This window comes from Perna viridis, chromosome 11 (genome assembly GCF_037379345.1).
Source record: "Perna viridis isolate PV_CMFRI_1.1 ecotype Kerala chromosome 11, ASM3737934v1, whole genome shotgun sequence".
Classification (NCBI taxonomy): Eukaryota; Metazoa; Mollusca; class Bivalvia; order Mytilida; family Mytilidae; genus Perna; species Perna viridis.
The window spans coordinates 6838658-6982836 of NC_142455.1; the positions used below are offsets into that span (position 1 = coordinate 6838658).

General features: G+C 32.7%; 7 protein-coding genes across 19 annotated transcripts; 1 reads left to right on the forward strand and 6 right to left on the reverse strand.

Moving 5' to 3' along the window:
- Positions 1-1592: 1592 nt before the first annotated feature.
- Positions 1593-8721, reverse strand: LOC148602768 (protein Star-like). Its single transcript, XM_088553767.1, has 3 exons — positions 8308-8721; positions 4580-4774; positions 1593-3482 (listed from the first exon to the last, which is right to left on the reverse strand). The coding sequence occupies exons 1-3, from the start codon at positions 8719-8721 to the stop codon at positions 3090-3092; spliced, it is 1002 nt and encodes a 333-aa protein (XP_088409893.1). The 3' UTR covers positions 1593-3089.
- An 18-nt stretch (positions 8722-8739) lies between these two features.
- On the reverse strand, positions 8740-57367 carry LOC148602769 (transient receptor potential cation channel subfamily M member-like 2). Of its 9 annotated transcripts, XR_015916893.1 has the most exons (25): positions 57212-57367; positions 55249-55431; positions 54704-54810; positions 52628-52673; positions 52278-52440; positions 50373-50463; positions 49042-49138; positions 48674-48762; positions 47204-47338; positions 46275-46340; positions 45448-45550; positions 43511-43618; positions 43093-43186; positions 42178-42400; positions 41140-41358; positions 37233-37364; positions 31502-31756; positions 30653-30827; positions 29528-29693; positions 26035-26204; positions 24729-24821; positions 24142-24189; positions 13214-13393; positions 10378-10423; positions 8785-8875 (listed from the first exon to the last, which is right to left on the reverse strand). XR_015916893.1 is itself a non-coding variant. In XM_088553763.1 (24 exons), exons 2-24 carry the CDS (start codon positions 55391-55393, stop codon positions 8803-8805), a joined length of 2796 nt encoding a protein of 931 aa, XP_088409889.1. In that variant the 5' UTR covers positions 55394-55431; positions 57212-57367; the 3' UTR covers positions 8740-8802. The 9 variants fall into 9 exon arrangements, 5 of the variants coding, with proteins under 5 accessions (XP_088409889.1, XP_088409888.1, XP_088409887.1 ...); XM_088553763.1 differs by lacking the exon at positions 13214-13393 and having other exon boundaries at positions 8740-8875; positions 54704-54762; XM_088553762.1 differs by lacking the exon at positions 13214-13393 and having other exon boundaries at positions 8740-8875; positions 49063-49138.
- A 5530-nt stretch (positions 57368-62897) lies between these two features.
- LOC148602770 (tRNA-queuosine alpha-mannosyltransferase-like) lies at positions 62898-83723 on the forward strand. 5 transcript variants are annotated; one of them, XR_015916453.1, is made up of 11 exons: positions 62929-63077; positions 66051-66257; positions 67615-67782; positions 68886-69055; positions 72650-72845; positions 73962-74071; positions 74429-74573; positions 75843-75913; positions 76867-76958; positions 78711-78882; positions 79490-83723. XR_015916453.1 is itself a non-coding variant. In XM_088552174.1 (10 exons), the coding sequence occupies exons 1-10, from the start codon at positions 62970-62972 to the stop codon at positions 78819-78821; spliced, it is 1287 nt and encodes a 428-aa protein (XP_088408300.1). In that variant the 5' UTR covers positions 62898-62969; the 3' UTR covers positions 78822-83723. The 5 variants fall into 5 exon arrangements, 4 of the variants coding, with proteins under 4 accessions (XP_088408300.1, XP_088408302.1, XP_088408299.1 ...); XM_088552174.1 differs by having other exon boundaries at positions 62898-62986; positions 78711-83723; XM_088552176.1 differs by having other exon boundaries at positions 62916-62986; positions 66051-66211; positions 78711-83723.
- A 33-nt stretch (positions 83724-83756) lies between these two features.
- Positions 83757-88200, reverse strand: LOC148602771 (partner of Y14 and mago B-like). The gene is made up of 3 exons (XM_088552177.1): positions 88024-88200; positions 86535-86631; positions 83757-85351 (listed from the first exon to the last, which is right to left on the reverse strand). The coding sequence occupies exons 1-3, from the start codon at positions 88073-88075 to the stop codon at positions 84883-84885; spliced, it is 618 nt and encodes a 205-aa protein (XP_088408303.1). The 5' UTR covers positions 88076-88200; the 3' UTR covers positions 83757-84882.
- A 26676-nt stretch (positions 88201-114876) lies between these two features.
- Positions 114877-117823, reverse strand: LOC148602772 (uncharacterized). The gene is made up of 4 exons (XM_088553310.1): positions 117738-117823; positions 116679-116873; positions 115792-115871; positions 114877-115017 (listed from the first exon to the last, which is right to left on the reverse strand). Exons 1-4 carry the CDS (start codon positions 117790-117792, stop codon positions 114877-114879), a joined length of 471 nt encoding a protein of 156 aa, XP_088409436.1. The 5' UTR covers positions 117793-117823.
- Positions 117824-121684: 3861 nt separating this feature from the next.
- On the reverse strand, positions 121685-125389 carry LOC148602773 (uncharacterized). Its single transcript, XM_088553311.1, has 3 exons — positions 125329-125389; positions 124863-125042; positions 121685-121836 (listed from the first exon to the last, which is right to left on the reverse strand). The coding sequence occupies exons 1-3, from the start codon at positions 125387-125389 to the stop codon at positions 121685-121687; spliced, it is 393 nt and encodes a 130-aa protein (XP_088409437.1).
- A 2548-nt stretch (positions 125390-127937) lies between these two features.
- LOC148602774 (dipeptidase 1-like) lies at positions 127938-138460 on the reverse strand. Its single transcript, XM_088553060.1, is given in 11 exon segments — positions 127938-128800; positions 129416-129450; positions 129453-129550; positions 130050-130125; positions 130543-130639; positions 131352-131528; positions 132244-132310; positions 133104-133254; positions 134255-134387; positions 135932-136079; positions 137942-138460. Coding segments are annotated over 11 exon segments (1341 nt in total). The 5' UTR covers positions 138211-138460; the 3' UTR covers positions 127938-128710.
- Between the last annotated feature and the right edge of the window lie 5719 nt (positions 138461-144179).

The window sequence follows — 144179 nt, forward strand, 5'->3', positions numbered from 1 at the left end:
AACTAACTGGAAAGCGGGAATAACCAAAATGTTATTACGAGTGGCGATGATCACCTGGATTTAACGGGTGTGCGGAACTTGATCAACGCACGAGTTAAATCCTCAGGCGTTCTTGGTTTGAATAATCATATCTTGGCTTTTTACGATCACCAATTGATTATCCTATTTATTATTTAGATTTGCTTCATATTTTACCAATACTTTCTACACAAATTATAAATTCTGTGATTGGCGGATTGATATCTAATTTGTGACGATTTTTAGGGAGAATGTCCTAATTTATTTCACAGTGTAAATTATCTATATAATAAGTATGATTGTTAAACAACTACTTCTGAAATTAAATTGCACGCCCTCTTTTTATGGACGTTCGCTGTCTTTGCGTTCTTGCCCGAGTGTGTTAGGTCGTGTCAGTTATTCGAGGTGTAGATACTATGAAAGACTTGACAATTTCATCATCATAAGGACATACCTAACTTGTTTCTTTGTATGTATTATTTTAGTTACTTTATGTTCTTTATTGTGTTGGTCTGTTTTCCATGTCTGGTCTTTGTCCCTTGATTACATTCTTTTGATTTCCACCAGAATCTTGGTTCCCTTGATTCACTTCTCCCTATCATTCTATTGTAACTTTTAGTGGGCTTGTACTGCAATGTTATCAACTGAAGGTATCTTACTTTTCCATTTCATTCTACCGTAACTTTGAACTCTACTTTCTACATCATTTGTCACTTCTAAGACGAAGGATTTGTCAATTCATTTTCCACTCTGCAAATGGTTTGTTATTTTTTTCTAAGCCTGTTGTACCTCTGTCTGATTCTTATAGATTCCAGCCCTTAAAAAACGAAAAGAAACCCAAAATCTATGTGTATTGGAGACTACTTGAGGTTTTGTTAAATACACTAAGTTTCATTTTGTTTTTTGAAAGTCCCATTATAATGCCAGAATAACGTTCTGCATACACATACAGGTGTATATACATTTTGCGTTAAGTTGACCGTCAGATAAGAATCATGATATATGTGTTTCATAATTGGAAATCCTACATATTTTTTTTTTATTTTTTGATATTTTGTTTAAAGCTGCATTAGCTGCCAAATTTGTTCAGTTTTGATTTTACTGAATTTTGCTGATTCCTTGAAATAAGTTTGTAAGTAATGCAATTGAAGCAATGAATGTTGATAATACCTACAGAACATAGTGAAAACAACGGTTTTTTTTTAAATTAGAGAAGATCGATAGCTCTGATCTAATCATTTTTGGCCATTACTTCCGAAGATTGCCGACAGGACACTCACCTGGTTCAAAAATACTTTAACCTTTGTAAAATATTAACAATACGGGATAACAGGTAAGCAGGTGTCTTGTTTTCATTTCATTTCATCTACTTTTTGATTAGTTTTCAAATAAATAATGACAATATTTGAGCCACATTGTGTCACAATAGGTAAATTTCAAAAGGATCCTTGCGTTATATTTGAACTTTTTTCTTTAACTGCGCGGATTAAGGTCACAAGAAGTCACATGTATACGGATTTATCTAGGTCGATTTGTTTTCTTTAAATACATAGATACCTATTTCATGTATTTAATGCATTTTATTTGTGGATATCAAATGAAGTTATACAGGAAAAGTACAATTTAGTAGAAATAATTCAAAGTTACGGTATATTTCAACAGAAACAAATATTTACGAAAATGACAGCTAATGCAGGTTTAAAATGTTATAGTGAAAAGAAGTAAACATGTGGCTTTTCATATAAGCCTTATTATCAGGAGATTAGAATTATATAGAATGTACTGTATAATTCAAAATTAAGGGAGATAAGTCTGCAAATAACACTCAAATACAATAATTCAATGTGAATTATCTCCTAAGTGCAGATTTATTGAAATGAATAATTTTACATTTCATCATATAGACCTTTAAAAGAACTTGATCACCAAAAAATTTTATAGCCTTTTTAGGGGTGTTTCACATATTACATAATTTGCATGAAGACAGTTACTAGATATTACGAACAAAAAATATTCCGATGCATCAACATCAAAGGAAATGGCAAAAAAAAACATGAAAATAGGAAATATATATGATCAAGATAACCAATGTAGACAGTAAAAATAAGACACAAACTAGCAAAAACAGAGGAAAATATTGCACTTGCAGTATGACCGAAATTGACATCAGATGCTCTTGAACCATAAACGGGTCTGCTCCGTTAATGGTTTTGTTCCCATTTAACTTTTAATAGCGTAAAATGCGGTAAGAGTAAATTTAGATGGGATGCTAGTCTGATAAGTCGTGAAATCTAGCCGAAGGCTTCCCTGCTTGAGCCACATACCTTATCGGATTACCTCAGGGAAGGCTTCCCTGCTACTTTAGCCTCGTGCAGGTCCGCGTGTCAAAAGAATAAAGTCTATAGCAGCGCTAAGCTTGTCGTAAAAGGTGACTATATAGTGCTCAGAACCCTGACTGGGCTAGGAAGCTCTGCCCACAGAGCAACTGGGTTGTGTTGGAACGGGATACCCCAAACATGCTACATGCTGGGGTCGTCAGGATACAATACAGAGAACGTGACTGCAAATCATAATGGCGCAAAGTTTAGGGGGAAAAGCCGCGTTTCTCACCCGCTTATGAATCCTGCTGTGGTATTCGACAGGAGCTGGAACATTGGTTCCGCCGAAGGAGGCTAATTTACTCGACCCTACCCGCTTCTTCTATTTCCAGTGGCAACCAAAACTCGTCGATCCTATTGTCCTTGTGTTCCATCTCATTTTAATTTCCTCATAATTTCAAGGTCATTTTGTTTCATGTTCATCGCCAGGATATCGCTTAAGTATTGCCGCTTGGGCGTTAAAACCAATTAATCAATTAATCAATTAATCAACCTCTATTTTGTGTCTTCCGTTAAATGCAACAAGATGTCATCGTATTTTAACTTATTAAGTGTATACAATGTTAAAACAAAATGCCGTATACCGACAAAAGTCAATATTTTTCACCGAACGTTTAAGTCGAGTACTAGAGTACTTATGACTATTATGACCGAGTACTAGAGTATTTAATTTCAGTTCTTCTGCCATTCCTATTATATATTTTGAAAGTTAAGTCCTTTTTTTATAAATATTAAGTCATCTACTCCGCCATCATCTCGATGCATCCTCAGTAATGTTTCATAACCCTTCTTCTCCATGAACTTTTGCAACTGTCTCCAACCTCCAGGCTGGTGGGCATATTCTACCGCCAACATTTTAATTGTTAATTTATCAAAAGGTATGGTTTGTAAAACATTTAACTCCTCGCCTTCAACGTCTAAACTAAAGAAATCTATTGTTGTCCTATTCAGTGCCAACATAAATGAATAGAAAGGGAAACACTCTACTTTGAGGGTGTCTGGTTTGATATTCTGTTGTTTGATCCACAGCCTCGCTGTATAGTCATCTACTACTCGGCCTCTTTGAAATGCTTTGTTAAATGTCAGCTGCAATAAAAAAAAACAAGCAATCAAACAATCAAAACCTACTGTTAAAGATCTTTGTTCTACGTATTGTTATCATTGATAGAAACTGTTTAGCGCATTTGTTTTTCCGAGGTGTTTATTTGTGATATTTTGCAAGGTTTTGGAAATCGCGAAAATGAAAGCTTACAAATTCAAATATATTTCATAAAATTTTCATTCCATTAAATCTGAAGACGAGAAAATAAAAACCAAAGAATTACTACCCTTATTCATAGAGCATGTCGCAAAATTTTCATCTGTGAAGAAAAACCCAACAAACAAACGATGCCTTTTAGTCTACATATGCGATACTTTCACATAATGACAATCATATCTATCTGCACTTTGTAGAAAATCATACATTCATCTCCTACTAAATGTTTGTCAAAATTCCACCAAATTCCATTTTTATATCTTATTTAGTAACGGTTACAGACCACAAAACCGGTCTTAGTTTTTCATTTGGTTCTTTCACGTTGTAGATAAAAATTATATAGATTGTGTATAAATTTCATGTAGGTGTATTCAGGTGAAAGGAATAGCTCAGGTGAATGTAAAACAAAGTAGAAACAACAAGCTTTTGGTATCTTGTTTTAGTTTACAAAATAGGTCATTACATGTCATGCTTAAAATAAACCAAAAGCACATAGTTTTTGTTTTTATTTATACTTTAATGGCGATTACCTTTACTCCTACAAAATATGTAGACATTTTGATGAAAAATTTTGCATAAGGGATAATGAGAATCTTCATTACTTCTATATGAACGTTTTTGGTAAATGCTTCATGATTTTGTATGATATTGAAACTAAGTTTGACCTCTTTATGATTAAATTCTTATTACAAAAAAAAAATGCGGTATTTCATTTTAATTCGTATGATATTTGAACACTTCATAATTGTATTTTTACCATTATTTTATAATATAACTATAAAGTTCCAAGCCGACCACACCACTTATATCTATCAGATAATGTGGTAACGGCATAGCTCATGATTGTAAGAAGAAGAGAGCATTATTATTAGTTCCAAATTTGTATTTGTTTTTTCTGTCATTCTTTAAAATGATTTGAACTTACCAAGGAAGGAACTGGTTTTGGACTGAGACAAGCGTTAACAGAAAATGCTTTTCTATTTTTGGACTTGAGGGACTGGTAATTAGATGGATCAGCTTCTATCAGGAGCCCATTCCATTTCCGGACCCTTTCAAAGAACAGAGAATTAGACAGCGTTTCGCCATCCAATGCTCCACACTCGATGTAAAATCCTCCTTCCTGAAAAGAAACAATATGCGCTAAAAATTGTCGAGTACATATTAAATAATAGTTACTTTCGATTTTCATACTGGCAATATAAAGTAACTATTACTCTTTTTATCAATAAACAAATTTATTTTCTATTTCATTTTAAGGAGGTAGACCTAGTGTAAGGGAAATAACTCTTGAAATCAGTGATATGTTTGTATCATATCAAATTTCACCAAAGCTGTCGATTGATTGATTGATTGCTTGTTGGGGTTTAACGCCCGAGCTGCAATATTTCAGCTATGTTCAGGCGATGAACATGAAATGGATGATAAAATGAACGTGAATGATGATGAAATAAAACATGGGATGAGACAAAAGGACAATTAGGTCGACAAATTTTGGTTGCCACTAGAAAAAAGGGGGGTTGGGTAGGGTCGGGTCCTCCTGTGGCGGATCGCAAAGGTTTCTACTCCTATCGAATACCACAGCAGGATTCTTTAACGTGCGAGAAACGTGACGTCTTTCCCAACACGGTGCATCACTATGGTTTGCGGTCAGGTCTTCCGTATTATAGCCTGACAACCCCAGCGTGTAACACGCCAGGGATACCCGATTCCACCATCTGGGGCACACATACCAGTTGCTCTGTGGCTAGGTTTCTGAGCACTATTTAGTCGCCTTTTACGACAAGCTTAACGCTGCTGCAGGCCTATTCATTTGACACCCGGACCTGCACGTGGCCCAAAGCTGTCGAGCTTTTATTTGAAACAGAATGAAATCAGTCCAAGTTACTTTGATATTTACATGAGATTGATGTAAAATGCTGAATACAAATGTTCCAATGACTTGTAAGAGTTGTGTCCCTTACCCTAGGTCTACCTTCTTAAATGATGACTATAAACAATTAGTTTTGAATTTTACATGACATTATATATATTTATTTTTATCTCCAAAGAACAAGCGTTATATGAAAAGTAATATGTTCCTTTCCGTTTAATATAATATTTAAGTCAAGATATCAAAAATAAAAATATGTAGGCGTTCCAGCCATGAATCACATTGTGCATGATTCTTATTTGGAGAGCACCATAAACCCTGTTTAGTCATTTTCACTCGGAAGTCATCTGACTTCTGATTCTTAAAACCATCTGATGTCAATCAAAAGGACTTCCGGTTGATAACCGCCTTAAAAGTACTTCCACCGCAAAAGAGATCTGGTGGATGAATATCATAATGTATCAAATTGATTATTTCGTATGAATACATTGCCCGTTTTAACAGTATACCATTGAAATTATATTTTACATGATTGATTGTAAAAACAAATCAAATACATATATATAGAAGTTTGAACTATATTTTATTGCCTACGTTTAAAACTAAACATAGGTCATCAAGATTACACATTGAGAAACGAAATAAAAACGAAATGAAACGAAACAAACAAAAAGAAAACAAACAAACAAAAAAACAGAACAGAACAAAAACATAAACAAAAAACAAAAAGAATGAAAACGAAATTTAAATTGAAATTTTGAATCATCAGCATTGTGTGGATGTGTAGTTCTAGTATACTGTATAGTAGTGAAAGCGCTTATCCCGTTGTAGATAATTAATCTTTCTGAAAATACAGAAAGAACAAATTACCATCAGCGGATTATAGAGATTTTAAAATACCTATTAATATCTGATGACTTCCGAGATTCAACGCCATCGGCGCTTTGATTAAGTATAAATATAGTAAATATTCATGACGTCACTAGTACCGCCCCTTTTGGGGAGAACGATCTGTCATGAAGAGAAGGCCAGTGGCCATGGGATTGAATAATATTATTTTTAATTTAATAAATTGTGAAAGAAATTGTAATGCCGCATGACCCGATGTTTTGAAAGTTGTAAAAGATAACTTGGCTCATCAACCTTAAAGGGTGATACATAAAACTGCTTGATTTCTAAAGGTTTATTTACAAGGGGCATCACATAAGATATGAGTTTATATTGGAAGCAATGGGAGTTTTTTCCTGAATTTATTTCTTTAAACAGAGTCCCCAGGTAAACAATATTGTCATCAGTATTTAGTTGAACTTGCAAAATATTCATTTATATAAATTGGAATATCTATAAAATGTTTCCTATTATAAAAAAGAATATGCATTCATGCTTCGACTTTGAAATCTTTAGTGTTTGGGGTTTCTGCTCATTATTTTGCACCGGCCTCTTTTCTGTGTATTTACAATAAAAGGGAACTAATTCTTGCGGAAATCAAAAGAATGCAATCGAGGGATATATACAGGACAGGTAAAGCAGACACATACACAACAAAGGACATGAAACACCCTAAATAACACGTAAAAAGAAACAACTTGGAATCCACTAACCACTGGAAAACTAGACCAGGTGCACAGGTACGGTAAGCAGCCTCTGCTGTTCTAGAAACAACCACAAGTTGTTCATAGAAAGTCAAGTCCAGGGTAGACGAAAGATGAAAGAAAAACAATGACACGGTAAACAAATCGGTATTCATGGTACGGATGGATACACTATTACGAAATCATCATTAGATTATTGCCTTTAAATGGCACCCAACGATCGATGCAAATTAATCATTACAACATAGAAACGCAATCAACAAGACTCTTTTTTAAGATGGATTACCGTCGTTTTTAGGAATTGGGTATGATAATCATTGTACAGGTTATTATTCAAGCTAGATGTTGCAGGACATTACACAAAAGTAAGGTCAGGCACAGACACAAACGTGCTCTTCGATGAAATCAGGCATACATTTGAGTTAAGGAAGCCGAGGACGTGAATTATCTTATAATGATAACAAAATAATAATTACGGGCTGGCCGTTCCAGAGCATTTTCTGTAACACTGAGTGTTCACACGAACTTTACTTCCTTAATTTTGAGTACAACTAATTTTGCCTACCCTTGTAGATAACCAATGACAATACTCACAGATTGTAAGCACAATTGATCTGGCCTTGCATATACCTTTGGTTAATCAGATTGAAATTTGAGTATGATTGCTGAACTATTTTTGCAGTTTTCAGGCCTCCTTCTCAATCATTATATTTTCAGTTTTCTAATCTAATGACTTAAGGAGGTGAGGGACATACCTCTTGAAATGAGTGATATGTTTGTATCATATTCAATTTCACCAAAGCTTTCATTTGAAATAGAATGAAATCAATCCAAGTTACTTGATGCGTACGTGTTACTGATGTAAAATGCCGAACAAAAAAGTTCCAATGATTTGTAAGAGTTGTGTTGCTTACCTTAGGTTTACCTCCTTAAATGTTTATTCATTAAACTTTTATCTCATAGTTACTACTGCCTCAATTTTCAAAACCTTGTCTTTTTAACCTTTACAATGCCTCAATGCTTTTGTTTCATGCTCATCCACATAAAGATCAAGATTAACACTCAGAGCGCATCATTTGTCATCTTTTCTTTAGAGAAAACATTTCATTGAACTATTTCAGAACAAGTTCATGGTTCAAGGTCACAATTCAATGTTTGTGTTCCACTTTTGCTCTACAAGAATATACTTACAATAAAATTCAACCGGCTATCTATGACAGGTGCTTGTCCGCATGAGTTATCCAATCTAGTTGGGTGTGCAAGATTATATGGGTGATCAGATGGCTGCTGAATGTAAAAGTTTCGAATAAGATCAACCAGAGCCGGGTCATCGGACCTCACTCCTCTATCAATCAAAGTCTTCATTTCAGCCTTATAGTCAAACCTTTCAAGTTTGCTTTTAATTATTTTCTGCGGGATAAATTTTTGTTCAAATACAGCAGTATTTCGAGTTTCTTTAAACGATCCTTTCAAAACGGAAACGCATATTTCATTCGCGTTAGTTAGTGTACCAATCCGCAACCTTCTTGTGTAAAAAAGCCATACCATAGCAAAAAGGAGAATACCACCTCCGAATGAGAATCGTTTCGAGTTCAGAATTATCATTTCACTATGTATAAGGACAGAAAAAAAACCGTACACAAATAGCAAACAGATCCCAATGTTATTTTGTCAAAATAATATGTTTTACTGGGTTCTTTTATTACGCAAATAAACTTCTGTTAACCTATTTCCGTCTTTATACAGCGGCTGTGGGATCCTGAAATTAAGATATTTGTATTTGATAAACAGAATCTATTAAATCCGAAAAAAGATTTCGTTTATATTCGTTTAAACTTACTCTGATGAAATATTATTGTACAAAATTTAATACTATTCTCAAATAGAATAATATGTATGTGTTCTGTATCGATTCTGTGATATTGGTGAAATATTATAATTATCACCCTTTTGTATCAAATTTAAACTGATGTCAATCTAGCGTCACAAAACTTTAGGTGGTCGTGAGTAATAACATTACACAGGAATATATCAAAATGACGTCATCAGATAATTTCTTTGAGCAATTTCCTGCTGGGCTTTATAGTTTACTACTACCTTAACTGAACATTGCAAAACTACTGATTTTATATTTTAATCATTACTAACACACTTATTTAACTCATTTAAAACTGTGACGTCTATAGTGGTTTTAGGTATAATGGCACAGGTTTACTTTATTTAACCAACACTGTTAAGAATGGTTAGTTTTGTTGGTTTTTTTTAATACATTTTCACCAAGAACATTTTGTCTATATACAAGAAAAAAATCTTTAATTTCAAAATTTCAAAATATTCGTCTAGATTTTTGCCATTGATACTTGGTATCTGCCAACAGTTGGATAACCGGAAGTGCATTTTAAGCCCAAAATGTGATCTGCCCTAATCAGTGACATTCAACGACGTCAGGACTATTTCGTGTCCTATGATGACCACAAAAATGATGTAAGAAATGACATTGTAATTTATAAAAAGTTACTGTGTCAAGTACAAATGACCGAATTTGACTAAATTTACAACATAAAATCTTGGAATTAACAGTGATGTTTTATAACAAAGAAACAACAATATATGTTAAATTCCCTGAGTTTTTATTTCGGAATAAAAAAGATATACGATTTTCCATAAGTGTTCAGAAGGACGTGCGCAATTGCACAATTAAGGTACAAAAATGTTCCTTTGCGGATTTTCTTTTATATTTTGCATACCTATACATTAAAATCTTGGCGATCATTCCAAATTGGTTGCAATTTGCCACACAAAAGAGCAAAGAAAAAGTATATAAGTATGAAAGTGTATAGGTTTTCTTTTTAGTTTCTCAACAATTTGTTTTATTCCAATCTCACTAACCCGGATTCACTCTCCCCGTTTTAGGCTTGGAAACTAAGTTAACTCACACGGAAACATTTGAAAATTTTGAAAAAAAGCAAATTTCTTTCAATCAAAAGTCATTCTCTTTTTCGTATGAGAACAATACAACGAACGAGTCGCAATATGAGCGTCATATGCTTTACCCGAATTAGGTACAAAAAATGCTCCTACACGGATTTATTGACATATGGCAAACTTAATCTTTAAAATCTTGTCTATTATTTCGTGGTCTTTTCATGTTGACTCGCGAATAAACAAAAAAAAATTCCTTCTTTTCAGTGGGTATGAATTTTTTGGTTAAGTTTTCCCGCAATTGTTGCATTTTTTTCCCTTTTTTTCTATTTCACTTACCTTGTAAAACAAAATTTTGTCAGTGTTGAGCTTTGTAATCTGCAAACTGTAAAGAGTAAAAAAAAACATCTTAGATATTGAAAAATAACAACGTGGGTTGTTGAGGTTTTGCAAATGGTTCAACTTGAACAAATCATTGTCTCAACAGCGGAACACTCTATATGCAATCGATGGAAGAAAGTCATCACTTAATTCACAATATGTAGAATTGAAGTGGATGAAAAAATCTTCGATGATGATTTTTTTCCTGTAACCACACAACATGTAACACTTGAACTGTCCAAACGGAATGTGACGATGGTGCATATTCAACTGTTCACGCCAATCACGCACAGAGTTTACATAGATTGTAAATGTAGGCTACATGATATAAGAAAAATTGAATTTGAATATCCCACACAAGCGTGTAATTGAAATAGTGACCAGGGGCGGAATTTATAACGGGGTTCCAGAATTATTTGCTATTGTTTTTTAACCAATCTTTCAAACCAAGGGTATTTGGATCTCCCCGAAACAATCTCTTGAACCCGCAGCTCTTGACACTTACATAAAATAAGTTCTATAGCATGTACCCCTTTCAACAATTTAGTTTCCACTGAGTTGTCACAAATTCTTTACAGCATCACTGACTAGGATCATTAGTTAAATTTAGGTTAGTTAGATAAAACTAGACAAATTCTCTAAAACGTTTTGAGTAGGTTTGTCTAGGTTTTCAGATTGACATAATCAAAACATCTTTTCTTTTTGGATTTGTTTTGTTGTAAGTTTAAGTCATATGTCTTGACCTTAAACTTACAATCCACTTATATATGTCATCAATAGAGACACCTGCTCATCCCTATAGTAATTGGTTGGTCTGCCTTATTTTCCCTTGGTTCTAACCCCCCTTTTTTCACAAAAAAAGCAACGAGAAGGATTTTCAATAAATTATAAAGCTATATTTATACATTGAGACATAGAGTCAGTATTTAATATTTATATTAAAATAAATTGTAGATTATTCTATATCCATGATATGTTACTAGTATTGTATATGTTTTTTTTTTTTTGTTGCTGTTTTTCTTTACAAATCTGTAATCTGGTTTCATTTCTAATTTGTTGTAACATTCATCAATTTTTATTCAGATTCGGATAGTTTTCATTAACTACACGTTTTTACAGGCTTTTTGTCAGTTTGAGAAATAGAGATTTGTCACTGCAAATGAGATTTGATTGGATCTATAAAAAGAGTAAAATAAAGATACAACACTATAGATCAACTCGGAGGAAAGGTAACATATGTTATATTTTCCAGTAATGAACGGAGGAGGCTGGATGTATATCTTCGTAGCACTGCACTGCAAAGGCAACACACAGTGACTCCAACAGATACATGCACTATTAAAAAAAACTCTCCGTATGTAATATCACTGTTGGTATTGACTAGGCAGTCCCTGTAAAACTTATTATATGGCTTAACTAAGAAAAAAAAAACTTCAGTAAATATGATAAGAACGGGTCATATGCCATTGATAACATTCTGGCCGGAAATGTCCCATGAAAATCATTTTAGAGGGAGCACCGCTAAGCGGTGTGAGCTCTACTGTTATTACATGTACTATCTTATTTTCCCTTGAGGTTCCCCAACATACTAACAAAAAGTCATGTCCTGGAAGTAACAAAAAGTGACTGTCCTTACAGAGAAAATTCATCGCTTCCTTAAATCAAGCAGATAAGAGAAAAAAGTTAATATTATGTTTCACTAAAAATAACTATTCTGATGGTTTTCTAGCCTCTTCTATGTTTTTATTACTTATAAAAAGAAGTGAATATGGTAAGTTATTTTTTAAAATTTCGGGAAACACGTGGCTGTACGCACGTGTGTCTCCGATGTTTTACTGTTGCTGTTGTCAAAACCTAACCCTCCTCGGAAAAAGTAATCAAGGAAACCAACATTCTAGTGGAAATCAAAAGAATGTAATCCAGGGACAAAGACCAAACAAGGAAAACAGATACACACAACAAAAAACATAAAATAACCAAAATAAAGCATACAAACCAAGGAAAGTTCATGAGCAACTCGGACTCCTCCAAAGACTGGGAACATGAACCAGGTGCACCAGTAGGGTAAGCTTCCTATGCCTCACTAGAAACACCCGCCGACTTGCTCATAAAGAGTCAAGTCCAGGGTGGACGAAAGAGGAAAGAAAAACTATGACACGTTTAACAAATAAGTTCTCTTGGTGCAGATGGATATACCGTAACGATCCACGACTGCATGATGATATTTTCAAGAAGCCTGATTGTAAGAGGTTTAGCGCGAGACAGGAAGTCTGGCATAAGCTCTGGCATAATGTATGTATTTTCTGCTTTTGATAATAAAGATCTCCTTCAAATAAAGTGTCATTTTTTTGTTTCTCAAAGAAGTGACTGAAATATGTCCAAGTTTTATGTTGTTAGTTAGGAATGAAAATTAAGTATCCTATCAAAGTGAAATAAAAAAAAAACAATAGAAATAGAACACCTGTATTTGAAGGAATGAATACTAAACAAAGGACAGGGAGAAAACCATTCCAAGAGGGTATCTAGGACAAAAAAAACAGGCAGTGAGTGGCACATGACAAATTTTATTTTCTAAATTTTTTCACTCATTTCACATAAATACGTCATTTTATAAACTTTATATTAGTCCACTCAGGTTTCACAATTTAAAAACTGTTTCCTGTTTCATGAATATTTCTGAGTTCTAATATTTTATGAACTGAATATGGGAACCAAGTTGCGCTTGGTGTAAAAGTTTTAGTAGTCGAAAATGTAAAGAAATATAAAGTAATCCAGCTCTGAGACACCGACCAACCTGCAGCAGTCTGATACATTCCAGGCAGGCCTCATTACTGGCACTCACTGACAGATATTTATTTCTTCTTGTCCCTTAATTAACAGGAGCCCATTTCCAGCATTACTTGTGGTTCCAATATGCAACTGGTATAGAATAGAACAGATATGGTGGAAGGTAACAAATGTCCCTGTGTATAATCTAAAATAGTAAATACTTTCAAAATTGCAAAATAGAAAATACTTTCAAAGATCACCAAAAAGTCTTCAATAAATGAAAAGGAGTAATCTAAGGAACCGAGATTCAGGCGGAAGTTAACAGAACAAAATCAAGGAACAAAGACTAGATTTGGAAAACAGACAAACACAAGAAAAAACATAAAATAACCAAACAATACAGAGAAACAATAGCAAATGAGCCCCTCGGACTCCACTAAATCTAGGAGCATGGACCAGGTGCAGCGGTAGAGTAATAATAACTCCAAGAAAAGGTCCAACGTCTAGAACAAAGATGCCAACCCAAGTAACTCTGCTCTTTGAAGTATTGATTAAATGCTTCTAATGGGTACATTGAGGAACATATTTTTGTAAGGTGGGAAAACGTATGCAATAATACCTTCTATTGCAAACCAAGATTCATTGTCATGAGCATACATGTTAACTTAGTCAAACCTAATTGTTGTTTCCTGCAATCCATCATAAAATTGCGGGAGATTTTGCGTTACAACATTATCAACATATTGTGTTATGTTATAAATTAAATAAAACAAAGGATTTTAATATTTTGTTCAAAACCATAAATACATGATATATACAAATGAATCAACAAAATGAATTATACATGTATTCACAGAAGTGATGCTTGCTATGGAATAAAATAGATTTTGCCCTGTTCCAGTGTTCATCACTGGCATGTCAATGAATCTGGTTTTGATAGACCTGTTTCCATTTGTCAAAATGAGAACAAGAGTAGCGAAGAACTTTTTGGCACCCCTACCAATGCTGCTTTCATCACATAAAATACTGAATGGTTTCTGTTTACAGTTTTCAATCACTGTACGATTGTAGCCTCAAGACTTGGTACGATAACCTGCTTTATGATTCAGGAACATTTAGTCCTTTTATATTAAAATTTCTCTGATTTTTTTTTGTCAGTGATTTTTTTTTCACAAAGTCAGTAAAATGATCAGCCACACGAAACGGCAACTAGTGTTCGGCCACAAATTCATAAATCTTGACATAACTATCTATTCGACATTGCAAATCACGCTATTTGTCGAAATGAACGAAGATAGTCCTAGAGAGACTCTTACGTCGATCAGCTGTTCCAAGCGTTTTGACGATAAACCAACGCGGTTGTTGACAAAAACAAAAATGGCGGACAAAAATTGACGAACATTTGATAAATTCAATTACGGGAGGTATTTACGGGAGGACATCTTGTAACATCCCACAAAAAAAAAACAGGAGGGTTAATACCTATGGTCTTGAGACACTGCGGCGAACATATAGTCTTGCTAGTTTTAAAACTCCTTAACCTTTTAGATTTAAAAAAAAACTTTTTTATAACTGATTTTTTATCATGATAGGTTGATACTTGGGAACCTTACTGAATATTAACATGATTTTAGACAGAATGTTTAGTTATCAAAGAAGAATATTCAATGCCTTACCCTACAATCATTAAAACAGTAAAAGCGACTGCATGGTGAACTTTTCTTTCAACCAGTTTGTGTGAAAAGTCAAGATGAAGAAAAACGATCATTTCTTCCACTACCGTTTGTCAACAAAGGTATAGATGCAATTAATTTGGCTAACATACTCCATCACAAAAACGTTATCAACAAAATTCCCTCATATTTCAAAGACAAATCCATACCAATTATTTCATATTCCTATACTTCACCTGTCGCATCCAAAATTTTCAATTATAAAAGGCTTTTGCAGAACCTCGAGATTGAGGACTTCAAAGCTAAACCACCTGACTCTTCTTGCAAAACCTCTCCATTCAAATATGGTCCTTCTGGTCACGTCGTTACGGGAGATTTAACCATTATCGAAAACAAATCTCTGCGTAATATCCTTTCTAAAGGTCCCAAGTACCGTGAACCGCGCTCCATAAATTGGAATTATAACTTTAAAGTTCTTATGGATGCCGTCGAGGACTATGCAAGAAAATGGATAAAACGAGAACAAGAAGACATTGATTCTCTGTCAGAGTGGTTAAAGGCCGTGAGGTCTTTAATTTTGACACGAATGGAAGTTTTAAGTAGGTCAATGAGTGCCAAGGCTACATCAGTTTTCAAAGACCCCGATGTAGCAAAAACATTGTCTACTATACATGACAAATATGTTGTCGTAACAGCAGACAAAGCCCAAAACAACATTGTTTTTGTCTGCAAAACGTTTTATATCCAATGTTTATTATCAGAGGTAGACGAAGAAAATAATAGCAGTGATAAGACCTACACTGCTACCACTCTCTCCAAAAAAGAGATTGTGGAAAACCATAAATCTGTGCTATCCTCTTTTGGTATCTCTACCAAGGACGATGATTGTGATTTACCGTCTATGTACTGGACTCCTAAACTTCACAAAAATCCATACAAACAACGTTTCATAGCTGTAACTGCAAAATGTACCACCAAACCTCTTTCAAAACTTTTAACTTCCATACTCACAACTGTCAAAGAGGGTCTACAGTCCTACCACAATACTTGTTACTCCCGTAGTGGTATTAATTCAATGTGGATCCTGAAAAGTTCGAAAGATCTTTTGGAGACAATCAGTTCAAGACTATTATCTGAATATAATAGCTTTAAAACCTATTATTTTTCAACACTGTATACTTCTATTCCCCTCTACTCAGTTAAAATCCCGACTTAAAAACATTATACATCGTTGTTTTTCCAAAAAGATGGTACACCTAGATACAAATATATAGTTCTTGGTAGAGATTCTAGATCTAATGAAGAAATTTGATAGACCCATCTGATTTTGTTTGAAAAAATGTGCTTTATAGACTGTATCACCGGATAAATCTGGGTGGGCTACATCATTCTTAATCAAGATACTGCAAGCGCTATTATAAATCTATGACAAAGTTTTTTAACTGTAAAAAAAAAACTTTAAAAATGTTTTTAGAAGTTTTAGTGATATCGATACCCTTTTTGCAAGAACTTTATTGTGTTCATTAAAATCTGGCACTTTATTACAAATACGATGAAGACGGACCAGTTGAGAAATATGATTACAATAGGATAATACTTTAGGAAGATCACCATCTAGAAATGGGAAATTAACAAAAGGAAAACCATAATCATCTTTATGTCATAAATTGTAGTTTGAAGGTTGCCATTTTCTAGTGTAATATTTAAACGAAGAAATAGTGTTCGTACACTGTTACTATTCGACTTAATCAGTTTAAGTTCTTTTGGATAAACAATGATGTATTTATTCCGAAATGGATTGAGAACCATATTTTTCAAATGACCATTAATAAGTTTAACATGTGGCAGCGCTGAGGATTGAAATTTTATTATTATCAACAGAATCATAATAATCCTGAAGTGCCTATTGAAATGTTGCAAATAAACCTGTAATGGTTCATCATGTGAATCCCCTCATTTGGTAAACGGAATAAAGTCACAAGATGAAAAAAAAGTTATAGGGAAAAACACAAGAAAAAAGCCATAGCAAAAAAAGGTCACAGCATTTGCTGATAAAGTCTCCAAACATTGATATGTTACAAAGCTTGAAATCATAATTCATAAAAACACCCTACATCCAAGTAGGTACGGGCTCCACGTTGTCTCATAATCAATTTCATCGCAGTTTGTGATGGATATTCATTCAAATAAAATTAGCGGGAAAATTCAAACTGATAAAAAGTGTCTATTTTGAATAATCTTATACGTATGACTTAGAAGTAATTTTTTAAGCCGAAATTGGTTTTATTTAAGAACAATTAAAACGTAGAAATGAATATTCTGTTAAAACAGATTTTGAATCTGATTGCACTTTTTTTTCTTTTTTTTTATTTAAACACTTGTGAAAAGGTGAAACGAAACAAAAGTTGTAAATATATTGTTTACTTCTTGATCTACAGATCATATCTCTGAAATAAGTACTAAAGGTTAAGATCAAGTTTAAATTTTTAAGAAAAACAATTATAAATTATATGGCAAATAAATAATTATGATTCCTTTTTTAAAATAATTTGATATTTGCATTTTGAATAACGATGGCAGTGTTTTATTTTGCGAACTTTAACCATGGCAATGTAATGTATAATCAAACAATACTTACAATTAAAGTTACTGTTGGAAAAAAAAGAGGACCATGTGACAAACCGATCAACGCTCTTCCAGTATTACAAAAGCGTTGCGCTTCTACATATGCGTTTACATAAAGAAACACAATCCATGTATCTGGGCACTTCTATACAAACATCTATCATATTGATGTCTTTATTTGATGTATTCGTGATCACCTTCCTGAGCTTCTGGGTAATTGAAAAAAACGTTACACGATAGTTTACATAACGTTTTTTCTGATATCTTATTGAATATTTATAAGGATTAAATTTAACATTAAATACCCGATTATTAAAACGGAAAACTTTAGATTTGCCCTTTTTGTTTCTTCAAAAAACAATAAAGAATGCAAATTATCCAACACAGTCGTTACAGATTTAATATTCAATTATGAATTAATAGAAACCATATTATATCTAAACTTCAAGCACTTTTAAGGTATCTGAAATATTATCCTAAACAACGAAAGACCAGTTTCAGAAACATTTATTTTCAAAATCCTTTAAACGAGTTAATGTAGGCTACACCCGAAAACTTCACGTATGACCCGCAGGAATATTCTCTTTCCCCATCCGAATTCATTGCAATCGAAGGGGACACTAATCGTATATCTAAAAAATTTATAAGGTATTGTACAAAAAGAAGATACATAGAGACGAGTTGATATCCTCTAATTAGTCAAACTCAAAACTAAGCGGCAAAACGATATTTTTTTTCTTTTTTTGTTTAAGGAGGTAGACCAAAGGTAAGGGACACCATTTTTTGGTAATATAAGACGCAGGTGCAGGGTGATATCGGAAGATCATAAATCAAAATAAAAGTTTTCTTAGACGGTGGCTTATTAATTTTGATAATGTAATTTTCACGGGAGTTGTGTTATGCATTAGTCTGGGGTAATTGATATTAAAAAAAAAACATTTAGTATATTAGTTACGACGCTATATATATATTTCAAAACTAGGTGTATCGTGGATTTGATATGGTAATTGAGCTGTAGGTGCTCCAGAAACTTTAAAGTTTGCTTCATCAGCCCAAAGTGTTTATAATACTTTTGTATTATATCGTCCATTGTTAACATTTGTATTTTTAGACTTCGATAGGTACATTTTTTTTAAGAGCAGTATTGATTTCAACAGTTGTGTTGGGTGATTTTATTGGACGCTTCTGTCTTAAGGTCGATAAATTGAATTTCAACTCAAACATTTAGACACAGGAAAGTCAACTAGCAGTTTATAGTTCAAAATTACAATTATGCAGGGTGTTGGACAGTTTTGTGTTAATTCATCTTGGTGCTTTGGTTAATCGATACGAATCTGAATATCACACCAATGTAAGTATTTTACACCAAGCTTATGTTTAGGTACATTCACGCCGATCTCCGTTCTTTCTTTTTATCTTATCCCTATCATTGTAATTTGACTCTTTCGGATGGTTCAAATTCAAACAATTGAAATGAATTGATTCATTACATGAGTACTTTGATTTATATGTATATGTACACTGATGAGTTACAGAGACCGTTCGTGTTTTGTTGATACATCTAGTTACTGGGGTTGTTTTACAATTGTTTGGATGTTTGAAGAATTACGAAACCTTTGAAATTTGTGTGTGATCAGCCTTGAAATAATTTTAAAATCTGTTTACGTATTCCCGTGTTTTAATGTTTTAGTGTTTTCGTACATATGTCATATACTTCTAATTTGTGACCAAAACTTTAAGACTTAGAGAGAGAAGTAAATTGCTCCTTTAATCAACTTCAACAGTACTTTTGGAAACGACCCTTTCTAAGGTTTATTTAGGGGGATAGAGGTGTAGATCAGGGATTTGGGACTGGACATTTTTAATGGAAACGATTGTGAAATTTTTTTTTCTTTTTTTGTTTTTGTATTTATTGATTTGAAAAATATACTAAATTTTATTCCAAATTAAAGTTTAAATGTTAAAGAATTTAAAAATATAAAATATTGTTTGATAATGTACATATTTGATACGAAATAAATATCAAATGGTAATTCTATGGGAGTGGGGATATTTTTCTTGAAAATGTGAATGGAAGATGGGAACGATGAAAAATGGGGATGAGGATGATGGGAAATTGGGAATGATATATGGTATAAATGGGAAGTTCATACTATTCATTGTATTATTTTTACCCCGTGTTAGGGAGGTAGACGTAGGTTCAAGGGCATAACTTTTACAAATAATTGGTATGCTTGTGTAAATAATTGTACAGAAATATCACGTAAGCATCTAAGTAACTTCGACTGATGTCATTCTGTTTCAAATGGATGCTCGAAGGCTTTGATAAAATTGATTATGAAACAAACAAGTGACTGATTTATTTTAAGAATTATATCCCTTGGCTTGGGTCTATCCACTTAAGACTGGCATAATTGAGTAAATAACAACTATTTTAAACCTGCACTATATTTTGAAATAATAAAGAAGAAGAAACTACTTTTTCATAAAGTTGCAATCAGTTTTATTTACAAACACATAGGCACTGTTTTATCGTGATCTTAAAATGTTACAAAAATCACTAAATAAAATGTTTGTTTTCTGATTTACACTTGAGTTAGCGCCCATGTTCAGTTATCTCCACTTAAGAACAGGTGCCAGTAGTACTCAAGCCCAGCTAAGAATCATTCAAAATGTGATTCATGGTTGGAAAGCCCACATATTTTTGGTTTTGATATTTAGTTTGAAATTCTAAATTAAAAAGAAATTAATATGTGGTTTTCCATAGAATCTGTGCTGTTAGGAATTCAAAAATGTATAGAATGTACAGTAAAATTCACAATTAAGGACGATAACTCTCTAAATTCATTAGAAATTGTTGGATTTTCAATGTGGATTATCTCTAAGAGCAGACAGGTTGGGATGAATAATTACATATTTCATCATATAAACCTATAAAGCAACAAAATAACAAAAATAAAAATATGTAGCCTTTTTTGAGGTGTATCACATTTAGCAGAATGTGCATGTGTCTTACAAAGACTACTTTTTAATTGATATTTAGCTAAACTTTAATTCATAAAAATAGCAAGTATATGAAGTGCATGTTATTGTGAAATAGTCTGTGTCTTCATGCATTGACCTTAAAACCGTTATTTTAACGTGTCATTTGTATCTGCTCATCGTTTTACCGGCTTCTATTCTCTGTTTTACCATACAGAAATTATCAAAATTCAGGAATATGAAATTTAATAAGATTATTGAATATAAATTACACCCATCAATCCGTACAAATTAGTTTTGGCTACATATAAATATGCAATCACCAACATATTACTTTTAAATATTAGTACCCTGGTAAAATTGAAACGTTGACAGTATGTGAAATGTAGACATCTCAAATACATTTAGGACAATTCAGTGATGAGTAATTACCGTTCTGCATCTCATTCTTTCTGTGATAGACTAAACCACCGCTGTACCTCTGCGTATTATGATGGTTTATTATTTTTGTTTTCTATTTCGTTTTCTATTACTGTTTGCCTTTATGTGCTGGAGTCTATAAGGGAAACTTATGTGCTGTACCTGTGTATAATGTGGTTTTTGGGTTAGTTGTAACCTGCCCTACGGTGTAAGGGTTTCTACGTCGTTCATTGAAGACTCGTGGCCTTAAGCTCACATTTTTCATTCCGGCGGAGTTTTCTCTTTGAAATATTTACCATGCCCATCCTTGTTATATTGTCGACGTTATTAAGAGAACAGTTGCATTTGAAATCGTAAAATCTTTTAAAGCCAGGGCACGAAATTGGTTAGGTAGTATATATATCCCAATTAATAATGAGACAACACTAATAAAAGTGTGATATATCAACAAACAAAATGTAATTATTTTATATAAGTTACAGCTCATTATTAGATACAGTGACTTCCTACTCACACCATATACCATCTTCCCATTGTCCCCATTCCCTGTTGACTTTTCCCTTGTCCCCATTCCCCGTTGAAAAATCTTCATCCTCCATAGAATTCCCACTACATATTTCGTATCGGATATGTACATCATCAAATTAAATTTTATGTGTTTAAAATTCCTTTACATTTTTACCATTATTTCTAATAAAACTTAATACATTTTTCTTATCAATGAATACTTGAAAATCCAACTCCCCCCATTCAAAATGCCCAGCCCCGTTGCCCGTTCCCCATGTAACATAGAACAGGACGTACGTTTTCTTTTCCTTATAAGTACTGTATACTATGAAATTATCAGCCCTATCCATGAATACTCCACAAAACCGTCTAAAACATGCAAGTTTTAAAGACCCTTTATATGAATTTAAATGTCAATTATACCTTGGTGAACAAAACACCTGTTTAAGGAGGTAGACTAAGGGTAAGGGACACAACTCTTACAAATCATTGGAATGTTTGATTTCATCATTTTACATCAATTTCATTAAGCATCGAAAAAACTTGAACTGATTTCATTCTATTTCAAAGGAAAGCCTAAAAAGCTTAGGAGGAAATGAATATGGTACAAACATATCACTGATTGAAAGAGTTATGTCTCACCTTAGGTCTACCTTCTTAAACCGAACCAATTATAAGGTCAACAAGAGGCTAGGTTCAAACGTGCTTACTGCATAAACATTTATCACGTAAAACACGTTATGCTAGCAATACTTAGGGTAACGGACACAACTCTTACTCTTGTATTCAGCATTTGATATAAATTTCATGTAAGCATCAAAGTAAATTGGATTAATTTTATTCTGTTTTAATGAAAGCTTAAAAGGCTTTGGTGAAATTGAATATGATACAAACATATCACTGATTCCAAGAGTTATGTCCCTTTTCCTAGGTCTACCATCTTGAAACTCAATTCTGTAGAACCATTAATTGGCCCAATGTTTAGCATAATGGCTTATAACCAAATATTAAAAACATTATCAAGATTAAAATTGAAATAAAATAAAGAAAAAAATCAATCACACGAAAATAAATCTGGTATAAAGAGCATGTCTTATTTATACAACTATGACATTGAAATGCTAGAAACATATTTTGTTCTCTTAAAGTATAAACGTATAGAACAAAAAAAAATAAATCATTTTATCGGGTATGTGATACACAAAAGTGTAGGTATTAATCTTTCTATACCCAAGAGATTTTCTAGACATAGGCTTCCCATACAACCTGTATTTTTCCTAAACACTCAACACATGCTCTATGTCCTTGCTGACGTCAAAAGTATGTGGGAATAAAAAGAAAAAAATGTTTCCAAAATAATCATTCAAATTCAAATTATGTTTTTCATGGTTTGTATATTTATGTGGCTAAGTATTGACCCAGTCTACTTTTCAAGCAGATTCTGTGTTTTCTCCTTTTTTTAAAAGTTTCATCAAAATTTGCTTGAAGAACACTTTTCTGACATTCTTTCCTATTTCAAAAAGAAAAAAAAGGACAATCACTTTTTCTTACAATATTAAAAAAACAAAAACACCCATTTGTTTTCTATAGAACATTTTTCCGCAAATAATACCCACTTAAAAAAAAACGTTATCAAAATGGTTTTAATTTTCTCACACATCGTTTTATGCAATATATGGATGGTGGAGGATATAATGATGTTAAACCTTAGTTCTTCCATTAGTAAAAATGGTAATGTGATAATAAGACGTGAAAAAAGAAGACACACAATGTAAACTTTCTAGGTTTTACGTAGGTATAAAACGATCGGATCTTTAAAATGAAGATTTCTGCATTACATGGTCCTCTTACAATTTAATATAAAAAAATAATTAATATGCAAATTGGAAAACATAGTTCAACAACGCATTAGCTTAAATAATGAAACTGTCAAATAATCAAATAATGTATCCTGTAGTTTCCCAATAAATTTAAAAACTATCGAAATTTTATATTTCAAATAGGCAGCTTAATCAAACTCTAGAACACTCTAGCAATGTGCATGCAAAGTACAAACTAGCATTTCACAGGTTATACCTTTAGCATTACTCGCTCAATACTTAAAAAAAGAAAATAAGATGTCAATGACAATGTTGATATTAAAAGGAAAAGCTCCTGGACAAATATAAAGCAGGAGATGCAGTATGATTGCCAATGAATTAGTCATCCAGCGAAAAAAACACCAAGTTTCATTGATAGGCAAACCATACCATAAAGCAAGCTCAGTAAGGCTCCAAAACCTATTCGTGCTACCTTATCTAAAGAAATAACGTAAAACGAATAAAAATGAACAAAAATAAACAACAAAAACCATTAAACTACAGGTTTCTGGCTTGGGAGAGGCACATGAATTAAACACGACATATTTGTGCGCTCTCAACCGTCCCCTAAATTGGGACATTTCAAGAACACATAACATGACAAGCTAAAAAGAAGACAAAAATACACAGCAGCTTCAACCCAATCGAAATGTCACCGTTTACCTTGAACAACATTAGATATACGTTATATATGAAGAGTACACATGAGGTTCTTTATATTATATTTATATTTGAGGCATTAATACCTACAGGCCAAATAAAATTAATAAGTAGCTTCTCATCCCATCCAGCCCCTAAAACATTTACAACAGTACAAATTAGGCGGAAATTTCAAGACCAGGATCTTTGTGTCAATATCTAATATTGACAAACTATAAAGCACAAACCTTTTATTTCTGGATGACTAAAACAGTGCTTCTCTGAATCTGACATGACTACGGAATTATAAATTATATTTATGTCAAATAGCTAAGATAAAACTTACAAATATATGAATCAGAAATGAAATTTAAAAAATAATAAATCCTCCCACCCATACCATATTTGTAAAGGTTGGATGAGAATCTCTCATTTAGGTTTTTCTTTGCCTTATAAAATATTTTCAACGTAGTTACTCATGTCATGAAGTTTGGACGTCTGCTTAGTGTTTTCCTTTGCTTTTTGCAAGAGACGATAATTCAATTGCTTGAAGCCTGGAACAAAAAGGTACACAGAATTTAAAGTATTTTAATTGTTCGTGAATGTTGCGAATGTCATAAACGCAGTGATATTTAATGTTTTTATTTTTATAAATGCTACAGTAGGCATCTGGTCAAGTACTTTTTGTGCAAGTTCACGTATTTTGGTTTTCAATAAAGAGATAAACAGCTTGATGAACTGTACTTAACATATTTAAAATCGAAGCAAGCAAGTGGTTAAAATGATCATTCTAAATTGTATATGTAATAGGTATGTGGCTAAAACTAGTACTAACCATTCTGTTCTAAATAGTTCAACACTGTTGTTTGTAGAGCCTCGGTTTCACGATCCATCAATTCCTTTTTATTTTCATTTGATAATCTGATTTCTTTAAAAAAAAATGGTATAATCAATACTGTCAGAGGATTGGGGTTATGTGATGGAATCTGTTTTCGCAGACATAAATAACATAAAATCCTTAAGTTAATGTGAAGCACATGATACCAATAAAAGAAATAATCGCGATTCCGAAGGAGTAAACGAGAAAGAAAATCTTGCATAGTACAAGAAAAAACCTAATGTAAAAGGTAAAATCCATGATTCCTTCAATCTTCTGTAAACAGGAAAAGACCATCTTTGAATTAAATTGGGTTCTTATTCATGTAAACCAAAATTGATAACCTTTAATGCAAAGTGCCTTTTTCGCAAATTGCACAAGACTTTCTTTAATTGATCATTTTTAAAAAAAAACTAACGTATAAAGCCATTTTGCAGAATTATTGTAATTGAAGAAATAGTGATGATAATTATCAGACTTTATTAATATTACTCGTTGTTCAGGTAGCTCATGAAGTCATTTAATTGATTTTGCATTGACCGTTTACGGTAGATCAGTATATAAACATAGAATCTTCCGTTAATATTGTTGTTTTTTTGTTTTTTGTTTTTTTGTTTTTTTGTTTTTTTGTTTTGTTTTTTTTTCTAGTCATCAAATTATGCCTTCTCGTCAAATTTTTAATTACACAAATGAAATAGGGAAATATTGAAAAAGGTTTTTTTATCGGTAACACGAACACCTTTTGGCAGTAGCCATTTCCTCACATTCACACCAGTCTTCCAGCTGCAAATGCCGTCGTGTAAAGACTGGCTCAAATTATAAGGAACAAATTTGTACATTCTTGGACATCCTAACTAATTGCTTATCTACTGTGAAAGTTCTTTTCTTCCTTGAGTACCAATTTTCGTGGAATTCGTTGGTAAGGTATACCAAGAAATTTGATTCCAAACGAAAAGGATTATTTTCTTTAAATTGTATGACAGGATCATCAAAACCACAAATTAAAACACGAAAGTTTATACCCACGAATATAAATACTTTCACAGTACTTTCATTTTACAATACTTAGAGGCGTCACAGCTCAATTGGTCATGGTGGCGCTCCTAGGCACGGAAAATTAAAATTCCCTTATTATGAATTGCGATTAATTAGTAAAAAATATTAATTTAACGAATATTTGACAGGTTTGTTTTAATATTTATGACATGAACTGTAAGGTAGCCTTCTTTTGTAATTCTTCCATTAAAATGCTATAAAGACTTACTGAATTCGTTTTCTTTCTCCCGACAGCATAGTGTAATCATTTTATACAACATATTTATCACATTAAATGGAGCTATTAGAGTGGGCATATTGCTGTATTCATACACCAAAAAGTAGTTATGAAATTTGGCAACTTTTCCTGCTTTACGTTGGACTTTGAGAAATGTATACCTGAAAAAAAAAGTTTTAAAGTCCAATACAAAACGATGTTCATGATCAGTTTCACTCAAGTATTTAACAATTCCATTCGATTTGAAATAATCCAAATGTATGTTAACATTACAGTAATTTCTCGTATAAACACCTTTCTAAAGACCATATATATATATATCAAACCTCATTTTCATATTCAGTTCCGGAAAGATTAAAAGAATAAAACTATACGTTCTTGAATTATGAACAGCCTAACATCTGATATCTTCAATATATCTTATGTATCTTACATCTTATATCTTACTGTTTTGACTACTGATTTTACCATTTCCGGATTTTACTTTCTATCCGGAAGCAATTTGATGCTGCTTGATTGTATTACAATATACTGAAAACATTTAAGGTAATAGAAGTGGGAGCTTCAGCACGCTCCAGTGCTTTGTTTAACACTAAATTGTATTCGGAATACCTTGTTTAACACTAAACTTTATTTGGAATGCCTTGTTCAGGACCAGTACCAATGCATTTGTTTCCAACATTACCAGTTTTTGCCTTGATATTGCCGTTTGTTCACCTTTTTACTATTATTTAGAGTTAAAAATAGTTTTTTGTTTTGTTATAACCCTTGACATGCACGTACTTTGAGTAAGTACACACTGACCCTGCCCAGATAATTACGAAAGGTCTTGATAAAATATTATGATAATAGGTGTGGTGTAAATGTCAAAGAAACAACAACCACATCGGGGTGAAAACATCGGCCCAAAACATATCTCTTACAATTTGCATCTTGTTGAACTTTCAACGAAATGAATGAATAATCAAGGGAACCAAGATTCTAGTGGTTATCAAAAGAATGCAATCAAGTGGCAAAGACCAGACAGGGAAAAATCATTGATAAAATAATAATTTAATAATCGTTGTCTTAAAAAATTAGATGGTCATGACTTTTGTTTTACTTGCAAATCGACAATGGTACCAGTTAAGAGTCCAAATGAAACCTGTCCAAGCCGAACACCTTTTGGACTTTACAAAATAAATAATTTGGTTGAGACAAGTGGTCCGTTTACTAATGTTCAAAACACGTTTTATGTGACTCCACTTTTAGTGGAATCTGAAAATTCTTTACTTTTCTCATTTCAGAGAACCTGAAAACCATCTCACGTGAATTCATCATGGTAACATAGTGCATTGTAAACGACGTCTGTTCAATATAAGTGTTTGAAGTACATGAAAAAGCACAGAAAATGGGAAAGAACTCCATTACAAGAAAACTATAATATATCACAAAAATGGTTATATTTACAGTGCTATTGATTTCATATGGCTAAACTATTTTGGTTGATATCCACTTACTATTAAAAGGCAAATAAAATAACATTATTTGAATTTTAATTATAATCCATCGATTTCCATATATCTCTATAAATAACCCGGAGACCCTATATTCTTTTCTCTTCAATGTTGTAATTTCAAGTCTGTAAAACATATTAATGTATAACAAAAAAAAATAAATTTGGTGATGTTTAATGATATTAATTTATATGTTAATATTTAGGCTATTTCGCCTCAATAGTAGGGAAAAACGAAATTTTACCAAATACAAGTTGTAGGTTATATTATTTTTTATTTTCCTTCAAAATTTAGTGTATGATTAACAAATTATTACAATAAAAGCGTTTGTAAATGGTTTCAATTTGCATATATTCTGCATATTTAATCCACAATATAAAATTATAATTCATTTTTAAGACAAAATTCCCTCAAATTGCGCCCACATTTTAAAGAAAATATTCTTGGTGAAGGGTCTTTTCTTTTAAATTTGGGATAGGTAATAAGATGTACAACGTATACGAAAATATAGAGGTGCTTTAATGATGGAACCACCTTCAATGAATATTAAGAGTTTATGTAGTTTTTGTATTTTCTAGGTTTTGTTTAAACAGGATTTACTTTATTAATCATAATGACAACACTGCATATTTATATTACCGGGTATTTGAAATATAAATGTTGAACATTTCCATGGTAAAGGGAATAACTCAAATTAGTGAAGATACTTTATGCGCATGTGTAGAAATTTGATGTTTTCGATTGAAAACTCTGAAATACTTGCTGCTATATTATTAAATTCGACATCTAAGTACAGCTCTGCCTTAAACCCAGGCAGAAGCATTTAAGGAGTGATTCATTTAATATACCAAATATTTTTTTATTGCAAATCCTTCTGTAAGCTCTCTAGAAATTGATTAAGAAATATAAATGCTTATAAAAGTAATCCACTGGAGATATTAGAACTTAAAATTTGGTTATGTTCTACTACAGAAAAAGTACGAAAAATCTTTCTGCCAGAATTTTAACACTATAACCAGTCAAAAATTATTTCACGATATGTAGCAGATCCACAGACATGACCATAGGATGAGTTATTTTTAGGACCTAACAAATGTATTTATAAAATTTCGTTGATTATCTGAAGAAATGATGAATCACTACATACCTGTTTTATAGGAAGATCCATACTTATATACTAATACTGCATTGGATTATTCGAATAAAATTTATGTACAATGAAAACAGGTTAAATAAAAGGAAAAACATTTGAACGGGTTTTGTTCAGTTTAGACAGGATTTGGTTAACCAAGGTTTAACAGAGTTATCAAGGAAATAGCGGTAATCAAAAGAATGTAATCCAGGGACAAAGACCAGACATGGAAAACAGACATTCACAACAAAGAACATAAAGTAACTAAAATCAATCTGCGTAGTTTCGGCAAGCTCTGGCATAACATATGAGTTGTGATATGAACACTCCATACGTAGGAGCCGAAGGGATGTTGCCACAGATGAAAGGAAAGTTAACAATTCTGAATGAAAAGTCATCACGTTTGTCGTAAAGTTTGGTCAATAGTTTTCCTTTACCATCGATTTCTAAGTGTAGGTCAAGATATGAGGCTGACTTCACAGTGTCTGTAGTATCCTTTATCTCAAGTTCTTTTGGGCAGATGCGATGTATCAAATTCCCGAAATTAGGATTGTTTAAAGATAATACGTCATCTATATAGCGGAAACTGAGATTGAAGGATCTAGCCAAACGATATTCTTTCTTTCTGATCAGATCAGCTATAAAGTCAGCCTCATAAGAGTGAAGGAATAGGTCAGCAAGTAAAGGAGCACAATTTGTTCCCATTAAATATTGGTTAAAAGGCACTGTTTAAAATAGGTTTTCGGATTATTGACGGTCCGGTTAAGACTGATTTCGCTGTACTTCAGTATCCATTTTATAGTTTAATTGTTTGGGAATGTAACGAAAATCAAAGTATTCGGGGGAAAAAACTTACGAAAACATTGCTATTAAAACATTAACAAGGATGATATTCAACAGAACAAGATAAACAGCTGCTATCATGGTAACCATATCAAAGACAACAGGACAGGCAGGCAGAGTACCGTTTCCAGATAGAACCGGATCATACGTGCAATCTCCGGGAGGGTCTGGTTCTCTTCCTATAATAACGTGTATAAAAAGCTTATCATGCAGCTTGATATGTTAGGGAAAATCGACCTCTATAAACGTTTTTCATTGTAATTGTAATCAACTATTATGCAAAATTATTTTCTGGTAGTATTTTCATTCAAAGTTGTTTTAAATCAAAACAATAGTCCTTTTATTTTAGCTTATAATGTTTTTATTAGTATGTTAAAATTATAAGAAATATAAAAAAACACATGCATTATAAAATTTAATTGCTTGTGTCTATCGTTGAATGAAGTTCATATTAATTGGTGAATAGTAAGATAATTAATTAGAAAGAGTTTAAGTTTAATGCGTTCTTGGAACCAGTGATTATACTTTGATATTCATAAACAATTGTTTTTTTTTATTTCCATTAATTGTTGCTATTTTCAACATAAAATTCAAATTTTTTGAACGGCGGATTTATATGAACATTGTGACTTTTAGGCCGGAGAAAGTCCGAAGGTGAAATAGCCAAATTTATGTACATGTAAAAGTGGGAATTATCGAATATTTTGAAACAAGGAACATAAGGTAAATCACTGCTATCTATATGATAAATATTCAGAATTGTAAAGAGGTAGACCTAGGGTCAGGGCACAACTCCTACAAATCATTTGAACGTTTGTTTGCAGGATTTAACATCATAATCATCAAAGTAACTTGGATGGTTTTCATTCTGTTTCAAATGAAAACTTGATATGCTCTGGTGAAATTGAATATGATGCAAACATATAACAGATTTCAAGAGTTGTCCCTTATCCTAGATTTACTTTTTTAAAAGTTACAAGTAGTAGACTATCAGTTAAAGATTTAAAGGAAAAACAGAGGTAGAGGCTTTAAAGCTTTGAAATAACAAATTAACAAATTAAATTTTCGCATTCGCACATGACACGATATATTAGGGTAATCGAAAGTAATAAAAAGTTAAATCAAATATTATGTTTACCTCTGATATAATCTAAAAATAATTCTCCGTGAAGCTGCCAGTACGGATAGAATACTATTTTCTTCACTGTTGCCCAATTAAATATAGAGTTTGGATATATATTTGCAGTGTATGCAATTCCAACACTTATGACAACCACCGCAAAAATTATAAATAGGAAGACTAAATCTCTAAGCTACAAGTACAATAGGTATTACTGTAAAGACAATTTTAAATGTTCATTCAACTCAAATAGACGCTCGTTATCGTAAAAAAGCTTATTTCACTGAATTTTTAGCTAACAGAAATTCAGTTTATGAAATACCAGTCCACATAAAATTCAGACACTGCCTATGGTAAGGTGATTCATGGTGTAGAATAACCCATTGATCAGACGATGATTTTTTGGTCTACATATACTATATTTTTATATGGCAATAGTCCTTTTTGTGTTTAATTCTGTACTTTTGAGAAAACTGCACTTTCGCATCCCAATAAAATCAACCAAATCACACTAAATCAAGAACGATAACTTTTCCAATGCGCTAATTTCATGTACAATCTACATAATTTTTTTCTCAAAAAGCGTAACCCACAATTGCAAAACTAAGACTGGTTAAGTGATCTGATAATGGTGTCTGAAGAAAAAATAAAACTGAATTGGTGGGTTTTTGACGTACATGAATCACCTCTTGTCTGATTTTTATAAAGACTGATACTTAATATACAATACCGAAATGTAAAAAGTGTAACTGCTAATGTTTAATTGAAACATATTTATGATATTAAAGAAAGCAAGTGATATGTGGTCTTTATTTTGAAAATTGTAACAGATTAGGATATTACGGTAAGATCTTCTAAAATAATTACCATCTTGCCGATCATAACAACTTTTGGGCCAATGTGTCTGTGTACAAAAAGGAATCTCATGCTATTCCACCAAAATATAACAACTGTAATACTGTAGGAGTATCGAGCCCATCTGAACATACTCGTTGGTAATGAAATTCTGGCCACAATTGAAAGCATAAGCATTACATACGCAAATGCATCAAACTTATTCCCAGCCCTGGAAAACCACAACTTTATTTTACTCAATGGTGATGGCTGATCTTCTTCAATCACCTGCAATGATTTATGTGTTGCACAACTAAAATACAACTAATAAAATATTGGAAATATCAGTTCTCTATTCTAAAATATGTTAGCTCCATGTTCATACCACAGCTTTTTTCCATAAGGAACAAAAAAAGAAGTATTGAAAACTAGTTACCAACCCCCGAATTTTACGAAAATGAAAATTATTCAAAATCAAATTAATGAATTTCACATTAACTCATCACATCTTTTTATTGTAAAAGATAATTTGAGTGAAATCTTCAGTTGTCCACTTTTATTTTCTGTGTGTCGGTTACAATTTATGCCAGATGATTTCATCAAAAGGGCAGAAAGAAGTTAAATAATTAATGAAAGGTCAGGGAATCTCGTTCTCCGTCGCGTGATAACTTTATCAATAAACTGACTATTTAACAAATTATTTCTTTAATTGCAGGTTTCTGATAATACGTGGTGTTCCACATTGCTGATTAGTTCTGGATTGACCTAGAGCATGTAAGTTTGAGATGACAAGTACAGAGTGCATTCCTTAATCGACAAATGTAAGTATGATATTCTTTTCTTATGAATCTTTTGTCAAATTGGTGTAGGGACCATACAAAAAAGGGTCCGTAGATGCAAGAGTAGGGTAAAAAGCGCTCGGTGATATATCTGGTCAAAATTTTGAACTACAGCGTTGTAGAATTTAAAAATAAAAAACAAAACTTATGCGATACGACCATGAAGGCGTTTGTTTGAAAAACGTGACTTTTCTCTTGAAATAGTCACACTGGCAAACTAGCATATACAGTAGGCCATAATAATAATGGCCATTAATAAAAAAAACCCTAGAATCTCATCATAATTAGAAACTAATCGACTTAATTTTCACGACTGCCTTGATTTGTCTCGACTCTAATTTTCAGAAGTATTTCGTGCCTTGTCTGGACCAAGTTTAACTGTTATTCATTTATTTCTGATTTGTAAAAAAAGAAAATGGATTTTGGCTATTATTTCTTTGGAATATGGTTTCAAAATGAAGAAAAAACTGATACAGGTGTAGTATTAACGCGTCAAAATGCTTAAAAGCTCCTTATTGCATTAACAGGGGCGAACTAACCAAGCACAAATCTACTCAGGGTGAACATGAAATTGGGGTAAAATGATTCGATACCTCATTTTACTACAATATATTGGAAAAAGTAATCATGGAAACCATGGTTATAGCGGTAATCAAAAGAATGCAATCCAGGGACAAAGACCAGAAATGGAAAACAGACATACACAACAAAGAACACAAAGTAACTAAAATCATACATAAAAAGTAACAAAAGCAAATGAGCAACTCGGACTCATATAAAAACTGGGAGCATGGACTAGGTGCACCAGTAAGGTAAGCGTCCTCTGCTTTTCTAGAAATACCCACCGAGTTGCTCATAAAAAGTCAAGTCCGTGGTAGACAACCGAGGAAAGGAAAACTGTGACCCGTTGAATAAATCAGTTTTCATGGTGCAGATGGAAACCGTTAATATACATTTTAATGGCCTTTGTTTCCCTTGAATTTTGTTATATACCTACATGTATTGATTGATTACAGTACCTGCATATGTGTATTTTTTTCAGATTTAAGTCAATTCACATGAAACTGATCTTTGTTAGTGCAGTTCTGATGCTCGACAAATAAAGTATTTAAGGAGGAAGACTTATGGTATAACTCTTGAAATCAGTGATATGTTTGCATTATATTGCATTTCAACCAAGCCTATCAAACTTTAATTTGAAACAGAAGGAAATCAGTCCAAGTTACTTTGATGCTTAAATGAAATTGATGTAAAATGCTTTATACCAATGTTCGCTAGGTCTGTCTGCTAAATCGGGCTTTACTTATAATTTCATTTCAAAAGTAAAATTGACTAGCTTTTATTTAGTGAACAGTTATATGTCAGGATCGATACTATACAAATCCATGCCAACGGACACGTACAAACGAACATAAAACTTCTTGCTATTTCAATCAGACAGAAACCTACCCGAGTTAAATTATCTCCCATTTCATTGTGATTTTCGTCTGTCGGGAAGGAAATGGCTGCGATAGGCCGTTGTTGTTTCTGACACGGAAAATGATCGAATATGAACGACATTCACGTGTCGATGGTATATGAGTGGCCGAAAGTGCTTTCTACATGCATGGTGAACATGAAACGACAAGTGTAGATCATGTCATTTGCTTGACAGATCTGTAAAACGATGATTTCTTAGGATGAATGAGTTGTGAAAAATTCTTATATTGGTGGTAAACGGTGGTGCCCTGACGAAATTTCTTGTATCAAATTGGATCATGCGTTTTAATTTAATGATAAGTATTTCTAGTTTCCTAGAGTAAAAACTAAGAATTATTTCCTCCGAAATCGCATATGGCAGTACTTCCTTTAAACTTAAAATTTTACCGGGGAAGACACAAGACACGTACATTATTCAGTAAAAAAAGGCTCAAAGGTTGTAATGTAGAACGCACATGTACTGTCCTATAGCTTCATTATTGATTTCAATCATCGTACTGCAATCATGTCGATCTTAAAATTATTCAAGATTAGAGTAGAATAGCTATTGAATAATTCTTATATACTCACAAGATGACAAGTTACCGATTTTGCCATTTTTGGAATAGGTTCTATATTATGCTAAGACGCTATATATATTATATTCCGAGCACATGACAATTAGAAAGCTAGTTAAAATTCGTCACAAGGTTTTGTTATAGGCACCATGTTTATAAGCAAAGAAAGGCCAGGTCGTATGGTCTCTTTGAATTTTATGATTTTTATCTCGTCTATTTATTGAAAAGACAATTATAATCTGACAATAATGTCTAAGCACACGACCCGCCGCCTGGAAGATTAAATGGTCGGGGTCTTTACTAGTGAACTAAACATATTATTTCAAAGTTTAATTTTGAACTAGCAATTTTTTTCTTAAAGTGCATCCACATAGCACAGGCACTTATTTCTATCAATATACACAAATACTCTGTGAAGATTTTTTCCCAGGATACATGTACAAATGTACGTGTGGATAGTGATAGAAACAAGACTTAGTGCATGCGACCCGTACCTACAATTTATTTTTTATTTAACAAATATGATGAGCCATTGAAAATGATTATTTTCAGTTCCTTAGTACTTCTTAAATATTAAACATAGTACATGTACACTGCAACAACTGAAAAGTATTCTTTTCAGGTTTACAAGTAGTAAATTTCTCTATTTCCTTAATGTTACATTTATAATCTGACAATTACTTTTCCGTAATTATAGGTTATTCATATCTGTTATCTTGGTAGCATTTACATGTAGCTATACTTTTACATGTCTGTTTTCATGACATATACACATATATATTTATAGTAACTGTTAACTACTTTATTTAAATATACATACATGTGTACTATTGTTATAAATACAGTCAGTATTACTATATAATGCCATTGTTATTTTACAGGGAAAGTACAGATAAGTGTGATAGAACAGCTTATGTCGGATTATATCAACATGTGTTTGTACCTAGATGAATAGCAATAGAGGGAACATATTTATCAAATATGCGAAGTCAAGGACTGTTTGGAACAAATAAATGTTTAAACAACGAAATAAATCAATATTTATTTATCACACTTTACTTCTTTGATTCCCGCTATTCCTGGTTTAGTTACTATTAACAAAACGACAAATTCAGAGTTGTATCAAACTTGAATGTTCTGTTAATACTTATCTATATTGTTGAGGGGTCTACCTTTACGGTCGTGTCAAACTGCAATCCGGGAAGATTTACATTCCTTGTTGAATTAAAATTGGTTAGTATTAGGTTGCATCATATACTTGCCATATATATGAGGTGCGAGATGCATGCTTTGAGCTTAACGAAAAGATTCATGTCTACTCTAGATTAGGTTGGTATTAATAAAATTTTAAAATAGGGTAAAGAAAGGTTTGTATTAATTTTGGGTTTTGGAGGAATGTCGCGTAGTCCTCTGACTAACCAAAATTATGTCGCCATCGGGATGTTTCTCGGTGTTGCGTCCTGCACAGTTTGTGCATATGTCTAGTGTAATTGCCTTTTCTATTGAAAAAAAATCTGCATAGTTTTAAATTTCGAAATTATAGAATAAGAGACAGTGTGATTGTTACATAAACATAAGAAATTCGGGAATGGAAGCGTGAGAAAGAAATTAAAAGTAAAACGTAAAACTGAATTCATAAGACAAAATGCATGGAACGACTTTAAACAAACATAAAAAAAAACAAAATCTAACGCCGTGGATACAAAACCTAATCATTAACTCACATACTAAGTGCTGTTTAACTGACAATTCAACAGATTTCAAGAGAATAACGATAAAATAGATTTTTAGTCAGTTTGCATATTTTTACGGAGATGTCCCGACTCACTTAACAATTTTTTTCTATAATTATTACAGGTAGAAAAAATCCCAAATTAGCATGTTGGTAGATACACGTTTGACGGACTTGTGTATTTTTTCCTGTTTTCTTTTTTTATTATTTATTTTTTTATTTTTTATTTTTTTTTATTTTATTTTTTTTTTTATTTTATTTTATTTTTTTTTTGTGATCAAACACAAAGTGTGATCCAATTTTGATTAAATGAAGATCAAGGCTTTATCTTAGTATTATTTGATACAGTTTTTGTTGATAATTTAATGTTTAATAATTATATTCATAATCTAAATTGGAAATGATAGCTTTTTTGTCTAAAAGTAACTTTTAAGATCATTAACAACGGCAATAATCAACATGATTCACTTTTCCGCCTCATCTAAACGAGAGTGCTACTTCTATTGTTCTCGCCGCGGTAGGTTTCTGTCTGCAATCTTATCCTTTGTAAGTACATGTAATACGTCATTTAATTGGTCAATCCGTGATCTATGAATTAATTTCTGTATCTTTAATTAGCCTCCGTACCCTATAGTTGGCACCTGATAACCCGCAGAAGATAGAAAAATTCGTAAAATAATTCATATATGATGGCGTTTAAAATACATTAACAAAAATTAATTATCAATAGCTAACAGTATTTATAATTAATTTTTCGTTATTAATGGGTTAGCAGGCGTTATCCGTGGGCTAGCGAGTGTTATCTATGGGTAAGCGGACTGCTAACCCATATATATGGCGAAATGTAATTATCGATATTGTGAGTTACGGTTTGTCAACCCATAAATAACTGTTCGTGATACTCATGTGTTTGTTTAATTTGGCATCGTCTACAGAGAAAATGCACAACATTGTTTTCTTCAACAACAGGCTTTTGTTCAATATTATGTCAAATTAATATATTTGTTCACATCAATTAGGTGCTGCACTTTAGCTCGTTTCTAGATACACATGCTTATCTGTGTTTGGAAAGAAATTTGTGGATATTTACCTCATACATGTAATTGTCAACACCAAAAAATCAAATCCTATTGAACTCCTGTAAAAAATATAACTACCTGACGGAATTCCTCTAACAAAAACGCAGCAGTCCAGAACATCACAATTTTTTCAAGAAATGAAACTCCGCCATCATGGAGATCAGTTATGATCATTATGCTGAATGTCATCAAGTAAACTGCATAAAAACTCTGTGACGCAGAAAATAAGAAACTGTATACTTTAATTTTTCAGGACGTTTATGTTGATATGAATATTATTTATGTGGTTTGCAGGCTCACATAAAAATAACGTACAAGGCCTTAATTTAACGAGCTTTGCTTGCAATTTAAATCCCTTTTTCTTTTTTGTTTACTAGACGCTGCGCCCAAGAAAGCTAAGGTGTTCATCAAGTTTAAGAGTAATCAAGGGAACTAAGGTTATTGCGGTAATCAGAAGAGTGCAATCAAGGGACAAAGACCATGCATGGAAAACAGACATACACAACAAGGAACACAAAGTAACTAAAATCTTACAAACAAAGCAACAAAAGCAAATGAGCAAAGTGGTTTTGATTAGTTTTCTCTAAGTAAACCATGCTTGAGTAGTTTAAACTTATATCATATATTCACCTCAAATGTGACTAAAAGCAGGTCAAAAGTGTGCTTAACATGACGTATATTAATCTCGTACACAAACCGACAAACTTTGGCACATTACTCATGTATGTTATCGAATTATAAAACAGATGGCTGTCACATTAAACACATATGTATAAAATTTGAATTTTAAGATAGTGATAATCATACTTGTAGTGCCAAATTACCCAATTCAGTATACAAAAACCTAGTAATATTGACGAACTGGCTGAGAGTATGATAATTCAATGCCTCCTTTATTAAATTGTAAAACAGAAGGTATTTTACACCTCATTTTCGCTGCATAATGTATATCAGAATTTCGCCCCTTGTTTTTTTATTAAATTGTTATAATCTTTTACTTTGACAGATCCTTGCAAAATTACAATTATTGTTACAAACATAACTACTCAAACTGAAGTTTTATATTTGATAGATCAATTTTACGTGTGTTTTAGTTTTGATATTTACTCGAAATCTGGTATCATAATAAAAGTGTAATCTCCAGTCTGTTATTTAGTTGAAAACATGTAGGTACCGCCAAATTTACAAGGGAATGTGATAGACCGTAAAATTCAATTGCAACCATGGATATTGTACTTCTAACAGTTTCGTAAATTACGATTTTAATCAAACATTTAGAAAAATCTGTACTGCAAATAGTATAGTAAACTTCAAATACAAGAACATATTTAGAAGACATCATTTTTGATTTTTTAATATTTTAAGTTTTATCAAAATGATGTTTATTTGTTATTGTATATCTTAAATATACTTTTTAAGTATATTTTCGTATGTGAGGAGCATTTTGTTTTCTTCTTTTTATGACAAGATTTTGATCTCATTCTTAGCTATTGACATCACTTGGCGTCCGTCGTCGTCCGTCGTGGTTAGCAATTTTTCTAAACTCTTCTCTGACTCTATTTGACCAATTAAAACTTGATATAAATGTTTCTTGGGTTATTTTGCATAGAAGTAGAAATTTTTGATTCGTTGAATGTTACTAAAAATAGAACATATGGGTCAGACATAAGTATTTTGCATATATATCAAAAATAAGTTCAACACGTTGAAATCTATCTGTGCTCCAATATTTGTTTTAATTTGTTATTCATGTTGGCCCTTTTTCAACGTTTTTATATTTGCTCTTTTGAATATTATTTCTTTAAAAAATCTTCGCTGACATTTCTTTACTAATTTGGTATGAATGTTCCTTAATTCTTGTTTTTTTGCATCGAACTAAAGTGGAGATGTTTGATCCGTTGAAAAATAAGGCCGCTGTTACTAAAAATAAAACAAAGGAGTCAGTCAGAAGATTTTCTCATAAATCTCCAAAATCATTAGGTTAAACTAAATTCATTCAATTGCCGAAATTATCCTTAGGCCAAATAAAAAAAAATAAGTGTGTTTCCGGTTTCCCGACCGACCCTATTTTTTTAAAGGCGAATTGCCGACACTAGCATTTTTTTGGCGGCGAAAATCGGAAATTCTGGAGTTACTCGGACCTCGTTCTGGCAGTTTTATACATGGATCGCGCTGGGATTCGCCAATATTTACCCGAATAATCAAGTCTTTATATTACGATTATTCCGTTGGCATTGAAACGGATACGGAGAAGGGTTACGCCAATGTCGCAATTTGCGATTTTTATTAGATCTGGCTACAAAAATAACCTGTTGGCGATTTTCTCTGCGCCTATGTTTTGTATATTAAAGATAAAACCAACAGAAAGTTCGACAGCAACGAATGTTCTCTCTAATTAAACAATTGTGTTGACACCTGTTCAGAGTTGAATGGCCATAACCAATTTACGACTGAAACAAATCGAATGTAATTAGACAAGGTGATCGTGACTCACAATATCATCAATCAGATGTAAATATATTATTCAGCCAATCAAAACTCATAATCTGGTCAAAGATAAACACAATCATAACCATATGCATGCGGCTATATACAGCTTCCATGATAAAATCAGAATCAGATTTACCTCATAGCAGAATAAATTAAATCCAATTAACAATGATTATCCCATCAGTAAGTGTCTAAAACACTTCGAAACGCAAGAACTGATGAAAGAAAATGGATGGCATTTGTTTACACTTTGTATGGCGGGAAAATCGGTAAACAAATAGAATAAGTAATAATGCATCTAAAATCTAGTAGGAGTACAAGGGATGATTTAAAAGGTACATAATTAATGGTCCATAGTAGTTTGCTAGAAATGTTATCACTTGAAAAAAGAATCCAGTTTGTTGAAAATTTATAGATGAAAAATCAAATCATAATTTTAGATAAATTTAATCAGACCACAAAGGATAAGGATCAACATGTTTACATGTGCATAGTAATATAAAGTCCTTGATAGAAATAAACTACCTGTTTCTGGAGTAGAACTTTATTATTTTGCATATGAAAATGACTAATGGCTATTTTTTCATTTAAAAAAAAAGAAAGAAATAGAAAAGCCTACCTACCTACCCTATTTTTTCAGACTTGAAACAGGAAACACACTTATTTTTTTTTTTTTTGGCCTTATTATAAGGCCTACAAAAGTCTGCAACGGATCAAAGTTGTCGGTCAACTACTTGTAAGAGTTTTTGCCCTTCAAAGGCAAAAACATATGATGTTCTTAGCAGTTTTAAGCCAATATCTTGAAAACTACAATAGATAAAATTAACTTTAATTGATGAAATGATCCTTATGATAAATCCTACCAAACACTTCATTTATAGAAAATTTTCGAGAAACTCTTCGTTAGAGTTATTGACCTTGATAGGCAAACATTTAACCAGTTGAGCGAGTCAGGGTCATAGGACATCTTAATGATTGTTTAATTGTTAAGTAGCACTCAAGCTAAGAATAATGCATAAAATGATTCACGGGTTAAATGCATTCGGTTTTCAAATAACTCTTGTTTTAAGGCGATAAAAATATATAGTACACACCGTATAGGTCAAAATTAAGGGAGATAACTCTGTAAATGACACTCAAATACAAAAAAAAAACATATTAGATCCTCAATGTCGTCTTAGAGCTGGCGGATTGGAATGAATTATTACACATATCATAATATAGCCCCATAAAACAACTTAATTACAAAAATAAAAATATGTAGCCTTTTTGGGGGGTGTATCACATATATCAGATTTTGCATGATTCTTAAAAAGACTATTACTTAAATGCTTCTGCTGTGATACGGGCCAGTTCGCTAAAACAGTACTAAAAATAACAAGCAATCAATCAGTCCTATAGTTTTCACCTACATTTTTTGCGATATTTGTCATGATATGTTACATTTCGGCGAATTTGGTCAGTAAAGTGAGAATTTCGTACATAGGTAACTTACCACTAATGTCATAAACTTTATAACGGGAGCGCTATAGAAAGAATAAATCGCCTCAAAAAGTTCAATTCTGTTCTTTTGTTTACCCGATAATATTGTATAATATCTATACGAACTGTTTGTCGATTCCGGACTTATTTTCATTCCTCGACGCCATTTTGGGGAATTAAACTGAATCATCTTTGGTAGCAAGAAAATTGGAAAAAATATGCATCCCAATTTCTGAAAAAAAAAAAATTATTATTGATGGAAAATTAGAATAGTTTCTACAAATGGACTTACATTGTGTTTTCCGTTCTAAACTCGTAAACAATCAAATTTTATATTTTAATCTGTAATAGAAAGTCATTCATTTGAGGGATCATTTTGAATTGATTTTTTGTTATTCTATTAAAGTATGGGAAAATACAAAAAATGATGTCCTTGATACAATGTTATGCATGTCTATTCATTTTACTTAGTATTCCAGTTACTGTGCATTATGTCAACGGTAAATTTAAAATTAAAGTAATTGTATGGAGTAAACTTCTCATTGTATGGTTTATGAGGGATAGTGGATGGGTGAATGTGTATTTTATAAAAGGAAAGAATTTAAAAAATTAGTCTTTACATTTCTGTAATAATATGATCTAAATTGGAAAGAGTGGATAACCTAAATATGATCACGAGTGCCGAAGAACGCCTAGATTTAACGAGTGTGTGTTCCGCGCACAAGTTAAATATGAATGCGTTCTTGGCACGAGTATTGATTATTATTATAAAAAAACAAATACCTTTTTTTATGAAACCTCAACATATGACAAATATATTTATAAAATAATGTGTTCAGTGCTTTACTTTTTTATACTAAATATGTAAAGTGTTAATATAGCTGTAGTTACCCAGTGACGGATCCAGAAAAAATTCCGGAACTTTTTTCAGTTTTTTATTCTTTATAAACCAAACTATGAATTCCGGTATTAGAGGACAGCCCGTCCCAATTGTATACTTTTGAAGTACCCGATTCTAGATTACACTATTCTATTATATAAGATTTCATGCCTTGATCAAAGATGTATTCCGATATATGTTTCCATTCCATATTTCTGTAAGTTTTTCCTGACAAGGAGTTTGTTCCATGAAATTCATTAGATCGTTGTTACCAGCAATATATAGGGGTGTCGTGTCACCATACTCTTCAACCACAGAAACTAGTAAATCTTGAGATTTTACATCTCTTGTGCTCATTTCAGAAACAATGCAACTGGCATAGTATTCAAAATTTCTAATAATAATAAAAATAATATTTAACTATTTAAGGAAGTAGACCTAGGGTAAGGGTCATAACCATTGAAATCAGTGAAATGTTTTTATCATATTCAATTTCACTTAAGCCTTTCAAGCTTTCCATTGAAACAGAATGAAATCAATCCAAGTTACTTTGATGCTTACATGAGACCGAGGTAAAATGGTAAATACAAACGTTTCAATGATTTGTAAGAGGTGTGTCCCTTACACTAGATCTACCTCCTTAACACAGGAAAATATTGTTCACAAGAACTCCATGTGAGTAAAGCTTAACGTAAAATTCATATGAACTTCACAATGATGTTAACGCGATGTTCATGCGAAATTAACTTAATATAAACTTTGCGTGAAAAGTTCACATGAAATTCATATCAAGGCTCAATTTAAATGAATTCTGTTACAAATTTTATTTGGTATCGTATGAAATATTTTGCGTGTGTATCATAATTTTTCTAATCGATGTTTCATTTGGATATCTTATTATTCTATCTACAACATTACACTCGCATTAGTGCATCTGCTGAAAACAATTTTCTTCACTTAGTATTTTAAAAAGTGTCTGTTTCTTTCCTTTCCATTTACTTCAACTTAAAAAAAACAAGCAATTTATTAATTTATTGTAATACATCACTTCTGTTATATAAAACTCAATATATATGCTTTATATACTTTGCATTCTTCTTCATCGAACGGGATAACTCTTCAAATTCCTTAGCACACTTGGAAAGCTTTCGGAGTACAGCACTTGCAAATAAAGCAGCACCTGCAATTACAATTTGTACGTTGCTGCAGATCAACCGATACAAATTAACTACTAGTAAAACAGCTATAGGAATGAAACAATTTAAACTTGATTGCAACTTGTTAAGTTATGATTACAATCCTTGTACTATAAACTCGTAAATTTAACAAATTCTACTTTTTACAACAATCATTTAATTGAGTCGGGAATAAATTTTTAATTTTTTTTTTATATTTTCATTAAAAACAAATCAATGAATTTAAAATTTCCTTGAAATGAATTAAACTAAAATATGATTTTTTTTTAAAATAAAAATATCGGATCATTAAAAAAGAAAAATCTTACATGTATAGTTATCACCTCGAGTCCAAAACAATGCTGCCAACTCGCATCTGTTCAGTAAAATGGCCCAACAAAACAAGTTTTTTGGGCAAACGTTTTTCCAACTGCTTCCTTTTTGTAAACATTTATCAGTGGGTAGTAAATGTAAAATGATATAGTTATATGTACAACGTATCTTGTGAATTGAATTCTGTCTATGATCCTTACCTATTCCTAAATGATTTCTGAAGAATATTTTGTTGCTGTTAAGATTGTTTTTTTGTTATATTTTTGTATTGAAGGAGTAATAATACTACAAATAACTATGTACCTGAAGAAAGATAACAACGGAGTCCTTCCATGTAAATTTAGACAATAATTCCAAGAAACGTAGAATAGACACATGTATAGTTATGTAATATAACGTAGCAGTCCTTATAAAAACCATGTTAAAAAGCCCATTGAAATAGATAATTTCTTAATTTTTCATTCAGAAACAGTTACATAACATTTGCATAACCAGTCTCAGTTGTTTATTTGGCGGTTGTGCATTTATAGATTATATATAGAACTGACACTCTGCAAGAGTTGTCGTTATTGATTTACAATTTGAAAACAACTTTTCAGTGATTTTGTCTGCACAATGGATCTCCTTGTATTTGTATATTGTCATTGTATACGATTGGGTACTAATTTCAATTGCATTAATTACTTGATATTTTTTTAGCTCACCTGGCCAAAGGCCAGGTGAGCTATTGTTATCACTTGCCTTCCTTCGTCAGCCGTCCTCGTTAACATTTTTTTCAAAACTCATCCCCGTTGACACTACTTGATCAATTGAAACGAAACATGGTATGAATGTTCCTAAGGGTATTTTGTATAGGATAGATGTGGGGATTTTTGATCCCTAAAAAGCATAGGCGCTGTTACTAAAAATTGAAAATAGGGGTAAGACTGCAGTTTTCATATATATCTCCACAACCGTTAGGTTAAGGTTTTGACAGAATAAAAGTATTGAGCATGATCGGATCTATCGGTTGTCAAATTTTTGTTTTAATCAATTAATTTTACTTTTGATTTGCTATTATTAATGTTAGTTTATTCAAAAATCTTCTTCTCCGACACTACTAGACCAATTGGAACCAAACTTGATAAAAATATTTCTTGTGGTACCTTGCATAGAATTTATGTGGGAACTTAAGATCCGTCGAAAAGCATGGTTGCTGTAACTAAAAATACAACATAGGGGTAAGACAGTAGCAAGGGCTGAAATTATTATAAGGCCTAAAAAGTATGCAAGGGATAAAAGTTGTAAAACGTCTCTTCGTAAGAGTTTTTATCTTTGAAAGGGGAAAAATGGTCCTTAAATATCTTAAAAACTGTGATAGATAGTACAAAACTTCCAATTGCTGAAATGATCTTTATGATAAGTCCTACCAAAGTTTTCTTGAGTCCAAATTTCTGGTCAACTTCTTGTTAAATTGATTGTCTTGAAAGGCAAAAAATCAATTCAGGCTTCTGTAAGCCTCTTTTTAATATTGTTTTACATGAAATGTAAGACCAAACGATTAAAATTGTCACGAATTCGGCGATTTTCCTGCACAAAAATTACATAAGCATGAATACAGGACAATTGAAATACGTATGCGCATTCAGGCATTTGTGTGTGTTGATATTACTTGGAAAATTCTGAAATAAGTTCTGGTAAAAATTACCACTATACCTTAAGGAGGTAATAGAGTAAGTGACATAACTCATGAAATCAGTGATACGTTTGTATCACATTCAATTTCACTGAAGCCTCTCAAGCTTTCATTTGAATCAGAACGAAATCAGTCCAAGTTACTTTGACACTTACATGAGATTGATATAAAACGTTGAATACAAACGTTCCAATGCATTGTTAGTGTTGTGTCCCTTACCCTAAGTCTACCTCTTTAAATATCGAAGGTATATATTACCTTTGCAATTCTTGTATGGGTTGAGATATGTATCTGCCAATAAGTTCTCAATAAATTTGCCAACATCAGAGAAAAACGTGACATTGTCCTCTGGCCAATCTACCTTTTATTGTAAACAGGTAAATGCACATGCAAATTTAGATGAAACTAATCAAGCCCCAACCTTTATTTTAACAGAAAAATCGACGATCGCAATATTGTTTTTAAATGATATGACTTAAGGTTATTTTTTTAAGTTTTTCTTCGTTTTTCTTTTATTTGTTTTTCAATATACAGTGAAATCTGTCTTAATCCAACCAAACACCAGATAATTCGAAAACCTTCCAAAATTAGTGACCTTGTAAGTCCTTCTATAACAATACACATGTTGTGAACCTTGGTATGCCAAAAATATTTACATTTAACATTTATGTTAAAAATATGTGTAAAACAGATTTTACTGTATGTATTTGCACCTTCAGTTGCTTTTGTTCATAAATTAATAAATAGTTTAGTTCAGAATCATTTTACATCACGATCCTGTAAGAAAACCAGAGTTTGGCCTCGATTTGTTTTTTATTTTATTTTATTTTATTTTTTTTTTGAATGTCGATCTTTTTTGTACATTCCATTTTTATTTGTTTTTACATTTTGATTACTTTGTGTTTAACAACTCGTTTGGAACGTGTTGTAACCTTGATGATCTCAGTGTTGTCTTGTCTTTTTGATTTGTTAGTATTTTCACAACTTGTCTAGAACCCTTAAAGCTAATAAATTATTTTCGTTTTGTTTTGTTTTTCATTTATGATTTTTTTTCTCGTCGGTGTTTTGACCAGGTGTCTTAATACCTCTAAAGGGAACAATAGATTCATAAATAATCTTGCTGCTCCATCCCGACGATCTACTTTTACACTCTACATTTAGAAAAAAGAAGATTTTTATTTGCAATGCACAAATTAACGAGGTTAAAATTTACAAATTAAAATTTACAATTACAGTGACGATAACAATGACTATGTGAATATCAATTATTTAATTTATCCAAAAAAAAAATATCCCAATACCGCATGTGTGTAATATGAGGCATCCTTGTTTATTTTAAGTACGCAAAATAAATGACAACATCAAGACAGAACCCGGAAATTGGAATCTAGATACTCGTTAATACTACAAGATTGAAGTCATCACGACATGCAGAAGTTTTATGGTCGTCATCATGAACTCGTGGGTCGTAACGGTGTATCCATCTGCAGCATTGGAACCGACTTATTCAACGTGTTATAATTTCCCTTTCTTCTTTCGTCTACCACGGATTTGACTTCTTATGAGCAACTCGGCAGATGTTTCAGGAAAAAAAAGAGGACGCTTACCCTATCGGTGCATCTTGTTCACGCTCCCAGTTTTTAATGGAATCGGAGTTGCTCATTTGCTTTTTTTGCTTTGTAAGTGTTATTATGGATTTTATGTTCTTTGCTATGTGTGTCTGTTTTCTCTATCTGGTCCTTGGATTACTTTTGATTTCCACTAGAATCATGTTTCACATGATAACTCTTTGAAAGTACTTTTTTCCTTAAGTTTAGTTTACGCTGATATAACCTTCCTCTATATATTTTTCACCACTCCCTACAATTTGCGACACTTTGCTGTAAACATCATACTTTAGAATTTACAGATAAAATTAAATATGTTTTCTTTCTTATAGTAGCGTTAACTTGCTCGGTTAATAGAATTTGTGAGTTTCATTAGACAATAAATTGGTTTATAATAAATTAGGCACCTCTTTGTAGATATTATACAGTTCTTTAGGCGTCAAAGTCCCTTCAAAGTCTCCATAACATCTTAAACATTTTCTAACAAAGAAAACTTCGTTGTGTTCCAGTCCTTTGATCAAGTACTCCTTTAAAACTACTTTCTATAGAAAGAAGAAAAGTCAAATTTTGGATAAAAGAGACGAACAATTACATTGTAGCATTTGAAAGGATATTGTTGCTATTTTTCTGAAATTACAGTGAAACCTGTCTAAACCTAATTCCGTCTGGACTACAAATTGGTTCGGTTCATCATGTTTGAAAATATATTAAACAGATTAATAGAGACTTTAAAAGTGTCTTTCTTAGGCAATAGATTTTGAATTTCTCTAGCTTTCTTTCACAGTATATATAAAAGAGTCCTAATCAACGCTAAATGTCGATAAGATGTCAAATGCTGTTTTGTTTTAATTCATAAGAAAAACGATGGATTAAACGTTTTCTCTAAAAATGCGTTTACAATTACTAAGTTACTAATGACGAAATGAACACGATTTAATATTTTATATATCAAATTCACATAAAAATCCTTAGGGTTCTTCCGAAGTCAAGATCTATGGCGCAAATATACACACAAGAATATACATTTAAAACATTTTAAACTGAAACAAAGTGGAAAATGATCATACTTAGTACACTTCGTGATGCATTTCTACATTTTACCCTACCGGTGCACCATGTCCATGCTGCCAGGTTTTAGTAGAGTCAAAGTTACCGTGTATGTATGATTTTAGTTCATGTTCTTTGTTGTGTATATCTATTTTTTTTTCATGTCTGGTCTTTGTCAATGGATTTAATTTTTTAATACCGCTATAACATTGGTTCCTTTGATTACCCTTCCATGGAAAATGTGTGCAAATTTGATTTGTCATGCATATATATTTTTTATTTTCATTTTTGAAGTTTTTCAAAGATACACATGGAAGGAAAACATATATTTCATTCCAAAATATTTGTTTAACAGTTCCTTTGACATATTGCAAAAGTCCTTCCAATCTTGGTTTTGAACGAAATACATACCAAGTGTAATAAATGAGTTTTTGTTCTGTTAGTGCATATGCTCCGCCCACAGAAATACACAGAATAATAAACAATATTTTTCATTTATGCAATATTTTAATCAATCCAAAAATTAGATGCCATCGACACGATATCAAAGGATAAATTTACATATATTTTGACGCGAAATTTGTGTTTGCCTTGTCCGCGGATTTTTTTGGGGGAAATTCCAAATCATATAAAAGAATGAATCTCCAAACATTATGTTTTCATATAGAAAACGTAGTTGCGAAGTATGCATTGTATACAAGCGTTTTAGAAGGTTTCCATTTATTATTCATTTAAGTAATGAAAATATTAATATTAACAATCATTTTGTATGTATGTATGTGTCCTAGATCTTGACTTGGGAAAAATCTTAATTTGTCATTTCTACTAACATCGGAACAAAGCGAAATCTGCTCGGCAAGGTCATATCTGTTCCATGCTGTAGTGATGTTTAATTGCGATTTTGTATTTTGTTCAAAGTCTGAAATAGAAGTTTCATGTTCCAACTTTTTACAAACCGATCTAGGATTCTAAAGAATAATTAAGAAAATTAATCTTAATATCATTATAATTGATGTTGTTGTTGTTGTTAAAACAGTTTTTTTATGTCAAGAAAATCTAATTCTGCATGACTTGAATCAATTCCGTATTAGCCAGAAATAAAAGAAAATTGAAATTCACAACAAACTTAGCAATACCATGTACACAAGAAAATACATATTTGATTGCGCACATTTTTTTTTTGTTTTTATATAATTACCTTCTAACATGTTATGCAAACCTTTAAATAGTGCAAAAAGTGCATTTTCGATTAAAACATCCAGTCCTGTATCTTCGTTTGAACACCATACATTTAACTGGAATGAAAAGAAAACCGATGTGTGTGTGTGTGTGTGTGTGTGTGTGTGTGTGTTCTTTTGATAATGATTATAAAACATTAAGTATCAGTCTCTGTAAGAATCGGGCAGTAAATGAAACATAGTATGACAAAACACGCAATTTTTACTGTGTAATTTGACTATTAGCACTATCAGAAGCAAGGAAAACAGACAAGATTTGTCATATCATGCCTGTGCATAGAGTCACAATTTCATTGAAATGCGATTAGAATTAACATTTCAAGGTCGATAACTCTGTAAGAAACCTGATTTCTAACATTCTGCAGAAACATTTGTGAGCAAATGCATAGATGCAGACATCAAAGAATTGTCTTTTAAAATAGAGAAAGCATCCTTGAATGATAATTTATTGTCAGGTCGGTTGGATTCTGAAATGTTTGTTTCTGCCTTTTTCCCATTTTGCCTGATTTTTATAAATACTTACACTTAGGTTTTCATAAGAGAAGAAATGGCTGATAGTTGTAATCTTAACAATTATAACAATATGTTTGCGTTGTTTTAGTGAATTTTCGTCCTTGTGTGGCTTGTCTTTCGTTGAATTAATAGTCCTGTTTCATATTTTCGACTTTGGTTTCGTTTTTTAAGAGTTTAATCAAAAGGGAATAATTTTCTACAAATTTGTCATCCAACAGACTGGTTTACTGTCAAATTTGAACAACGGATGGCAGTAGACATCATCTTCGGTAATTAGCCGCGGTAATTATTTGGACACTTCTGAATAACTTATTTCAAACCATTCAAGTACTTACCGAAGTGAAAATAGTTAACGTTTCCAAGAAAATTGTTTACCGTTTTCCATTTCCCCAAAGAGACCGTCAACCAAGTTGTCAAGTATTGGTGGGTTACGTCCCTTTGAAAATTTGCTAAACTGGCTCGCGTTCCATAAATATGCAAAACTACTATTGAACGATTTGTGCCATTGTAGTACACACAATTTGTATTTTAAACTAAAAATGTTGATACATGTTCCGAATAAGTGCTGATCAAAATACTCACAAGTCATTTCAGTCAAAAGTATTTTACCTATAATTTCGAATGTACGTAGATATTTAATCAACAGTTCATTTGTGATCTTAAACAATATTTAGGTAAGGCAGTTTGATTGTAAATAACTTTTTTGTGTTAGTTGTGTTTTTTAGTTATTACATTAAGTCATCACAGGTCAATATTGTATTCAATAAAATCTAAGTACCTTATTTTTTGGCAATTGCCAAAATTTCAAATCCTGTATACATGAATCGTCAGGTTGAACACCAAAGAATCTACTGGCCGCTGATGTGATACTGTTAAATGAATGCATTTTCGTTTTAACTTAACCTTGACTCAAAATAAAGAACGTTGATAACACATGTACAATATTCCTTTCAACGACTTTTTAAAGGTTGTAATCAAGGGAACCAAATTTCGATCAGAAATCAAAAGAATATCATCTAATGATAAAGTCCAGACAGCACCAAACAAGAAATAACCAAAACAAGGCGTACAAAGAAACGAAAGTAAACGAGCAAGTCGGACTCCACCACAAACTCAGAGCTTAGACCAGATGCATCGGTAGGGTCAGCGTCTTCTGATTTAAAAAACAAAACCACCAAGTTAAGTTAATCATAACATTCAAGTCCGGGATAGACAAAAGTGTAAAGAAAACTATGACACGGTAAATAATTCGGTTCTCATGGTGCAAATGGCTACACCGTAACCAACCAAGAGTTCACGATTTCTGTAGTAATGACTTCAATCTGAAAGAATGTTGCCACTGATAAAAGGAAATTTGACAATACGGACTCAGAAGTCATCGCGTATGTCATAAAGTTTTGTCGTGGGTTTTCCTCACCTATTGATCTCTAAGTGTACGTGAATATTAAGTTGAATTAAGTGTATGCAGTGTCCTTTATTTCAAGTTCTTTGGGAATAAATGCGATGTGTAAAATCAAGGAGAGATCAATGTAGCGAAAACTGAGATTAAATAACCTGGCTTTACGATGTTCCTTCTTTTAGATCAAATCAGAGATAAAGTCAGCCAAGCAAAATTATTGTCTACAAGCGCTATGGTCATACATTACATCGTAAGAAATATTCCGCGCACGATGTAAGCTTGCGATGCAACATAAGTTTAGTTTGATTATGTTGGACATAGAATTCGATATTATTAATCTTGACGATACGATACTAGGGCATTGACGTTCTAAGAAGTTTATACTTTACAAATGCGCAATTTAAAAAGCACTGATGTAATAAGCACTGTAAATTATTTCGTAAAACGAAACTTTTAGAGATGATATGTTTCTCGTCATAACGAGAATCTTACATCCAGCATAACTACAATGAATAGAATCACCGAAATGTTAAACTTACCAATATGATTTTATTTTACCGTATATGTCGATATAATTCAATACGCAAGAACTGAAGTAAGAACAGAATAGGGTCTGATTCATCAAAGTAACTATCTGTCTAGGAATCAGGCAAAATGAATATAAGGTTTGGAAATGAAGTATAAATTGATTTTATTGCTTTTTCAAAGTATCTATACCTCATAACGCAGGAAAGAATTTTCACCATATAAACAGTCGAAAAATAAGACAGAAGGTGATTCATGCATATCAAAAACCCACCAAATTCAGTTTTGTTTCTTAAATCAGAAACAGTTACTGACCACATAACCAGTCTTTATTTTTCATTTGTTTGTCGCGTTTTTGAGATAAAAATTATTTAGATTGTTCATGAAATTGGCACTTTACCAGAATTATCGTTCTTGATTTGGTTTCATTTGGATGATTTAAGTGGGAGATAAATGTATGATTTTCTGAAAAGTGCAGATCTAAATGCAGAAACGATTATCGTTATGTGAAAGGATAGCATATGTAGATTGAAAAAGCATAGTTTGTTCTTTGGGTTTTTCTTAACCATGGATCACATAACCCTTGGCAGTGTATGAATTTTATGCGCACTGGTACTAGTAACACAGATGCTCCAGGACAATTTTACATAGCCTTTCAGCTGAAAACCTTTGGGGCAAAAAAGACAAAATTGAGAAAATTATTAGCCACCCATTGCCTGATTCTTACACAGAATGTCACTGAACTATCACTGATCATACCTTGATTCACATTCAGACTTGCAGATAAAAGAAAGAAAATCTGTAGCATTACCATGTCCTTCTACCACTACGAGCTTAATATTATCAATATTTCTAGCTATGCGTGTTATTCGTAGCAGAAATTCCTTATCTCCTCCAACAACTATACACACAACACCTCTACCTACAAATGGATGGTTTGTAGAATGGTTATGCACTGCTATGAGATAAGCCATGAGAACTGTCAAATAAACAATTGGTTGTGAACTTTTGACCTAGTCTAGCACTTCATACTTAAATTAACAAAAGCTACAAATATATATAACTAGTAAAGGGATGTTGAGAATGTTATTTTTTTCCTTAATATTCACCTCTATTTCCGTTTAAATAGTCCTCTAAAGTATCATACCATCCTCCCTGAAGAAAGAAAGCATCAACAGTTTAAGGTATAAATTCTACAACGGCCTGATTCAGCTGTAACAATTTTTTTTGGCCGTGTGTGTGTTTTAATTGAGTCATTTCAATTTGTAAAATTGTCTATGTTGAAATATCGAAACTGATTAAACCGAATATCTTCGGGGCTTTTGAATCAGGAAAGGGTTCAGTTGTAGGTCGGTTTAAAGAGGTAGACTTAGGGTAAAGGACACAACTCTTACAAATCATTGGAACGTTTGTATTCAGCATTCAATCTCATGTAAGTATCAAAGTAACTTGAAAGCTTGACAGGCTTTGGTTCGTATAATATGATGCAAACATATCACCGATTTCAAGAGTTATTTCCCTAACCGTAGATCTAACTCCTTAAATTGTATGGAAAAATAATATCCAGAGAGCTTACAAAGCTCAATACTCACAAAATAGGTTGATTAACCGCTGGATAAGCTATTTATATAACATTGATTCGGTCATAGAGACTTTACATAGAAACAAATACACTATATTCAAAAGCAGTTTTCGGCATGACGTGGACTGTGTCCTTATTGTAGGACTTATGTGTACCGTGGTTCTAAACCCCGCTTCGGAAGAAGTGGGATTGATATTACATACGATGAGGACATAACTTTATGGAAGTTTAAGCTTATCTGGAGCTGGCATGTCAGGAAACTACTAGCACTCCTTTATTTGTGAATTTGTGTAACGTTTAATCAGTTTCTTTATTTGTTTTATCAAAGGACTCATACCTTTTGAAGTATTGTTACTATTGAGTAATATATTTTTCCACAATGGTAAGTTTTTAATAGGGGAAGATTGTGATCACGCCAAAATATATTTTAAATCAGCCGCTTTGTGTGTGTGTGTGTGTGTGTGTGTGTGTGTGTGTGTGTGTGTGTGTGTGTGCCCGTAGTCAAGAATTGCTTGCCTCTGTATGTCTTGTTTCGTTTTCTCATTGTGTTTCTGGAGTATATGGTACCAACTATGTCACAGTATCCGCACGATGTATAATAATGTTTTGGGGCCACCTGCAACCTGACCAGTAGTGTTGAAGTTTTCTCCTCGTTCATTGAAGACCCACAGGTGGCCTTGACATTTGTCATTCCGCTGGGGTTGTTGTCTCTATGACATATTCACCATATTCATTCTCCTTATATTTCTGGAACAGGATTATGTTGCTACAGGCTTGAAATCATCACTACAGAAGTTTTATGGTCGTCATCATGAGCTCGTGGGTCGTTACGGTGTATCCATCTGCACCATGAAAACTGATTTGTTCAACGTATCAAGTTTCCTTTCCTATTTCGTCTACCCCGGACATGACTTTTTATGAAGAACTCGGCAGGTGCTTCTAGAAAAGCAGAGGACGCTTACCCAACCGATGCACCTGGTCCATGCTCCAGTTTTTTGGTGAAGTCCGAGTTGCTCATTAGCTTTTGTTACTTTGTATGATTTTAGTTACTTCATGTGTTTTGTTGTGTATTTCTGTTTTCTATGTGTGGTCTTTGTCCCTGATTACCGTTAGAACCTTGGTTTCCTTGATAACTATGTTCAAAATGTATTGAAATTAATATGGTTTTAACAGACTAGTTTATTCTGAGTTCGGTTGAGACATATTTCACTGTACTTCTGGACTCTTTGTTTTACCAAAGATAAAGTTACTTAAGATAAGTGTTTGTAAGAACCAGACAAAATGGGAAAAATCAGAAACATGTATGTCAAAAACCCACCGATCGGACAATAAAATATCAATCAAGGGTGCTTTCTCTATTTTAAAAGACCATTACTTGCTCGGAATATTTTCAATGCAATGAAGATTTTGACAGAATTATCTGGTGTATTTCAATGATATCATAATTCAATTTACCAACATGTTATGGATAATCTGGTTTTTTCCTTGACTCTGGCGGTGCAAATAGTCACATTAAACTTTTAAAATTATATTTGTTTTTAAACCATGTTTCACCCACTGCCTGATTCTTACAAAGACTACCACTTAATAAAGAATAGCTAACCTCGATACTGAAAGTGGTACTAAAAGTTCTCACGAGTATCAGCTTTTCGTGAATATTATCTGCAATTTTCGACAATCCATTATCCGTGGAGACTAGAACCGTTTTTTCTGTTCTTATAAACAAGAACTCAAGTCCATCTCTATGTTTAGGAACAATCTTACTTGAATTTCATTGACTTAACAGAAACAGTTTTGTAGATCGGATAAAATGTTGACATATGTATATGATAAGTCATATACCATACAGCACCTGTATTTGGTTAGGTCATATAACACTGATACTAACAATATCGCCGGCCGCGTACATGATTTTTGTGCACAAATATCTCCGTTTATTAACTATACAAAAACTTCGTTTATTAGACTGAATTTAGTTCTTTTTTTTCTCTCGAGTTTTTTCATCATCAATTAAAATTTTACGATTTGATGTCGGCTCAAATTACCGAGATTCGGTCTAACGTATGTCTTATCAAAGGAGACTTGGAATCTGATTCAATATAAAAATATATGCAGATATAGACTAATGCTTTATGCTCACTCACTCACCAGTATTTCTAGCAGCCTTTTCAATACCTCTCTCTATTGCTCTTGTTTCGTGTTTATCCAATGGATCACGTTGTACCTCGCCCACTAAGGGGATAATTGGACGGAATGGCTGCGAGTTTCCGAATAAATGCATTTCATTTTCCATTTTCTTTGTAATATTTCCAATTGATCACGAGAAATATCCTGTAATCATACTTAAAATATCAACAAATAAAAAATGACAAAAAAAGCAGTTCCCCTATCCTTTCTTCTAAAATAAGATTAAATGTTTTCAATCCTCTGTGGAAAAGTAGGCTAGTTTTTAAGCAAATAAACAATTATAGTTTGAACAATTGCATTTCATAAACGAGTAAAATATGTTTAAATGTCTCGAACAAAAATTGTCAAATGGTGTCCTTTGTCATATACTAGATAAAATGCATTTGGTTAAGTTTTGTAAACGTAATTACAAATGTATTAAATGCTTTAGTGATAACCGGTATGAGTCAATTGGGCTACTCCAAACTTTTTTACTGAGAGGCAGTAAAGAATTGGTACGAAATAACAATACTTCTATACTTGTGATTTATCGCCTATGCAATTTAATTGTGAAAAGATGTAAAGTATAAGTATGTACTATCATTTTTTGTTTTGTTTTGTTTTGTTTTTTGTTTTTTTTGTTTTTTTCTAGAAGCACCCGCCGAGTTAAATCATTTTATTTAATTTCCAGCACACCTGGCCGAAGGCTAAGTGAACTATTACCATCACTTGGAGTCTGTCGTGGTCGTCCGTCATGGTCGTCCGTCGTCTGTAACAATTTTTCAAAACTCTTCTTCTCTGACACTACTTGACCAATTAGATAAAGCATATGGTCTCGGATAGTAGTTTTTCGCATATATCTCCAAAACCGTTAGGTTAAGCAAAATTCTGACAGCATGATGAATTCTATCTGCAGTCAAATTTTCGTTTTAATTGTTAAGTCATGTAGGAGTTATTGTCCTTTTTTTCCATGTTTTATCGCTGTATTTAATGTTATTTCTTTCCAAAATCTTCACCTCTGAAACCACCAGGCCAAAATCAACTAAACTTAGTATACTGTGTAGAACTGATATAGGGATTTTTGATCGGTGGAAAAACATGGCCAATCTTATTATAAATAGAACAAAGTGGTCAGTCAGAATTGTCTTATATCTCCAAAATCGTTAAGTTACGCCATTTTTTTTTTTCAATCGCCGAAACGATCCTTAGCTTAATAAAGTCTTGAGAGATATCAAGTTGTCAGACGACTACTGGTTAGAGTTATTGTCCTTGAAAGGCGAAAAATGAGGCTTTTAGCAGTTTTCAGCCAATATCTTGAAAACTTTAGTAGATATAAATATACTTTCAATTGCTGAAATGATCTTTATGAAAAAGCCTATAAAAGTCTGCGAGGATCAAAGTTGTCGGACGACTCCTTGTTAGAGATATTGCCCTTGGAAAGCGAAAAATTGGGTTTTATATCTTGAAAACTTTGATAGATAGAATAAAAACTTTCAAATGATGAAATGATCCTTAGGAAAATCCTACCAAAGTCTTAATGAGAAAAAATTGGTGGACAGCTCCTTTGTAAGATTTATTGCCCTTAAAAGGCGAAAAATTAAGTTATTAGCAGTTTTCAGCCATTATCTTGAAAACTTTAATAGATAGAAAGATACTTTCTATTGATGAAATTATCCTTATGAAAATTCCTACCAAAGTCTTCATGTGTCAAAATGTTTGGACAATTCTTGTTCGAGTTACTGCCCTTGGAGGCAAAATTTTAACCAGGTCAGCTATTCAGGCTCCTTGGAGTCTCTTGTCGTGTAATTGTACTTATTAATAAACCAAAACCTGTTCAAGCCGAACAAATTTTAAAGAAACAGATTCGGTTTCGACAGATTTCTCATGCGCAGTACTTGTAGAAACGCTTCCAAACTGGTGAAAAGTGTTTATTTAATAAACTTACCGACGCTTATTTTTTTCTGAATTCAAAGATTTTATTCCATACATGTAAGTTACCAACAACGTTTCTTAACGACTATTTTCCTGATTTCAACATGTCGGTTGGATTAAACTATGCATTTGATAAGGATTGGAAAAGTGCCAGCTCCTAACAAGAATTTAAATCTATTGTCCGTAATCGTTGTTCGAATATTTCAATTGGGACGTCCTTGTAAATTCAAAAAGGAAGTAATTTTATACCCAGGGTATCACCGTGGGAGCACTGCGACAATTAAAATGATGTTAAGAACAAATATGTTTGTGTACTTTTCAAATGTTTATACAGTTTTCACCTTTTCAGAAGACAATAAGTTTTCAAAACAGATAAGACACCCTTTTTTAACGGCATTATGATATAAATAATCGGAATTGCTTAAATTGTAGAAAAGAACTCCGCTGTATTAACTCCTTTTCGATTAAAATCAATTTCATCGATAACAAATCTTAAAGATTTGAAGCGAAGAAAATGTTCACGCTGCTTTCGCAATAATCATAGATGCTCTATTCAATCAAGAATGCCTTTACAAGCTATAACAATAAAGACTCACAACCCTAGTTCTGTATATACCTGCAGCAGGTTCCTATCCCCAAGGCCTTCATTAGCCACAAAACGAAGACTTTAGCGGTTTCTATTTGTTTATTATTAAGAAAAAACAAGCGAACAAGTGCACCCTCCTAGAAATATCTGCAACAATTACGACAACAAGTATGTCTGGACCACTCTAAGCTGAGGTCGACTCTTTGTTATCATAGATTATATCACATTACTCCTCGAAGCTTAATTCATTCAACGGAAAATACAGATACAGCTGCGGAACAACAAAGCTTATTTCAGATTTATTATTGTTATGAAGATCAAAACGGAGTGCTTTAATTGAGAAAACATTCCCTGATTGGTATGAGCTAATCTTGACTGGATTCACCCTCCACATGATACTCAAATACACTCACCTGTTGTTGATTAAGAACGTGTTCTGTCCCGTTTCAAGCAGGTATTGGACTAACCATGAATTCGGAAAGTATTTGGCCCTAATTCACCGTTTACAATATGCTCATGGATGACATCTAAGAAATATATAGTAAGAATGACTTCCGGAAAAGCCCGAAGTCCTGGGAAGGAAAGGAGAAGCAGCATCACCAGTATCAACATATTTTTATTGCAAAGGATTTAAAATCGAAGATAACTACTTTTTTAATCAAACCCTAGCTTAAGATAAAATTAATTCACTTGGTGTTAAAATTCGACCCGAGTCCACTATCCTCCAGGCAGCAAGCACCACGAACTTCGAGAAGAACTATTAAGCTTGACCTACCACACGATGTCCCCCGTAAAAAAAGTACCGTTAAGACCGAACCAAAGGTCAAATCTCAGCTGTAACATACTGAAAGAAAAAACCCGTAACTAAGCCTAACCATGATCTCTGAGTCCATTTCATCAAACTTCTGGGGGACATTTACGTGCGAAAGATTATGATAAAATTCGGCGTATTGACCTACCTGTTATATATAATCCTCGTCTATGCCAGTCACCACACTTTCTTACCTAATACTTATTTGACAAGTACTTTTACGAAGGGGCGACCACTGACATCTTTAAAAGACATAAACGAACACATCCAGTATTTATATTGCCTGTTGCGGAAGGATTTCGAAAATGTACAAGAAAGACGCTGACACAAGCTAAAATACAACAACATTGACAATCCCATCAGCAACTTCGACATCAAATCCTTACACCATCAACCTGCTCCCATAGATGTGTGTTGACGTCATTTATCAGCACAATGAGTAAAAGGATCCACCGTTATCAATCATATAATTGCTGGATTCGGGTCCAATATATGCGAAGTTGCCAAGGCTTTGTGTTTATGATAACAGAAATATTCTTCCAATTCAAGTGAAGGTGGTGTTTTAATATAATCGAAATGGATAATAAACTGTTAGATCGAATCGTCAATAACCCCTGCTTCATATATCATAGGAACTGTATTCTGCTTCAATCCACCCATTAAAACTGAAAAAAAATGATACTGCATTAGTGACTCTGCATGGAGACCTATTACTCTTTCCGCAACATGCATCCATTGTAGGGGCAACAACTCCTTTAACTACTCCCCGCCGATGGCACAAAGTTGTTTCCCCTCGCACTAAGCACCGGTTCAAATCACGTGGACGACATCAATGACAACTGCGGCTCAACAGACATAAAACAAAGATTATCTGAAGTTGCTCATCGATCCTGTCATGAAAATCCTTCAGAAACTGAAGAATACACTTCCTTCTAATTCTGACAAAGAGAACTGTCAACGCATGCAAAATTAACACCCTATAAGAAATACATTCCTGAATTGACGAGATGACCAATTAACGACGTGTTATACGTGTATGAAAGAATATGGTTTTAAAAAAGGTCTTGCTGATAAAGTATAGAAAGTGATGAACAAACTACCTGACCACCATTCGCTGAGCAGATGAAAACCTGAGCTAGGCGACTTTTGATGTTTCTTACAACCCAATAGATTCAGAAGACCACCTGTGTACTCAAAAAGCTCTTGGGTATAAATGCAAATTGTTGGATTTTCTCCTCGTGCTAACAGGTTTAACCGTCAGAGCTCCGTCCTTTTAGCACGCGCTGTTCTGTCGTTTGTTGGTAATCGGGCTTTTAGCGATCTTGGGAGTTCTAAAAGAATTTATGTTGTCGGTTAAGGTTTGTGCTTAAAATACAAAACAAAAATATGTTTGTAAATTGAAACCGAATGGTAAAGATGTTTACCTCAAACCTACGATTACTCATTCCGATGGAATCCCTTTAAAGCAGGGCCACCCAAACGCAAATGTTTCATGATTGATCTGGTTTGAACTTTGGCCCCAACAGCCCTTTCATTAAAAAGCATCTTCAAACAGGAATGCCCCCGTACATTATTGGTAAATGAATTAGATAACTTCTTGGTATAGCCATACAATAGTTACTGCATCGAAGATGCAAAAATCCAAATTTCGGAAAATTTACAGCGGATGGACCAAACTGAGTCAACGGTGCAGAGTGCCTAGCTGTTCTGCGTGCCTCCCGGTGTTGACAAACAGTAGTATGAACACAGTGTGTATAGGTGTAGAATCTACTGGTCATATTCCTCCAGGGTACTGTCAGTTTTCAAAGATGCCCATTGACCCCGTGTCTATTTTAGAGAGGAGCCATCCAAATTGAATGCATTTCTTAAATTTTGTTTTTAATTTAATTGGTGCTTCCATTGAAAACGTGAAATGGATTCCCGCTGTTTTGAGGCGTCTGTGGAATTGGTGGGCTCTAGACCCCCTCCTTCTGAATTAAGGTAGGCCAATTTACCATTGTAGCTACTAGTATTTTGTGGTTTTTGTTAAAGTTTTATTTAATTTCTTACTGATTACTGAAATAGACTGCATGACTATTTAAAGAATACATGTACATAACCTGATAAAATTAGCTTGAAATAGATTGCAAAAAAAACACGTAAATAACACATTAATCAGAAAGGATTCCAAGGGAGGGGATCTGGAACTGCAAAATGTTATAATGACACGGATTAGTGTATCATTACTTCCTCATAATGGTAATAGAGATTTGATCGTTGACCCTTGAAGCACGGAGAGACCGATTTCAGTCTAACAGAAAGTTGCCTGTAATACCGAGTAATAATTTTAATACTAGTTTCGTATCCATAACATAAACAAATTTTTACACATCTTAAAAGTTTTGTTCAATTATGAAAAATAATCGTAGTTGGTTTAAGAGTAATCAAGGGAACCAAGATTATAGCGAAAATCATAAGAATATAAACCAAGGACAAAGACTAGTCCGAATTTCCTCTGACCCTGCAACCCTCCTTTTTTTTATTTGGATATTGATATGTCGGGCTGGGGTCAGAACGATGTGCCATACAAAAAGTTGGAGATTTAGCGGTACCGCGGAGTATCGCCCTTCAACCTTCTTACCCCAGCCCGACATATCAATATCCAAATGAAAAAGAGGAGGATTGCAGGATCAGAGGAAATTCGGACTAGACAAAGACCAGACATGAAAAACAGACACAAACAACAACAACAACAAAAAAACATAAATAACCAAAATAATTAGAAGCAATATAGGCAAATATTTTTCTCTTAAGCAGCTTAAAAGGGGGACATTTATTTCTGTTCTCATTTGTCAGAGATTAGGAGATTCCCCCAACAGTGAATAAAATTAAAAAAAAAAAAAAACTAGCATCCCCTAGATATATCCAGATCAAATTTGCTTATCTACTGAAGTGGAAAATACAATCAAACATTACATAATTTTAAAATAAAATTAATATATTTTTTATCATATATATATCTGAATAATTATCCAACAATTCCATTGATAAAGAAGGTTTTATTTGCACTTTAGGGCACCCGATTTTTTTCAATCATCCTTAAAAATGAGAAAGTTATGACGATGTCCCATGCCACTTTTTGGATTTTTTGAATTGCCAACTAAAACCAAATCACAGGTAAGTGATGAAATCGCGAAGATAAATAACTAGAGGCTCACAGGAGGCTGAATCGCTCACCTTGTTTAAGTTTGTCTTTCAAGGGCAATAAATTTAACAATGAGTTGACCAACAATTTTGACCCAAAAAGAATTTGGTAGGACTATCATAATGATCATTTCAGCAACAGAAAGTTTCTTTCTATCTATTGTAGTTTTCAATATATTGGCTGAAAACTGTTTCATTTTCAAGGGCAATAACTCTTGCAAGGAGTCACCTGACAACTTTGATACCTGAAGACTTTTGAAGGCCTTATAAAAAGGGTCATTTCAGCTATAGAAATAATTTTGCTAAACCTAACGGTTTTGGAGATACATGTTTATGTGAGTAACTATTATCTGACCCCTTTGTTCTATTTTTAGTAACAGCAGCCATGTTTTTCAACGGATCAAAAATCCCCACATCAGTTCTATGCACAATACCCTGAGGAGATTCGTAGGCAAGTAATTATAACTTCTAGATCTGGTGACCTTAATCCGCGCATGTGCTGTAAGGGTCGATTCTTTAAAAAAAATTGATAGCAAAGCCAATTAAAGTGGTTAATCAACGGCAAGGAAGACCCATTTCTTTGACGGACTCAAGCGCTAGCCGTAAAGCAAATTAAGGTCCTTAATTTTACGTATTGTTATATAGTATGGCACAAATGTGGTCAGTTATTGTCATTATTTATTTGAAAACTAATCAAGAAATAGATGAAATGAAATGAAAACAAGACATTGCTGTTTTTAACCAAGGCAAAGTATTTTTAACTCAGGTGAATGTCCTGTCGGCAATCGTCGGGAGTAATGGCAAAAAATAATTAGATTAGAGCTATCGATCATAAAATTTGCTGAAAAACGCGTTGTTTTCACAATATTCTCTAGGTATTATCGACATTTATTGCTTCAATTGCATTACTACTAACTTATTTTATTGAATCAACAAAATTCAGTCGAATCAAAATAAACAAGTTTGGCAGCTAAAGCAGCTTTAATGAGATTGGAGAAAATGTCGTCTATCGTGTTGTTATTGACTCGTAGATTAGTAATAAAAAGAATCTGCACTTATGATAAATACAATTGGGACGAAATGCAAAAGGTACGATAATTCAAAATCACTTTTGGGTTTCAGTCCCCCTTCTGAAATATACCCTCAAAATCAAAAGAAGGTGTACTGCATTGAAGTTTGATCTCTGTTTTTATGAATTTTATACTTGAGTAAGTGGAATACATTCGTGCATCTATTCGTGCTTCTATTTGATATATGGGTGTATATGCTCGGTATGCTCCTTTTGATGGAGATAATGAGGTACATGCACAGGTGACAGGGTCAGGGGCTTGTGAGTTGTGTACAGTGACTGTGAGTCACTGAGTGTGAGTATTTTAGATCGCTAGTCACACCCTCTTTCTAAAAGAACAGATAGGGTGTGACTGGCGATCTAAAATACTCAACCTACGATCTAAAATATAGTCAATGGGCAGGGAGGGTCCACCGTGCACTCCCCTCATCAATTTCATGGTTTTTAGGTACCTTTATACCTCCCACTACTGAATCAATTTGTCGCCAAAGAATATTCTCAGATTTTTTTTCAGTATAAGCCTATATTTGTACCCCACTGGGTCAAAAACCAAGATTTGTATGACTCAATTGTTTGAGCCTCGTAGCCTTCCCAGGATAGCATGTGTGAACAAACTAAACAAATTTAGGAATCATTGTACAGCCCAATGTCTTAGCTTTACAATGGTACCAAGAAAGTTGCTGTAACATGTGGGGTTTTGTGGTAAAATGAAAAAAAATACCCCTACCCCACAGAACAACCGCTTAAATTGACATACTTTTCAATGTCAAAACCCCTAGAATATTTAAGCTTCAGTAAAAAATGGCTTATTTGGTATTTTCTGCTTAGTATTATCACAATTTAAACTTCTGGGGTTCTTTTGATGATTTTTGGCGAATTTCGTGGTCAGAATTAATCAAAAAAAGCGAAAAATGGGATTTTCAATTTTTCGGTCAAAAGTCGCATAAATTTGACTTTACAAATTATTGCTCCACTAAACCATCACAAATTTGGCATCATTCGATAGATAATTTTGGTTCACTTGAGGTAGACTTAGGGTAATAGACACAATTCTTACAAATCATTGGAATGTTTGTATTCAGCATTTGACATCGATCTTATGTAAGCATCAAAGTAACTCAGATTGATTTCATTTTGTTTCAAAGGAAAGCTTGAAAAGCTTTGGTGAAATTGAATATGATACAAACATATCACTGATTTCAAGAGTTATTTCCCTTATTGTAGGTCTTGCTCTTTAACTCCAAATGAAACTATTTTTATCCACAAAATATCACTTCAAATTAACATGTATTTTTTAAGGTAAAAGAATTATAAATTCACATGGAAAATATTAAATATTTTATCTAAATGAATCATATTACAGAAACGAAATTGGATATACATGTACATTGTACATGTACTTATCAAATAACAAAATTAAAAAGTTTTGAAAATTGGGAAAACGACAATAGGACCGCTATATTATAAACTCAGACCACCAGCTATGGATATGCACAATATTTGAGTGAATTGCAGCTACATGTAATATGAAATAAAACAAAATCAAAGAATTGGTGTTATCTGAAAAAAATTCACTTAATTATTGTACTTGATTATCTAATGATAAGGTAAGCAACAGAGAAATACTCAAACCTACAAATGTATTTTTTTTTAATTTGAAATATAGGACATATAAAAGTGTATAATGTCATATAGGCTCAACCAATCAAAAGACAAGGTTTTACTGATTATTTTTAGGGATGCGGGACAGAATAGGCCCTAGGACAACTTGTAATTTATTTTTTTTTTTATAAAGACTATAATTAGAACTTTTGTTTTAAATTAGGCAGATACAATGAACAAACTATTTAAATCTTTATTTTTGTTAGTTTTCTGGTTCGAAACTATTGTGGCCATTTTGTTCTACACGAAGGAAAAGGGACGATAAAGGGTCTTATTGGCCTAGAATACAACTGAAAATTAATGAAAAAATTTTGAATGATTAAATTGTGAATTTGGAAACTTGAATCCATCACAAATAAGGAAACATATAGACTTATGATAATTCTTGCATTTGAGGGACAAAAAAAATACCTAAGTTTACCAATATTAAGATATTCTGTCAAATTTTGTATTTTTGGGTCACTTTCTGGTAATAATTTTTGGCAAGAAAATGGTGTCTACACCCAAGAAATGTCTTCATGTTTAGTGAATACATTTACCATTATATACATGTAGTTTATCGTATGTGAAAATATTTCTTTTTCTTGGATGTAAATATGTCAAAAAACACAACAAAATTTACAATTCATAGTATATGAATATGTACATTGTATTGCAGATTGACTTTAAAAAATGAACTGATGTCAGACTGTTATTGTTGACCATTTGTTTGACTTTCTGTTTTTGGAGAACAGCCTTGGCATAATTCATGATTTCATGAAGATCAGTATTGTGTGTTTGCAAAACATAATTAAAAACACCAGTGCAATGTTCCCATGCATTAGTTAAAGTTAATGTCAGAATTTCAGATTCATCATTTTCTGATTCTGAATCAGAAGAGTCCACGTCGTGCATTTCATAACTACGATTATAAGCTAAAAGTTCATCATGTTCAATGTCCATTTCTGTTGCTAAAGTGTCATTTATATGAACGTACATATATATATGGCTAACTTGTACATACCAGGGAGTGTATAATGGGGCTGGTTTAACATGTAATCTACATGTAGGTTCCTGGTGTTAAAAATCAAATACATAGATATTTACACAGATACAGGCACATGTAGAGAGTATACTGATTTATACATGTACTTAATTTGATTTGTAACAATGAAGCAAAGACACTTTATATTGGTCTATTACAGCTTCTGAATTCAAAAAACTGTTTCCTCTTTCATGAATGTTTCTGAATTCTGACTTTTCCTAAACTGAACTTTGATACCAAGTTGCAGAAGTTATGGGTGGCCAACACAAAAATGTACAGTAGTCCCTTTCTAAGACAGTAGCTGTCTTATGTGACAACATATGTCTTGCATACATTTTGTACATGATCATTAGTTGAATTTTTCTCCTGGAAGAAAATATTGTAAGTAATACAATGTAAAAAAATAATTTAAGAAGTATATAAAAAAATTGGTAATGTGTCATAATGTTTCATACTTACAAATGATAATTCATTGTGGACAAAATTATATTTAAATAAGACATGTATATATTTACAGCAAGGAGACAACTGTTGGCTTTCCAATGGCAGAAATACTGATAGTTGAACCATTTTATGGTGGATCACACAAACAAATGGTTGACCTTTTGTTGTCTAAGATCATAAGATGTGATGTTGTAAAAATGCCAGCAAAGAAATGGCACTGGAGAGCAAGGACAGGTGCTTTATATTTAAGTCAGCAAATAGAACATACACATATATACAGGTACATTTAGAAAATATATTGATTTATAATTTGATTTGTAACAATCTTTCTGATTGGTTGGTATTCTTTGAGCAATCTTGGTTATTTTGTACAACCTGAATTAGTACTAAATGTATGACATCATTAATGTTGACCCAAACAAAACAACATTTTGGATTACAAATCAATTTTTAATGTTTTGCCTGGCTATCATCCATTAGAAATTAAATTAAAACATATGTTCCTAATTTTTTAAAAATGTTATACTCATGATCAATAACGTGGTATAAGAAGGCAAGTTTAAACTTTTTAAATACTACTTTCAGTATGTAAGTGTAAACTGCCTCAAACCAGGTTATTTCATATTACTTGTTCAAAAGTTAGAAACCTTATATACCTGAGTTAGCTCCCATTTTCAGAGTTATTTCCAGTTTAGAACTGGTATCGGTAGACCTGAATAAGCCATGATTTGATTTCCTGCAAAATGGACTTTCTATTCATAGATTACTCATTAGAAAAAAGGGAACACTGCTTGGTACCAATAGATACTCCAAATTAATTTGTTTCATAGAATTCACTTCTTTTTCTTTGATTAACATTTAAATAGCAGTCTTCTTAAATATAAAACAGGAAGTGATTCTTGCATGTCAAAATCAAACAAAATTCTTATTTTCTTATTTCTTATTTAGAAACAGTGACTGACAATTAACCAGACTTGATTTGTCATAAGGTTGTTTCACTAAAAATTTGGGATGAAAATTATACGCATGTGCAAATGTATATGTAGAAATGTGTATACATTTCACTTTCACCAAGAGTTATCATTCTTGATTTGGTTAGTACGGTTCCTACAAAATACAGACATAAATCTAGAAAAAAAAACTATCCTTACATAAAAATAGAAAATATGTAGACAGAAAAAAACAATGTTAGGTGCATGGGTTTTCCTACACCATGATATGTACCTCAACTAATTGCAGTGTCTGAATTTTGTATGTGTAGGTATTTAATATATACATGTACATTACTTTTCACTTGTTCACTAACAGTGAATAATAAGTTTGTGTGCAAGCATGTGCATGATTCAGACTGTAACATTCACATGAAAAATCCAGATCTGAATCATTTGGAGTGCATACATATAGGGCTATTTTGTCTTTATTTCATGATATTTGACAATAAGTTTAGAAAAATTCAGTTGAATAAAAACTACATTGTAGCTCTTGTAAGTTGTCTACAACCTTGAATGCAGGAACATAGTAGACAAATTACAAGAGCTAGATTTAATTAGATTGAATAAAATTTTACTTCTGTTGTACAAGTTTCCTTATTCTTAAAATGACTAGTACCCTTAATTTTCTTTACAATTAATTTTCAGGACATTATTTACCACTTCTGTTCTGAATTTAGCGGAGTTGTTATCACTACGTCCCGACTTGCACAGGTTGAGAAAGATTGTTTATTTCCATGAGAACCAGTTGGTTTATCCTGTAAAGAAACACCAAGATAGAGACTTCCAGTATGGATATAACCAGATATTGTCATGGTTAGTCTTTTTACTTAAGGGAGTTACAATTTAATGTTTATGGCGGAAAAGTAATCAAGGGAACCAATATTCTAGTGGAAATCAAAAGCATGTAATCCAGGGACACAGACCAGACATGGAAAACAGACATACACAACAAAAATCATGAAATAACCAGAATAGTACATACAAAGTAACAAAAGTAAATGAGCAACACACACTCCACTAAAAATTGGGAGCATGGACCAGGTGCACCGGTAGGGTAATTGTCGGGTGTAATGGATCCTCTTTGAAGGGAAAAGATTTTGACCTTTATTCATTCATACAAAACAGCAATTGATATTGGATTCATTCCCCATATACATGTACATGTATCATAGACACACTAATGTATCATGTACTGAAAACATTAATGTCCATTATTTTCGTAGTGGACAGAACAAAACAAAAAATAGTTCCCGCGAATTTGATTATTAACACTTTATCATGCTTATTATTTGTTTAAACTGTGAAAGTTGATACCCACGAATATGTTCATTTGACAGAATCCGTCGAAATTAGCAAATATGAAAATTAATTCCTTTAAAGTACTCCATTTTGTTTTATGTTCCTCTGTATAATGATGGATGCCTTACGGTATACTGAAATGTGTCTGTCCATTTTTCTTTTTATATGTAGTAATGTAACTTAAACACGTTTATTTCTTTGAATACCTACTAATATTTTTTATAGTTTCAAAATGTTTGCCTTTAATTTTAATATTGAACTTTATTCACTGAAAATGCTGTTCTAAGAGTAATATTTTGTCAACACTGTTAAAATGACAACACATATAAAAGTTTTTATGCAGTTATTCTGATATTCATTATTTACAAAAAAATATGTCTGTTTCTTATTACACCTTTGGAAAAATTGGGATAGGAACATATAGGTAGGGATTTATTTAAAACATTTATTTTACATTGCGTTTATATGAGAAACATTCTGACTTCGACAGTTCTTATTAAAAAAATGAAAAAAATAAAAATTTAGGGTACCCTCTATTTAGCTGATAAAAAAGAGTTGGTACTAGGAAACACACATCTTTTTTTAATTTGGCCTTATATTTTTTTCTTCTTTTGTAGTATAGTTGCAGATGTTGTTGTATTTAATTCAAAATACAATATGGACTCCTTTCTAAGTTCTATAAAAACATTTCTGAAGCTGATCCCAGATCACAGACCTACTGGCATAGCAGACATAGTACGCCCCAAGTGCAGAGTCATCTACTTTCCACTTGATTTACCTGATAAAGGTTTGTATATCATTAATTAAACATAACATTCAGGGGAAGAAATATTAAGTAGCAGTCTTTCTAAAATTCAGACAGGAAGCAATTCATGCATGTCAAAAACCCACCAAATTCACTTTTATATCTTGTTCAGAAACTGCTACAGACCACATAACCATTCTTAGTTTTTCATTTAGGTGTTGCGCTTTTGAGATAAAATTTATATAAATTGTACATGAAATTAGCTTTTTGCAAGAGTTATCTTCCTTGATTTGGTATGATTTGGTTGATTTAAGTGGGAGGTTGAAAAATAGTATTTTCAAAACTACAGATCTAAATACAGAAACAACTATTGTCGCATAAAAATATAGTATATGTAGACCAAAACAGCATTGTGTGTTCCACGAGTTTTTGTTTCCCATAAATCACCTTACTACAGGCAGTGTCTGCATTGTATATGGACTGGTAATTAAATAGAAAATTGTCCAACTGGTCAAGTAGGCAAGTTTTGCTAAAACTGAACTGGCAATGATTGATGTTAACTTGCCCTTATAACACGTTGAAGAGAAAAAAAAACATCTGGCAAGCTCTGTTTAACTTTGACTTGCGTTTCATGGGTTAACTTACCTGGGTCAGTGGTAGAGATTTTGTCAACCCCTGGTTTTACTATGAAGAAAAGTAGATGGTTTTTCTTCTTATACCTGCTGGTTCTATGAGTTGTTTGTATCTTCAGATTCCCTCTGTAGCAGGTTTTTACTATTTCTTTTTGTTCATGAAATTATTCTGTAGCAGGTAGTGTAATATGAGCAACATTGAAATTCATGCACCAGATCATTGCTAATTTTCATTTTATGAATTGAAATACGCAGAAAAGTGTAGTTCAGAGTGAGTTTAAAAATTTGGTCACTGCACATGACTTACTTATAGGAAACATTTCAAATTGAATTATTATTAATCACAAGTTTTAGTAAAATATGCAATAAATGACATATTTGTTCGACATGTTTTTCTTTCAATTGATGAATTGGAAAACACACACATATATTTTTATTGACAGAAAATAAGATAATTTTGTGATTCCATATAACTTTAATTTGTTTAGCTCACCAAGTCTTAGGCCATGTAATAAGCTATTGCCATCACTTGGTGTCTGTCGTTTGTCAGCTTCATTAACAATTTTTTTAACATTTTCCACAGAAACTACTAATTTGGATGAAGCCTAACGTGGTTGTTTTTTTAGGGTATCCTGCGCAACATGATTATTTAAAATTTTTCATTGATAAAAAACATGGCAGTCAATACTAAAACTGGAACATAGGGGTCAAAAATGTTTTTTTTTTTTTTTTGGCTATTTTTTTTTTTATGATAAACATAAAGTTGACTGGCTGTATTGAATTTTTTTTAACCCTTACTATGCCAATGAGCCTATAAAAATGCTTTTCATACCCCCGTATTTTGCCAAGAGCCTATATATAGGCTTAGCAATTGTTGTCTACACATTCAACAAGTCGATTGTTCTGCAATAATGTCATTGATGTCACAGCTCTGAACATGATGATGTGTGGGGTGCTTCACAGGGTAGACTGTACATATTATAACAATATATAAATTTTATTATTAAAAATAATTTCTTGCGTGTTTTGTTCTTCTTCCACCTCGTTGTTATTTATTGATCAAATATTCACATTTTCTTCGCTTCTCTTTGTTTTTAACTTTAGTGCAATCTCCTTAAATCAACCTGCTTGTCATGTATTTCATACAAGGAAAAAATAGAAAAACTTAAACCAAAAAAAAGCAAAACAGAAAAAAACATACAATAATAAATTTTAAACTACATTTTTTTTTTATACAAACATAATTTCAACGATAAGTTATGTAAATGTTGCACAATGATTTTACTCAAAGTTGACATCGATTTCATGGAACATTTTGTCAGCTGAACATATGATTATGAAAATTAATCTTCTCACATGTACTAGCACCAAGCATTCACAAATTAGGAAAAAAAGGTTATTGACGCGAGATTTATTTATTTATTTCTAGAGGTTTTATGAAATTTTTGAGGATTCCTTTCAAAGTCTCGAATAATAAGCTTAATTCATAAAGTTCAAGATCAAAAAGAGAGAATTGTACTATGCAAGATTCATCCCCTCCCACTGACACGAAATAAAATATTAAATCAATACATGTGACTTTGTCAATGTAGATTATTAACTGTAATTTATAACTGCTAACACAAACAGACAATTTAACCAAGCACAACATTGCAAAGCTACATCATATAGAAAGAAAAAAGAAACTGCTCCTATTTTTCGAGCTTTGGAATGCAGAAGGTGTCATTTCATGCATAGTCCCATTAATTTGGATAAATGAAAGTAATGAGTAAACTCTCTGATAGGATTTGTCATAAAAATAAATGTAGGTCGAATTCAAATAATTAGGTTATTTATGTTTAAATTACGAACATTTTTTCTTCTGTTTGTTTTTAGTTTTAACTGTACTTATTTAAAGAGAATGAATATGAAATTCAACTTCATCTTAGATGATTTAATAGCTTAGTATAGACTTTTCAAATGAATATCATTACAAATATAGCGGCTTGTGAAATCTTTTTGTGTGCTAACTATATGGGCTTAAGTATTAAAAAGGTTTAATGTGGTAAATAAGATGTATTTAGAAAATTGACAAGTGAAATGTCTAATTACATGATTTTTACATTTTTTTTTCTTTCCTATTTTTGTGTAAATTTTTATGTACATAAGTATGTCAGTGGGTATGTGTACGAAGTTGACAACTTGACAGTATAAAATATATTTGAAAACACCCATGTGATGAATATTTTATGTCTATTTTTTTCTATGTTCGATCACCCAGCCATTGTGCCCTTTCTTGTTATGTTGGGTATTGTTGACATCATAAGCAGGACACTTCAATTTGAATCTTTAAATTTTTCATTGGCAAAATAAAGGAAAAGCCTTGGCACTCAAAGGGTTAAGGTGGCCATTTTCAAAATGGCTGCCATTTTGCTACCATTTTCACCAGTTGCTCGGATTCCAATGATTTTTTTGTTTCTTTAGGAAACATTGTATTGTAGGTTGAATGGTGATGACAAAAGTTTGTTCTTGGTGGCCATTTTCCTGCTAATTTTTATACTTGGGTTTCAACAATATATCTTGGTTTGTATAGAAAACATGGTTTCTGAGATGAATGTTGTATAGCCATGGTTCGACTTCATTTTATGTTCTTTTTCAGCAAATGTATGCTGAGCTAATGCTCCTTCAGATCTGGTGAAATAACAGGGCATGGGGGGACCCTGCCCCAAATTTTTCATTTAGAGATTCTCAACCACTTGGGAAGCATTTCTAATATTTTACAGTACCTTAGGTACTCAATTGAACTTAAAGCATTCATCATACATTGTACAAATGTATAGGCTTTTTTTTCAGCAACTTTTTGTCAAACATGGTAACAAAACAATTGATATCTTTACTGTCTTAATTAATAGGGCACGGTTTGCCAGGTGAGTGATTCAGGCTCTTTGAGGGCCTCTTGTTTAAATATTAAATTTAAAATAGAATTACACTGATATGGAAATAATGTTTTTTATATATGATTCAGGAATGGACCAAAGTTCTTTGTCTGGTGCAGATGGACCAAATATAGGCCAAGGTGAAACACTTGAACAAATGAAGAGCAAAGACATGAATGAGACTTTGATCCAAACATTTGATGATAAGAAGACTCAGACCCCCATCATTGTACATTGTTCAGAAACCAGGAGAAAACCTTTGCATATTGTTTGGGCACACAGATGGTAGGATGATATGTTGTTGGGCCCCTCCCCCTGTTCAATGGTCTGTCTGTCTACCTGTCTATCCGTGTTTGCATGTTACTGTTGGTTTCTATATATGTTATTTCAAGGAAACTACTGAATCAAATCTCTGATAGTAAAAAAAAATCCTAGTGTAATCCTTTATAATTGGTACAGGAGTATAGTGAGGACTAGGGCTGTAATGGCATGTATGGCAGCCCATACTAAAGATGAAGGGTTTCTTGTGGAAGCATACATACTGACCCTCTTTATGAAAGCAGTCAGACTTGGCAATTAAATGCAAATTTGGGTGTAAATTCTCTTGTGATGTAGATGAACTGTTCTACCACAAATCATGTACTATAAGGGCAGATCCAGAGATTGTTTAAAGGGAGTGGTTCTGGACGGTTTTTCTTTTTGCTCATTTTTCCAAAATTTTGCACAAAATTGACAAAATTTACTTGCAAACATTTTATGTATTTAGAAAATTTTGTGCTAAAGTATTTTCTTGATGGAAGAAATACATATATTCCTTTGGGAGTTATTGGATTGAAACAATAAGGAAAAAGTCAGATGGTTTATCATGTACAGCTGTATAGTGTCTTTTTAAACAATTTGTTTTGACACACCCATATTTTGTGATATTGCACACTTTACCCTCTGACTACAAGTGATATTGCATGGCTGATGCCAGCAGTTCACATTCTCAATAAAAGTGTTTTATGTAGCAAAAATGGGGTGAATATCAGTTTGTCAAATTTATCTGATAGCTAGGTACTTGCCTAAATTTGCTTACATTAAAAAGAGGTATCCAAAAACAAATTAATGAAAAAAGGGTTTTACTTAATTCAACCAAATTAAATATATTCCTAACTCAATTTTTTTTTATATCATGATGACGAGAAATTCACTCAATGGGAAATTCCTAAAATTTCTACAGAGAAATGTAATTAAACAGTTTTGTCAACTTGGTGCATGCAATATCATGATTTATTGGACACTTAAAAGAGATATTGACCTTGGCATGAACCTTGGTCTATATCTCTTTTAACTGTTCCATGATATCATATGCCCTCAGCTGCCATAATTGTATAGTATTGTTTATGTCTTGTTTTTCAGGGAGCATGACAAGGACCCAGATTCATTCTTTTCTGCCATTTTTGAGCTGTCTGAGGCAGGATGTGATTTTAATCTTTCTGTACTTGGCGAGCAGTTTACAGATGTACCAGGTAAATTGTAGGGGGGTGGGGCTTTTTGTTATACTGTTCTTATCATTTGAACCACTGATTTGTGTTCCATTATTGGATTGTACCAAGTGAGTTGTCTCAGCCAAACTGGAATAAGAATTAGGGAAACTTGGTTCGTGCCTGGTATTGGAAAACAAGCTAGGTTAAAGATTATGGTTACTTACAGATTCCTTTTGGTAAAATTGGATATTATTGAGTTGATTTTTATAATTGTAAATTATATAATTATTTTGAAATTGCCTTGCATTAGCTTAAACTTTAATATTACTTTATCATAAAAGTAGATCTGGTAATATATGGTAATATAATCTTAGAAGGAGTTCTGCCTATCTTTTACAGATATATTTATTAAAGCCAAGGACAAGCTGGCTAAGCACATTGTAAACTGGGGTTATCAAGACACAAAGGAAGACTATGTAGAAATACTGAAATCAGCTGATGTTTCTGTGTCCACAGCTCTGCATGAGTTCTTTGGTGTGTCTATGTAAGTATATGTATAATTGGTTTGGAGATATACTGGTTAAACTTAGTCTGGTCATGTGTCCTTTTGTTCCTCAATGAATTTTTCTATTCTTGATATTTTTTAAGAAACTGTATGTAGATAAACTTGCTATAGCCTTACTGAATTGTTTATTTTTTATCGTTTGTTTCTGTGCTTAACAGAGAATGGAGTACTTTTATTCTATTATTTTCAAGAAATCTTTTTGAACTGTAGGTTTATTAATGTATATGTATTTTTTTAGTAAAATATTTATGCTTTTTTTGGTCACCACTGATAAGCAAAAGTGGACATAGAAATACTGTTATTTGCCTGTCTGTCTGTCTGGTCACAATTGTGGACGCAGCTCCTCCAAAATCGCCTTATGGATTTTGTTGAAATTTTGTTAGATTGTTAGTTCCCATTACTAGGTGCTACCATGTTGATTCAAGGAGTTATAGCCATAATACAGTACCTTTTGACAACGTGAAATAAGTCGATGCAATGGGGAATGGGGCTATAGGGAATAGGGTATGGGGCAAGTGGGAAGTTTATCTCGTACAGGAACTGTAAGACTTATGCACTTTAGCTTTTGTCTGAAAGAATTAACTTAAATTTTTTAATTGGTATTGCAAGAGCAAATTATTAAGGTGTCTTATTAGATATATCAGGGTATGATGCTTACATTTTATTAACTTTGTCCTATTGGGCAATTGATGAAAATTCTTCTTGCCCAAATTTAAATCTAGGTTGTCCTTTAGTAAATGCATATTGAAAAATTAAAAGGATTTGGCTGTCATTTGGGCAAGTATAAGTTAACAATTTAGATGTAAATATGACACAACTGTCAAAGTAGTTTTCAACATTTTAGTTTTATCAACATAATGTACTGAAAATTTATGTTTTTGTCCTTAGTTATTACATGAATTTATCTTCACTGAAGGTTGCAGGAAACCAGTTTCAGAGTCTGCTCATAAATCGTTTTACCTGTGATACTGTAGACCTTGAATAAATGGTGTACTGCATTTGTAATTAAATCCCTACTCAATTAGTGGATGGTTTATTGTAATCGTGGTATATTGTCTGTCTTTTCTGTTTGTCTGTCAAAATTTTATAGCACTTATCTTTCTATAGATGAATTGATTTTAATTTGTGTTTGTGCTTGTGGCCTTATATAGATAGGGCATATGTTGTAAGTGACTTTGGTTGCTTCCTGTATCAACTTCCTGTAAGAGAGTTTAATCACCAGTACTTTTTATCAATGTTTTATTTCAGGTTAGAATCTGTATATTATGGTTGCTATCCTCTATGTCCAAACAGACTTGTCTACCCTGAAATATACCCAGGTAAAATAATGTTAGGGATCGATGTTGATCCTTTAATTATTGGTGTTCAGGATGTCGACCTAGGGTAAGAGACATTACTCTTAAAATCAGTGATATGAATGTATCATATTAAATTCCACCAAAGCTAATCAAGCTTTCATTTGAAACAGAATGAAATATCTCCAAATTACCTTGATGCTTACACGAGATTGATGTAATATGATGATTACAAACATTTCAATGATTTGTAAGAGTTGTGTCCCTTACCCTAGGTCTACCTCTTTATTATTCCACAATTTTATGTCCCCATTACTTTCTATATAAAGTTCAGCTATTTATAAGGCTTTAAGCAAATTTAACATTAGAGTAGATTGTGCCAAAGGTGTGTTTTTCTGATAGGCATCCTATATTTTATTCGTCTTCTAAAAAAGAAAGGTGAACTGGTGCAAAAATTATGATTTTTATTTTGAAATGTAACCATATCAGATTGCATTCTGTTTTTTGTTCATGACTTTTCTATTTTACACTTAAAAAATGGAAATGAAGGTTTAAGACTTAATGTATTAATGTTATTCAATGGAATAAATACAAAAGTTGTTTTTGTAGAGGGCTTTATCAGTAAAGTGACTGCCCTTTGGAAATAATATTGCTTTCAACATCGACAATGTTCATGCCTGCTACTGAAGACATTATCAACATTCCAGGCCATATCACAGTCTCTCGAGCAGTCCAAATACCATTATAATTTCCAGATGCGGATCCGGATAATTTAAAAAAGGAGTGTTCTAGCTGGGTTCCAGAAATAAAGGGGATCCAGGCTATTATAAGTATTTGCTTGTTTTTGCCCAAATTTTGCAAGAAATTCACAAAATTTACCAACAAAAAGGGGTTCTTGGGTATGAACTCTCTTGATCAGTCAATGATGCACTCTACATAAGAGTCTATTAATTACCTTCTCTTTATATTTTATTCAGCTGTATACCTTTATAATACACCAAGACAGTTAGTGAAAACTCTGAAGAGATATTGTAAATTTCCAGCTATGGTTAGGGAGCACAGATGTCAGGTTAGTCTGTTTGCACAAGTGTCAGGTTAGTCTGTTTGCACAGGTGTCAGGTTAGTCTGTTTGCACAGGTGTCAGGTTAGTTTGCTAGCACAGATGTCAGGTTAGTCTATTAACACAGGTGTCAGATAAGTCTGTTAGCACAGATGTCAGGTTAGTCTGTTAGCATAGATGTCAGGTTAGTCTATTAACACAGTTGTCAGGTTAGTCTGTAAGCACAGATGTCAGGTTAGTCTGTTAACACAAGTGACAGGTTAGTATTTTAATGCAGATTTCAGGTTAGTCTGTTAGCACAGATGTCAGGTTAGTCTGTTAGCAGTGGTGTCAGGTTAGTCTGTTAACACAGATGTCAGGTTAGTCTGTTAATACAGATGTCAAGTAAGTCTGTTAACACTTGATGTCAGGTTAGTATGTTAGCAGATATGTCAATTTAGTCAATTAGCACAGATGTCAGGTTAGTATGTTAGCACATATATCAATTTAGTCAATTAGCACAGATGTCAGGTTAGTATGTTAGCACATATATCAATTTAGTCAATTAGCACAGATGTCAGGTTAGTATGTTAGCACAGATTTCAATTTAGTCAATTAGCACAGGTGTCAGGTTAGTCTGTTAACACAGTTGTCAGGTTAGTCTGCTAGCACAGATGTCAGGTTAGTCTATTAACACAGGTGTCAGATAAGTCTGTTAGCACAGATGTCAGGTTAGTCTGTTAGCACAGATGCCAGGTTAGTCTATTAACACAGTTGTCAGGTTAGTCTGTAAGCACAGATGTCAGGTTAGTCTGTTAACACAAGTGACAGGTTAGTATTTTAATGCAGATTTCAGGTTAGTCTGTTAGCACAGATGTCAGGTTAGTCTGTTAGCAGTGGTGTCAGGTTAGTCTGTTAACACAGATGTCAGGTTAGTCTGTTAATACAGATGTCAAGTAAGTCTGTTAACACACTTGATGTCAGGTTAGTATCTTAGTAGATATGTCAATTTAGTCAATTAGCACAGATGTCAGGTTAGTATGTTAGCACATATATCAATGTAGTCAATTAGCACAGATGTCAGGTTAGTATGTTAGCACAGATTTCAATTTAGTCAATTAGCACAGATGTCAGGTTAGTATGTTAGCACAGATTTCAATTTAGTCAATTAGCACAGATGTCAGGTTAGTATGTTAGGACAGATTTCAATTTAGTCTATTAGCACTGATGTCAGGTTGGTATGTTAGCACAGATTTCAATTTAGTCTATTAGCACAGATGTCAGGTTAGCCTGTTAGATCTTCTGATACTAGTATTGATTAATTGATGGTAATTTCAATAACAAAAATAAAACTTGCATGTTATTTCACAAAAAGATAAACTGGTACTTGCATTATTTTTTTTCCTCAAAAATATGAAATGAAAAACATGTGAATTATCAATGTACATGCATGCGTTGGCTTGGTGTGTATTTTAGAAAGTCCTATTTTTGAGTAAATTTGGGTATATAAAATTCATATTGTCCATCTGTCTGCCCATGAAACCTTTTTTAAATGTTATTGCAAGGATTTAATGTTTTCGCCACTTCTATTCCAGTCAAAATCTTATCCTGTGTCAAACATTTAAATACAATAAAATCTCAAAGCTATATCAGATTTTAATAGTGTCCATAGTTGCCCCCAACTGTTCTGGGTTTGACATCTGTGGGCATATCTAGCTGTGTCCTTGTAGTATTTTACTTTAGTTATATAAGATGGTTGATAGATGATCTCCTTATTTTTAGGTCCCAATAGAAAAGTACCTCTGGTGTAATCTAGGAGAAGATTACATAGAATTGTTTAATGAAGCAACAATATCAGTAGGACAGCAAACGGAGGAAGACTGTGTTACATGAATGATAGACTATGTTAAAGGTCTGCTTGAATGGTTCAACCATTGATAATTTCCTGTCAAAAGTAGGTCAGAATTGCTGCACTAGAATCTGCATGTCTCATAGGAGTTGTTAATGTACTGCAAGCTACTGATATTTATGTTTAGATCATTTGCAGGGCAAATATTTTGGTAAAGTGAATATTTTCTGTTGAAATCTAAAGATCAATTTAATTTTTTTTATTAAGAGTACAAAGTGTTTGAAAATGCATAATGTAATAAAAATGTATCAAAAAGTAAAATGATAACACCACTTCTTTTACCCAGTACTGTGAATGTACTTTAATTCGTGGATACCAATTTTCATGGTTTAGGAAAAGTACACAAGTTCGTGTTTTCTTGAATTTGTGGTTTTCAGTACACACATCAATGGGAATCTGCTTTTTGTTGGGAACTAAATTTCGTGTCCGGGCTCAACCACAAAAACCCAGAAAATTGGTGCCTCATGAACAATATTACTTTCACAGTAATCAATTACATATGATTACTTGTAAACATAATTTATAATGATTATTGATTATATGTGATTACTTATGAAAATACAATCAATTACAGCTGATTACTGATTATGCTTATCCCATCCCTGTTTGCAATAACTTTAAAATTATGGTATAATTTTTTGTTCTGTTGTAGGAATTTGAGCATGAGAAGAATCTAGCAACTCCCCAAATTAGCCTGACCAAGCCTGGATAGAAGGAGAATTGGTGAATTCCCCAGATTAGCCTGACCAAGCCTGGAGAGAAGGAGAATTGGTGAATACCCCAGAATAGCCTGACCAAGCCACGAGAGAAGGAGAATCAGTGAACTCTCCTGGTTAGATTGGAGAAGCAGTGAACTCTCCTGGTTAGATTGGAGAATCAGTGAACTTCAGAGATTAGAATGACCATTCATGGAAAACAACTTTTACAAATACTGTAGTGTTATTGTTTATTGACTTATGAACTTAAAGGCAATTACTGTCCAGGAAAATACACACTTACAGATAGATACCAACTAGCATTGCAATCTCCTTGTCTGTCTATCAGCCTGTTTGTCCATTTTCATATGTCCGCAAAAACTGTTTTAATTGTATAACATTATCACCCTGTGGTTGTTGGCCCTCGTCATAATCTTCATTTGCATCTGTTAATCTGTTAACTTTCTTTATTTACAATAACTTTGGTCCAATTTAAAGACATTTTTCAATTGAATTTCAAATTTTATGCTATAGTCTGTCCAAAACTGTTGTTGTGTAAATAATGAACTGTAAGTCTCTATGCTTAAATGTGTCAGAAACTATATTATGTCCACACTTACCCCAAGTGAACAGGCGCAGGTTTGACATGCTGCACTCCACAAATCTGTTTATTTTTTTCAGTTACAGATTTCTTAGATTCTAATGAAGGTAATCCTTAGATATTTGGTATATTGCTTTTTGCATGATGACTTTGTACAATATCTCCGCTTTCCAGTTTTTACTTTCTGTTTACCATATTAATTACTAAATTTTAAGGTGATGCATAATGGAAATTTTGTAATAGATTTCTCGGCTTCTATTAGGAGGAAATGTTTAGTATTTTGCTTTTGCACAATGACTTACAATATGTCTCCTCTTTCCATGTTCTTCACTTATCTATTTCATCTTTACTGTACGGCTTAATTTGACAGAAATGCTTGAGTGGAGCTACTTTTAGCACAAGGTACATTGTAGCATGCAACATTTTGTTCTTCTATGCTTGGAATATTACGTAGTTCTGTCAATCTAGCAAAATAGTTACCCTTACCTTGAAATCATTTTACCTATGAAATGAATGCAAGCAGATGTAAAAACAGGAAAAAGAAATTACCAATTATGGTTTTAATGAATAAGGGAGATAACTCTGTAGAAATGCCTTGATCTTGACCAAAGCTACATAATGTTTGTTTGTTGGGGTTTAACGTCCGAGCATCAATATTTCAGCTATATTCAGACGATCAAAGCCACGTAAAGAATTATTATAGTTTTTCTGTCCAAAATAAAAGTTTTCTCTCTGTAAGAATTCCCATTTCCCAAAATTTTAAGTAAAAAAAATAATAGTTTTGTTTCCTGCTACCAGCAAGAACAAAATGTGGTAGGTAGGGAAATTATTTTATTTTTCAAAATGCATTTTATATTGAGCTAATGGGGAAACAATCTAGACTTTAATGGTGCTTAAACCAAATTGTCCATAATAACCATTGAATGTTTAGGGTAGGAAAAGAAAATAGGGTAGGTAGGGTTGCAGGAAACAGACATTTATTTTTTTTTTGTCAATTTTGATTTTAAAAAAAAGTGTTAGAAGGCTGTACATTTTTGGGTTTTAAAAATTCTGCTTAGCAAGTGAAATGATTAGTAATCAATTCAATAAGCAAGGGTATCTACAATAGCATGAAATTCACATTTTCTTCAATATACAACCTGTCAGTTTCATAAGACTGAAGTAAAATTATGAATCACCATAAGTCATAAAGAGCAAAATATTTTACATGGTATTTTACATGGTTAGATCAAGCCAGTTGACATGTAATACTCAACAGGAAAAAGTAGAGACAAAAAAATAGTTCATAAAATTGACCAAACAGCAGAGTAATCTCCCTTTTCCTATTAATATAAAGAAAATTATGAAATTTTGAAAGTTTGATTTAAAGTTTTCTAGGGTCTGAATTTGATGGACTTTTTTCCATTTTTTTATGATATGTGGATAAATATATGAACATTGTATTAGCTATCAAGATTTTAAATGCCTTTAGATTGATGTCAAACAAACTAAAATGGAAATAAAAGGATATTACGAGAAGTTATGTATCTATACAATGTCATGCGCTTGGATTTGTTGATTTGTTTATGGACAGGAAAAACATATCTACTAAAAATATAGTGTTACATGTATTAAAAATCATTGGAATGTTTGTATGCAGCATTTTACATAATATGTTATGTAAGCATCTATATAACTTGGATTGATTTTATTCTGTTTCAAACGAAAACTTGAGAGGCTTTGGTGAGATTGAATATGATACAAACATATCAATGATTTCAAATGTTATGTCTGACTCTACCCTTACTCTAGGTCTACCTTCTGAACTGAAATTGTTTCTATAACAGCAAAATCTGTTGAAACCAATCCCTCTATATGACTGTAGCATTTGTTCGATTTTTGCGGGTTCAAAATACATTTAAACAGACACCCCTTTTTTTACTGTAGAATTTGTTTGTTTATTGAGCAGTTTTAAAATGCAACTTTACCGACACAAAGGGAGTTAATCTGGTTTTGACAGTTTATTTACACTTGCAGTTTTGTTGAATTTTGAGGTTTTCACAGGGAAAACTCTAAATCAGGATTAACTTTCCTATATGGGAAGACTTCCTACTTGTCAAACAGAAAGTGTAGCATAACTAATTTTCCCACACCAAAATTGCACTTGCCCCGGGTGATTGGAAAGTGGAATCCTAGAACACTGAATGTCTGACTAGGTATTGACATACCTGTATTTCTCAGGTTCTATTTCATTGAATTTATAAGTATAAGTTGTTTTATGATGTTTCAAATGAAGTTTTGATATGCTGCAGGTGCAAGGGAGTATGCCCGGCACACCTATTCTTGCACCTACAGCTTATCAAAATTTCTCATGAAACATTATACCACAGTTAATACTTCTAAATTCAAGTAAATCTTATTTTTTAATAGAAACTCTACCAATGTGCTTGTTTTAATGTCAGCTCAAGTCCAACTGTGGGTTTTCAATGAATGATGAGGAAACCCTCACACCACAGGGTCAGATGCAACTTGCCCCAAATCAATATTATACACAGGTACAGCGAAATAGTTAACCCATATACTCCACCAGCATAAAAGTAAACTGATAGTGAAAATAAAACAATACGTACAGAGGCCAGAAATTCCTGATTTAGGACAGGTGCCAAAAAATGTGTCATGGTTGAAGTACTTTGGAGTGATCACAAGCATCCTGAAGAATTTTCAGTCAAATAACAATGAATAATAAGCAAAAAGTGTGGAAAACCTGGAACAAGGAGACACAGTACGAGTCAAAATGCAAAAGCCATACACCAAACATTAATCCATTTTATCCAGTTACAAGATGACCATTTAATTCTGAATGGGCTTGGAATTTTTATAAAAACAAAAAATTGAAATAAATATTCTGGCACTGGTACCAAAAAAACCTGAAAAATACTCGTCTAGAATATTCTTAACATTCATGGTAACTCCAACTAACTTATTGAGATTTTATACCACAAACACTTCATATCCAGAAAATACCCAGACTAACGTATTTTTTGTGTCTCCAAGGCCTGACCTCCACTACCTAATAATAAAATACAATAAATTTAAAATAAATAATCTACCTGAATGAAGCTTTTGAAACTAAATTTTCTGATTAACAAATTTTGATATTCTGCCAGTACTCCCCCTTCCCTACTCAGAATCAAATGCTTGATCCCTTATGGCAAATATAAAAAAAATATCCTAGATTCTCATCCCCACACAACCAAATTTTTCCATGTCGGGTCTTTGTCCCTGGATTACATTCTTTTGATTACCGCTATAACCTTGGTTCCCTTGATTACTCTTTCAACTCCCCCCCCCCAAAAAAAAAAATTAAAATGTTGCTTAATTTTCTTCCCAATTTAGGTCAGCTCCGTTCAAATTGTCAGCATTTTTTCACTTAAATTGATAAAAAATGAAAAAAAAAGTAAAATCCATACATCCATCCCTTATTTACCCTAAGCCAAGAAATATGTCCCTTTCATTCACTACAACACGCTTTGGCAGAAGTACCCCCTCCACACCCTCCCCCCACTTACAACTTGCTATGGCTAGAAGCACCCCTCCACACCCTTCCCCCCCCTATATATTTAAAAAAAAAAAAAACAAAAACAGTTACCTGTATTATTTATTTTTTTAAATGTAAATATGCACACTAAGATATATTGCAACAAAACATCAGTCACAATACTTTTAATCTACATTCACACACTTAATGTTTGACAATTATTATTAGAATAGTACAAAACATTCAAACATTTTCAAAAATAATTCATAAAATATGCACAACTTAGAAAAGGGTATTACTTCCTAGTGAAAATCGAAGAAAAGATAATTCAGCTGTGTTGTTCAGGGGCAGATCCAGATTTTGAAAAGGAGGGGGGGGGGGTTCCTAGCTATTTTTTACTCATTTTGTCCTAAATTTGCAGGATATTATTACCAAATTTTCCACCTGGATCACCTACTGTTATATTAACATGTAAAAAAAATTAGATTTTGCACTGAATTTTAAATTGTCGATTTTTTTTTATAGTGACTCCATGATAGAAATTTGACATGGGAGTTCAAATGAAAGTAATGATAATTTTTGATCATGTGACATTAAAATTGATCAATGTTTACCTAACTCAAAACTTTAAAATTATTTAGTACAAGCAGTCTGTGATTGAAATATCAGATACATGTACAAGTATGCAGCTGTATTTGAAACAGTTGTAAGCCTAAAATACACAATCAAATTACACCAACTGGAAAATTTACAATAGTTTTACACCAAATTCTAGAAACACAGTAAGCAGAGAATATAATTAAGTACTTCTCTGTCTAAGAATCAGGCAAAATGTTTATATGGTGTGGCACATGAATAAAAAGACCCATATTTTTTTTTTCATTATCTAAGTATTTATACCTCATAACCTCCAGAAATAACCATCAAAAAGTTTGTAAAGTTTGCCTTTTTAAGATATTTGTAGATCAAATTTAGTTGAAAAATTTTCCGTCACTTTTTCCCTATATAAGCAGTCAAAAAAATATCTTTGTCACAACTACTTCAGGATAAATTTAAATAGTTTTCAGATGTTTTCAAGATGTATTGAATATATTAGAGGCAAAAAAGATTAAGTTGAGAAAAATGATGTGCCACAAATTGCCTGATTCTTACACAGAATGGTACTTACATGTTTGGCCTTTTAGTACATTTCATTAATTTATAAAACTTTTTAATTTGTTTTAAAAGTAACATTAATCAACCAAATCCAATTCTAAATGTTCAATCTCAGCAAGTATTGAGGATTTTTTTGAAATCTTTTCTAATTGTTCTTTTTGTGGTTCTTTTAATTCTCCAGATTTTATTTTTGCCTCTAAATCCTCTATTTGTTTCAATTTCTTTTTTAAATTTCTTATTTTCTTTTCAATTCCTGCTTTGTCTATTTCAAAAGATTCTGTTCCACCATTTGAAGGCGGAGTTTGCTTGGCTTTCTGTTCTGATTGGCTAGGTGTAATTGAGGCCTTAGCCAATGAATTAGTTATTTGGTCAGTGCTTTGTCCTTGTTCTTGGTGTTTCTTCTTCTCCTTCCTTTTCAAGTTTTTCTTGGCAGATTTTGAAAGGCCTGCTGTGTCATCCTGCTTTTTTTCTGCGACTTCATTGGGATTAAGACCAGGTGGTAAGGAGGACTTACTTTTCATCCACTGTACACCTTTATTTTCATACCTTTATTAAAATGTAAACATAATATTTACAGGTTCTGTAAGTAAATCACTTTGTACTTCATAATGTGAACAAACTTATAACAATGTATACAAAATTACATGTATACATTGAAACCTGATTTAACAAAATCCCTATGGGAATAGGAATTGTATTCGGTTAAGCTTAAAGGCGTCAGGTATAGTTTACATACATTGTAGGTTTAAAAAGCATTGAAACTGATTTAAGGGGATTTTTGAAGATGTCTGCTGTACACAGGTTATGCAGGGTTTGGTTTAGATAGTTTTCACAGTACAAGCAATTTTACTACAGTTTACAATTTAACTAGATAAGTACTATCATATTGTGTCTTCCACTGTGTTGAAATCCAACAATGCAACAGCCTCTTGTTGCACATTCACTAGAGTTTACCTGCTTGGATTGTTTCCCCTGTTTTGATCAACTATCAACTTAAGGGTTTAAAATTCAATTGTACCTTTATCCTATAAAGTACAGGTTCCCCTACAATTGCAATCTAATTAAAACAAGTACATTTCTGCATTGATTGGCTAAGAAAATTCATTGATTATTCATAAAAATGACCTGCAATCAGGATTTATTACATTTTAAATGTGGAAACAGAGAGGACAAATTACAAGAGCTAGTTTTGATCAGATCTACAAATCATGCATAATGTACAAGTTGGTAGGTCTATATCTTTTTTTGTCAACATTTTTCATCAGTGCTAGTCCATTTGTATACCTACAGTGATTTAAGAACGAATAAAAATACTGAAGAATGAACTGGCATGATTATAAAGTGATGGGTAATGCAAAAAAAAATTGTACCAACACATAATGTAGATAATATATATACATGTATGCACGTACAAAATAAATCATTGATTGTGTTTCTTATTTATATTGTAGCATCAGATAATTGATCAGCAGCATAGACTGCCTACAATGAATACAGTGAAACTGGTCTAAAACAAACCCCTTTTGGACTTAGAATTTTAAAAAAATATTTCAATTGATGTAAAAGGACTTGGGAAGTGTCTGATATACATGTAGAAGGGTTTCGTATTATAAAGACCTTTTGGGGTTATGTTTAGAGAGATTTCACTACATATAAATATCCAAAGGTTGTAGCAAAGGATCTGTTATCTAAATCCCATCATAATTTAAAGCTTGGGTAGATACATTACGTTGGAACTTCTTCCTGTGGTATATAACCATCTTTCACCCTGCGAGGTTTTCTCCATGTCCCATCTGGTCGTTTAGAGGCAGGAATAAATAATTCACCTGAAACAAAAAAGATGAACATCAATTTACATGTATCACACGTAAAACATTACATAATTTGACTTCCTCCCCACTTGGCTAGATCAAGGTCTACCAGTAAAGTAGTACATGTATGTTTGTTTTTGTTTGTTATTTTATTTAATTTTTGCTTACATGTATTTTATTTTCTGACTTGATCAGATTAACATGAAGCGTCTTTAGATAAAAGATATTTTGACATTTCCCAAGTATGATACCAAAGCATTTAAAAAAATAATCCTTGCAACAACTGAGATTGTGGGAGTCTAATTATAATGTACATGAGACATGAACAGACATACAAAAATGTATTCCATGAAGTATAGAAAAAAGGAACTTGATAAACAGTGTTAAAAGTGTGGCACACCCTGAAATCCTTCCTTTATATGGTAAATTGGTGATTACTCTTATCAGAAAAGAAAGCATACCCCTTTAACTCAAAAACAATTAATGATAAGTAAACAAGTGTACCTACAGTACTTAAAAACAGAATTTCAAAAGAACACATTGATGTCTGCATTATCAAAATGGAATGAACAATTAACTTTTCTGTAATTCTAATAATAAAACCTATTTTCCACTTTAAAGCCCCTTTTTTCATAAAGGAATGAAACAAAAAATTACAAAAACTGATATAGGGCCCACCTCCATGTCCAAAGGAACAATGTGATGAGGTAAGTTGCATACTCAAATAATTGTAAATTTGTTACCAAAGTTAATGGTCAGGGGGATACCAGTATTCTATGAAAACGTTGTTTGCTGTTATATATACATGTACACCCAGAGTCTGTTCAAATGACAACAAACCTGGGTTTTATGTCGGAGTATAGTTGGTTTATTCATTTGAATCATCTAATGTTTGGGAGAAGAATTTTCTTTACATTTCATGTGAATATTCAGATAATTCTATTGTAAATGACCAGAATCCTTATTGAGTGTGCTGATCCATAATATGACTCTGCAGTCTGTGACCTTAGTCACTAGTCCAATGCCCCAGAATAGTTCATGTAGCTTTTGATTCAGACTAGTCTATTTCTTTTGCCACTGGTCCAATTGGACTATGCGGAAAAAGTATGCCTCTCCTTTTTTTTCTTTTGGGGTCTTTGGGGGATGTATTGTAACCAGAAATTTGTTACAACATGTATTTATACAAACAAATGTATTTTTTTATAGTCCTGTCTTGTAAAATTATAAATATCTAATTTTTTTTTCATACTAGTACATCAGTATCAGAACTAGTGAATGATTTTGTCTACTACTCCTGTGGACTATTTGCTTAAAAAAGTTTTCGGGCAGACTTGTTCGGGGGGGGGGGATTAGGGAATTTCCCGTTTTACTTTTAGACCAGAGATAAGAAACAAATGGCACGTCTACCTGTTGCTTCGTCTTTGACGATCCCAGTCCTCTCAATTTGTGCTTCAGCCATTTTCACTTGGCGATGAGTTTGTTCATGCCACTTGTCTGATTTCACACAAGCATATAAAAAATGAATTCGGCTTGTTTAATTCGAACTGTCTTTGCGGCTTTAAGTTAAGGTTATCTCCCATTGAATGAAAATAACAACTTATACGGAAACGGATGATATTAAATATCCGGATAAATAATCGAACATCGTGCTTATCACAATGCTTTTTCTTTACTGGAAGATGAACATTAAGAGCCTGTCTACGAGAAAACCATGCATGCACAACTGGAGAAATCGTCCGAAAGTCATTTTGGGATTGCCGTAAATGTTATATTAGAAATGAATAAGATCATAAGAGATTCCCAAAAATGCATATGATAATGACCAGACTGACTTTGTTCTGTTTTGAGTAACAGTCATTTTTAGGTATTAGGGGGCATTTTTTTCATGAAATTTCATGGTCAAATTTGGACCACATTCATCAGTTATTACTGTTTGTTAATAGTGCTAAAAAATAGCATTTGGTTTAATGGAGAGGTACTTTTTTCATGGGTAGGGTTGGCAATTTTTCACCTATTTAGACTTGGAAAAGATCAAATATTTATTACTTGGGCTCGTTAGACAGCTAAGACACTACAATATTGCATTTGAATATACAAGAGCGTGTTTGAAGTACGGTATTTTAAAGAAATTGCCAATTACAGGTGATGTAGAAGAAAGAGTAATCAAGAGAACCAAGGTTATAGCGGTAATCAAAAGAATGTAATCCGGGGACAAAGACCAGACATGGAAAACAGACATACACAACAAAGAACATAAAGTAATTAAAATCATACATACAAAGTAACAAAAGTAAATGAGTAACTCGGACTTCACTAAAATCTTGGAGCATGGACCAGGTGCACCGGTAGGGTATGAAATTCCGAAAATTCCTCTTTTTTATGAAAAACTCATTATTGTCACATTGAAACTGAAAAATACGCGCCTGAAATGAGGCAAAATGTTGAATACACCGTTAATGAAAACAACACCACCCAACATGTCTATTGTAAACCGTTAATATGCCAAATATTTGGTCGTTCCCTCCGCGTGACTCGAATTCCTACCGCTGTGACATCTATAGCAACACCGCCTGCACAAAGTCCAGCGCCCTAGACCGCTCGGCCAGCTAGGCGTTAGGACGCTGGACTTTGTGCAGGCGGTATTGCCATAGAGTCACATCGGTACGAGTTCGTGTCACACGGAGGGAACGACCAAACATTTGCATCGCAAATTTGACAGTTTTAACATTTTCCCGACCTTTCTATATATATATATCTAAAAGAATCTCTTCTACTCAGAGAAACAGTTAAAATAAAAACTTATACAAATCAATGACAAATAATAATATCTATTCAAAACCCCCTTGTTACATATGTAGGTCATCATTATGCTATTGTTTGAACTATCATTTAATTTATATATTTTTCCGTGTAATGGGTCTATGATATAGGCTAAAAACCACCAATTCCACTTTCCATAGGCTTCTATGCTAATTTCACAATATTCAATGGCTTCTCTGGACTTTACCTTAACTTTAACCTGCAGAGGACTATATATCAGCATGATTCTACATATGTCAGCTCACAATCCTCAGAATGGCATGTGGGGTTAGCAGACTTGCAGTGCAGTACTGGTCACCGGAAGTGAAGGGTCTATAAATAGCATGGGAAATCCCAGTGTTTTCACAAGATAGGGGTATATTTAAAAATCATTATGGAGATTAGGCCTCACATCACAAGAAGCAAAATGCACCTATAAAATGTACAGAAATGTGTTTCCTTTCAGAAACTGTTTAAATTTTTTAAATAAGATGAGAACTTTTTTCACAGCACTATGAGGAACAGGGGTAATTTCTGCGTAGGACTATTTTTGCGTACGTTCCAAATGCTCATTGGTTGAATTGGTGGTCTGTAACCTAAAGAGCGTGACCCGTAATACAATTTACCTAAAAATACATTGAGATAAACATGTATATATACCGTCTAATACTGATACATGTAAGTATGTGATTTTCTGACAATACATGTAAAGTAGCTATTTCTTATATACATGTATTAGAGTACGCAAATATTGTATATTCTGTAAAGTGTACTTGACTGTGCTTTACCCAGTAAACGTTTTGAATTTGAATTTGACTCAGAAAATTGATAATATATAAGTTTCTTTAAATTGTTTGCAAACTAGTGAAAATCCCCACAGAATCAATATAAATTTAATGTTTTAAAAATTGCCTGGATAAATGCTAAATTATCTTGAAATGAAGTTTGGTGGCTTATGATTTTTATATTAAAATTTGTAAAAAAAAAGTATTATTATGCATATTCAGGGTCATCATATATATTACAAAAAAGTTGGCTGAGGTATGTTAAAAACAAATGTCTTGTAATAATAATTATAATGATGATAATAATACGCCACGTAGTTTTCTTCATTTTCAATCCAATTAAAATTAGACTTAAGTGCAAGTGTTTGTAAGAATCAGAAAAATAATGGGAAAAATCAGAAATATGCATGTCAAAACTCCACAGATCTGACAATATAATATCCCTCCAGGACACTTTCTCTACTTGAAAAGACCATTATTTGATATCTGCATAACTAGCTTTAATATTCACAGATACTTTTCAGTAGAATCTTAGGAAAATGAGGTTTTGACAGAGTTTTCTGCCCTTGAAATGTTCATTTTCAGTGCATTTCAATGAAATTGTAACTCAATGGTCCAGCATGATATGGCAAATCTTGTCTGTTTTCCATGATTCTGATGGTGCAAATAGTCAAATTTCACTATCAAAATGATGGGTTTTTATACTGTAATTCGCCTACTGTCGGATTCTTACAGGGACTGACTTTTAACAGTTGTTCCATTCAGTCACTGCATCTAACAACCGCGACTCCATTCTCTTCTCTGTTCTGATGAGCTAATTTCTAATCAGCCAATCAGATTTCATCTGTCATGATTTTGAATGCATTATTCAAAGGGAAATTCTCGAGGATTTGATCAGAAAGTAGAATCCTGAATGGAACAATTGATGATTCTAATTTTAATTATATTGACTTGATTTTAAATCTAAAAGATTTTTAATCTTAAGATACTATTGACCTTTATAGTACAACACATATAATTATTCATTAGAGGTAACGTTTATGGGACAGTATGACGTTCGTTAGATGAAAAATTAAAAGCATGGTTGCCCTGTTTTAATATTTTCCTCTTCCGAAACCTACTTATCTCGCAGACGCAGTTGAATATGCCATTAGTAGTTTGAATTAACAATATTTTAAAATGAAAAAAAAAAGATAGTTTATAATTCCCAGAGAGTATTCACCACCCTAATAGTCAGTATTGACTGACAACGAACTATTTGAATTATATAGCATATACAGAAATTGGCAGTATCACACATAGTCAAAACAAACAAAAACAAAAACAAACAAAAAACACGAGGCGTCATTCCTTGTATTGCACATGGTTGAACTTCTTGCCTGTAGATCTGGATTTCAGTCTATACATTTGATTTTGAGTACTTCCTGTATACAATTTTTGGAATTAGATCATATTTGTAATCGCGATCGGTTAGAAATAATGCTGGGGATGAGAGGTTACTCCCTGAAAAACGTGTACAGTCCACCAATTTTTAAAATATTTATATGATTGGTATTTCTCCCTTATTGATAGTTCAAAATAAACACGTGTTTACATGAAAAAAGTAACGTGGTTAAACAACACTGTTTGCATGCTGTATACGGGGCGCCGAATGGGACTCTTGTGGTTTTGTACTCAAATTTCGATTTTGTACAGACAAACTTTGTTCCACTTCAGATTTACAAAATTTATAACATATAACAAATTTTCAATTTTGTGTCACAAAATTCAATTTTACTTTTAATACTTTTGCACGATTCAATTTTGTGACAAAAAATCCAATTTTGTGAGACAAAAGTCTATTTTGTGTCACAAAAGTCAATTTTGTATGTACATTCATTTACAGAATCCTTTGGATATGCAAATGAAACCTCTCATCACGATTTTGTAAGAAGATTTCTCATTGGATATAGTAACCGCGGGTCTCGCATACGCAGGTTTCCGATTACATCGAGCAAGGACATATATGGGTGATGAGTAATATATAATAAAGTATTACTTTCACGGTTACTATAGCCAATGAGAGACCTTCTTACAAAAATAGTAATGAGAGAGAATCCATTTGCATATCCAAAGCCTTCTGTAGACTAAATTGCATACAAAATTGACTTTTGTGACACAAAATATGAATTTTGTCTCACAATAATTGTGACACAAAATTGAGTTTTATGACACAGAATTGACTTTTGCGACATAGAATTGACATTTTTCATACAAAATTGAATTTTGTCTCAAAAAATGAATTTCGTCATTACAAAATGAAGTGGTCATAAAACAAGTATGTGTAACATAGTTTTGTACGACAAAAATGCTTTTGTTATGACGGAATTCAATTTTGTGTACACAAAATTGATTTTGATTACAAAAAGATCAAGTCCCATTCGGCGCCCCGTACTGTAATGTATTAAATTATAAAAATCACAAAATTATTGAAACATACAAACTATCCCAGATGAAAATGAAAGATTTATGGGAGGCTTTTGGTTAAAACCACTATATGAACTGTGAAAAATACAAAAGAAACAAAAACGAATTTTTACATAACAAAATTGCTTTTACGTCATAACCTCCCTTACAAAACAATTTTGAAATGGGTACAATCTCCCACATGACTTGTTCCATGAGAAATCATCCTTGAGTTAAATTATATTGTCAGATCGGTGGGTTTTTGACATGCATGTTTCCGATTTTTCCCAGAATGCCTGATTCTTACAAAAACCTACGCTTAGATTTTTTATGAATAGCATTTTCATATATCATGCTGGTTTCAGATTCACTACTTGTTCATATATATTTAAAATAATTATATTTCGTTGACTTGTTGTCTATTACATATATAACATAGCAAACTATTTGAACAGTATTACAAATCTTGACAATTACAGGGCACATTTTTATTTCTTTGAGAATTATTATAAAAAAGCAAATTGTTGCATTGTTGAATTGTTTGTATCCTTTTTTAAGAGCCTACGCTGCTTTGTATAAGTTTGAACTACTTTGAGTTGAAAGGTATTCTTTACAATAAGTCTTAAGTACAGCTCTGCCTTAAAAGTAGGCAGAAGCTTATGGTTAGTGATGCATGCATTAACATTGAGGAATAGTTTTAAGGACCTTATAAATGTATTTGTGTAGATTCATTGACTCACTTGAATCACTTCCTACCTGCCGTTTTAGGCATAAAAAACCAAATGAATCATTAAACATTTAATGATACCGTAAAAACTAACAGCTATTAGATAAGGAGATTAGATAATCATAAAGCGCACATAACATTTTCTTTTTTGATAAATGGTTGTCGGTAGAAGCAGAGATATTATGTTATAATGATATGATTGATTGATGTTTTAATGTTTTTTTTATTATAAGTTACTGAAAGACGTAGGACGTAACATTCATCACCTTAATTTCTGCTTTGTGCAAACATAAGAATGAATTAATCCGTAGCATCTTGATTTTTGAACTTTTCAATACAACAGATGTTGATAAACAAAATATATCATTCATATTAGACTAGAGTGAATAATGGACATCCCTGTACCACCTGTAGTGGCAATTCAAAAACAATGGAATGATCGATATCCAGACCATAATAATAAGTACTCATAACTAAACAATAATCAAAGTCGACAATGGTGTAAAAGAGTAATCAAGGGAACAAAGGTTATAGCAGTAATCAAAAGAATGTAATCCAGGGACAAAGACCAGACATGGAAAACAGACATACACAACAAAGAACATAGAGTAACTAAAATCATACATACAAAGTAACAAAAGCAAATGAGCAACTCGGACTCCACTAAAAACTGGGAGCATGGACCAGGTGCACCGGTAGGGTAAGCGTCCTCTGCTTTTCTAGAAACACCCGCCGAGTTGCTCATAAAAAGTCAAGTCCGGGGTACACAAACGAGGAAAGGAAAACCATGACCCGTTGAATAAATCAGTTTTCATGGTACAGATGGATACACTATAACGATCCACGAGTTCATGATGACGACCATAAAACTTCTCTTCCAGAAGCCTATTTGTTAGAGTTCTAGCGCGATACAAAATGTCTGCGTAGTTTCGGCAAGCCCTGGCATAACATATTAGTTGTGACATGAACACTCCATACGCAGGTGCCGAAGGGATGTTGCCACAGACGAAAGGAAAGTTGACAATTCTGAATGAAAAGTCATCACGTTTGTCGTAAAGTTTGGTCAAGAGTTTTCCTTTACCATCGATTTCTAAGTGTAGGTCAAGATATGAGGCTGACTTCACAGTGTCTGTAGTATCCTTTATCTCAAGTTCTTTTGGGTAGATGCGATGTATTAAATCCTCGAAATTAGGATTGTTTAAAGATAACACGTCATCTATATAGTGGAAACTGAGATTGAAGGATCTAGCCAAACGATATTCTTTCTTTCTGATTAGATCAGCTATAAAGTCAGCCTCATAAGAGTGAAGGAATACGTCAGCAAGTAAAGGAGCACAGTTTGTTCCCATTAGACTGCCGACCGTTTGTTGAAAAACACGTGCACTACACTGGACAAATATGTTGTCGATTAAAAATTCCAGCATTTTGTAAACATCTTCCTCTGTATATTTGGAAGATGATTAGGAATTATTTCTTACAAAGGGTGAGGAATCTCTACCAAGAACTATATATTTGTACCTAGGTGTACCATCTTTTTTTGGAAAAACAACGATGTATAATGTTTTTAAGTCAAGATTTTAACTGAGCATGGGGAATAGAAGTATACAGTGTTGAACAATCATAGGTTTTAATGCTATTATATTCAGATAATAGTCTTGAACTGATTGTCTCCAAAAGATCTTTCGAATTTTTTAGGATCCACATTGAATTGATACCACTACGGGAATAACAAGTGTTGTGGTAGGACTGAAGACGACCCTCTTTGACAGTTGTGAGTATAAAAGTTAAACGTTTTGAAAGAGGTTTGGTGGTACATTTTGCAGATCCAGCTATGAAACGTTGTTTGTATGGATTCTTGTGGAGTTTAGGAATCCAGTACATAAACGGTAAATCACCGTCCTTGGTAGAGAGAGCGAAATAGGATAGCACAGATTTATGGTTTTCCATAATAAGAGTCTTCTTTGGAGAGAGTGGTAGCAGTATAGGTCTTATCACTGCTATTATTTTCTACGTCTACAATTGATTTAACGGTTTAAGCAATTTTTCCCTGGAAGACCAACATCTAAAATTTGCATTATCAAGAAATATATAAGTAGTGACACAATGATCACTATATGAATACTGACTTCGATTTTTACTGCTCCAGTTAATTTTAAAATTTAAAAAATACAAGGAGAAAGCGAGATGTTTTCTTTTTTTTTCAAGTTTACAACAGCATCGAAATTGTTCAAAGGGTAAACGCCGTTTTCCTTTATTCTCTCTATCCTGACATGTGTCGTAGCCGAGAATGATAATTTAATAAATATGAAACGAATTGGATATTCTGAATAGTACGAAACGTCTGAGGTAAATTGTTTTAAGTTTCGTAAATTGTATCCACACTAACCCGACAAAAAACGGAAGAGAGAGAAAACGGCAACATTGATTTATATTTTAATACCTTTCACAATAAGACCAAAAGTCAGTCGCGTAATATATCTGTCTAATCACATTCCTATTTGAAAGTATTAATCCAGCTATAACTAATTGAAGTAGAAAATAAAGGAGAAGAAAGAACATGCATCCAAGATCCGCTCTTTTCTATTTCTGAAGTCTTTGTAATACAGTCCTTTTTATGACGTTGAAGTGCTGTAAAGAAAAATGAAATGACATTCAAGTTATTACAGAGATTTGTTTATGACGATAATGTAATATATGTATCTTAATATCAGATAAAATGGTTTCACCATGTGCTACATGTGTATTTTTCAATATACGGTTTGTTCCCTATCGATATGTGCATTATTCCATGTGTGTGTTCCGCTATAAAATATTGCGTTCACACGACGAGGAGATATTGAATTGTAACCAGCAAAATATTTCTCCTTGTTCCAAATGTAGTTCAATCTCTCTTGATTATCAGATTTATTATATTTTGGTTTTATGAGCGGATAAATCTCAGAAGTTTTCTCTATAATTAGTCAATTTTAAAATCCTTTTATTCGACGGACGTCTTTAAAGTGCATACTCCAGCTTAAATAACATCTATTGGGAATAACCGGAAGTTTTTCGATGATAAAGGTATTGATTATTTCTGTGTTAAGACTTCATTTTCTGGGCCAAGAGTATTTCGGGAGTAACCAAGCGTACAAAACGATGAAGATCTTTGCTACAGTATTTGTGAAGCATGAAAGTTCTGGTCATGCGAACAATAAAGATTAAATTCGTTATATACTTCTAAATGTATTTACCTGTTTGTTGGTAAAGAATAACCGAAGTAGTCGAACTTTTTTCAGTTGTGGACTGAACTTAGAAAATTCTACCAGGAATCCTACAATAAGATTGTAAGTTTAAAACTGTTCTGACAATGTATTTTCTAACCTAAACAAGTACTCCAAAATTCCTTTTCTTATTGTAAATGCCAATTAAGGCAAAGAAATGACTGTTGTAGAAATTTAGGCCGTTTTGACTGTTAAATTGTCGGACTGGGAAGGGGGTTAAAATTTGGCCATAATTTTTTGTAAAAGACAAAACAAATGGCCATCTCCTTGAATGGAATAAAATATTTTGTCCACATTTTCATATGGAAGAGAACTACTAAAAAAAACAAAAACAAATTTAAGTAAGTAAAAAAGTAACTTAAAGCATCATTTCGTCAAAATATGTGTGATTTACCAGTTATAATGTTCATTTTAACAATTGTATTGATGTTGCTAAGGCATGTTGTTATATTGGTGATGTCTCGTCCAGAAGGGCTTATTAACCTTTTAAATACAGCTTTAATTGAGCGCTGCCATTATTTTTGATTATTTGGTTGTAATTATATAATTTTATGTCCATTTTATTTCTTTGTATTCCTTGACTTCTATTTAAACAAAAATCTTAAAAAAATCAAAACACCGTTCTACGCTTGTGTATAAGGTTATTATACTTCATAATTACATAATTTTCTAAAGCACAATTGACTTGTTAGCAGTTCATGTGTTTCAATCACTTCCTTTAACATATAATGGACACACCATCCTTTCAAATCTGGTATATACCTTTTATATTTCCCTTGCCGATTACTTCCAGTTCTTCTTCGTTGTCACTTACAGTTACGATGTCATAGAAATCAGGGTCAAAATGAAGGTCATTACTGAGTTGATGCATCGGACTATTTTCTTCTATAGCTACGTAAACTGAACTTTGGTAGTCCTGAACTTTGACCATGCACAATCCTAGAAATCAAATCTACACATAGAAATAATGTACAATTACCGTGGAAATATTTTAGTTCGTGGATACCAATTTTCATGGATTCTTCAATTCGTGGTTTTGAGGTTTCCAGTAAATACATCAACAGGTATCTCCTTTTCGTCAGAAAAAAAACAAATTCCGTGGTCTGGCTTATCAACGAATACCACGAAAATTGGTACACCACAAACAGTAATACTTTCACAGCATTTGAAACGTTCAAAATACTTGAAAATAATTTAATGGCATTTTTTGGATTACGTTACTTCATCGAGACGAAAATGTTTGTCCCTTTTTGGTGTATTAAAAAACTTAAATATACATGCGACAGGAAAATACATGTATTGAAACACGTGACAATAAAAAGACGATATTATTACTTTAAATCAAATAATGTAGAAATTCATGTAATTATTTCTTTCATAAACCTGCATGGATAAGTTAAGTCTTTCCAATATTGATAACAGTAAAAATTTGTACCCAAACTCGTTGTTTTCAACGCCCCTTTGAATTTTTTTTTTTTTTTTGAAATATCAAATTGTCATTGAGGACATAGGTAGGCTAAGTGTATACGTAAAGTCATTGAAATTTTCCACTTACCGTATCCAACCATCAAAGACACACACACCAAAGCAGCTAAACAATTCATTGTGATTGCAGTATTCTAAGGAACCGAAGAACGCGAGCAATATTACAATACTGGACAATGATGACGTGTACATTTGATAATAGTTTGAAACTATTGTATTTAAATAATGTTATATCGGCGTGACAATTACAGTCTATCATTTCTAATTTAATTCTAAGTACTTATATACAACCTTTTCAAAGGGTCACAAAAGGTAAAAAAAGAGTATTTAGTAATATGAGGCATATGTACCCTGTAAGAGGACGAAGTTCAATAAATTGGTTTTTGTTAAATGCGGATGATGTCTTTTACAGTTTTAGATCATACAGAATTCATTTTTCTTCATCAGACTTAAAGATGCGATCTATAAACATTTGATATGGCTTAAGAGACGGAACTGAAAGGATTCTTGCTTGGTCTTACGAGTTAATTCCTGTCAGACTGAAATCAGGCTCTCGATGCTTCTAAGATCAGACTACCATTATGTCGACTTCATTCTCTACTACATGTAACAACAATAACGCAACTGATTTTATTCTTAATCAAACACAACTACTGTATTAATTATTTTCAGTGACTATAAGCAATGGATGACTGAACCCCCTTATTATAAATTCATTGAATTTCCTAGTGTCATAGTTTTTCTTTTTTCTTTCGTTCACCCAGGATGTGACATTTTATGAGCAACTCGGCGGTGCACTTGGTATATGCTTCTAGTTATAAGTGGAGTCTGGTTTGTATTTTGACTTTTGTTTCTTCTTATGTATTATATTGGTTATTTCCCAAAATATAACAATTAATCACAACAGGAGATACTATGTTTCTATATTTAAAAAAAATCGTCATTTTTTATTGTGGAAAAATAAATTCACTTTTTTCTTGGCGAAACAGTCAATTGGAGATAAAAGGAATAAGTTAAAACATACTGTTATCCAGAAGACAGAAAGCTTGCACATTTTTTATGGGAAGCCTTATTTAAAGTGTCTGATTTAATGAAGAAATACCGGTAGTTGCCGTATAGAAATCCAGGGATCTGTGTGCTGTAGGAAAACATTCTAATATACTTTGTTATCCCAGAACACATTAAGTGATTACCAAAGACGTATGCCCTCTTTGAAAATATTCTTAGACACTTTGTTATCTTAGGACGCATTATATGATTACCATCGACGCATGACCTCTTTATATAAATTTAGAAGGAAAGTAATATTTTTGGTTCAGTTGTTATTTTCTAGGTTTATTTTGTTTTGTTTTGTTTGTTTTATTTTTGTTTTGTTTTATTTATTTTCTTTTGTTGTTTGTAGTTACAAATCTTATTATAAAATGTTTTGTAAAAATGACTTAACAGTTACACAATTTTCCCCTGCAAGACCGACATTAAAAAAAATGCATTTCGAAGAATGATATATAGCGACACTATAATAACTATATGAATACTGACGTCGATTTCTACTGCTGTAGTTAAGTTTAAAAATGCAAATATAACAATAAGAAATTAAGCGCTATATTCTCTAGTTATTTCAACTTTACAACAGCATCAAATTATTCACATCATATCCGCATCCTGTCTTGTGTCATTACAACCGAAATTGATAATTTGATAATAGGAAGGGAATAGGATATTCTGAACAATATGAAGTCTTTTAGGTAAATGGCTTTAAGTTTCGTAAATTATGTCAATACTATTCCGAGGAAAACAAAAGAGAGAAAACGGCGACGCTGATTTTGATTTTTACACCATCACAAGAGGGCCAAATGTCAGTCCCGTATCATTTCTGTCCAATAGCAGCCATATTTGTAAATATTAATCCAGCTATAACTAATTTAAGTAAAATATGAATAAGAAGAAAGAACATGTATGCAAGATCTGCTCTATTTTATTTCTCAAGTCTTTGCAACATAGATCTTTTAATGACGTTGAAGTACTGTAAAGAAAAATGAAAGGACATTCAAATTATTTCAGAGGTTTGTTTATGACAATAACGTAATATCTGTATCTACTAATGGAAAACTAATGAGATAAAAAGGTTTCCCTATATGCTAGTTCTGAATATGCGGTTGGTTCTTTATCGATATTTGATGAGAATGTTTCGTCATGAAATGTTGCGTTGGAATACACACGATGAGGCGATATAAAAGTGAAAATACCAAACTATTTTTTTCGTTTTTCCAAATGTAGTTAAGTTTTTCTTGATTATCAGATGTCATGTATTTTGGTTTTTGAGCGAATAAATCTCTGAAGTCTTATGTTTGCTCTTTGATTAATCGAACTATTTTAGAATCTTTTATTCGCCAGATGTCTTTAAAAATGCAAACTCCAGCTTAAACAACATCTATTTGAGAATAAGCGGAACCTTGTATTCGAGGATAAGAGTATTGTTTATTTCCATGTTAAAAGTTCATTTTCTGGGTCAAAAGTATTTTGGGATAAAGTTACCAAGCGTACACAACGACAAGGATCTTTGCTACAGTATTTGTGAATCATGACGGTTCTGGTCGTTCAAACATTTATACTAAATTTGTTGTATACTTCAACATGTATTTACCTGTTTCTTGGTAAAGAATAATCGAAGTAGTATAACTTTGTTCAACTTTGGACCGAACTTAGAAAATTCTACTAGGTATCCTAAAATAAAATTATAAGTTTTAAAACTGTTCTGACGACGAATTTCCTAACCTAACATGTACTCCAAAAATGCTTTTCTAATTGTAAATGTCAGCTAAAGCAACAAAATATAGATATAAAGGACTGTCTGATTGCTTAATTTTCGGAGTGGGAAAGAGGTTTAGAATTTGAAAACAAATTGTGGCCATGGTTTTTGCAAATCATTTTGTATGGAAAACATATTCCCATGGAAGATAACTATTTCCCAACAACCCCCTAAAAACAAAAACAAAACAAAAACGAAACAAAAAAAACCCTTTTTAATCGAATGGGGAAAATATGGTCAGTAGCAAAAAAATCTCAGCCATCTCGCAGTAATCTTTATGGTAATTATAATTTGTTCGATAAATTTATCAAGTAAATGATTTGTGTTTAAAGTTTTCCTATGAGTGACGACAATCCAGTTTGCATTGAACCTCAAGCTTGGTTACACATTCTAAACGGGTCATCCATGATTGAAATGGATATGAAACTATCGAAAATGCTTTATTTTTGACAGTGCTATTTACAAATAAAAAAGTTGCATTAATGAATCATTTCGTCAAAATACGTGTCATTTACCAATTATAATGTTCATTTTAAGTCATCAGTACGGAAGTTTTATGGTCGCCATTATGAACTCGTGGACCGTTACGGTGTATCCTGGATCTATCGGCACCATGAAAACTGATTTGTTAAACGCGTCATAGTTTTCCTTTCCTCTTTCGATTTTTTATGAGAAACTCGGCGGTTTTTTTCTAGAAAGACAGAGGACGCTTACCCTACCGGTGCACCTGGTCCATTCTCCCAATTACTCATTTACTTTTGTTACTCTGTATGTATTAAATTAGTTACTTTATGTTCTTTGTCGTGTTTGTCTGTTTTCCATGTCTGGTCTTTGTCCCTGGATTACATTCTTTTGATTTCCGCTAGAATCTTGTTCCCCTTGATTACTCTTTTAACAACTTTATTGATGATGCTCAGTCATGTTATTAAATGGATGATGTTTCGACCAGCGTGCATTTGTGAATAGTCATGGAAAGGTTTATCAACCTTTCAAACACAACTTTAATTGAACGCTGCAATAGTTTTTGATTATAATTGTATAATTCCATGTCGATCTTCACTCTTTGTATTTCTTGACTTCAATTTAAAGGAAAACCTAAACAATTCAAAACACCCGTTCTTCGCCTGTGTATGAGATTCAAACACTACATAATTACGTCATTTTCTATAGCAAGGTCGAATTGTTAGGCTTTCGTGCGTTTCAGCCTCTCCTTTCATATATAATGGACGTATCCTGGTTCCCGGGACGACGTTCCAGGTATTGGCTACTAGCAATACACTCTATATTTGTATATGTGTAACATACTAAATATTGCGATTGGGAACCAGTCTATAATGGACGTCACTTACCTACCGTTCTTCTGATATATACCTTTTGTACTTCCTTTGTCGGCGACTTCCTGTTCTTCTTCGTTGTCACTTACAGTTATGATGTCATAGAAATCAGGGTCAAAATGAAGGTCATTTTTGAGAGGATGCATCGGATTAGACATTTCAAGTTCTCCTATGGCTACATAAACCGAACTTTGATAGTCCATAACTTTGACCATGCACAATCCTAAAAATTAAATCTACGAATTGAAATAATGGTTAGAATTTCCAACATTGAAAACGATTACTGGTATTGGAAACTTGGAAACGATCTAATTGCTTGTTTTGGAAGACACCGAAATGAATATATTTCTTTAATTTTCAATCGATGTTCAAAATTCATGACCAGTGTGAGAAAATTATTTCACACCTCTTGAGAGAGTAATCAAGGGAACAAAGGTTATAGCGGTAATCAAAAGAATGCAATCCAGGAACAAAGACCAGACATGGAAAATAGGCATACGCAACAAAGAACATAAAGTAACTAAAATCATACATACAAAGTAACAAAAGCAAACTCCACTAAAAACTGGGAGCATGGACCAGGTGCACCGGTAGGGTAAGCGTCCTCTGTCTTTCTAGAAACACCCGCCGAGTTGCTCATAAAAAGTCAAGTCCGGGGTAGACAAACGAGGAAAGGAAAACTATGACCCGTTGAATAAATCAGTTTTCATAATGCAGATGGATACACCATAACGATCCACGAGTTCATGACGACCATAAAACTTCTGTAGTGATGACTTCAATTTTGTAGCAATATAACCCTGTTCCAGAAGATTATTTGTTAGAGTTCTAGCGCGATACAAAAAGTCTGTGTAGTTTCGGCAAGCTCTGGCATAAAGTATGAGTTGTGATATGAACACTCCATACGCAGTTGCTGAAGGGATGTTGCCACAGATGAAAGGAAGGTTAACAATTCTGAATGAAAAGTCATCACGTTTGTCGTAAAGTTTGGTCAATAGTTTTAGAGATTCGAGTTGGCCAAGACAGAAAGGGTCGGTTGGTCACAATGTCGCAATATAAAATCTCATTTGTCGAAAGCGACGTTGTAACGTTTCTAATGTTGTTCTCCCGTGACAAATGTTGACGTTATGGACAGACGATAGTTAAAATTTTCCTGATGGCACAGATGCCGAAGTACACCTAAGTTTTCGTTTTCGAAAAGAATAAAAGAAACTGAAACTAAAACATATGAAATATTTTACATCACGGAAAATAAATTAGTTTTAATATTTGGCAAGCCTCGATATTAAAACTATTCAAATTTATTTCTTTCGATGTGAGAAATTTCCATAATATGTATATATATAAATATTATATGTATATACGCATTTATTTTAGTTTTTTATTTTTATTTTAAAAAGAGATTTTAAGTTTAAACGTATCGAATGGAATTTATTGCTTTTCAATTAGAACAAGAAGCTTCGCATATAAAACAATAGAATAGGTAAAGTACTTTGAAGGATTCTATCTTACGGGTGTTTCTAGAAAAGCAGAGGACGCTTATCCTACCGTGCACCTGGTCCATACTCCAAGATTTCAGTGGAGTCGCAGTTGTTCATTTGCTTTTGTTACTTTGTATGTATGATTTTAGTTACTTCATGTTCTTTTTTTTGTGTATGTCTGTTTTCCATGTCTGGTCTTTGTCCCTGGATTACATTCTTTTGATTACCACTATAACCTTTGTTCCCTTGATTATTCTTACAGCAAATATTTATTCTCTAACCTAACTACATGTAACAAACAGAAAAAACGGCAACAACGAAAACAGAAGTAAGTAAACACTAACAAGTAAACACCAGCAGGTAAACACTAACAAGTAAACACTCGCATGATCAAATATTACTTTTTTCAATTTTTAGAATTTATATTTAACTTGAAAATGTGCTTTGTTACAAACGTTACTTCTTCGAGACGAAAATGTTTGCCTTCTTTTGTTTTATAAAACAAATTTATAGTCATGCGACAGGTAAATATTTTAAAACACATAACCATGAAGGGACAAAATCTTTGTAATAATCAAATTATGAAGAAATAAATGCAATTCTTTCTTTCACAAACTTGCACGAATAAGTCTTCCCAATAGTGTCAACAGTGAAAAGTTGTACCCAAACGGAACACTCCAGAGGAAAAAAAAGAAAAACCTCGGAGTCATTACCTGGATGGATCTGTCCGGAATTTGACCGATCCTATTCTAAATTTATAATTAAACTGGTTGACTTTTTCACCATCAGTTTTGTTTTAGCTCCTCACCGCGCCAAAATTCTCTCAAGAGTTGTTGTTCTTTGCTTCTAGTGCTATCCAACTAAAATCTTTAGCGGCACTTGGTGGATAGAACAACTTTGATTTGTGTATGACTACAATTCCAGCAAATTTTTCAGAAAGAAATTCTCCTTTCTGCATCCGAGGTCATTTTTTATTGTAACGGAAATGACCGAGTAGTTCCGATTGAAGTTATACCTAAACTCGTTGTTTTCTACGACCCTTTGATTTTTTTAATGTCAAATTGTTATTGAGGACATATGTAGGCTATGTGTAAAGTCATTCAAATCTTCCACTTACCGTATCCAACCATCACGGACATACATACCAAAGCTAAAACTTTCATTGTGATTGAAGTATTCTAAAGAACTGAATGGAACTGAAAGGAATGGATTGTAATATTATTATACTGAACACTGATGACGTGTGCATTTGATAATAGTTCAATTTGAAATTGTATTAAAATAATTTTATATCAGGGTGATAATTACAGCCTACTATTACTATGCACTGATTTAATCATTAACATTTATATATGACATTTTCAAAGGGTAACAAATGGTCAAACAAAGTTGGGTACTTAGTACAAAGTTTAATATATTGATAATTTTAAATATGCGGATGAGGCCTTTTACAGTTTAACATCTAGGATTTTTTTCGTCATGATTTAATAAAACTTCAAGTCGCAAGCTATATGCATTTAATGTTAAAATACGAAATTAAAAGGATCCTTGCTTTATATTGCTCTTGGTGTTACAATTCCTGACAGACTGAAATCAGGCTATCGGTGCTTCAAAGATCATGGGTTAAATTCGCATCGACTACCATTATGAGGACTTCATTCTCTATTACATATAACAACCTTAACACAAATGATTTTCTTCTTAGTCTGTTCGTCCCCAAAATCAAACATGATTATATGACTGTATTAATTGTCAGACGATTTCAATATAATTTTAAATGGGGGTACAGTAAGCAAATTGTCTAAATAAAGTATATCAGCTTTCTCTTCTTGTGTCAAAATGAGAGTGCAACAAATTGGTTTCAGGTCAAGATAATGGTTAAATATGTTGTTGTTGCCTTCTTGTGTTTGGACATTAAGGTAATGTGCGGACCGGTTGCTTCTACCTACCTTATACAAAAAAAGCGGCAACGATTTAATTGTGTAACTGAATACAATGTTAGTCTTAAATAGATTTGTTTTACACAAGATATACAAGAGAATATTCGTATTTCTGAGATTTCTGGCATTGTATGACTGAATACGTTTGCCTCACACAGTCACAGTCATGTCTCAATTTTATTGCAGGATGTTCACCTTGAATGAACAACTGTTAAGTTGCAATTTATCCACAAAGTAGATGTCAATGGTTAGAACTGATTGTTTCGGCATGGACGATTGTTATATTTATTGATTGTATATTTATTGTCAGTCTGTTATGGTAAAAAAATAATTAAGTACCAGTCCATATAAAAATCTAAATACACTTTTTTTACATGACTACAATCCTTTATGCATAAATACTGGTAAGTGTGTTGGAGAAAATCATCTTCCACTGAATTCAATAACATCAAGAGCGATACCTTTTGCCAATTGCAAAGTTTCTGTACATTTTAGATCTAGTTTTTATCTCATAAGTGCAGCAATCGATAAGAATATCAAACTTTGACTGGTTGTGTGGTCTGAACTGAACTGAATTTGAATTAAAAAAGAATGTGGTTTATTTATAAAGACACAATTAGTTCAATACTTTGTCCTTTTTAGTGTCATTTGGTCTTATCATACTTCATGTAGCACCTACATTTTTTACATGTCTAAATAATTGTCGATAGTGATTGAACTCGGTATTACATTGGGGTTTGTGAGTCCTCACATATTAAATTTATATTAAAGTTTGAAGTTTTAATCGAATTGCGTTTCCTTTATGATAAAGAAATTAAGTAAAAAATGACATGGCAATTACAAATTGCCGAATTTTTTTTTCCAAACACATTTCGTCTAATTGAGATCACAAACACCAGCTTCAAGAATTCTATTTCATCTGTTCATATATTTGTTAATTGGTTTGAACTCTTAAAGTAGATTCAGGGGATTTGTTTAAGTTTCTTACACATTGAACACAAAGACTTAAACAACATTCAATTGAGAATAGGGAATTGGCACCTTCAGAAGGGATTGATATTTAAAATTTACCTGCTCTTTACTTTGTCCAATGAAATATGTTGGATAAATTATTTTGTTTCAATTCATTGTCTGTCAGTATAGGTTCATTAAACAAATAGTAATGGCAAATATAGTGCTTGTTCTGAACTTTATACCAAACAATACAAGAGTTAAATGAATATCAGGACATGGTTAAGACAACTGAAGTTGACAGGCTATATTGGAAATGTTATGTCGTGTTTTGTATGCCAACAGCAAATACTAATTTTGACAACATTACCAAACTTGGGACTCACATGCACCGAACACACCTTAAGGTGAGACGTTACTAAATGGCTATATCTTCCTTTTCATAAGTTTGCGCATGTGCTTTCATCTCATCGAATAACATCATAATATCAACATTTTATTAGGGCTCATGGACCGTCTAAGAAATATTTAGCTTTGAAAAAATCGATTTTAGGGATCATTTAAAAAAATGTATTAAAAAAGTAATAAAAAATGTTTGAAAATTTTACATTTCCTAGTATATTTTTTTTTTTCAAATTTATTTTTCTGCATTCCAAAAAACTAAATTGAACCAGAATGAAAAAAATGCGAAACAATTGATGCATTGAAAAGTGTATCTTTTTTTTCAGGAAACACGCAAGAACTTCAACAACTGACATAAACATTGACTTGTTTTGACGGTATTATTTCATTGCAACGTCGCCGAAAATTTCAACGATTGTTTCGTGTAACTTGTGACTCTTACTTTGGTAAACCTTATAGCCTCAAACATGTAAACTTTATGCAGTGCAAAATTTTGATTTCTAAGCTCGTCGGAAAACAAAAGACAAAATAGCTAGGTATCTAGCAAATCTTTTTACAATTTTACAGGGCAGACGGTTAGCATCACTTAGATACACAACAGGACTGTTTATGGGATTAGTAAATGAAAAATAAGAATTTAATCCAAAAATAGTAAAATGAAGCTACGTCAAGAGACATGGTTATGGTTCTTATAAATGTACAAACGTTTGGTTCTGTTCGTTTAATCAAACCAGGTACAAAAAGTCAAGGGCCATGATGATTACTATTACAAATTCAACACTTTTGTTTTCTAAATTAAAGTAGCTAAACTATGACTGAACATCAGTACTGACTGAAAAGTTTTTTTTAAAAATTGAAAAAAGTCATATTTTGTTAAAAGAGACGTGACACAAAAAATGATTTTTTTTTCAAATTTCGGTTTATTTGATTTATTACACATAATGTATATAATCAAAATACCCCTTCTAGTCACTTACGACGTCTAAATGAAAATAAATTTATTTAAAATCGACGATGACCCATCCCATACGAATTTTAATTAGCCATGTGGTCACGTGACCGTGTTACATCATTGGTTCTCAATTCGTATGACGAGTGGTTGAAATGCGTGGGGCGTCTGCACTTCTTACACAATTTCTACAATTGAGATTGGAAATATTGAAAGTTTTGGTTTGCCAGCGAATATATACTTACAATTGTATCAGTTAAAACCATTTCAAGAAGAAAATGATAAATAATGTCAGAAATATTGAACTATTACTTCCCTGAAGACTATCTAGAGGGAGACGACACCACTTCTGTTCGAAGATTACATATTTTATTATGTTTTGTTATGTAAGATTGAACTTTTTACATAAAGTAAATTCAATTCATATTCAAGATTAAAACTTCCGATCTCGATCTTCAATGACAATACTGAAGCACCAACGCTATCTCTTGGTCGTAATTAAATCTACCAGGCTTGTTTAATAAAATAACCCAGCGGCAAAGAAAGAACAACACACAGAGTGTCACTATTTTAGTTGTACACTCCAGTTCAAGTCCTAAAATAGTGTGCAAAGTAGTTGTGTATTCACCACATCGGGATGTATGCCTAACGAAAATTTAAGCTGGCAGAAAACGAGAAGAACTTTGATCTTCTAACTTTCTAAACACCATTACTGTATCCAAACGCAGATCAGTGTTCCACTCTGCATCATATATACAAGCTATTTTCGAAGATGTATTAATTTTATTCGGGCATGTATATACATTTTTTATGTACTCAAATTTAGATTGAGAACCAATGACGTAGCACTTCCATATATGGTAGTTAAGAGTTACTTCCGGTTTATATTTATGCATATTAATTAGGTCTTCGTGAAAACACAAATAAATCATTTTAACTTTATTTAGCGCCAACCTGATGAGAAAACGTTTTTTACATTCGTATTTAAATATACTATAGTTTTGTTATAAATGTAAACGTTAATAAAATGATATTTTTTAGTCACGTCTCCTTTAAGAAAAGCATTATGTATATAAGAAGAATAATTGAATTACCGAACTGATAAACTGAAGAGTCCGTATACATGTAATAAATGGCAACCCGGAAATTTGGAAACCACCGCATATGTAAATATATGTTAATACAATATAATACAATATAATATTAATATAATGTTTTTTATTTAAAAATTGTGCTTGTTTGAATCATTATTGTCATAATTCGGGACAACGCTGTCGACATATACAGTAATACTATCACAATAAAAATGCGGACTCTGTAAGACATCCTAGATCAACAAATTTTCCTCCGTTGTTAAGATCTTCCGTTCGTTGGTGACAAGCTTTGTTCATTTACGTTTTTTTAAATCGACCGAACTGCTTAAGGAGGTAGATCTAGAGTAAGGGACATAACTCTTGAAATCAGTGATATGTTCGTATTATATTAAATTTCACCAACGCCTATCAAGCTTTCATTTGAAACAGAATGAAATCAGTCCAAGTTACTTTGACGCTTACATGAATTTGATGTAAAATGCTAAATACAAACATTAAAATGATTTGTAACAGTTGTGTCCCTTATCCTATGTCTACCTCCTTAATTATACAAATCCATGTCATTCTTCAGATCAAGAAATAAAGAAACACAAAACTTACGGACAGTCAGCTTCACGGCACATGGACACATATATGTGCAGGTGAATGATTTCGTATATTTGACGAAGTCACACACAAAAAGTACTGATACTTTCTACTACATGGAACTTGACTAACCTTATTTCTGCGGACATTGCTTATGGAAACGGAACTTTATACTCTTCTTCAAACAAGTGAATCCAGTTATACAATCTAGATGCTGCACTCTACGACGTGATGTACCTACTTGTTTTATCCCTTTTTTAAGCGAACAATTATACGAGCAACTCTCAAACCTACTCATGAGAGATGGTATGGTCAAATTTTCTGTACTAAATTAATATAGTTTGTTATAGCCGTTTTTCAAGCACTTTTAAAATTGAAGTAAGCACTTTATTGTGATAGGAATAATACTGATTTTTTAAATTTATCGTCAAATTTGAAGAGCACTTTTCGAAGCCCCAAAACTGCAATCTTAAATATACAGTGATACCGTACAAAATGTAAAACTAAAGCCACCACCTAGAGCTCAAGTTTTCAACATATTTATTAAATGTATATTATCTTTGTTATTATAAGGGAACATATTTTGTTTCTTGTAATCCACAAACATTTGCAGGAATCAGTGTCAATTAATGATTCAGACTACAATGCTCTCTCTGTCTCTGGCTCAGGTTGAATTCCTATGATTCAGTGTGAATCGTACTTCCGATCTGAAATTGTAATCCACAGGTCAAACCGCTTATGCTATAGTCCATACTTTGCATGCAGCCCATCATACAATTCATTAACGTTATTTTGCTATAGTATTGTATGTTCCACTTTAACGTTTGTTTTTGGTGATTTTCAAATAGACATGCAATGATACTGTCATTCATACTTCCAAATGCTTTTCTTGCTTTTTACAGTTTCTCATCAAATGCCTCCATCTATTTGTTGAAAAATTCCAGATATGCATAGGGCTCTTCAATTGATTCAACAGGGCTCCTATGCTCATTTTAGTCAATACTTCACTGCTGGTATGCCACAACAAGGAATGGGTGGGACAGTCACAAACCAAAATGATGCTTGAAGACATTTATATTATCATGTAATACCAGAATATTTCCTCATGTTTATTTTTTACCAGTTGCATAAAATTGTCCATGCTACATGCGATATTAAGGAGGTTCATTTTGATATTAGCATTTAATTATCTTTACTTCTGTTTGATACAAATATCAAGCATGATCTTAATTTGAAAGCGGATTTCAATAGAAGTTAATGCCTGTATTTACAGTTGTAATTGCAGCAAAATGATGCTGGTATTTTGTAAATCTGAATATCAAAATACAGTTCATTTCGTGTTTTATTGAGCAGCCATTATCAGCACTATAAAAACATATACCCATGAAGTTCAAAGTCCAAAGGGCAATAACTCCAAGTTGGGTCAAAAGATAGATTTTCAAGACAAGTTGACCACGAGTCAATCTCATCACGCTGAAATCTTTATTAACCAAACTTTGTCAAACCTAAAGGTTTTGGAAATATTTGAGAAAAACTTCTGTGTTACCCCTATGATCTGTATTAGTGACGGCGATCATGCTTTCCAGAGAAAAAAAAATTGAAGCATAATTTTGTGCAAAATAATCTAAGAAAGAATCACATGAAGCTCCACTGAGTTCCAGAGGAGATGTTTGAGTAAAAATGTGAACATTTACGACTACGACGGACGGCTAATGATGGCAATAGCGTACATAAACTACATTATACAACAGCTGAAACTTTTTAATATGTTATGCTGACATGTTCATTTAAGAAAGATTTTTCTTTAGTTGCATTTTAATCAAATCAACATAGATGATCTATATCTATACACTGACAGCTAAAGTCAGTGTATCATTATAAATGCTGGCGTGGTTATTCAAACATATTTTTCTTTAACGGTATTTAATGGATTATAGCTAGGGTAATAATTGATCTAATAGTTAATAAGATCTAATACAATCATTCAGCTACATAAATATGATGTACGATGTACGAGTAATCAAAGGAACCAAGATTTTCGCAAACATTTTTCTTATTAATGAACATATATTGAATTCCCTGGTTTGCAGCACTTAACCTATGTAAACCACAAAGCGCTTAATAAAAATGTAAACCAGCCTATACCAGTGTACAAGTATTTTGTATTAACCTGTTCAATAGTTAAGTACCAGTCCATTTGAAATTCAGACAGTGCCATTTTTTAAGTGAATCATGGTGAAAAAAACTACCGAACAAATTATGCTTTACAATCTACATATGCCATGTTTTATTACGTAACAATTGTCCCTTCCATATCCAGATCTGTACATTTGAGAAAATGGCATATTTATCTCTCACTAAAATCAACAAAATCAAACAAAATTAAGAACGATAACTCTTACAATATGTGAATTACATGTACAATCTATATAACTTTTTATTTCAGAAGTGCAACGTCCAAATGGAAAACTATAACTGGTTATGTAATCAGTAATTATTTCTGAACTAGAAGCCGAAGTGAGTTCAGTGGGTATTTGACATGAATGAATCACCCCTGCCTTGTTTTTACAAAGATTGCTACTTAAAAACATTCCATTTAATCTGATTTCTAATGGATTCTATTCAAAACATTAAAAACAAATTCTTTTTTCAACACGTTATTTAGTTAAAAATTATCAACATTTCATCTCAAGAGAAGAGGCTTTACATTAGAGACACCATATGTACAATAAGGACTGCCGCTTACTTCAATGTTCAACTTAAAATTGACAAAAGATATTTAAACTGGATTGTATAACGAGCGCGATTTTTTTTATTTTATTTTCCCTATTGCCATTATTCTTTCATAGGCAGTAATGCTCCTTGAGAAAGTAGACAATTAAAAATTTAAAATAAAAAACAAAAAACAAAGGCAATGTTTGCCATACCGATTCATCCAATCATAACACATTGTTCTTGGAGGTTAATCGTCAATATAAAAACAAAAATTCGAAAGGACATGTAGGGATATAGCAGCTCTCTTATATTATGACACAAGGCAAGCAATCTTTAGATCTATTTAAGAATTGGCTATGATAACAAATTTGTCTTTTGAGAAATAACATAAATTTTCCATGTGCATATTGCTTATTGGTATTTGTCAATAGACAAACTTTTTATCATAGCCTACTCTTATAAATTAATTTTAAAACAAATGTTTTTATCTTTAAACATGAGAAAAGTAGCTCTGAATTTAACTGCATAGGGGCGTGTCAATATTTTTTTTATCCATTAAGATATAACAAAATTATTTTAACCAATCAGATTACAGTATTTATCTCAAATTAATTTATATCTTCATAGAAAAAAATGATTCAGTAAAGTAGATATTTGGATTGAGATCTTTCAATAAATTTGAGTCTAATGATGTTGATGAGAGGTTAATCCTTGAAACACAAGTACAGCATATCGAATTTTCAATATATATGATTGGTATTTTTGCTTTTAATAATCAGTGCCACTGCTTTTAAACCAAATGTCCTCGAGGGTAATCACCAATCCAGTAGTCTGAGTCTGACATGTCTTACCACGACTTAAAGCATATTTTAATTATCATATTTTTGGTAACATTTTTGATTTGATTTTCCGTTGTTCTTTCTACATATTAAATATTTGCATCATGTTTGATATTCGTTTTCAGTGCTTAGCCGTATCAAATTATACTTTAGTCATTTGATTTGATTTTAATTTATTTTAGTTTTTATTCATTGTTTTTTTTATTTGTTGGAGTGATTTGTATAAATATATTTTGCGACTATACAGTGACTTGTTTTGTTCTATTTCATTTCAGTCCTTGTTACTGTGGTGGCTGTTTTGTTAAGTATATATCATGATTCATATACGGAATATGATGAAAAGATAGCTGAAATGTTTATTAGAAAATAAATATGATTTTGTCTTGCAATAGATATTTGATTTGGATAATCTTAATCTCCATTGAGATATGTTAAGTAGTACTCCAGCAAAGAATCATGCTTCATGGGTGCAAAGCCTATACATTTTCTTTGCTTAGATTGAAATCTGAAACTGTCTATGCGTCCAGTTTATAAATAGTTGAATATTAACATTCTTCATAGACATAGGAAGAGTAATCAAGGTAACCAAGGTTCTAGTGGTAGTCAAAAGAATGTAATCCAGGGACAAATACCAGACATGGAAAACAGACATACACAACAAAAAACATAAAGTAACTAAAATAATACAAAAAGGTGACAAAAGCACTCCACTAAAAACTGAGAGCATCGATCAGGAATAAATGTAACGATCCACGAGTTCATGATGACGACCATAAAACTTCTGTAGTGATGACTTCAATCTTGTAGCCACATAACCCTGTTCATGAAGCCTACTTGTTAGAAGTCTTGCGCGATTCAAAAGTCTGCGTAGTTTCGGCAAGCTCTGGCATAACGTTTGAGTTGTGATTATGAACACTTTATACGCAGGTGCTGATGGGATGTTGCCACCGATGAAAGGTAAGTTGACAATTCTGAATGAAATGTTATCACGGTTGTCCTAAATTTTGGTTAATAGTTTTCCTTTACTATCGATTTCTTTGTGTAGATATTCAAATATAGATATTCAAATCTGTATACAAACTTAGTTATTTACGATAACAACTAGCCTTCAAAAAGATTGATCAGCATAACAACATTCCTGTGTAGAAGTTGTGTTATTATAAACAAGAGTATGATTCAACAGGCATAAATGGGACCAAATACTTAAATTTAAGTGCTAAATATTTATATACACATTCTGTATTAAGAAATCAGTAAAACCTGTTAAATTACTCATTAATTTTAAAATAATATAAGTGGACGAAGGGAGTAAAACCACAGACAGACTCACAATTACCAAGGAGGAAGTAACTCGATCTTTGTTTGTCAACCGAAGAAGCTCTTTTTTACCAGTAAATATAAGATGCTGTCTGAAATGTATTTCAAGTTTGGTTGTTTTCAATTTAATTGTAATACACAAGACCAACACACATGTAGAGTACTGGAACGAAACACAACAACTCTATCACACTGTTCTGGATAAAATGCTTCTGGTTACACCTTCGAAAAAGTACTGAAAACATAAAAATAAATAACATTATAATCGACCATCGACATTACAAGGTTACCTTGAAAAATAAAATTATGATATTACTGAACAAAAATTCTTAATGCATTACAATTAGATTGCAAAGGACGAAGTAGACCGTGCTTGTTTTTGAGTTCTGCTTATATACAGAGCTGTCACATCCATAGAAAAAATATTGGAATCTGAACTCTGAGGATCAAAATAATCAAGAATGAGGGCATCAGTAGTGTCAAGCTAAACAAAGAAGAATCGTCTACATATCGATTTCTTTCCGTTGTAAATATTTCAAGCCTGGTGAGTCACTTAGGTTCTTTAGAGCCAGATCCTCCTGTTTTTATATTTACTTAAAGTATTTTGGAGTAAAAACTATTAACAAATTAACTTTACCACAATTGGTCCAACGCCACTAAAGGTGAACTACCGACTGATAGATTTTATTAATTTGTCATATTTAGAACTAAGTCAGGATTTAAATATTGTTTTCCGTGGTTTATTTAAGAGATTTTTGTTTCTTGAATGCATAAGCTGCCTGTCTACATCCCGATTACGTTTTCACTTTTAAATGTATTTATTTTCTTTTTTTTAAATTTTCATGTTGTTTGTTTGCTTGTTTCCATTTTTCTGGTATTGATTCTATATGTTTCGACTCTCTCTTGACCCTCCACCGGGTGCATAGTGATGGGGGTGACGGCCTTCCTACCGTTTGTTTCGCATGCAGAAAAGTACCCATTTCTCATTCGGTACTTCTTCTATTCTACTGAATGGAATTAAATGAAACTTTCGACGGATATTTATCACATATTCTTATTTCGCACCTCCTGGTTTAGTTTTTGATCCAAATCAATTGAGCGTTCACCCGGTATCTGCTTTCAAAACGGGGGAGTGATAGTATTAAGTAAGTGAGCATTGCTTAGTTTTTCTGTCTCTTTTCGTTTCATTTTTTTAACATATAAAACGTCTTTTTAATGATTTTTGTAAGCGATACTTTCTTATCAAGGGTTGCATTACCTGTGGATTTGTGAAGAATAACTTCATTAGCCGAACCTTCATCAGATTTGCATTGTATTTAAAATACTCTACCAGGAATCCTTAAAAAAACAAAATATTGTTTATCATGAGTACTGATTACTGTCTCCAAGCAACTGTACAGTATATACAATAACAGAGTACTGTCGTAAAATACAGTCTGTATGTGTATAAGACTTTGGGGAATATAGTTTAAGGCTTTTACCAGAATTTTCTCATACAAGCTGCATTTCTCGCCTATACCTTTATTTTTTTTATCCTGCAGTAAAAAGGCAATAGATATAAGTTGATTTTTTTCTCTTAATTTTCCCTATTTGTGCCAAGCCGAATTTATTTCGTATTGTTACATAGTGTGTAGGGGGAATCTTAAAAAAAGTTAGAACATAATAGAATAAACAAAACAGCCTGTCAAATGCAAGTGTACATAAATAAAGCATAGCTGTATTCAAAACCCAGAAATTATTTATGAGGACAATGATTACAGTATCAAAGGATCTACAGGTTTCATATTGGAATCTTATTATCATTTAACATGTCACTGGATAAATGAAATGCATGAAATAATCAATCAACAGCTTTCTCGCAAAAAATAAAATTTAAATGAATTTTCAAACACGTGCTGATAAAACTTGATTGTTCACAACTCTTTATTTACGATTGTGCCAATTTTACGAGAAAACGCCCATGTTCTGTAGCAATCCGTGGGTGAGTTGAGGAAATATTGCACAGCCAAAACAAAATTTACCTCTTTAGTGAAAAGTTAAAATCCTCAAAGTACATGGCTTAACGTAAAAAATATCGATCCGATTTACACAATGATGCGTTTTGATAATAAAAAAGTATACATACATATCCCTATATACGTGTACCTTTGACTTTTCCTTTACCGACAACTTCTTGTTCTTCTTCTTCATTACCAAATGCAATTTCATCATAGAAATTAGGATCAAAATAAAGGGTTTTGTTAAGCGCTCGTAGCGGTGAATTACTTTCTACCAGTCCTGTCGACGCAACATACACAGAGTTTTCAAAGTTATATATTTGAACAAGCCCACTAGAATAACCTACAAATAACAGATATAATTAGTTTCAGTAAATAAATAGAATTAAAGAAACAACAAGTATGTATGTATATTTTTGAAGCGTATTACACAAGGATTTTGATGAGAAAAATCACAATCTTTCAGGTAGAATTAACAATTTATACTATGAATTTGATTTACAGAGTTCATTAAATTCGAAACTAAAAATATTTATTTAAATCTGATATGTGTTTCATGCATGTAAAAAGTTACCGAAAAAGACGTTTACACAAAATAAATAGAGACCACATAACCAGGCTTATTTTATTATTCAGTTGTTGAATTGTTTGCGTCTGAAATAAGCACTTTGCAGGAGTAAATGTTCTCCATTTCGTTGATTTGTGTAGGAGATAGAAGCATTATTTTCAAAATAAAAACACAGATTTAAATACAAAAAGGACTATCGTTTTGTAAACATATAGCATATGAAGAAAAAAATTGTTTGTTCGGTAGGTTCTTCGACACCATGACCCACCTCCGCCATGGCCAGTGTCTGTATAGGATATGGGATAGTGCGTAAGAGAATAATATACACTGCGAAATTTGTTCGTATGATAAACACGTGCGTCAAGGGTCTATTTAAAATAATGTTATTTGAAAATTTCAACATTAACCTTATAAACGTTAATCAAGTAATTGTGCCTGAATCAATTTTATTCCAAATCCTAAACATTACCATACACATCATGTTTGAAATAGCAAATTTGTAATAGAGTTATAATAGTGAATAAGCATTTGATGTTGTATTTCTGGAATTGAATAATTTTGGTCCTTGAATTTTTCCTCTTTATTCATAATGATGTTTTTTTTTAGTAGAATTAATTAGTGATTAAAACATTCACTTACCATTACTAAAACCAACCCTCAGACAAATGCACAGTAAAACTTGTACACCTTTCATTCTTTCCGTTGCTATTGACTGCTTGTGACGACGTGTTATGAATGATTAGATGTAAACCAAAGATGGGTGTCTCCTGTTAGAATTTAATCATATCATCAAATACCAATTACCGTCGAAAGGCAAAATTTATATGTAGTTAAATCAGTATATAAAATGATAAATAAGCAAATTGTCTGTGAAATATTGTCAATTCACGATCTCTCACTGAAGATATGAAAGTGTCAGTCTTAATAAAAATCAGACAGAAAGTGTTTCATAAATATATATGAAAAAACACTGAATAAAACTTGTATCGCTTGTTCAGAAAAAGATACAGACCACATAACCATTTTTGGTTTATCATTCATTTTTAAAGCCTTGGGAAAAAATTACATAGATTGTATATAAAATTGCCATAATGCAAAAGTTTTCGTTCTTGATTTGGTTGGTTTGTTTTTGGTTTGTTTGGGGTTTTTTTGTTGGAGACAAATGTAGAACTTTCTCAAAAACGCGGCTCTGATTACAGAACTAACTGTCGTAATAAGAAAGCTGATGAATCCGACAAAAACATCCTGTAAGTTCTTTGACACCATGAACCACCTCTACCATAGGCAGTGTCTGTAAAAAAATGTTGGCAAGTGGTCTATAAAATGAAATATACCACGAAATGTGCTCGTGTGACAGAAACGTTAAGGATCAATTTAAAACAATGTTATTTGAAAATACTAAATTCAATTTCATAAACGTGAGTTAGGAAATAATTACTCACAAAATTTCGCTAGCAACAAGTTCATTCCAAATACTTAACATTATCTACACATCATTTATATAATGGCATATTCGTAATAAAGGACGAAATCCTCATAACGGTATTTAATTCGAAATAAAGTGTGAGAGCCTGATTTCTATCTGATAATAAGTAAGATCCTGTGGAACTCTCCAAAACAAGATAGTGCTCATTTGCCTTTGATACTTTGTATGTATAATTTTAGTTACTTTATTTTCTTTGTTGTGTATGTCTGTTTTCCATGTCTGGTCTTTGTCCCTGGATTACATTCCTTTGATTACCGCTATAATTTTGGTTTCCTTGAATACTTTTTTATATCTGTCTCACTAAAATGTGCTTTTTTATATGGTCTTCAATAATTATTTAATTTCAGAAACTTTTTTACGTTTCCGATAGGCCATAAGAGTAGGCCTTTCGCCGAATTACGAACACTAAGTTATACCGGTCTCACTAATTAAAAACAAGGGGTGTCAAGAAGAGTAATTATGTCTAGAAAAAAACGACAAGAGGGGAAAATATCGACAAGGAGATTTTTGAATATATCTATATATTAAACATCGTTCTCTTATAGGATACGCCGGCCTCCTATCATGGTATAAATTTTGAATCACAATCTATTCTGTGCTTGTGTGTAGTATTTGTATTTGAATGTTGCTTCACTAGGGTGTTTTGTAATAAATATATCAGTGATTGAAACATAGCCCACCGCAAACAGCCAACAGGCAAATGCACAATAAAACTTGTACACCTTTCACTCTTTCAGTTGATGTTGACTGCTATTGATGACGTAGTGTAAATAATCAGATGAACCCGATGTTGTCCCCTGGCTAGAATAAGTATGTTATCAAGTCAAAAACAATTAAATACCATTTACCGTCAAAATGCATCATTTATAGATAGTTATTCGGTCAATTAAACAATAATTAAGCAAACTGTCTGTTTAAGTCTCAAAATTCATAGAAAGTTAGCATTGAATAAGTAAGATGAAGTATGTTGGGAAATGAACTACCTGTCAATTAATTTGAAAACGAACTTTATCGAATTCCTTTTTAGTCTTAATCGACTATGCTGTCATCCGCCTAAACAAAAATTTAATTATGATACATTCATCGTTTTACCGTAAAGTTCATTTCTGCAACAGAATTCTCACTACAAATATAAGAAGGTATAGACATTTTGGCATTTTAAATATCAGAAGGTTAGTCTCGCATTTTATAGACGAACGAATGATAGATGCCAAAGAACAACTCAAACTAAGCCGGTTTGACCAAGAGTAATCAAGGGAACCAAGGTTATAGCGGTAATCAAAAGAATGTAATCCAGGGACAAAGACCAAAACATGCCTTTTCTTATTCTTTTTGCCTCGATATGTGAAACTGTTTTGCAGACGCCGCTATTAAATTTTTGAAATGCAATCAAATGTTTTTTTTTGTTTTTGTTTTTGTTTTTTTGTTTTGTTTTTGATTTTGTTTTTTTTTTGGTTTTATTTTGTATTGGACTTTGTTTCTGGTTTTTGTTTTATTTTGGATTGGACTTTGTTTTTTGTTTTTGTTTTATTTTGGAATGGACTTTGTCTTTTTTTTTTTTGGATTTGACTTTGTTTTTGTTTTGTTTTTTTTTTTTTATGTGTTAGTTTTAGATCATTGTCGTATCCTACCTTAGTAAAATTTAATGTAAAGTATGACAAATTGATACGCAAATTATTATGACATCTAAAACTTTATTGAGCTGCATTGATTTGCCTACTCAATCATATATATTTTTTTGCTTCTATCATTTGTTTCCGGCCATTGACACCAATAAGTTACTATTTTTTTAAAGTAATCTATGGTCCATTATGTTATATACTCACATTCCGGACAGTTTACTCAGTATAGCTTTGAAATAATTAGCCATCCTCATAATTTCATTTCTAAGCAATTCAAATCCGTTTTAAGATATAATATCCATCAAATGTTATTTATTTTGTTATTGTTTACATTGTTGACTGACTGCCAGCAATTCTACGTTAATGACATATAAAAATGATTATTCACTTCTCAAACTCGAAACTATTTCAGTTAACCTTTCTGCTAACCATCATCAAATGCCCTAGAGCTAGTTAGGCGGAGTTGAATTTACAAGGTGTTTGCCGAAGGGCGAATTAGGAAGAGTTTTGCTTTAGAGCGAGTTAGGCGGAGTTGAGCTTGCAGTACCTGAACCGATCCGTGCAACAAAAATTGCGATCGGTCATCGATCCGTCAAATCGTTATGCGCGGAGTTCAGCTTTCAAGGTTTTCGCCCTAGAGCGAGTTAGGCGAAGTAGGTAGTGCTTACACGGTGTTTTTTCCCTAGAACGAGTTAGGAGGAGTTGAGCTTTCAAGGTTTTTGCCCTAGAGCGAGTAAGGCGGATTTAAGCTTTCAATGGTTTTGCCTTACAGCGGTTCAGTCAGGAACTCAGCTTACAAGGTTTTAATCTATATAACCATTAAGTAAAATTATCTTCCTTTGCAGTCTTTCTTCACTAATCATATTTTTTCATGCATGGCTACTTAGGATGTCAAACCCCCTGCCAAATTTAACCAAAATTTCTTGAGCAGTTTACGAAGAGTTGCGCTTACAAGAAATTTTGAAAAACGAACTTTTATCAAAATATGACAAAAAAAAACAGAACGAAAATTTACCAATAAAATGGCTTTAATAAACACAACAAAAGAGCCTGGTTATCACTACATCTGAGGCTGAACCTTGCTTATCTGACCAAAACACATTCACATAGGCCTTGTTAAAAACCCAAATGGAAATAGCATCCAAAACCATTCAAATTGTCCCAAATGCATTAAGTACAACAAAACTGATAAAACTGAAACATTAACAAAACCAGTCGAGACGAGTTTTTCAGGCCATTTAATACAATTTACAACATATGAATAAAAAAGCAAATTTACATAATGAGAATTACGCAATTTTAATCATTTTACAAGATTGTAAAGCCCATTTATGGGGGTTGTGTAAGGAGAAACACCATTTGAATCAATTTGGAATACACTGATACTTTTGATGTACAATCTTATCAGATGGTACACATATGTATACACATATTTCAAGAATAATCATGATTTTATCATAGACGGCTATGTTCATATGTTATGCTTTAGTTTTACACATGTATTCAACATTGACAGCAATCTCAGAAGATGCTATAGCGCCATTATCTAAGCAATGACAAGTGTTTACACCATCAACACAACCAAAGGCTTCTCGCTCCTTATAAACCTGACCATTATAGCTGCACGAACCTAAAATAAAAAATGGATTGCGTGAGTAAATCTTTTACATCATCTGAATCGGTTAATAATGTAAGGGGTATAGGAAATTACAGGAACTAAAATGGACAATAACGTTTGACCAAGAAACGATGTAGTACGGCATTTGGCATTCATGTAGTGAATCAAATTAGAAAACATCACGTTCCAACAAAGGTTGAATTATGAGTGTGCGTAAAATATTATTTTAATTTTTCAACGCTTTGACAAACTGATTTGTCGTTTATGGGGAGGGGGCAAATGGGACTTCATCTTTATGTGATCAAATTCAATTTTGTGAGACATTGTGAGATAAAATTCAATTTTGTGAGACAAAATTCAATTTTGTGTCACAAAAGTCAATTATGTGTCACAAAAGTCAATTATGTGTCACAAAATTCAATTCTGTGAGACAAAATTCAATTTTGTGTCACAAAACTCAATTTTGTATGCAAATTAGTTCACAGAATCCTTTGGATATGCAAATGAATTGATAATGTGAAGCATCGTGTACACGTGTATTGCAAATTTAAAGCATTCACTGCAATACAGTGGATTAGGTACGAATGTGCATTGTTATAATAAAGCACATTAGTGGAAGAAATGTCGGATATCGTAATCGTATAACCCACTGCGTCACTTAATCTTGAATCTAAAGATAGATCATTTGAGCATTTGTAAACAAAAGGGAAATGAAAGTTAGACACGTACTATGTCGGTTTTTCATCTCGCCCGACCTGTTCCACTCAATTTCTTGTGTCATACATCAATAGAATTGGAATGAAATAAGGAATCTATCTGTATCTGACAAAAAATCGTGAGGGATAGTGGATTAACAAATTTCACCGCACAAAATATTTCTAAGATGATTTTCTTGGCTAATTTGACGATTCCTTTCTTTTTCCAACAAAATTTGGGACAAATACATTGATACAAATTATTGTGTTAAATTTTAACAAATTTGGTTGCGATTAACAGGTAGAGCAAAAAAAAGCATTTTATAGTTGAGTTGAATTAAAGGTGTCAGGAAATGATCACGTGATTCACCAAGGAAAATCCCAATAAATCGAAAGTAGAAAAATCGCGTATTTTAAAACCTGTTTTATCAACCAAATCTCATAGAAAACTTTTAATAGCAATTTTAGTAATTTCAAAACGTATTTACTGTAGACTGCAACTTTTGTGACAAAATTGAATTTTGTCTCACAAAATTGAATTTTGAGTACAAAACCACAAGAGTCCCATTCGGCGCCCCGTAGTCGTTACATAAACGCTGCGACGAGAGAAAGTATGACTTGAAGTATATCGGATTGAAACCTTTGAGAAATGGATAATGGGAAAATCGGACAATAAAGAATGGGTAGTTGTGTTACAGGGAATGGACCTTACGATGAAGAAAATCTGTAACTGTGCATGTAAAGATGCAACACAACAATAAACAAACTAGAAAGTTCATTTAAGTATGATGTCTTAACTAATTTGCTAGATCATGAAAACAATAAATTTAAATTCAGGCAAGTGTTATGTATTTGGACTGCTTCAGATGATAATTCTAATGTGATAATGAAATATTAACATATTATTTAAAAAGTTCTCTATAACATTAGTATGCTATATCACAGCGTCCTATACGTAAATACATGTACAAATATTAATCGTGTAGGTTGATTATCCAAAGGCATAAACTAACAGCTTCATATGTAAACATGAATAAATTATGTCTCGCATGTCACCACCGGAGGTTAGTCTGCTACATCCAGAACAGATGGTTTAACTACAACGCCTCTCATTAGAATTTCATAAATGCGATAGAGTGAGAGTGAGTTATCCAAAAAAAAAAACATAAAAATACGAACTCTATATAAAGAGTGCAATTTTCCGAATATGTTTGAAGCAGTAATATACAAAAATTTAAGATAAATTTTAGAACATTTTCGTTTGGGTTTGTGTTGTTTCCTATTCTGCGTGTTGTGTATATTTGTGTTTTAAAAATTATTGTGTGTTCTTTGCTATTCCAGTACATTTTCCTGCTACTTGTGTTTTTATGGTTTACTTATTTCTGTTTTATCAACTGGAATAATGCGCACTTGTACATTCCCTGTGGAGTTTTAATTGTAACAAAAGAACTACCATTCTGTGTAAGAATCAGGCAATGGATGGCGCATCATTTTCCCCTATTTAGTCATTTTTGCCGAAAATACATTGAGTACATCTAGAAAAACAGCCAATAAGCTATTTAAATTTATCCTGAAGCATCTGTGACGTAGATATGTTTTGTCTGTTTACATAGCGAAAGAGTGCGGGAAAATTTTCCCGCCATTTTGCCGTAGTGCATTTCAAATAAATTTGACCTATCAATATCTTAAAAAAGCAAATTTTACAAACACTTTGATGGTTATTTCAGGTGGTTATCATGTATAATTAATTGGTTAATGCAATAAAATCTCTGCTTTTTGTTCCTTCATGTTCCACATCTTACATACATTTTGCCCGATTCTTAGACGGAGAAGTACTTAAAAGTCACTATCTCTTTAATCCAAACATTGAAACAATAAAAAGTCATATTGTTTTGATGTCTAGCAGAAGGAAATAAAAAATTGTCATGCACCCAATTTTGCCAAACATAACACCCATTTGCAGTTATAGCGAAAAACATTTATCATCATACATAACGGACTCATTCAAGAGAATCACCAAAGAAAAGGAGTTAATAAATAAACACATGCTTAAGTGAACATCAATTCAAATGATGTGAATGTAATAATATTTCACCTTTGGAATGAAGTCTTTAAATTCGAAGTCAAACGTAACGTTATCAAAATAGCTACAATTTTAGAGTAAAATCGTGAAATCTGGAATACGTATCGCCATTTCAGATTAGAAAACTTTATCTCTTTCAATACAGTGTATATTAAACCTTGTTCACCTGGACAGTAATTATTTCATGTAATCGGAATAATAGGATCTATCAAACTTAATTCATGGCAAGTAAATTCTTTATAATGTAACATAGAGCTCACCAGGACAGTAAGGGCACCCGGTCTTGGGTATGATAGGATTGATGCAGTTTAACTCAGGGCAAGACCATTCAATACAATAGGTACGGATGACTTCCATAATACAGTGTCTCCCGCCGTTGTCAAGTATTGGTAACTGGGATCTATTGTCGTATGCTTTACATTTACCATACATTACAAAGGCTGTATAGAAAAAAAAAACATTTGATTGTTTGTGTCACATCGAAATTGGATGTTTTAAGATCAATAGCAAACATGTATAGTCACTCAGAAAAGCTAAAAGAACGAAAGCAGTAAAATATCTCAAAAATGAAAAAAGCCTTTCGGTTATTTCCTTTTTCCTGTTGTTTTCATATAATAAAATGTTAACTATTCTATGTGAAAACTTTTTAAGGTAAACAATATTTATCCCATGAATTGCAGTATTTTTTTCATAAATGAATATTTTAGTGTGGTAAAATTTTTTTACCTGAGCTTCTTGTACATAATGTGACGGCAAGGAAAACAGCGTAAACGGAAACGGATGACATATTTATTCAGCTAAAAAAAGATAAAAACAATTGTCAATTAGATCCTCTTACTAAATGTCAATATTATAGAGGACAGATTCCTAGAAGTGTTATTTTATGCGAAATAATGACATAGCTTGGAAGCACAAAAAAAAAAACAGATTTCAATCCAACAGGAAGTCACTTGGAGCTTTCCATACAAAGTCCGGTGTATTCGTATCTTCATCACATATTATCTGGTCTTCAATAATCATTTAAATTCAAATACTTTCTTTGTTTCCGAGATGCCATAAGATTAGGCTTTTCTGTCTCTATCTGCCTTAAAACCAAAAGACGAACAATAAGTTATACCATTCTCACTACGAAAAGTGTCAAGTAGCTGTGTCAACAAGGTGACACATTCCATCAAGATGTAGAAAAAGTGATACGCAAATTTTTGAATATATATATCTATATATTAAAGAGTAATCAAGGGAACCTAGGTTATAGTGGTATTCAAAAGAATGCAATCCAGGGACAAAGACTTCGACCTCTAACAGGTTACACCTGCCTCATATTATAAGTCATAAATCAAATGGGAGTAATGTCATTCATGAAAATCATTCAAAATTATCCATGACAACCACAAATATATCAAGAATAGTATCATATAGTAATAAGAAGTAACAAATACTTATCGTTGGGATATATAAAATGACTTAAACAAAACCTGGAAAAATTATTAAATGTACAGACCTGAATTCGGTTCAATCTTTTGACACATTCATGACGAATTAAGCCTTTATAATGAATTTGTTTAGCTGTAGGACACGGTGGGACATTTTGGAATGAAAGTTCATATTTATTTTCAGCTAGATATTCATAATAACGTCCATCTGTCTGCCACAATACATATGTGGCCAAAATGTAGTGGGTTTGTGCAGAGAAATTCGGAAATATAACCACAATAAATTGTATAAATTCTACTGAAAGGGTAGTTGTAGGAAGAAATTCTGTAGAACGTTCACAAAGTTCCATACAATTCAATATTCGGTACGATGTTAAAACATTCTAATGTTAAAATTAGTTTTCTGTGTCCATTTAGGGAGGTAGACCTACGGTAAGGGACACAACTCTTACAAATCATTGGAACACTTGTTTTCAGCATTTTACATCAATCCCATGTAAGCATCAAAGTAACTTGGACTGATTTCATTTAGTTTCTAATAAAACCTTGACAGGCTTTGGTAAAATTGATTTTGATATAAACATATCAATAATTTTAAGAGTTATGTCCCTTACCCTAGGTCTATCTCCTTAACAGAACTGAAAGTACGATCAAAAGCAACTTAATTCGTAAGTTCTTGCAAATCTGTATAATTGAATTGTAAAGTTAATAACTTTATTTGTAATCCTCATTTAAGTTTGATGTCAATACAAAGTGTCTGAAGGTTGATTTTATCGTGTTTTCTTGACCCTTAAACACTTACGAGTAATCAAGGGAAGTAAGATTCGATCGATATCCAAAAGTACATAAACCAACGATAAAGAAGAGACAGCGAAAACAAACACACAACAAAAAACATTAAATAACTAAACAAAGAAACAAAAGTAAATGAACGCACTAATAACAGGAAAAATGGACAAGGTGTACCGATAGGGTAAGCTTCCTCTACTTTTGCTTTTCCAGAAACACACGCTGAGGTGCTTAAAAATGTTAAGTTATTTCGGTGTCATATGTTTTCCACAAATAGTGCGTGCATAATTTCGTTTGCCTCGTCTGAATATAGCTGAGATATTGCTGCTCGGACGTTAAACCCCAACAATCAAATCAATCAGTTCCGTTTGTCTTCAGGATAAAACAAATGTGTTATGGTCCAACTGATGCGCATGTTATCTTTCGTTGTTTGTTTTGTTTTTGTTTTTGTTTTTGTTTTTGTTTTTGTTTTTTTTTGTTTTTTTGTTTTGTTTGTTTGTTTTTGTGGTTTTTGTTTTGTGCTTTGTATTTGTTCACTTTTTATTCTTTTATCAATGTTTTTTACTTTGTTCTTTTTATCGGACACGCTTCGTTGTCAATTCTCATAGCAAGCATTTTGTAAAAAAAAACAGTTTCTTATTTGAAATATCAAAATAGTATTCTATTATCTACGTTTTGTATGACCCTTTCCGTGCCCGGATACATTCAAAAACTCAGTTTGATTTCTAGGATGAATGCAAAATTCATGTCAGATACGTACATGTTGCAAGTCAGTCTATGGCCGTTATGTCAGGTTACTGTTTTGAATACTTCCATTTAAAATATGCATTTAAGGAGGTAGACCTAGGGTAAGGGAAACAACTCTTGAAATCAGTGATATGTTTGTATCATATTCAATTTCACCAATGCCTATCAAGCTTTCATTTGAAACAGAATGAAATCAATCTAAATTACTTTGATGCTTGCATCAGATTGATGTAAAATGCTGAATACAAACGTTCCAATGATTTTTAGGAGATGTGTCTCTTACCCTAGGTCTACCTCCTTAATGCTTAGACGAAAAACGGAGTAACATAAAACAAAATACTGGCAACGCACAGAAAACTAAAAGGATAGAAATAAACTTTATTCTGATATAAAGCAATATAAAATGCATACAATTACACTAATTTTAAAGGTATAAAAATGTAATATGTCATTAAGTTACAGTTTTTCTAAAAATCAAACAGAAAGTAATTCGTGCATGTCAAAAACAGACCTAATTCAGTTTTGTTTCTTGTTCAGAAACCATTATAGATCACAATACCAGTCTCAGTTTTTCATTTGGGCGTTGCGCTTTTGAGATAAAGTTTATATAGATTGAACATGAAATTAGCACTTTGCAGGAGTTATCGTTCTTGGTTTGGTTTGATTTTAGTGGGAGGATAAAGTGTTATTTTTTCAACAGTACAGATCCAAATGCAGAAAGGACTATTTTTACACAAAAATGTTGCATAAGTAGACCAAAAAACATCCTTTAATCCATGGGTTTTCTACACAATGAATCACATTACCATAACCAGTGTCTGATATTTAAACACTATTAATCCGACAAACAACAAGTATTTCTCTCATCGCTTTTTGGTAATAAGTCCTAATACGGTCATCTTTCTTGATTTGTTTTGGTTTTGGTTAATTACAGTGGGATATGAATGTATGATTTTCTCAAAAGTACAGATCTGAATACTGGAAGGGCTATATTTATGTGAAAATGTAGCATATGTCGACTGGAAAATCATTATTTGTTCAGTGGTTTTTATTTACATCATGAATGACCTCTACCATGCGTAGTGTCTAATTTTTAGATGGACTGATACTCAAACAGTTTTTTTAATTTAACACCATAACTATAAATGTGACCAACAACTGGTATTTCTCTCTTCACTCTTTGGTAATAAGTCTTCATATGGTTTCATATAGGATAGATTATCACGCACCTGTAACGAATTGAGAAACAAAATTATTATTTTTTGCAGTTATATTGTAATTCATAAAGATTTAATGAAACTGTGAGCTTACTTTTTCTATTTTAACACCTGCTCCACATGTTGGCTAAAGTAAATGTATTATTAATGTATTGTCTATTTGGAGAAACTCGTCAGCTATTTATTTATATTACCTTTCAAATTGTATTTGTTCCATCTTGCAGAAATCCGTTTAACCGAATGCTAAGTTCTATTTTTAGCATTCAAATTTCTATTCTTACCTAATTCAATAACAAGGCAATAGCTTGTGATACATATTACAATTAACAGGGTTTTTGACACTTACATTTGTCTTATGTTGAAAAATATCTTTTAAAAGATCTTTACAAGTTTTTCATTTTCTAATTGTATTTTACGCCCATGCAGCAGATTTCCGAATGCATAAATAGTTCGAAAAGCGTGTGTATTTATCTTTACTGAATACATAATTCCTGGATACGCCATAGCAGCAGTGTCGGCCCGAGAATTTCTGAATGGAAGCGCTTCACTGATACTGATTTACAGTTTTTCTATAAAATCACCCAGAATTGTCGAATAAATATCCGCCTATGCATAACAGCTATTTACCTTTTCAGCACCTTTAAATACCCGTATTAGATTCCCCCCGCCAACTTTCTGAGATCATTCGCAAACCACCCCCTTCTTATCAACTCGGCAAATAAATCTGGATATTTCGATACGTCTTCTAATCCAATCGGTAATCTGCAGAGAAACAAAACGAAGATGCATTGAAAAATATAGATAGTACAATGAAACATTCCTTGTGGGAACAATTGATACATGCTTGTACATATAAGTTTTGCATTTTGCGGTTTTGGCCGCACACTTTTACCAGAACCAAACTACGTTTTTTTTTACTTCTCTTTCATTACTTTTTTATTATTTTATAAGTTTTTCAGGTCAAAGCTGACAGCTACGTCGGAAATTGGGAGTTAAAGTCGACAAATTATGTACATTTCCGCGTTTCCGGGTCTAGGGCCGATTTTGGTCATATTTTACCACATGTTGGTACCTTAATTTACCATATTGGTTTTTTTCTTTTTTGTTTTGTTTCGTTTATATTTTTTTATTTTTTTATTATTTTTTTTTGGTTGTAGTTTATTTTTTATGTTTTGTTTATTGGTTTATGAATATACGATTGAAAATTATCAGTTTGATTTTTGTTCAATCATATTTTTGTAAAATAATCTACAATACTTACGTTGGTACTCCGTCATAATCTCCGCCAATACCTACGTACTCAACACCGATCAGATTCTTTATATAGTCTATATGATCTTAAAAAAACATTAAAAAAAAACACAAGTAGCAACTGAAAAAGATTAAAGAGTTATAAATGTGTTTTCAATGTATCCATATGAGTCGACATTACAATTTTTTTTAAATATTTAGCAAAAATTGAGGTATAGTCCGATTTCTAATATCAAAACAAAACTACAAGGAAGATTAATGTGAAATTAAATTCATTGTTTAATAAGGAAGTACGAAAGTAGCGGTGGTGAAAACGAAGGGAATTTTATTGACAATACAATTTAACACGGGGAACACAAAATATAAAACACACAAAGAACAAAAACGTATAACATAAAAGAACTAAGAAGTATATGCACAAAACGAACATCGAGACCCCATACACATGTATGTCATATTTTCTATCTATGGTCAACATATTGTTGTTAGCATGGTTTATTTACCTGCAACTTGGGACAAAGTCGCTTTTGTCTGGTTTTTAGCTGGACAGTTAATGTATTTATCAAAAAAATTCACCATCACAACTCCGCCATTTTCTTTCTGTGGAAAAAGAACAGGATTGGTAGTCCTTATTCGTAAAAACCCCAATAGCACAAGTATACACGAATCGCGTGAACATTTGTTTCTTTTTTAACCTAATGTATAGACAAGAAACTTAACTTCAAATATTGAATTGGATATTACATTTTGCAGTTCAAACATAATGTAGTATATAAAGTATCCGATTAAGATCGACAAACAGCAACCTATAGTATAAATTGACCATAAGTTGGTATGATGCGATCCAATTTAGACAGTTAAACTTCAATGCCAATTTACCATAGGTTGGTTTGAATCTTTTCCCTTCATGCCTTGCGGTACCAGCTGTTCCGGTGGAGCAATATCCGTTGTGTCAAATTTATTTTGGTCATGACTTGATTATGAAACGGATTATTGTTCGGTAATTTTGATGTTTTTATACCATTATTTAAAACAGATAACGTTAGAAATGTTCAATGCATTTTTTGCTTTAATGTATACACGTACGTTACTAGCTGTAGTACATGTAATGCCAAGAAAGAGGTTACCCCTACCTACCCAAATTTACCAGTCTACCGTAGCATCCTCCCATGAGTGTCTACATAAAATTATTGAAAAAAGCTATTTTACCCACCTACCATATTTTTTCATCAAAATCAAATGTAATCATAAACAAACATGTTTTTTTCATGGCCTAATATTATTTTGCCTGGCTCAACATGTATGGTTTTACCGTTTTCCTAAGCATATCATCTTGTACATTTCTGTAGTGGTTACATATGTTAAATGCTGAACTGTGGCTGTATATGACAGGTGCTGACGTCACTTCGAGTGCGTCACTCATGGTATCGTGGGATACATGAGACAGATCGACCAACATTCCAAGTCTGTTCATCTCTTTTATTACTGTCTGTTGAAAAAATGTAAATTTCATGTATAGAGACCTGATCGCTTGATCAAGCTTTCTGGCATAACATTTTCAAAAGTAAATGAATAGGACTATAATATTTACAATTAGGCTTCTGGAACAAGGTTATGTTGCTACAAGATTGAAGTCATCACTACAACTTTTTATGGTCGTCATCATGAACTCGAGGATCGTTACAGTGTATCCATCTTCAGCATGAAAACTGCTTTGTTCAACGTGTCATAGTTTTCCTTTCCTCTTTCATTACCCCGGACTTGACTTTTTATGAGCAACTCGGTGGGTTTTTCTAGAAAAGCAGAAGACGCTTATCCTACCGGTGCATCTGGTCCATGCTCCAAGTTTTTAATAGAGTCCGAGTTGCTCATTTACTTTTGTTACTTTGTATGTATTGTTTTAATTACTTTGTTGTGTACTTCTGTTTTCCGTGTCTGGTATTTGTCCCTGGATTACATTCTTCAGATTTCCGCTATAATCTTGGTTCCCTTGATTACTCTTTGAATTGTAGATTAAAAAAAAACAGCTTGTATGTGTTGGCGATAAAGTAGATATAAATACAAAAATTTGCTTTTCAGCTGTCTTCAAATGTAGCACTTAAAAATTTGGTGTTTCCATATCATATTTAAAATTGTTATTACTTCCTTTGTGTACTTCAAAACCTATCATTCTGTAAATAATTTTTCGCGTCTTAAAATTTTACCTTTCCAAAATCTGTAAGTCCATTAAATTCCGGAGTATTGTCGACGTCAACTTTCCAATTATCTGCCCTTAAAAAAACAATATTTTAAGTGACCAATTACATTTGTTTTGTAGGCATTGCAAACATGTAGAAAAAATATATAATCACATATATTTCCTCGGCAGTATTTATTCCAGTTAATTGCAATGTATATAATTTATCTAAATTTTCTAATATGAAAGCTTTCTTTAGTTTCCATTTTAAATTATTTCTTTACCAAAACAAAGTGGCTAGATCATATATTTTAAAATCTCTTAACTACCCCACATTTCATAATTTAATGACTGTCCTCTTTTAAAAAATAGAAACAAATAGCGATTGATAAAGTATTGTGTGGTCAAAAAGTATCAAAAATGTCTTTTATGTTGCTAGTAACGTAAATGACCGATTTCATAACATTCAGTCTTATTAATAATATGATTATAGGCTACACCTTTGAGGAACAGAGCTATTTGTACCAAAGTTACATTATTATATCGGCGATGTCTCGAATAACGGGAATCTGCGAGATCTCATATAACACGCGCTGTATGTCTGACGCTCCACCCATACAAAATGTATCAGCTAGATAGCTTCCTTAGTAAGAAATGCATAAATTAAGTATCTGCTTTTTTGTGTGATGTAGAAATAAAGTATATAATTTTCCACTACTTCAATATGTCTTATGTTCCGCTATATTGTTTAATATTTGACCCGAGGTTCATTAATTGAAAGAAATTTGATCTTATTCATATTTTTCATCCACCAGGAAGTTAATTCCTTTTCCGACAGGTTAAAACCTGCTTTGTGATAAATCATACATATCCATGTCTTACACTCACCATGGTGTGTTACAGCTATGGGTTACCGTCATGTATCGGACGCCCAGATCGTAGAACATTCTGAGATTACTCAAACTGCTGTCTATAGAATGGCCTCCTTCAAGTCCGACCAAACTAGCAATTTTGCCGTCTTTAAAAGCATCTAGAATTCCTTTAAAAATATGCATTGGCAGTTAATCGTTATTGTCGTTCATATTTGGCACAACTTGAAAGGATGCAAAAAATGTATATGCAAGATTTATTCCTGTGTATCAAAGAACCATGACATTCAATTGTCAAACTGAGTTTTAACACATTAAACCTTGGAGTGGACAATTTAAAAACAGAATCCAAACTCATAATCCTAGCACATTTTTATGATCACAGAACAGTTATTAATAGTTGTTGATAATTAACTGGTCAATATCGTGATATTTAGACTGCCCATGGGACAGTGGTATTGACTGAGACAGCGATGATGACCTCGCCTGCCACTTGGTCATTATCGCTGTCTTAGTTAATACCACTGTCCTGTGGGCAGTCTAATATTGACCAGTTTATGAACAAATACATGTATTATGTTTATGTCATTGAGGAACCATATCCTTGATATTTATTTTTTTTCTTTCGTGTTTCTGTGTCATGAGCAGACGTGCGGCTCGTCATATTTATATTGACAACACGTCTGCTTGATCACGAATGAGTTTGAATGAGGGGGGTATAACTCGTAACCGGGAATTACCATTATGTGATAATGCCCGAGGGCATTATTACATCATGGTATTGACTGGTAAAACTTTTTTACTGCAGATTAATTAATATCACGCAAAAATGTTTTATCCAATTGAAATTAATGATTTTTCACAGATATGAAATAACATAGATTAATCGTTCATGACACCAGCAGTTTTAACAAACATTAAAAAAGCTTGATAAGTGAATGTACGTGCCTTGTTCTTAAAATTTGCTGGGATCATACACCCTGGGTATTTGTGCAAACCTTCTTTTTGTTATACGTAAACTTGTGGTACAGCTTCATGTAGAAATACAATGTATTCTTTCTACTCATGACAAAATTTCTTCCTAGAACTCACATGGTCGATGATATCGAAGACAACTTTTTACAAAACTCAATAATTAGCTAATTAAATAGTTTCTGGATGTAATCATACCTTGAGCAGTTGTTACAAATTTAAAGGTATCCGGGTATCTGTATACAAACTTCTTTATTGTGTCTAACTGAGCTAGACTTCTGCTTACAGCATCTTTATATTGGGAATCACAACTGACATAGCAGGCCCAAAACTAAAGAAAAAAAATAAACATTTGAAGTCTTTAACAGTAAGGAATGTATGACTTGTACAATGTAACATTAATGGTTATAGTGGACGATGTAATAAGAATGGTGACATTGTAAATGTAATTTACAAGGTGGAAATCGGCAAAAAAGTACACATATATAAGCGCCAGCATTTGGATGATTGAAATACGTCAAAATCCCAAAACGTGCTTAAACGTGAACCACATGAAACAGAGACACACAATGTAGCGAACCGAATAAAATAATTGAAGATAAAGGAAACAAGACGTCACACAAAAAAAGAGAAAACTTAAGCATTAGCGATACGAAATCCAACACAAATCCGGGTGTGACATTAGATGCTCCGGAAGGGTAAGCATATTCTGCTCCGCCAGCGGTACCCGCCATATTGCAAGTGAGTATATAATTTAGCAACAATGATGCAGTTCCGCGAAACGTATCAAACATTATTGACATTAAGGCTAAATCATTCCTTTTTAACAAAGTATCGCGTTTTAAACATAGTAGACTATGTAATATGAAGGTTAACAATGTAAGAACTACTCGAAAAGGTAATCAATTCATCTTTCCTGTTGGTAAAATGATTAATTGACTATGAGATCATGCTACAGCAAATCAAATCAAAGAGGAGCTGAGAAAAAATGCAAACGCACAATTACATTGTATGACTCCCAAATCAAATAAATGCAACAACACAAAAATGCTTAAAGGAATAGAACACGGAGTTTTGTTTAACGTTTTATGTCCTTTCATCAATAATTCTCTTTACCCAAACCCCCGCTAATATATCCGTGTGGGAAACCATTATGCAGTCGCACATTCACTTCAAGCGAGTTACTGAAGTTTTGTCTGACTGTGCGTAAATGAACATGTAATAAAGATTATCCTACCGTAGAAAGGTCGACCCCAACTAAAGTTCTGAAAAGGTATAAATAATACTTCTTTACAGGTACATGTACAACTATTAGTAATCTTTCATTACCTGCCTATTTTAACCTTATTCTTTGATATGTACCTCACCTTGAGCCCTTAGCCTGTATTTCACTACACTCGGTTTGTATTCTTACCAGAGCCCCGTTATCTCGTTAGGTATGTATCCTAACCTGATCCCTAGACTAGTCTATCTACTGTTATAAAACTCGGTATATTTAAATAAATGAGTCCTAACCACTCTTTTTGTAATCTCGGTCCTGAGCCAGACCCAAGCATGTCTATATGTATCTGTTATCTCGATATGTACCCTCATCAGAGCCCCTAGTCTGTCTTTCCGTAACCTTACTATGTATTCTTACCTGAGCCGAAATCCTATCTTCCTGTTAAGTCAATTTGGATCTTTACCCGAGTCGATAGCCTGTTTATCCGTCAGTTGGATATGAACCGTCATCAGAGCCCCTGGGTGGTCTTTCCGACACATTACTATGTATTTTTACATGACCCCCATGACCTGTCTGTGTGTTATATTTTGGAATGTATTCTCATCAGTCCCTTTTTCTGTCTACTAACAATTTACCGGGGTGTGGATCCTTACCTGAGCTCCTAGTCTACCTTTCCGTAACCTCGGTATATCTGTATGGGATATCTTCCCTGCCCAAACAGTTTCTAAATCATCTTTAAGATCAATGTTATATACAGAATTATTTTCGTTTGCAAAAATCTGCCAGGCTAAGTCATTATGGCTGAAAAGAGAAAGCGAGGATAGCTAATATCAAGATTATAAATCATATTTATCACTTATGGCCTATGATTAATCTCTTGGACGTTTTAGATATGACACTGCGATATAATAGGTGTTTACATTTAATTTGCGTCTATTCATTTTTATTTGGGTATTCCAATGTAAATAAAATGTACTACCAAATTAACTTTAAAAACATGGTTGTGACATTATGTTATCAAAAGAAATTTGTGTTCAATTAAATCTCTAGAATGTGGACTAAATACACCAGTAGGGGCTCTGACTAATAAATCATGAAAACAAGGACTAGGTTCACCAAAACACAAACTACGTGTAGGCTCAATGCATGTAATAAGGTTTCCACTAAGTTCTGAGAACATGGGCAAGGTTTAAAAGTAGGGGCTCTAATAAATCCTGAGAACAAGGACTAGGTTCACCAGAACACAAACTACGTGTCGGTTCAATTATAGGGGTTCCACTAAATTCTGAGAACATGGGTTAGGTTTAACAGTAGTGGCTCAATTAATTTTCAAGAACACGAAGATGGTTTAATGTAAATGGAAATGCTCGTCATTTCTAGAAACAACATCGAAACTGATAAAACGAATGAACACACATTGCAAAAAGCTGTCGGAAAGTTCAAGATGTTGGCGGTAGGTTTTTTTCTTAAATCTCAAGAAGCGGTACATATAACTGCTTCAAAGCCTATCTGCAAACACTTTCGCATAGAAAAAGTCCATGTTACGTCAACAAGCTCACGTTTTAAAAAATAACAACACTTTTTTTATGAAATTGAGAAACCGACCTACTTTGAATTAGGAGTTATTTGTTCAATGCTAAAAACCCATTTCGAAATCCTCTCAAAAGAAAATATTTCAGCAGAATCATGATCAATAGTCAAACTATTTGTTTTAACACAAAAAAAAAACAATATTGATAGGACATCTGCGCTGAAACTTAGTAACTACATAAAGTACTTTTCGACTGTGTGTTTAGATCCTGTCTTTCTTAAATGATGATATTGAACCTGCATGAAATATTTAGTTTTTTTCTTTAGTTTATATGTCATTATAAATGTCATCATATTTACCTGGTATGAAGTAGAACACGACAATTCCACATTAAAACATGCATAAACTTACATGTAGTAAACATAAAACACGTAGAGCAAATACAAATACATGTACTCATAGTGGGAAATAAATTCTCAAATACCCGTGTCACGTGAGAGACAGTGTAATGAAGCTCCGAACAAGGTCTGATGTTCGAAATTCAATCTAGACGCTACAACCAGCCCTCTCAGAAAATGCAAGAATCTTGCAAAGTCGTGAAAAAGTGAATGATTTCACGCAACTTATTCGATTGTAAAACGACGTATTATTTTAATAATACCCGAAAATTTCAAAAGTCCTGTCTGCAGCGGTTAGGAAAGAGGAAACGAACGTCTGCCGCTGCGTGAAGTTTGCAGTGTAATGTGCATAAGGATTTTATTGTACAGTAAATTCTGTCTGAACCGAATCCTGGATATTCATCAAGTCATGATATTTCAAAGTCCCTACACATTTCGAACCTGTTTTATACCAAGTACACACAAATAATCTCATTTTAAAACTAGTTTACTTATTCTTCAAGAATGTGAACTGTTGATATCAGTTTATTTATACAATGTAGTTGTATATTTCTTCACTATAAGCAGATGCAGATTCGTAGGTTGCGGACCTGGTGTATGCCCCACCTAAATATTTTGTATTATTTTTTTTTCCCAAATACCCACCAAATGTTTTGCATTCCTTCGCCCTACTTAAAATCTTACCCTCTTCCAATACTGAAATCCTGGATCCGGCTCTAATAATCTTTACTTACCCATCTATTAGAGGATAGCTATCCAAGACACATTTAGCCCGTTCCAGGTTAGAAGAGTCAGAATGCAGAGAACAACCAGGAGCCTTCAGCCCACTGGATTGGTCTTGAGAATTTCGTGGTCCATCGTCAGAATCTTTTGAGGATGCTAACACGGCCACGGCAATGACTAGAGCTAAAATGATGACTACTACTACACCGATGATGATTTTACTACGTCCAGAGGATAAAGAACTACTATAGCCACTCATTTCTAGTTTTTGTCTAGTCATAAGTCTCTCAAATTCGGAATAAATCTGTTTACTAAACACGTTTTACATCAAGAGAATAAATACAACAATCTTCTCTATGCAACAGGACTTGGTTCCAAATAAATACGTCTATATCTGTAATCCAAGTTTGCAAAATATCGTGAACTGCAGATATATTTATATATTGTATACCTTTATGATAAAAATCGTTAGATCCGATTGTAAAACTATTTTAATAGCTCATTCAGCTAAACATGACCCACAGCCCGCTGACAATGGCTTCTTACTGTATACTAATGAGATAGTGAAGGACCTGTATAAGGACCATATTATATTACACGCTAGTGAACTTCGTGTTTATACATTTGATGGAGCTGTCTAATGAGGTCACATAAATGTAACACCTGAACAGTGGACTAAGCATATGGTTATAGTTACTAGACATACACGGACATACGTGTAATGAATAATCATCTAAGAAATCCATCTTCGATTGGCAGTATTTCAAATTAAATTGAAAATCATTGATCAGTTAAATATTCATACTAGATTCTCCTTCAGTCTCAAGGGGGATTACAAAGATTTCTCCACTCGAGATGGTAAAATTTTTAATGGTAAAAACGGTCTTCAGCGAGTTGGTTAAATCTAAAATATTTAACTATAGAAAGTGGAGTAATCTTGTAATCGTCGAGGGCATTTCTCCCATGAAATCTGAAAAAAAACTACCCCCTCCCCACGTCAATATAACAGTAAATGCTGATAGGTAAAAAAAAGGAAATGCAATATACCTTTTGCAGAAGTAACAACTATATGTATCTGAGAAGGTAATCAAAAGTACAAGATTACATCCCTCCCCCCCCCCAAAAAAAAAAAAAATAATAATAGAACCCCCCCCCCCAAAAAAAAAAAAAAAGAAAAAACAAACAAACAAACAAACAAACAAAACGGTTTCATGCACGTCGCAAAACAAGATTTCAGTTTGTGATGTGCTTTTTAAATAGTAGGAGATGTAAAAACACTTTGTTAGACTGAAACTTGATTCTTCTACATTTTTAAAATATCCAACCACAGAGAATGCGATACATTACTTCTTTCTAAAGTTAAGGTTGTGAATTGGTGTATGTGTGTCCTCTGACATGGTCATTAACAACCACCTTAGGTAATGTAATAACATAAATCTATCAAACCGACTATACCCATTTCATCCAGGATGACAAATTAATTTGGTTATGCGACATGATGATGCGTGTACAATGTATTATTCTTTCAAACGGTATTGTGGTAATATAAATGTAGCGGTAGTCTTCGGTTTTAATAGATTTTTCAAAATGAAAAAAAGCTAACAACACGTTGAAATCCCACTTATAAGAAAACAATTATTTTATGAACGTTAAATTATTAACCATTGTTAGATCTGGAATCCCAAAGTTCAGTATTGAAACTTGTAGTTATATCACTCAGAACCAAAAAGATAGATTATGCCTTTGTTGTAACATACAGAGTATTGAAAATGAGTATCATTTTATGTTAGTTTGTCCAGTATATCGTCAGTTTGTTCGTGGCAAAATTCTGACAAATTGTATAGTCTACTGACGACAAAATCTAGAGAAAAAAAACAATATATAATATTGTGTGCTTCTTCAGGAAGAGCTGTTACATGTGTATTAGGTCTCGTATACTTTCATAGCTATTTTAGAAGTATACCTTAATCCAATGCATTTTTTTGCTTTATGTACTTATCATTCGTTCCACCATGTACATTTGATTACGTGGATCATTTCTTAAATCTAAGCCTTTTCTTTATTTATATAATGTCATTTTGTTTACGGTTGGTATGTTTAGTAAATACAATACCTATTTATGCTGATGCAATAGAGTTTCTTCTTCTGAATTATGTCAATCTAACAATATATAAAGGTACTGTGATAAACTTTTTACGGAAGCGTATTAGGGCCATCCTTTTTTTTTTAATTGTCGATTTTAATCTTGGAATTATCAACTTAAATCTTGGAATTATCAACTTTAATTTTGGAATTTCCAACTTTAATCTTGAATTTATCAACATTAATATTGGGATTATCAATATTAATCTTGGGATTTCCTATGCGCGTCGGACCAATAAGTGTCGGTCTGTCGATGTTATCCATAACATCATCAAACCGGAACAAAAATCAAACACGTCATGACAAAACTATACATCACATCAATATCTTCAGGACGAAAACAAGTGCCAAAAAAAAACATTTTACCGGAAATCATACTTTATTTCCTTTTTTAAAACGGATGTACCCAATGGCATGCAGATTTTAATATGTTTTAAGTTATCAATAATTTTACGGGCGATTTGTTATTTTTGCCTATTCTTCCTATTTTTAGGTCAAGGACACCCCCAATCCCCCGGTCAATTGTACCTCCCCTTACAATCCTGGATCCACCCCAAATACAAAGGTATGGTTGATTCGTCATAATATTCAGTTATCCAGTGACGGAAACCTTTGTTTGATATAAAGTATTGGAAACCGAAATAACGTCATAAGTCCAATGCTCATTGGTCCGACACTCATAAGTCCGACACTCATTCCTTCGACGCTCATTGGAAATTCCAAGATTAATGTTGATAAATCCAAGATTGATATAAAGTTGATAATTCCGAGATTAAAGTTGGTATTTCTAAGTTAAATGTTGGAATTTCCAAGTTAAATGATGATAATTCTAAGATTAATGTTGATAATTCCAAGATTAAAGTTGATAATTCCAAGATTAGAGTCGACAATTTGGGAAAAAAATTTAAAAAAGGATGGCCCTAATGTGTTTCCGTATCTTTTGATGTCAAGTATATTTGAATGTTCTCTCGTGCTTACAATTGTGTTTCCTTTTCTGGTTAATGTGTCAATATTATTAAGTATATACCTATATTCGGACTAGATAACCTCAGACTGTGGTATATATTTGCACTGGGCTTCGTAACGATAACACTGCTTAAATGAAAATTCTGTTAGAATTGAATAGTTAATTTGTTTAAGCACAAAGTTTTGAGATAAAACAATAATGTATATAGTTTATAACTGCGTAATGCTTAAAAACTCTAAAATATGTATCTGGAAAATGGCAGGCTTTAACTGACATCCTAAACGCACAAGTGAACACATATTTTTTTAAATATTAACATGTAGCCGGACAAAATGTAAGAAATGCAAGTAATTTCGAGATAAGCGTATTCAGGGGAACCAAGATTCCAATGGAAATTAAAAGAATGTAATCCAGGGACAAAGACCAGACATGGAAAACAGACAAACACAACAAAGAACATAAAGTAACTAAAATAATACATACAAAGAAACAAAAGTATATGAGCAACTCAGACCACTAAAAACTGGGAGCATGGACCAGGTGCACCGGTAGGGTAAGCGTCCTTAGACTTCCAAAATCTAACAATCCATTGATTTACTTCCAAAATCTAACAATCCATTGTTTTAAGCTTTCTCTCGGAATGTTACATTCCATTTAGAAGAGGGTATAACCGTACATAAGTCTGAAGCAAAGAAAGAGTATTGATGGTGTGTAACATGCACATCCGATTTGACTTTCTGTAGGAAAAACGAAAAACCGCGCTTGTAAGCTCTATTACAAACCAAATGCAGGATAACCAATCGTATACCGGCGAATATTACTCGGATGAACAAAATCTCATCCTCTAATACACCAATACAAAGACTCAAATAATTATGTATCAGTCTTTGTAAGAATCATGCAAAATCTGAAAAAATGTGATACACCACCAAAAATGCTACATATTTTTTTTATTTTTGTAATAATTAAGTTGTTTTATGGGTTTATATTATGAAACGTGTAATTATTCATTCCAAATTTGTCTGCTCTTAGGATATAATCCACATTAAAATCAAATAGATTCTATTGTTTTTGGATGTCATTTAAAGAGTTATCCCCCTTAATTTTGAACTCTACAGTGCATTCTATATAATTTTTATCTCCTAAGAACATGGGTTACTGATTACTTTGGCAGTTCAAACGAAATATCAAAAATAAAAATATGTAGGCTTTTTACCTATGAATCACATTTTGCATGATTCTTAGCTGGAGTGCTACTTAAAGGTAAAACTCCTAGCTCAGCTCACGACTGTGAATTGTGAGTATTTGTAAGAATCAGGCAAAATGGTAAAAATTAGAAACATGTATATCAAAACCCCACAATCTGATAATGTAATTTCACCCAAGGATGCTTTCTCAAAGTCAAAAGGCCATTATTTGATCTCTGCATCATTGGATTTACTCGTAAATTTTTCACCAGAATGTTAGAAAAATGAGGTTTTTGAAGAGTTATCTGCCCTTTCAATGTTCATTTACAGAGCATTTCAATGAAATACTATCTCAATGCCCCAACATGATATGGAAAGTCTTGTTTTTTCCCTTGATTCTAATCGTGCAAATAGTAAAATTGCACTATCAAAATTGTTTTTTTTTCGTACTTTGTTTCACCAACTGCCTGATTCTAACAAAAATTAACGCTTGATATAAAAAAACGAAATCATATGATAATCACGTGATAAAAGACAACCATTTGAATACGAACACTTCCAAACAGTAGCAGTAAGTAACGATGGCCGCTTTGTCAGTTTTTGGATAGAATTCAGTCTCTCGTTTTGCCCGTCTTTGAAAAATTAAATGCTTTAGGTAAGTTAGTTCGTTTTCCAGTATTTTGACTATTTGAGTTCTCTAATAGGGAATAAAAAATGACAAAAATGTTTGAACGACATTATGAGCACTGTTTCGTAACATTCATGCTAAATGAACGGGCTGTTCCAAGAAAAAAAAATCCGCTTTTCAAGGAATTTCTGCTGTTTTCGACCTGAGCAAGTTTCTAGAATGACAGTACATAGACAGCATGGTTGACCTCACTAGAGTGTTTACCTTTGGGCAATCGTTTCCATTGGTGACGCTTTGTTTATGTTCTGGAAAGTGATGATCCAAAATAAATATCTTAGATTCGCCCATGTAACTCACAGTGTAACTAATTAAAAGTTTTCTAATGTGCAAATTTTTATGTTTAATTTGAAAACGTTGGCTTACTGGACAAGTTTATTGGTTTCTATGTAAACGTACATTTCGAACAAAGTGATCAAAGAATTAGTTGACACAGTGGACTAAATTTGATATTTTTTTTCCCGCTGTCAAGTGTTTCACACGATGCCATTGGATCTTACAGTGTCTCTATTTTCATCATTGAATGGTGTTGTATTTTAAAGAAGGCTAAGTGTTCACTTAACCGCCAAGTAGAATGTGAAGGGCTGTGGTTGATTATACCATCCGGACTAATCGTTATATAATGTATATGTTGAATACTGATTATCATTTAAAGCTGTTTCATGCAGCCACTCGGAGATTATGTATATATCATTACCATTATTTTGTGAGTAATAATATATGTATATGTATGTACTTTGTTGTATTCAGTAAATATACTTTAGATAAGTACTATCTTTAAAAATAAAGACAGCCGACGCAGTAAAATTTCTTATTTTTACTTATAATTTTCTACATTTTATTCAGGAAATAATACATGGCACACAATTTTAATTTTCGATACAGTTTTTTCGAACCCAACTAAGTTATCAGTATTTGGCCAGTCGGAAAGCAGAACTCCGATCAGGTGACTTGCCTTTCCATGGAAGAGCGTCTTTAAAGTCAAAGTGTGAAAAGCGAAAATATACCTACTGCATCGGAAAAATACATTGGATAAAACTAGATACAATTTTGTACGAAAACTTTAACGGTGCAAAAAACAAGCAAACAAACAGACAAAGATGTCTGTTATGTTTTAATTTAAATGAAACTCTACTCGTGTTTTTCGCATGGTTTTCACGTGTTTCAGTACCATAAATTCCGACCCCCCCCCTTTTGTGGTATCGGTAACAAACCGCTGAACTTTCCGTAATTTGATACCTTTTGAATAATCACTACATTTAATGAGA

Bases quoted from the DNA above. Each gene is read 5' to 3' on its own strand.
- LOC148602771 (XM_088552177.1), bottom strand. From the start codon at position 88,075: ATGGCTGAAGCACAAATTGAGAGGACTGGGATCGTCAAAGACGAAGCA. The intron at 86,632-88,023 runs GTAGACGTGCCA...TTTTTGTTTCAG, and splicing joins CGTCAAAGACGAAGCAACAG to GTGAATTATTTATTCCTGCC. The intron at 85,352-86,534 runs GTAATGTATCTA...ATTTTAATAAAG, and splicing joins CCACAGGAAGAAGTTCCAAC to GTATGAAAATAAAGGTGTAC.
- LOC148602770 (XM_088552173.1), top strand. From the start codon at position 63,043: ATGCTCGGTATGCTCCTTTTGATGGAGATAATGAG. The intron at 63,078-66,050 runs GTACATGCACAG...ATATATTTACAG, and splicing joins CTTTTGATGGAGATAATGAG to CAAGGAGACAACTGTTGGCT. The intron at 67,783-68,885 runs GTTAGTCTTTTT...CTTCTTTTGTAG, and splicing joins TATAACCAGATATTGTCATG to TATAGTTGCAGATGTTGTTG.
- LOC148602772 (XM_088553310.1), bottom strand. From the start codon at position 117,792: ATGAAAGGTGTACAAGTTTTACTGTGCATTTGTCTGAGGGTTGGTTTT. The intron at 116,874-117,737 runs GTAAGTGAATGT...TGTTATTTGTAG, and splicing joins GAGGGTTGGTTTTAGTAATG to GTTATTCTAGTGGGCTTGTT. The intron at 115,018-115,791 runs GTAATGCAACCC...TTCTTTGTTTAG, and splicing joins TATTCTTCACAAATCCACAG to CTTGACACTACTGATGCCCT.
- LOC148602773 (XM_088553311.1), bottom strand. From the start codon at position 125,389: ATGTCATCCGTTTCCGTTTACGCTGTTTTCCTTGCCGTCACATTATGT. The intron at 125,043-125,328 runs GTAAAAAAATTT...TTTTCTATACAG, and splicing joins ATTATGTACAAGAAGCTCAG to CCTTTGTAATGTATGGTAAA. The intron at 121,837-124,862 runs GTGAGCTCTATG...TTTTTATTTTAG, and splicing joins CGGGTGCCCTTACTGTCCTG to GTTCGTGCAGCTATAATGGT.
- LOC148602768 (XM_088553767.1), bottom strand. From the start codon at position 8,721: ATGATAATTCTGAACTCGAAACGATTCTCATTCGGAGGTGGTATTCTC. The intron at 4,775-8,307 runs GTAAGTATATTC...GTTTCTTTTCAG, and splicing joins ATAGCCGGTTGAATTTTATT to GAAGGAGGATTTTACATCGA. The intron at 3,483-4,579 runs GTAAGTTCAAAT...TTTTTATTGCAG, and splicing joins CAAAACCAGTTCCTTCCTTG to CTGACATTTAACAAAGCATT.
- LOC148602769 (XM_088553761.1), bottom strand. From the start codon at position 55,393: ATGGAAAATGAAATGCATTTATTCGGAAACTCGCAGCCATTCCGTCCA. The intron at 50,464-52,277 runs GTATGATCAGTG...TTCATTTAACAG, and splicing joins AAGTCTGAATGTGAATCAAG to TATCACATCAGCGGCCAGTA. The intron at 24,190-24,728 runs GTTAGTACTAGT...ATAATTCCGTAG, and splicing joins GAACTATTTAGAACAGAATG to TCATGTCAGATTCAGAGAAG.